General features: G+C 41.9%; 1 protein-coding gene across 2 annotated transcripts; it reads right to left on the reverse strand.

The window, feature by feature from the left end:
- Positions 1 to 24402: 24402 nt before the first annotated feature.
- LRIG3 (leucine rich repeats and immunoglobulin like domains 3) lies at positions 24403 to 92312 on the reverse strand. 2 transcript variants are annotated; one of them, XM_006258847.3, is made up of 19 exons: positions 92034 to 92310; positions 85646 to 85708; positions 85470 to 85544; positions 54183 to 54317; positions 53402 to 53545; positions 51993 to 52136; positions 51551 to 51694; positions 50990 to 51133; positions 49134 to 49214; positions 47464 to 47535; positions 47062 to 47133; positions 44128 to 44291; positions 40716 to 41036; positions 38671 to 38952; positions 36522 to 36974; positions 36152 to 36310; positions 33501 to 33644; positions 33147 to 33419; positions 24403 to 25088 (listed from the first exon to the last, which is right to left on the reverse strand). In XM_006258847.3, exons 1-19 carry the CDS (start codon positions 92243 to 92245, stop codon positions 24844 to 24846), a joined length of 3327 nt encoding a protein of 1108 aa, XP_006258909.2. In that variant the 5' UTR covers positions 92246 to 92310; the 3' UTR covers positions 24403 to 24843. The 2 variants fall into 2 exon arrangements, with proteins under 2 accessions (XP_006258909.2, XP_059582024.1); XM_059726041.1 differs by lacking the exon at positions 33147 to 33419 and having other exon boundaries at positions 92034 to 92312.
- Positions 92313 to 144179: the final 51867 nt, after the last annotated feature.

Here is a 144179-nt window from a genome sequence, read left to right on the forward strand (position 1 = left end):
TTGCCTCTGCTGCAGCCAGGCTAGTAGATAAGACTAGCAGGCCACCCAGGCTTGGTAGCAATGCAAACCAAACAAAAGAAGTTAAATAATAATAAGTTAGCACTTCATCTATTGATTGCCTCTTATCCTTCAGAGGCTTTGCAAACCTTGCAGAGCTGTACAACAAAGCAAATGATCAAACAAGCAAACAGGAGCTCTGTTCCAGGCTCTCCCAATGGCTGCTTACCCCCTGGTAACTCCAGGCAGCCTGCTCCCTGGCCAGGTGCAGCCCCTTGAGGCTGCTTTCAGTGTCTTTTATCCTTCCCACTCTGTGGGCTCTTGTGGCTAACCCTCTCTCTCTCCCCACACCTGTGTCAGCTCCCTTGCTGCAGGACTTGCTACTTCCCAGGACCTGGTTTCCCAGCCTCCAGGGAGTTCTCCCAGGTCTGGGGTGGGTGTGCAGAGCTGCTTCTGGGGTGTGGGGCTGTTCAGACTCCCCCAAAACCATAGTAACAGGGCAGAGTCCTGTTACAATCATGTCCTGAGACAAGGCTAAACACCTAATGCCTTGCTTTTAAAAACTTGTCTAACTTTATTCTAAACATGCAGCTGTTCCTGTAAAAGATCCCACCCCCAAAAAATCCTTGCTTCTTGCGTAATTCCTGGACCATCATGGCTACAATGCCACTTTAACACTACCATAATATGGAAGATATCAGAATCTGCTGCTTAATGAGGTTTAAGCATAATTTACCTGCCTAAGCTCCAAAGGGCAATTCAAATAGACTGCCACAAAACAGGGGTGCCTCTTTTTTGGACTGCAAAGCAGCTTAGGTACCTACATGAATATGCTTAAGCATGCTCCTGAAGGAATGACCACCAAGGCGCACAACAGTACCTACTGTACTGTACAGTAGCTTAAGTCCTGTTGTGATTCATGTTGTTGTTAAAAGGCATTTAAACTCCACCTAAATTCCTGGAGAGGCCTTACTTAAAGTTCTGATCAACTTTAAATGTGCAACTTAAAATGTGCTTAGGCATTTCCTATTGTCTAACCTTATCAAACTGAATTGTACTCTGGAGGAAGAGGTTAAGACCTAGGGACCCACAGTTAGCAGTTGCAATGCCTAAGAAACCAATTTGAACCTACCTACAAGTCACCATCTCACTTGAGCACATAACTGAATCTTTTCTAATTCAAAACCAGGGCTTGACAGCTTTCCGTCTTGCTAGTCCCTCTTCAGAATTCTCCAGAACTTTTTTTGTAAACTGTCCTGTATCTCTTAAATAACGGGGCTCTGGGCTAAACACCACAACCTACCTAATATCCCATCCTTTCCTTGCTTCCATTAATGGTTATCTTGGTGCCCAAGATAAGCAGAACTTCACACAGGCACACTAGTGGATTACGCTACCCATTGGAGTTCATCTGTGGGGCAGATGGCTAAATGTAGGTGGGCCACACAACCTGACCCCAGCCAGAATTTCCAGTAAGTCACATAAAACTGAAATCATATTCACTGGAGATGTCAGTGGCTTCCTATCTAGAAAGTATGCCTGCTTACTCAAAAACATCAAAACCATCTTCCTCATCCTACAGCATGAAATGACTGTATATAAATGGTGTTATGAAGTCCAGTATTTACTGTTTCAGCTTCAAATATCTAAAGCATCCTGGTTTACTCTTAAATGCTGTTTTTCTAAACTGCCAGGCTTGCAAGTTAATTGTGGGATCTTAGAGCAGAGGTTCCCAACCCCCGGACTATGGCCCGGTACCAGGCTGTGAAGGGTTGGCTGCTGGTCCGTGTTGGTGCTGGATTTAGGACCTAGCACTTATATCTTTGTTCTGGGCAAGCACAACCCTCAGACCAACCACAACACCTGCCAGTTGATAATAGGTGAGTTTTCTGATACAGAATGATAACAAAAAAGCAACAATACAAACAATCAAGCAATTCTATATCCACTAATCCTAGGGCTGTCATCAGAGTCAAAGTACATTTGGCCAGGATGCAGGCTCCACTCTGAAGCTCTCTATCTTAGGTGTTAGCAGTCTGGAGGTGGGATGCTGAGGCCCACAGGCCCCTTCCAAGTGGGGAGCATTAGATGGGCTGCTGGTATGTGCCCTCTGTCCATGGTGGCCTCAGGAACCCTTCCCAGGGGATGGGGATGTGGATGGGGACTCCTCTCAGAGAGGAGCAGTAGGAGGAGGAGGAGGAAGGGGGAGGGATGGAAGGAAGAGGAGAAGGGACAGGGAGGGACCCTTTGTTAATCTCAAGTCTCTGCTTTTGTATTCCCCTTCCCCCTTGATGACTCCTGATGACTCTTCATCCATGGCTCTCTCTGGTTGGTTGTCTCTCTGTGGTCACACATCCATGTAGCCTTCCAGGCCTTCTCCTAATTTGGTCTGTTCCCCCAAAACCAGGACTGAGGCCCCCCTGCTTCTCTCGGGCCCTGTAGCTGGTGTCACTTATCTCGTGTTATGGGACAGTATGGAATATACTTCCTTGGTTCCCAGGCTTTGTGTCCTTGTTGTATTAGACAATTTGTCTGCTTTGAAGGCTGTGATCTCATGTTATGGCATGCCTCCCTAAATTCTCAGGCTGTCCCCATTCATTGGCGTTGTTGTATTAGATAGCCTGTCCACTTCCAGGGCTGTGATACACTTGGTGTGTGAGACCCAAGCAATTAGAAATCAATTAACCCCTGTGCATTGGTCCTGGGTATGATTGGAAAATACACCCTGCCAGGGAAGGGTGATCTGGCAGGGCTGTTTGTGGCAAAACAGCTGCCAATAAATACTAGGCCAGTTACCTTCCCAGTGAAAGGTGGTTAGGGGCGCCTTAACCTCAGCCCCCACCATTCTGGTGGGTTATAAGACCATAGAGAAATGGGGCCAGGCATGCCCATGTGAGACACCTGAGCCTGCAGGGGTGAGAGACCCTGGAGAGGAGTAGTGGGGCAGGCACACCTGTGCAAAGGAAACCTGAGCCCACTGGGGCGTAAGACTCTGGAACCCCAGGAGTGGAAAGTTGAGGCCCTGACCATTGGGTGAGTGTGCTGAGACCCAGGTAAGGCTTTGAACTCCTGAGACCACATATGGGCCTGAGGCCAAGTATGCAGCACAGAAGGAGCTGTGAGTAAAGGGGGTGGGTAATTGGCCCCAATGAGGGATACTACTCAGTGTGGGGGTTAGAAGCAAAGTCAGCCCAGGGTTTGACTAATTATGCAGCCACCATGTAGATGAGGGTCACGGGAAAGGCCCAAGAGGCTATGCCAGGGCTGGCCAAGGAGAGAAGGGATAAGGCAGATGAACCATGTAGTGCCTCAAGGGAGCAGGACAGTGTGAGTGAGGCCCAGTAAGTGTGAGAGTCATGAGTGAGTGACCAGATGGAGTGTGAGTGAGGGCATGAGTGTGAGAGTCCTGGTGAGACCAGATGGAGTGATAGAGGCCACAGTGAGAGGGGGGCTCTATGAGTGAGACCCTGAATAGGGCAGCATGAAAGAAGCCTAACCATGTACTGAGTTTGCCTGGCCTCAGGCCAGAGCGTAGAGCAGCTCAGATATGACATCTGTGAGGCATGGGACATGATAAAGGGAAGGTTAGAGTCATGTGCTTACTGTCCATGAAGAGCAGAGTGCTCGAAGGGCAGCCTCCCACCTAATTAACATCTTAATTTATTTAGCAACAAGGCATGGCAGGAGAGGAAGGCAGGAGGCTTACCCAAAGACAGGCAGTGAGCCAGCACTGCCGGGCCTGGGAGTTCGCCCGTCAGACATTCACACTCTTCATAAACTTGCTAAAATTCACTGACAGCCATGTGAACCAGTAGTTTTATGCAGGAAAGAGATGCAACAAAAGTGATTTTTAGTCATCTAAAATAGAGCATATAAGACTCAAATGCACATAAGGCACCAAAAATCAGCCAGGGAAGTAGCTCAACCCTGGAGATACCTGAATCAAGTGATTCTTTCCTACCCCATCCTATGGCCTTGGGGAAGTTTGTCTAGCTCTTCCTTCAGTGTCTCCAGGCAGCAAGAGCACTTGTAGCCATTCAGAGAATTTTCTACAGGCTTGTCTGGACTTTGCTCCTATCAGACCAGAGAAATAGCCACTCATCCTACCTCACTGCCTCATCTTGACTTCACTCCACACTCTTATCTCATTCCCCTGGCCACCTCATCCCTTTCCTTTCCATGTAGCTGATGCCTACGTCCTTCAGGAAAAAGAAAAATAGAATTCAAATGAAATTTTCTATCCTCATATTGTTCACTTCATATGCTTTATCCCTTTCCCAGCTTGTATCTTGCTTTTTGAAGCAAGATCTCTTTACTACTCAGTATTTGTACCATATTTAGTACAACATCTCTTTTCCACTTGAACCTTAGGCACTTTTGTAATAAACATGAATAAAGACAAAAAGAATAAGAAGCAGATCTGTTATGTTAAGTAATACCATTTTTATTTAGTCACTTTTCAGTGGATTTATTTATCAAGAAATGGCAGAGGACCAAAGGTAATACTTTAAAAAAATGTGTTGGTTTTGAGGCCTGCTAAGGTTTAGAAAGAATTTATATAGGGTGACGCCTGTGGTGTCACTTCTGGAAGTGTTTGCCTGGATCTTGCCTCTGGAATACCAGTAGCAAACAAAATGATAAATAACAAAAGGTTTGGTTGAACAAATTGCCTTTTTACTTATCCAGTGAATAAACAGATGTGTTATACAAATTTAAAAAAAACACAACAAGATTTGGTTAAGTTCCTACATAAACACTGAAGAAAAATGCTACATATGCAACTCTAAGTTTACAAGAAATGTATATTTTGTAATTTAAAAAATGGGTTGGGATCATGTAATTAAAGATTAAAAGCTGTACATGTTTGGAAGGTAAGGATAAGGTTGAAGACTCAGTTTTAATGCTGGCAATTCCTAATTCTTAAGTCCTAGACTGTGGAAACTTAGACTATTAGTATGGCTTTTGTATGTTATATATGGCAAAAAAAACAACAATGCATCTAGCAATGATCTCAAAGTTATTTAGCCATAGTTTATTATTTTGTTCTGAGGAGGAAACATCTTTAGTAATTACTGGCGAAAAAAAAGAGTGAACCTAATTCAGAACCCCAGTCCCAACTATTCATATCTTGGTTCTGCAGAAATTTCAATTTAGATCCAAAGTTTATGACTACTCCCTTAATGTTCTGCACAAAGTCCTGGAGCTTTCCAACCTTCCAGATTTGGAGGATATTTTCATTCAGTTCATTCATGACTTTCAGCTTGCTGTTTTATTTTAAGTGATATAAAAAGAAACAGGATAAAGGAGTAAAGGTGCTCCACTGTCACAGCTCTTCCACATTTTACAATCCCAGCCTTTAGGCACAATGGAAATGGAAAACAAAGGTTTTGCAGAAATCATTTACTGCATAATATGACTCCTGTCCTGAGCAGAGAACCATATGGATGGACCATTATGTCAGCACAGAGCACCCTTACAGTTCCCTAATCTATTTTCATATTCAGCTGCAAGAACTGACCTTATATAGTCAGATAAGGGACACAAGAGAATTCCTATTAACCAATACGTCCAACACAAAATCTGAATGAACAGAAGTACTGCATTTGTCATTATAGGAAGTGTAGGAAAAATCCTTTTGGCTAATCCCTCAGTTACTAGAATTTAAGAAGGAAACTTGTTAAGGATTAACGTATAAATGAATAGTATGAATATATAGGAACAAAAATCAGAAAGGCCAAGGCACAAATTGAGATATATTTAGCAAAAGACATAAGAAAAAACAAAACAAAACTAAATATTATAAATATATTAGCAGTCAATGAAAGCTCCAGCAAAGCATAGGCATTTACTGAATAGGAAGGGGAAGTTAGTGGTGGATCATTGTGACAAGGTCAAAGTGTTTGTTTGGTTTTTTTGCTTTTTTTTCTTTGGTGTTCAGAAAAAAAGGTAAGCCATCACATGATCAACACGATTAGCTTCAAGGACAGTTGGAGGTAGGTATTTAGCCTATAGTAGGTAACAAAAAAACCCAAAACAAACAAAAAAAATGCAGAGAGATTACTTTGATAAACTATGTGTCTTCAAATCAGCAGGGTCTAATGAGATTCATCCTAAAAATACTCAGGGGATTTCTCTGCAGTAATTTATTGACTATTATTTCTGAGAACTCTTGGAAGTCAGATAAAATGTCATAAATTGGAAAATAGACAACAATCTTTTCTTTTAAAGGGAAAACAGGATGTGTCCTAGGATTTACCGCCTGTTCAGCCTACTTCTGATACCTGGAAAGATACTGGAGTACATAATCAAACAATCAATTTGGAGGGGATAACAAGGTGATAAGTAACAGCCAACATAAATTTGTTAGGAACAAATCATGCCAATATTGCCTAGTTCCCTTGTTTAAAACGGTGAAGGGCTTTTTTTTTTGGGGGGGGGGAGGGGGGAGCAGGGATTGGGCAGCAGAAGTAATATACCTGGACTTCAGCAAACCTTTTGATGCTGTCTCATTTAACTTTATCTATATTAATAAAAGGGCCTCTGTGTGTGTGTGTGTGTGTGTGTGTGTGTGTGTGTACGCTTGTGTCAGTGCCCTAGCTCCAAGACCATGATACCTAGAGACTTGAAACTTTGCATGCATACTAAGGGGACCCTGGGGGCATGCACCTGCATTCAATTTTTTTGATTTGGCTCAAAAAAAAAAAAAAAATCGCCGATTTTTTTTTTTTAATTTACTTTTGATCCATACTGCATAACCCCCTGTGACAGGTCAGCCCCAGAAAGCAGAATAAATTTGCATGTGCTAAACATTCTTTAGCAAAGCTCCAAGCTCCTGGCCAAGGTTAACCGGTACAGCTGGAGAAGGCTCCACATTTAGGAGTATTCCCCTAAGGGCTGTGGTTGGGACTGGTTAGCAGGACCTGGGAGCACCTGCAGGTGGAGTGAGGACTTAAGGAAGGTCCAGGAAGAAAACTGTACTGGGCCTTCTCAGGGACTGATTGGGGGTTGTGAGAGGCATTCCTTGTAAGGCAATCTACAAGAAGCAAACTTGCCAAAAATCGACTTGCAAAAGCTAGAGCCAGAGCAGCTGAGACTCCAGAGCAGCAAGTTGCAAGATGAGAAACAGAGCAGCAATGGCTGCATCCAGAGCAACTGAGACTCCTGCACAGCAAGTTGCAAACAGAGCAGCAATGGCTGCAGCCAGGAACTGGCCCTGGAGGGAAAGAGAAAACTCTGCATTCTTCTACAATCCAGCCTTGGATTATGGTTCTGATCCATTAGTTGCAATTGGCTCAGTGGTAACTTTTTGCAGCCATGCCTTGCAATGAGACGGAAAGGAGAAGCTCCAGGGATAAGCTGCTACAGTGGCAAAGTTCAACTGCCCCAAATGAATGATCCTCCTGAGCCCCTTCATACATTATTGACAGGCAACACTCCAGATGCACGTCATTTCCAAAGCAACATTAGAAGATCCAACTCATGCTTCCAAATGACATCTTTTGGCACCACAAAAGACATCAGAGAATCTGGTTACATGCCCACATTTAAAGTGCTGAGCCAGGTTTATCATTGGATTGGCAGTCTGATGCCACTCCCAAATGAAGAGCCCAAATTCCTGTAGATCTACTTCATGGGTGACAATACAAAGCAGGCTGAACAGTGTTGCAACAGTCATTCAAACCAACCTGCAGGTGGCATTGCAGTTGCAAGACATGGTCCACAAGGAAAAGAACTATGTTCACAGTTTCAAATGTGCCATGGAGAAGATGACTCCAGAGTATAATGTTATTCATGCAGACAAAACTCCAGCTGGTGAACATGAGCGGTGCTTCAATGCACCCACAACATCAGAAGTGGCTGTCATTCTGGCTGGTGAACAACATGGCAATTGAGACATCGTGTTGCAACTCAGGAATAACTCCCTCAAGAGAATTGCTGAGACACAGCGATCATATGATGCACTTCAGTATCCATTAATTTTCTGGCAGGGTGATGATGGCTACTGTTTTGAACTGCAACAAACAAACCCAGCAACAGGCCTGCCAACTCAAAAGAAGATTTCTGCCATGGACTTTTATGCCTACAGGATGATGCTGTGAGCTAGAAGTTCCAATTGCATCTTGCAATGCAAAGATCTCTTCCACCAATTTGCTGTGGACATGTATGCCAAAATAGAAGCAGAAAGATTGAGATTCATTTGACTGAACCAAAAGAAACTCTATGTTCTATAGTTGAAAACTATGTTCACCTCAGGGATGCCATGAACAATGATGGAGATGTTGCCGATGTTGGCCAATTGGTCATCTTGCCTTCCAGTTTCACAGGTGGGCCTCACTATATGGATGAGCACACTCAGGATATCACGACCTATGTGCGAAACTATGGCTGCCCTGATCTGTTCATTACCTTCACCTGCAACACAGCTTGGGCAGAAGTGGCTAATGAACTGATGCCAGGCCAAAAACCACAGGATGATTTGCTGGCAAGAGTATTCGGACAAAAAGTGAAGGCATTAATGAATCTCATCAACAAGGGAAAGATTTTTGGAGCCATTCAGTGCTACATGACCAAACAATGGGAGGAATGACTCTGGTGTTGGCTGGGGATTTTCGACAGACACTGCCAGTCATTCCATGTGGAACCAAACTGCTGAACTGCAGGCCTGCCTCAAAGCTTCATACATTTGGAAAAGCATTCAGTGACTCAGCCTCATGACCAACATGTGAGTATCTAACAGGTGATGCATCTCCTGAAGAGTTTGCTGCAAATCTGTTCAAACTGAGAAATGGGACCATGGTATCTGAGAATTGAGAATGAACTATCTCAATGAACAACATTGGGAAAACAGTTGCAACACTTCAAGAACTGAAAGAGGAAGTTTTTCCAAATGTTGCACATCACTTTCATGACCACAAGTGGCTATGCCAAAGAGCCACCCTGGCACCAAAAAATGATATGGTCAATACCATAAACAAAAACCTTCTTTCACAATTGCCTGGCACTGTGCAAAAATACAAGTTAGTGGACTCTGTCCCAGACACCAAAGAGGCAGTTAACTACCCAACAGAATTTTTCAGTTCTCTCGAATCACCAGGTGCACCTTCATGCAATCTGGAACTCAAGATTGGTGCACCCATCATTCTTCTCAGGAATCTGGACCCACCAGCACTCTGCAGTGGAACACGATTGGCTGTCAAGGAGCTCATGCCACATGTCATTGAAGCTACCATCATGACTAGCCAAGCAGTGGGTCAGGATGTCTTCATTCCACACATTCCAATCATTCTCTGACCTGCCATTTCAATTTAAATGGCTCCAGGTCCCGATCCGCCTCAGTTTTTCCATAAGCATCAACAAGGCACAGGGACAATCACTCAAAGCTGTTGGCCTCAACCTGTGAAGCCCATACTTTTTTCATGGCCAACTCTATGTTGGTTGTTCCAGAGTTGGCAATGGCATAAAACTTGTCATCTTGGCACCAGATGGCAAAACATGCAACATTGTCTATCCTGAAGCTCTGCACAGATAAAAAAAAAGTGTCAAACACCGTCATGAACTGGGATAGAAATATGTGATGTGAAATCTTTAGTGCTATGCTAAAGTCTTACAAAGTAAATAAATAATCCTACCTCACAATTTAGTTGTTTAATACATTTAAATATTCAACTTTTATAGGTTTTTGGTATGACTAAAAGCTCACAGTGTCAAGCTGTATCACACAAGTAAAATACAAAACTACACAAAAGTAAAAATTGGTTATTTTAAAATGCAGGGGAGACAGACATTTGTCTGAGCTGTTTTAGACCAGCAGTCAGCAACCTACTGTCCATGGGCTGGAATAAGTGAGCAAAGCCAGGATGTCGGTGGAAATTCAGCTGGGGGAAAGACAGCTGACGTTGAGTTAGGAATACACTGTTGGCAATTTGGCAGCAGGGGAAGGGGTGGTTAGGTTGAGAATGCATTGACATTCAGGAGTAATTTGGCAGTGGAGAGAGATGTGCCGATTTGGCTTGCCACTCCTAAAAGGTTGTCAAACCCTAGTTTAGGCAAGAATAATCCTGCTTTGGACAAGGAGTTGAGGTCCCTTTTGAGATTGCCTCCAGCTCTATTGTTCTAGCACTATCTATTATATCCCCCTCCTGCTGCAAAACTAAAGCTCATTTCGAATTATCAAAATGAGTATGCAGTACCTAAAATATTTCCATGAGATTGAACAAAGCTTGTTCTCCTAACAGAAACAGTGCTCTGGTTGCTTTGGTTTGCACAATACAGACAATAGAGTTTCTCTCTTTCTCTTTTCCTAAAACTTTGCTGCAGGATTATTATTATTTTATCAAGTTTTTTTTAAGTGGCTGAGCTGAATCATGAAACTGGTCAGCCAACTAGGGAACTCTTTACGAATAGTGCACACACTTTATTTATGACTTAGTTTCCACCTGTGCTGACATGGCTGGGAATTTACAACTGTACTGAAAATGTTACAAGCAGTACCTCAGAAATTCCACATTTTACTGAGCTACATTATTATGGAACATTTGTCATACAGCCAAGTGCTATGTCATCCCTATAATTGATTTACTGCAACATCTGCAAGAATAGAGGGGGAAGGGAAAGAAACCTATGTTCACTTCAGATTCTACTACTCCAGAACAGCATATGGCTTCAGAAGATTTACAAACAAGGGGAACCACTGGAAATGAGAAACTGTTTAAAGATAGGTTAAATAGTAAATTGTAGAAGTTATTTTTCAGAAAGTCAAAACTATAAGACAAGTTTTATCCTAGCTGTATAACACACCTGGCCCTAAAAAGCAGACTTGTTTCCCTGAGGAAAACAAGGCTTAAACAAGAAACCCACATCGATACAAAACTCCTCCTTTGTGAAAAGCCTCATTAAAAAAATAAAATAAAAATCTCACCAAGTTTGTATAATAGTTTCTTTGTAATCTAAAACAATATATATATCAACAAATCTCATTTTCCATTGAGGAATGTTTTGTCAGAAAAGAGCTCCAAGATTGTTAAACAGGAGAAAAATAGAGGGAGGAATAGGAAGAAGGAATCCCTTTCTGGAATTAGCTCATTCCAGCCTTTGTGAACATTTATCTTTTGTATCAAACAAACTTTTTCTCCCAATTTTTTTTTAGAGAGATAAGGGTGGGGGGAGGGGAAAAGATATGATTGCATTTAAAAATGTTGATTTATATCATTCCAGTAGTATATTATGCTTCATAACTTGCCAGTGCAGGAAACAGGATAATGAATTAAGATGCAAGTTTGATCTGACCCAATTCAGCATTTTTTTAAAAAAAAAATTTTATATTCTAGGTGCAGAGAGAGAAGGGAAAAATATTAACTACCATAAATCAAACTTTGGTGAACTGATGCTTTTGGCTGATCTTTTCCATTGATTTTCCTCAGCTGATCAGTTTGAGAGGATTGCATACAGAATTTTATTCCTCCTTCAATTCAGGTCTTGGGAGAAGTGATGATTTGGGGAATCTGTTTATGTACTTATCTGTATGGGCTTTGCTCACATAAATTCTGATTGAAAGAGATCCAGTGGACATGGGATGAGTCTTTTGCTATCAAGGCTGTAGCAAATTTCATACAGACAAGGCTCAATGGTACCTTAACTGGATCACTTATTCAGTGGGAACCTATTGGGACAAGAGATTGGAACTTAGAAGAACAAATTTCCACCACCTCTCAACAAGGTGTTTGAAGGGTGGAATAAACAATAGGCCAACCAGTGTTGCTACTGGCCTTTAAAGGAAGAGATGGAGCAGAGAGACCCAGAGCTGCACTGAAGCTGTTTGGTTGGGAGGAAGGAAGGAAGAAACATACTTTCTTAACAGGAAAAGTCACATTTAACTGTAGGACCAGGAAATGTTAGAGTGAACTGACTTGGTTAGAGGAGGAGCTTTTAGAGGAGGTTGCATACAATTAATACAGCTGAATAAACCCTGGCACAATTTGTGCCATGCTTTATTGCTCCAGGGTGCTGTGTTTGCACACGTGCCCAGGACCACAGCACGTTGAGCCAGGGTGGAGCAGCCCCAGCTGGCAGGGGGGCCTGGGAGTCAGCCTGGTGCTGCTCTGACCTGGCTCAACGTGTTGGGGCATGAGGGTGCTACAGTGTGGGGCTAGCCAGCAGGCAACCTGCGGATCCTTTCAAGGGTATTGCCAGGTGCTGTGTAATGTTAGCACTGTTAGGCATGCAAACATGATTCACAAGATGAGACCAGAGATTTCAAATAGAAATTCATGGTGTTAGAGTTTCTGACCTAACCCTATCTTTCCAAGTTTTTTGCAAGGGAAAAAAAAATAGGTCTCTTATTTGTTATTAGACAAAAATGAGAGAAAACGAAGAGCTGGCATTTCCTGACGGATACTTTGACTCTAACAAGGGGCACGTTGGGTACAATTGGGAATGCCTTGAGTCTAGAAAGGTTGAGAAAACTGCAATATGTTATTGACATATGCAGGTACCTCCTGCGTGCACTTAAGTATGCTTCATTAGGGTAGAAGAACAACTAAGAATAATGTAGAAGCAGAAACAAGGGCTGCCCTATTTACAGAAGTCTTTGGTGATTTAACCAGGGAAGAGCACAGCACCCTGGAGCTGAGGGGGGACCTGGTGGCTGCCTATAGGCTCATCAGGGGAGATCAACAGCAAATAGGTAGAGTCCTTTTCTCCCCAGCACTGCCTGGGGTGACGAGGAACAATGGTCATAAGCTGATGGAGAATAGGTTTAGGTTAGAGATCAGAAGACAATATTTTACAGTTAGGGTGGCCAAAATCTGGAACCAGCTTCCCAGGGAAATGGTCCTTGCCCCTACCTTGGGCAAATTCAAGAGGTTGGCCGATCACCTGTCTGGGGTCTTGTGAACCCAGCGTTCATTCCTGCCTGTGGCAGGGGGTCAGGCTAGATGATCTGTTCAGGTCCCTCCTGACCCTAGCTACTATGAACCTATGAAACATTTCCTAATTATGTTAGTAATGCACAATGATTTATAAATAACTACTGAACAAAAATTTACCCAAATGCCTCCTCCTCCCAGGACTTTTACTTTAATCAACTAGCTCCTCAGAGTCCCATATCTTCTTGCACACCACACCCCTCAAAGACACACATCTTGTTCTTGGAAGGCAGATTATTAGAGGGTGAGGGGGAGAGCAGGGAGATTTTTCCAAAGTCGTGGCTGACCGTGTGACAGAGTATGTGTTCCTGGAAACAATGTTTCCAGAAAGTCTGGTATCCCAGGAGACAATCTGGGTGAGGAAGCGAGAACTTTCTGCTGTCCTGCCACACCAAACAAGACTAGGCCCCAGACCTTTGCAGAGGCAGTAACAAGATTGTTACTTCTTTACTGTAAATAGTAAAGAAGTAAATAATAGTTTCCACACTAGAGCCTCATTAAGATACTACAGATTTCATGTAGCAGCTCACTTGCCTTCAGCCAGCTCAACTGTTCTTTAGCCAAAAGCTGCTGCTTCACCAGCAACTGTGAAAGGGTTAACACTAGAGCCTGCCCCTGGTCTTTACAGCCCCAGGGAGAAGCAACAGTGACCTTGAGTTGGTGTCTGCTTGCTCTCTTCTACCCTGCTTCTGTTCCAGTGAAAAACAAGGTACCTGATTGGCTGCTCAGCCACCGCGAGAAAATTCAAACCGCTGGCTTTAAAAAAGCCCCGGTTTGACTCAGCGCCCAGCAGTTGGGTGCAGTAGGAGGGATAGGAGGCTGACTGTGCACACGTGCGGGCTCTCAGTACATGTGTGCCCCCTGCAACATACCTGAGGTGGCGGAGGTTGAGAAGCAACAGTGGGGGCAGCAGCAGCTGATCCCCTGAAGGTAAGTGGGGCAGGAGCTGGCGCAGCTGCAGAGGATCCGAAGGGATAGCACCCGGATCCCTCTTTGCTGAGCCGGCAGGGAGCTGCGCTCTAGAGCTGTGCACTCCAGAGCACGCAAACAGGTGCGCTCTGTAAGGGCGCGCCTGCATTTGCGCAGGCGTTCACGCGAGGCGGGCGCACAAAGAATAAGCGACAAGAAGGAGCACCTACCAAGAGTGATGATGACTCAAAGCTCAGCAGTTAAGGTAACAGCAGCTAAGGTAAGAACATGGGAGGCAGCTGCAGCTCAGATGGCGCTGCCCACCCGTGGTTCCTCTGAGGAGTCCACTCAGACAGAGCCCTGCCCCCCTGTCTGCAGGGGTGGCCTGGTGGTGACCCTGCCATCGGGGGAGGGGAGGAGCCCCCTCGCCTGTCCCTCATGTGCCCACCTTCGGGCCTTGGAGGAGCAAGTGAAGGAACTCCAGGAGGCAGTGAGCAGGCTAAGGGGGATCAGGGATGATGAGGCTGTGATTGATGGGTATTCCCATTCTGTACAGCTCCAGATGCCCACGGGTAAAACTCCATGCGAGGAGTCTGCAGCAGGGGAGTGGAGGGCAGTCACCTCTGGATCCAGGCGGTGGGGCCCGGTGTTTGCTTCTTCATTGCGTGTGGGGAATGGATACGGGGCCCTGACAACCGTGGAGGAGACAGAGGAGGAGCATTTTCCTGCAGAGGAGGTGATCCCTGTAGCCCCTACTGGGCAGGCTGGGGGATCACTGCCCAGGCAGAAGAAGAAACGCCGAGCGATTGTGGTGGGCGACTCGATCCTGAGAGGCATGGAGAGGCCGATCTGTCGACCGGATCCTATGGTGAGAGAAGTCTCCTGCATGCCTGGAGCTCAGATCAGGGACATCACTGAGGCAATCCTGCTCTCATTAAGCCCTCTGACTACTACCCCATGGTCCTCGTCCATGTGGGAACGAACAATGCAGCTAGGACCAGCCCTGACCACATCATGAAGCACTTCCATGAACTGGGAGACAGCCTCAAGAAGACTGGAGCACAGGTTGTATTTTCTTCCATCCTTCTGGTTGGCAGCAGCCGGAGATGCCAGGGTGCCCACATCAAGGAAGTCAACTGGCAGCTTCAGTGTTGGTGTCTTCAGGAGAGCTTTGGATTCTACAGCCATGACCAGCACTTCCAGGGAGGAGGTTTCCTGGGAGATGATGATCTTCATCTCTCTCCCAGAGGTAAGTATCTGTTCACCTGCAGGTTGACTGATCTCCTCTGAAGATCTTTAAACTAGGGTGGATGGAGGTCAGGGAACCGGTGGTCGAAGAGAGCCCAGGGTTGGTGAACCACAAACAAGATGCCAGATCGCATCAGGTAAGTATTAAGGGGTTGGTAAGCCATAAACAAGGCACCAGACCACACCAGGTAAGTAATAAAGGGAACACATGCCATCAAGGCACAGGGGCACCAAGAGCCCTCTTTGGGGGACTAAAATGTCTTTATACAAATGCCAGGAGTATGGGGAACAAGCAGGAGGAGCTCGCGCTCTTGCTTGCTAGCACCCAGTATGACCTAGTCAGACTAACCGAGACATGGTGGGATTCTACACGTGACTGGGCAGTAGGCATTGAGGGGTATAGGTTGTAGAGGCGTGACAGAGTGGGGAAAAAAGGTGGGGGGGGTAGCACTCTATGTTAAGGAGCAGTATATGTCTTCCACCATTAAGGCGGGGGTGGAGGAGGGGAACACCGAGGCATTGGGGGTCAGGATCCAGGGGGTGCCAGGGGAAAAGGACTTGGTTGAAGGGGTCTACTATAGGCCTCCTCATCAGGATCAAGAGCTAGACGATGTATTTTCTGGGCAGCTAGCAGACGCCACACAGGTGAGGGAGGCGGTGGTCAAGGGAGATCTAAACTACCCAGATATCTGCTGGGAGGAGCAGATAGCCAAAACAAGCCGCTCATGGAAGTTCTTACACTGTGTGCAGGACCTCTACCTAACCCAGGTGGTGTCTAGTCCCACTGGGGTAGTGCCTTACTTGACCTGGTCTTAGCGATAGGGGATGATCTCGTGGGGAACATGCGAGTTCATGGTAGCCTGGGAGATAGTGACCATCACTTGGTTGAGTTCACTATCCAGCGAAGGGTGGGTAAAGTAACTAGTGGGGCTAAGGTGTTGGACTTCAGAAGGGCCAACTTTAGCAAGCTTAGAAGGCTAATTAGTGAAGGGATGCAACTCAAGAACATAGAGCAAATGGGGTTCCAGGAGGGTTGGAGGTATCTCAAGGGAGTGATCCTTGGGACTCAAAAGGAGTCTATCCCATTACATAGGAAGGGAGGTATGGGGGCAAAAAAGCCCCCTTGGCTGAACAGGGAACTCCAGGAGAGTCTGGGGGCAAAGGAAGAGATGTATAGGCAATGGAAGCAGGGAGTAGCCACCAAGGAGGAATATATTTCCCTGGTGCACTATTGCAGGGAATCAGTTAGACAGGCAAAGGCAGGGCTTGAGCTCAGGCTGGCTTCAACAATCAAGGACAATAAAAAGTCCTTCTTCAGGTATATAGCAGGCAAAAGGAAAGCTCAAAGCAACATAGGGCCCCTGCAGGACAAATCAGGACAGTTGGTGGTTGACGCGGGGAAAAAAGCAGAGCTCTTCAATGAGTTCCTCACTTCAGTATTTCTATGTACCGACCAAGCCAATTCCCCCACCTCGATCATTGATGGATGTCCACAGGGCACCAGTCTGCCTACAGTTAGTTCTGAAATAGTTAAGGAGCTCCTGGAGGAGCTGGATTGGTACAAGTCAGCAGGCCTGGATGACCTCCATCCACAGCTGCTGAAAGAATTGGCCAGCGTCAAAGCTGAGCCACTGGCACAGCTGTTTGAGCACTCGTGGTGCTCCTGTCAGGTCCCTGAGGACTGGAGAAGGGCCAATGTGGTGCCCATTTTTAAGAAGGGGAGAAGGGTGAGCCGGGTAACTTTAGACCAGTCAGTCTTACCTCTATTCCTGGGAAAATGCTAGAGAAAATAATCAAAGAACACATTTGTGCAGGCCCAGCAGGGGAAACAATGCTGAGGGGAAACCAGCATGGGTTTGTCACAGGTAGATCCTGCCTGACAACCTTGTAGCCTTCTATGACCAGGTCACACACTGCCTGGATGCGGGAGCTGAGGTTGATGTCATCTTCCTGGACTTTAGGAAGGTCTTTGACAGTTTCACACCCTATCCTCATTGGGAAGCTAGCAGACTGTGGAGTGGATGCCTACACGGTCAGGTGGGTGGCCAACTGGCTTAGGGACCGCACCCAGAGAGTGGTGGTGGGTGGTTCCTTCTCGGCCTGGAGGGAGGTGGGCAGTGGGGTCCCACAGGTTTCGGTCCTTGGACCGATATTATTCAGTATCTTCATCAGTGATTTGGACGAGGGCGTGGAGAGCACCCCTCCAAGTTCGCTGATGATACCAAGTTATGGGGCAAAGTTAGTACACCGGAGGGCAGGGAGCAGATTCAAGCTCATCTGCACAGGTTGGATCAATGGGCAGAGAGAAATAGGATGCAATTTAATAAAGATAAATGTAAGATACTCCACCTGGGAAGGATGATTAGTGGCCTTCGTGATAGACCCTACGGGGGGAGGTTGAGAGAGCTGAATCTCTTCAGCCTTCACAAGAGACGACTAAGGGGAGATTTTGTGGCCACCTATAAATTTATTAGGGGATGTCAACGGGGAATAGGGGAAGCGCTGTTTACTAAGGTGCCCCAGGGGGTGACTAGGAATAATGGGTGTAAACTAGTTGAGTGGATTTAGGTTACATATTAGGAAGAAATTTTTCAGAGTAAGGGTGGTCAGGATCTGGAATGGGCTTCCAAGAGAGGTGGTGCTATCACCTAGCTTGAAGGTCTTCAAGAGGAGGCTAGATAGTCACCTGGCTGGGGTCAACTGACATGGGTCCTCTTTCCTGCCAGGGGCAGGGGGTCGGACACGATGATCCATTGTGGTCCCTTCCGACTCTACAATCTATGAATCAGTTTTCTTGCTTAAGATGCGTACTAAAATGTGAAGGGCTGATTGTTTGGGGGAGAGTTGCATGTGGTATGCAGGCATGATATATTAGTCAATGTTCCACAGCAACATTCTGCAGGGGATGGAGCTAGGTCACGCACATGGTGAGGGAGATGATTACAATTTACATGGTAAATGCAACGAATGATTATACTTTTGACCATAACTGAAAATCCAGAATCAACAGGCAATTAAGAAATGATTCTACAAACTGTGAAAGCCCTGACAAAGTTGAGCATACTTCCTCATGCAGTTCTGCCCAAAATGTAGAGGTCTCATCCTAATCAGAGCTGCTTCCATCTTGTCTGGGTCGCACCTCAACCAGACAACTCTCACCCATGTTCCCTGTCAGCCAGAATGTTTCCTGTGCTCCACAAAAGCGAGGCATCTTCCCATTTGCAGATGTGGCAGCCATGTGCTCTTGCTCACTCTGTGAAGGGTGGAAAGAAAACTGATTTTGCAGCAATCTGAGTCTTTTCCACATTATTCAAAACCACCTTCTAATTATGTGTAGAAGAGCAAAACTTACTTCTCATCATCACAACTATCACACTTTTTTATTCTTATGCTACTTGGTCTGGCTATATAAGAGGGATAAAAGAAACAAGTTGACATCAATGACCATTCTTCCACCACAATCCTAAGGGCTTTCCATGATAAAAGGAAGACAAGAGATTATTATAATTCTCAAGAATGAGAAAAAACACTTCAGGCACCTCCTACTTACGCACAGTAACTTCCTAAAAATTACAAGCATGGCCTGAGCAAGATGATTCAAGGAATCAAATGCTTCCATAGGGCTATCTGGACAAAAAAAAAAAAAAACCCAAAACAAAAAACCCACAAAAAACCCCAACTCACACTAAGCAATTAACCGTTTAGAACTGGCTAATAGGAAATGCAGGTGTGTGCCAGGACTCCCTCTCTGAAACTTCAGTGCCTCCATTTTGGATCTAGAGCTGAGAAAACCCAGAATGGGGTGGGCAAATTCTGGTCCATGAGTGAGATCCAGCTGGCAGTGGACTCAATTTCCCAGCAGCCCCTGCTTGCATGTCTGGGGACGGTTCCCATGGACACTCCAGCAGCATCTGCTCTGTGATAGATGGGGCCTAGGTTTCCATGGAGACTGGCCCCAGCAGTACTGGCAGGCGTGTGGCAGGGCACAGAGCTGCTTTGCAGCTGGATTGGGACCTTGCGGTGGTGACAGCGTGGTCTGGAGCTGGTGCAGAGCTGTGATCTTCAGTCTGCATGCTCCAGGCTGGGGCATGCAGGCAGCGGATTGTGGCTCTGCCCCAGCCCTGGACCACACTGTCACCACTACAAGTAGCTGGGGCAGAGCCATGATTCACTGCCTGCATGGCCCTGCCCAGAGCATGCAGACTGAAGATCGTGGCTCTGTCCAAGCTCCAGACCATGCTGTCACCACTGCAAGATCCCAGCCTGGCTGCCGAGCAGCTCTGCACCCTGCTGCATGCCCCGCCGCACTGCTGGGGCTTATCTCCATGGAAACCTTGGCCCCACGCTATCAGAGCGTGGCTGCTGCTGAAGTCTCCATGGAAACTGGCCCCAGCCACACGGGCATGGGCTGCTGGGAAATTGAGTCCAGCTGCTGGCTGGATCCATCATTTTGCCCATCCTGACCTAGAATCCCACTTCCCAGGCAACTGCTGTAACCACTAAGGCCCTTAGCAGATATGTAAGCAAAGGCACCATGGTATCTGATATGCAATCCCTATGATTGCACTTTCTGCCATGCCACATTTGCCAAGATTGTGGGATCGAGTCCAGGATCACTATCCTGGGTTTCTCCTGCACCAGCAAGTAGCTCAGAGGGCTGGGAGCCCCGTCAGCTGATCCAAGTTCCCAGCCACAGGTGTGCATCCTGCAGCTGGGAATCCCAGCCTGGCCACACACAAAATTAATGGCATGAGAGGCCGTGGCTCTTTCTGCAGCGCCTGCAGCAGTGCAGGGATTGCCCACATGGGGAGTGGGGGTATCCTTACCTGTCTTCTGGCTGGGAATTCCAGCCACGGTCAGCTGTGACTGCTGGGCTGTGGTTTGCCAGGCCACAGCATAAAAGCTTTGGGAATCCCTGCTCTAGGGATATTTAACATCCCTGCTTGAAATGAGGGAGAGCAAGGATTGGAATCTGGAACTCCCAGATCCTCTAACCACCAAGTTTTAGTCAGACTCTGAATTCCTTCTGTTGGAGCCATTCTACTTTGGCCTACAGGATATTTATTCAGATAAAACAGCACCAACGAGAGAGAGAGAGACTATCAGCTTGGTGGATAGGACACTCCCTTGGAAATTCCTTAACTGGAGCAGGGACTCGAACATGGGCTCATTTGCTGTGCTGGAATCTCTTCTCTGGCACAGACAAGAGATTTCTCCTGAAATCTTCTTAAAGGAAGCTTAATAGTAAATCTTCTTAAAGGAAGTTTACTAAAACAATATTTACATTAAAAGTTTTGATCATTTACCATTTTCCAAATGGGGGAAAAGGAGAGGGGTTTTGGGGTTTTTTTTTTTAGCTTAATAAAAAGGTCTTATAGTTGCACTTATACCTGTTACAAATCCAGCTACCTGCCAGGGCTGCAGGTCAGTCTCTCCAGTAACTTCTGCTTCACTCTCCTATACAAAACTTCTTTAAAAAAAGGCATCAGCTTCCTCTGTTTGGATCTCCCTGTGGTTACAAACTTGGAAACATAATATACCACACTGTTGATCTTAATGCAGTTAGACTTAACACTTAGAACCAAATGACACCTACATTTATCCATCAGTAAATGTAAGGTTATCTACAGTCAGACTTTTCTTTCCTGTACACAGGCAACTAACTACACCAGCTGCCAGTGGCCACAGTACCAGGACTGTGCAGCTGCAGTGCCAACAGGAAGCCAGGTGGCAGGGGGGATGGATGCAGGGGAGGGAGAGGAGACTGTGTGCTGCATAGGCCAGCCCAGTCCTGGCTGCGGCAGAGCAGGGCAGCACGGGGCACAGTCCTCACTCCTCAGGTTCCCAGTAGGCCATATAGGATCAACTGGCAGGCTGTATATGGCCTGCAGGCCATATTTTGCCCAGCCCTGTGCTATTACCATATTTTCCTTGCTTAAAATACAACCCCTAATGTCAGCAGCCAAATTTAAAAAACTGGTGGGTGCGGTTTGCAAGTAAAGGATAATCATTCCTTAAGTCCTACCCAGTTTCTTTGCATATGAACAACAAGTGGATTAACGGTACTTATGGCATTAGGCAATCACCTGCATAACGAGGCACAGCTTTTAACATTCAATGGCACCTTCATGCTTGTTTGTGGGGTTAAACATTTCTTGTTAAAATTTTTCAAATGTATGCACATGTTCATCTAAATCACACTCATAACATATACACCGTCAGCATGTCTTCTTATCTTTCAAATGTTGGTAATTAAATCCTGTAAAGCAGGTTATATTACATTTTTTCTTTAAATCAGAGCAATAGCTTCATGTAGCTGCTAAACAATAGCTACCTTCAAATGGGTCAGAGGCTTCCTTTCTAGACCATGATGTACAAACCAACAGCTTGCATTATAGAATCAAGATATTACATGTTTATGAGAAAAAAGCTAAGATTTTGTGAACTAAGCCAAAACAAATCTCACGGTAAGTCTCAACTGAAAGGCTTAAAGTGGAGTGCACAATTTATGCTTGTATTTACATTTGAAAAGAAAACAAAATCCTGGACTAAGGTCTTGGCAGGTAAGTGAAGCAAAACACAAATATTTACTAGATTTGGTTTTAGTTTTTTATTTCTTTAAAACACTTAAGGGAAAGAACTGAGTGTTCAAAAAATCCCTAGTACTAGAGTAAAACAACTATAGTCAAATCAGCGGTTCATCTGCTGATGTAGGCTGTCACCTATGAAAGCTTATACCTCTCTAAACCAGGTAGTCTATAAGGTGTTAACCTGCCCTGTGTTCTGTCTAAGACTTCAATTATCAGAGAATGTTCTGGCAGTAAAGAAAAACCAAGCTATTTAACAAGTTAATTTAGACAAGTTAATTTTTCCTATTTGTTAAAAAAAAAAAAATCCAATATTAAATGTTCCAAAAAAAAATTGTCCATAGAACACTTCCGTTTAGAAACTGAAATCAGGAATCCACCAGTGCTGGTCTCAAACATGCAGTTACAAAATGCACTGGAAAGAGATGCCAATAAATAGTTTATTTGCCAGAACATTTTGTTGTTCTCTGTGTTAAGAGAATGCTGCTTTTAAAGAACATTTAACAAGTTGTAAGTACGCCCATTATAGGATTCCAATCACTGTTGCAAATTAGATCGCAAAATGTCTGCTCTGTCATTTAACAACACATCTTTCATTCGGCCGCAAGGCTTCTGAGATACAGTATAAGTTTTATTCATTATTGGCTGCATTATATTTCCCCATCATATAAACTTTAGATTTTAGTGCTCAGCTGTATAAACATCTAACTACCAGCTCCCTAGTTCCTGAACCCTCAGAAAACAGGGCAGAAGGATGTTCTCACCATCTTTAAACAGATATTAGGTTATACTAATATTTTTTAAAAAATCTATTACAACATTGTGAATATCTTGCAATTTATGGAATGTCACTATATATAAGTGCAACCAAATCCCTAAATATTTAAGTTCACATTAATAAAGCTTGGTCTCAGGGTATTTATTTCTATTTCGCCGATATTTAAAACACTGGCAAAAGTATTGCTATATCTGCCCCTTTTTTTCATACCATTTGGAACATCTTTACTTGATGAAAAGCATTAACAATCTGGCAAATGACCCATCCCTGAACTCTTCTGTGGGCACTCAGGTCTAATATCACTGCAAGACAAGGGATCTATATGTTATGACAGTCTAGTCCAGGAAAATGTTTTTAAATGAAAGGAAGATGAGTATAGGAAGAGAGTGGTGACGCAGTCTTTTTTTTTTTCCATTCTACATAAAAGAATGCTTTAAAAAGGCTGTTTTTAGTCACAGAACTTTAACTTGGAATCCTAAACTTATAATTTTATTTTGGAATAAACATCATTAAAGTTTGTTTTTGAAACTCTGTTTCTCCAGATATTTGAAAACCAATGTCTGGATGGAGATCCAAGATATCATGCTTAAGGAAAACTAGCAGAGGAGGGAAGAAAAACCTATACTGATTTAGTGAGTGAATCAAATTTAAGATTTCTTGCCTTACTGACTTTGGGGCTTTGGCCTTCACTCAGGAAAATTAATAAAAAATGCACTTAATTATAATCAAATAACCATCTCAATGTCTGTCACCACATCACCACATCTGGTAGCAATGAAGACAAACTAACAGTAAGATTTAGAAAATCTGGCAATATGATAAACTAAAACACTCAAAATCCATTCTCTGTATTTAGACCACCAGTGACTAAGGATGGATTAGCTTCCTGTCTCTAATGCTGGCGCCTAAATTAAAGGGGGAAATTACACCACAAATCTGGGTACCAGGTTTCTGGCCACAAACAATAAAGAGCCCTTAAACTCAGCTGTTAGGCAGGGAAACCTTTGCTCCAGACTTATTCTCTGAAAACTGTCTCTATGATGGTCTGTTCTAGCAGCTGCTTTCAATTGAGTTTGAAAGAGGAGTTTTGACAACTATATAAATTTGCACCTTCAAAGTGAGCAGATTTAAAAACATAATATCTTGTAATATTAACCCTTTCAGAGCAGAATTGTTTTAATACGTTGCTGAAAACAGGATTCAGAACTTTTTAAAATACTGGATATCTGTACTAAGGAAACAAAAAGGAAGCTTTGAGTCTTAACTACTATCATATAAAGAAGCCAGCCTCTTTCTTGGATTTAGGGTTAATCATATTCTTGTTAGATTAAATTTACAGTTGCTTGACTGAGCAACTGAATAAATACAGAACACATCTATTCAGAGGCAAAAAAGGTCAGTTGAATATGAAACAGCAGAAGTTAAAATAAGGAAACAATTCTCTTGTAGTTTTATGTCCTTTTAATGCTGCGCATGTGGAAGTGGTTGTGGGAGCAGAAAAGAGGGACACAGTATGGGAAATCAAAGACTCAGACTTACATTAAATATTTGGCAAATATTTCACACTCAAGCCATTTACTTGGAGGAAAATGATGCTACTGGGCCCTGATTTTTGTAAAAAAACAGAATAAATTTCTGCATATCTTTGTATCAATTTAGCATACTCACCTTGACATGGTATACACACATGGCTAGACAGCTAACATTCCAACATTATCAACATGGCAAATATGGAATATGTGCATACATATTTGACTGTGCATACACAGAATGGAAGAGCCATCTGTAACTGTGAACTCACAAGCATACTTGTATGATCGGACCTATTAGGAGCTGAAGATACTTAACCTGATGAAACAAAGTCACTTCATTGTAAGCACATCTATGAGAAGTAGCAGAGGACTTGGTACACTACTTATATAAGTTTTTCTACAAATGTAAATCCACCTTGCATTTCTCATACATTAATGTGGCTCAAGACCACAAGGCAGCATAGTTTATTAAGTGATGTGCAAATAAGATGCATGATACCTGCAAACAGCATTCATAAAATGTACAGTTGCTAGTACAAGTTTAGAATGCTTTAGTACTCATGTCAATAAAATGAAGTCTGGCAAAAATACACACAGTATTATTTACACCATTAATTTACAAAAGATAACATTTGCATAAAACAAAAGCTATAAAATAATTAGAAATATAGTATTTTATAAGGAATATTCCCTGTATCTCATTTTGGCAATTGTTTTTCATGTTTAAAAAAATTGTATCGATTCTTTCAGAATTCATGGCTCCATGATGGCTCTCTCTTTTTTATTTTTCTGCTTAAATTAAAACTCCACACTGAGGTAGTACGTTAAAATATTTTTTTGGTTCCATAAATCAATGGCAAGTCCAGCAGCTATGTATCCAAGTCACAGGACTGGAAAGTAGGAGTCCTAAAGTTTTCAAAAGACTGTTTATAAGTACAAATGTTATTTTCCTCTTGAGAAAATGTCCTGTCCTTTCCATCTTCCTCTGCCTCTGAGTCAAAATCCAATGAGGCATGAGGATTATTATGGGAGGTTTTTGGTAGACAACTTGCTGGCTGTCTGTAACTTGAAAGAGATTCCAACTGAGGCCTCCATAAAGGCTTTCCAAATGTTCCTGCAAGAAAGAAAATGTGTAAGTGCAAATATACTCATGTTAACAGTAATGAGTCTCTCTGGGTACAAGAATACGAGCCAAAGGCAGACAGAGCTCAAGTTCTTGAGGATGAGATTTGGCTTAGTATCTAAATTGTACTATTATTTCCCCACCAAAAAGGAAAAAAGGGAAAAAATCTGATCCCATGAACAATTTAAGACTCTCTTAACTGAGACATGTTTTTCCAAAGTAAATGACTTGGTTGACAGCCATTCAGAACAACCCACTCTAATTTCGTTGCCTATATTTTCATCAAGTCACAGTATAACAAACTGCAATCAGATCACAAGATATTTTCTAAAGCAAAACAGAACAAATCTCTTCAACATGTTCTTAGTGTGTGGCTGTACTCTGAAGAGTAACTAAAATGTGTTGCTTAACTAGGCTGATATTAAAATCTACATGATTATTTGAAAAATATGCACCATGCCACCTGAATGCTAAACAGAATACTCTTTGGCAGAGTCTAACATCAGTAATGAAGGTACTGCAAGCCAAATTGTGCATTCATTTGCACCTGTTTATCTCCTTTGCCCACAACTGTCTCAACTTAGGCATGATCAAGCAAAATTTGCTACTTTAGTCAATTTTATTTTTCCATGGATATGATAGGTGGTGCCGGGGGGAAGGGGAAGAGGGCACAGCTGTTGGCCAGGATGCTGTGCACTTTCTTTACTCTTCTGCTATTTCTCAGCTTCCTGAGTAAGGCGGATGGACAGTACCTTGATGTATGATGCAGCATCATTGGGACCTGTTACTAACCAGCATTTCCCAGTTTGTAAGGCTGATGCCACCCTTCTTAAGGTATGTTTTCAGGGTGTCCTTGTAGCACTTCCTCTGTCCTCCGTGGATCCTCTTACTATGACCGAGTTGAGAGAAGACGACTTGTTTCAGGAGACAAGTGTCAGCCATCCGCACACAGCAGCCAGCCCAGCGGAGTTGTTGTTTCATGATCTTTGCCTCAATGCTGGTTATGTTAACTGCAGAGAGGATGCTGGCATTGGTGCAGTGGTCTTGTCTTTCCATCAAATATGAAGGATCTTCCTGAGGCAATGCTGATGGAACCATTCCAAGCATTTAAGATGGCTTCAATATGTCACCCACGTCTCACACCTGTAGAGGAGCATGGGGATAACCATGGCATGGTAGACCAGGATCTTAGTTTCCATCTGCAGATTTTGGTCAGCAGACATGGCAAAGCAGCTTTCCAAAGAATACAATGACACAGAGAATCGTATGTTCAATTTCTACATTGAGACTGGCTGAGAAAGGTGACTGCCAAGGCGTGGGAAATGCTCAACATTTTCCAGGGGTAATTTTTTTGGGGGGGGAGGCAGCTTGTGCTGGGGCAGGCTGATAGAGCACCTTGGTCTTCTCAGTATTAAAGGAGAGTCCCAGGCTATGATAGGCACCTGAAAAAAGGTCAAGGGTGGACTGCAGATTGGACTCAGTGTGCATGAGATTAACACAGTCATCAGGGTACTAAAGGTCAGTGATACCAGTCTTGGTAACTCATTTTGCTGTGAAGGAGCTGCAGGTTGAAAAGCTAACTATCCATTCTATACTCAACCCCAGTTCTGGGAAGAAGGCAGTCATAGATGAGAATCAAAATCACAGCAAGATAGATGGACAACATGGTTGGGGTGATGACGCAGACCTGCTTGACACTAGTACAGATGGTAAAATGGGTCTGTCTCAGATCCACTGCAAAGGACTCTGGTGGTTATCCCATCATGAAGTAGCTTGAAGATACTAATGAACTTCAATGGACAATCTAGCCAGCACCTTCCATAAGACTTCATGACTGATTGAGTCAAAGGCCTTGGTTAGGTCAAGGAATGCCATAAACAGCTCCTGGTGTTGCTTTCTACACTTCTCCTGGATCTGTCGTGCAACAAAAAATCATGTTGGTAATACCCTGTGATGGTCTAATGCCACACTGGGATTCTGGAAGGACATTTTCGGCAAGGGGAAGGAGGAAAATTAAAAAGGATGCAAATAAGAATATTTCCAGCAATGGAGCAATGCCTCAGTAGTTCCCACACAGTAACGTGTCCCCTTTCTTGAAGATGGTCACAATATTAGCATCCTGTAAGTCAGGAGAAGCTTCCTCATCAACCCAAATTTTGATGAGAAGTTGGTGAGGTTTTTGCGCTAGTGCTGTTCCACTAGCTTTGAAGACCTCTGCAGGAATTCCCTCTGGTCCTAGTCCCTTATTCTTCTTGGTCTGAGTGATGGCACACCAGACTTACTTGAAGGATGGGGGATCAGCAAGAGAATCTGATACTGGGTGCTGAGGGATGGACTCCATGGTGGCAGCTGAGACCTCAGATTCACAGGTGAACAGAATCTTGAAGTGCTCCTTCCAGGTTTGTTTGATGGATACATTATCCGTGAGAAGGGTGGAGCCATCTTGGGATTGCAAGGGGGTTGGGCCATTGGAACATGGCCCATGGATGGCTTTTCTTGCTTGAAAGAAGCTTCTTATGTCATGTTTATCAGCAAAACTCTGGATTTCCATGGCCTTCTCTTGCCACCACTGGTTCTTGATGTTCTGTAGCCTCCTCCAAACTACAGCTTTAAGCCAGTGGTAAGCCTCTCATTTTTGCTGGTTGGAGAGCTCATTTTGCCAACTGCAGAATGCATTTTTCTTTTGATAGCTAAGTGCTAAGGTTTCATCATTCTTGTCAAACCAATCTTGGTGACAGTAAGTGGAGTATCCAATAGATTCGGCACATGCCTTGTGAATAGTGTTCTTAAGTTCTTCCCAATCTGCTTGGATGTCATCAGGTAGGTCACAGAGCATCTCAGTAAGGTGTTGCTGAAGAGCCTCATATCTAGTTTGGTCTTGGAGTGTCTTGATGTTAAGTCTCTTCTGCATTCCTTTCAGTTGTTTACAGTGTTGTGGTACAAGCTGCACGTCCGTGATTGACCTGACTAAACAGTGGTCTGTCCAATGATCACCTGCATCTCTCAGGACTTGGATGACACGGACCTCAGTATGATCATGGGCTCCGACAATAAAAGGTAGTCAAGAAGGTGCCAGTGATTGGACCATGGACGTTTCCAAGTGCTCTTATATCTGTCATTCTGTCTGAAGATGGTATTTGTGATGAGCAAATCATGCTCTGCACATTTGCTGAGTGGGAGGATACCATTGGAATCAACTTTCTCCACCCCCTCTTTCCTAGTGGTGCCATTCCAGAGTTCAGCATGTCACCCAACTCTTGCACTGAAGTCATTTATGAGGATAAGCTTGTCTTCCTTGGCAGGGGAAGTCAGGAATGTGTCAAGAGTGCAGTAGAACTGTTTCTTGTTGACTACTTCATCATCAAGTATGGGGGTATATGCACTGATGACCGTAGCATACTGGTTGTTACTGAGCTTGAGGTGGAGATTCATAAGGCATTCATTAATGCCCACCAGGAGTTCTAAAAGCTGATGGACAATCTTGTCTTTGATGGCAAAGCCAACCCCATGAATGCACCTCTCTTCAGGTGACTTTCCTTTCCAAAAAAAGGTGCAGCCACCACCTCCTTTCAGCTGGCCTTCATCTGCCCAGTGGGTCTTGCTTAGGGCAGCAATATCAATGTCATATCTTGTAAGTTCTTTGGCTACTATGGCAGTCCTTCTTTCAGGACACTCACTGTTCAGGGAGTCCATGAGAGTGGTGAATTTTGAACAAACTTGATTTTGTTGGTTTCAGCCACAGGTAGAGTGATCCCGCTGGATATAGCAATCCAGCCAGGGGTGTGCAAGACAGCCTATGTTTAGGGCACCTTTTCTAGCCTCTTCCCCATTCAGGGTGAGCAGAGGGTATCCTAAAGAGGACTGGTCAGTTCAGTCACAGCCGCAACTGCTGAATTGTACTTCTGTCTCAGTAAGTGCAAACAACTATCACACGACTGCCTCCTGTCACAACCCAAAGTTGTGATTTGTTGTTTGTGTGTGCTTCGGCATCGCTAAATTATTTTTCCCGCTAAATTGCAGCTTCTTTGCACAGTAGAGCTCTCTGTTGCAGAGGAGAGCTCTGGTGCAACGAAGTATTTCCCGCCAGATTTGTAGCTTTCTTTGCATGGTGCATTTCTTATTGCATTTGAGAAGTGCTCGGTGCAAAGAGTTCCCGCCATTTGTATTCAGATTTGCGCCACATTATTGGCCAATTCTGAGTAAAGGCATACGTGGTGGCTAGCTATTGGCTTGCTAGCCGTACAAAAGGCTTGGGTGGTTTCCGCCCAAGTCGGAGAGAGAGGAAAACTGGAGAGAGAGAAAACTCGCCAGGAGGAGGAGACTTCGCGCTGTGTGAAGATCTCTAAGCGATGTGGACCCTTATGGACCCAACGCGCCTCTCTTAAGAAGGCAACAGAGGTCTAAATAGCCTTTGGCCTCTCCCCGTCGCTGAGCGCAATCCTAGACTTATCCCTTTCCTATAAACCCAAGCCGGATCCGCGAAGCCTTAACAACTCCGTGGTAGAGGGAACCGAACCAAGCCCGCAGAGCTTTAATAACTCCGGGGAAGATTATTATCATATGAACCCACAGAGATTCAGCCACTCCGGAGGGAACCGAACCCACGGAGCCTTAACAACTCTGGGGGAACTGAATCCACGGAGCCTCGACAACTCCGGGGAAAACAGTTGACTTGTCGTAATCCTCCAACGGGGATTCAAGCGGAGCTGTGCCTGGAAAGCTGTCCAGCCTACACCACTAACATCTTTTGGTGTAAGTAAACAATCTTTTAATCGACCACTATGCGTCCGTAATCAATTCTAGTTCGCCGCGGTCTTCTCCGGCCCCACGTGCCCGGGCTGCTGGCCACAGCCCGCGTGTGCAAAGACGGGCCCTGGCTCGCCCCCGGTCGACCCGCACACCTCCTACATGCAGATTTGTGACTAGGGACTCCCAGAGATCACTGTTCCCATCCCCATCACCACTTGTCTGTTGTTACAGGACTTGCTCTGTAGGAGATGTTAACACCCCTGGCAGAAGCTTGCATGTGACATTTTTTAATGTGGTAAGGCCAGTGCGCAAGCAACAGCCACACAAACTTGACAGGATGGAGCTCTGAATACAGTGGCAAGGAAGTCCAAGACAACTGCAACCCTTATACATTTTCACAGCTGCAGAGAACCAACAGATCCTCAAGTATGTCTGTTCTGCCACTGGGGTCTTCAGAAGTTTGGACCATGCTTACTCTGGGACCTCGCCTCAAACCTGTTTGCCAGGGGAGACCCAGGAGTACAAGACTGAAGGTCTGAGGGTCATTGAAGCACACAAGCCTCTCCACTATGACAAAGTTACAGTTGAAGAAGTAGGTTTCTATTTCTAAAAAGAGATATACTCTTGAAAAATTATAATGTTTTATGTGTAAAAGTATCAATCATTTTGTACAGGAAGAATCATGTTTTCAGCACTAAACTTGCTCCAATGAAAGGTTTATGGAAAAACTATTGCGAAACAACTGGCTGTGTGGTGTTTCATCTTTGCACCAAATGATCTGTACCTCTATTTTGTTCCTCTTACCAAATAAAGAGAAATTTACCACTGCATCATGATTCTGAAAAAAAATCCAAGCTATGAACTTTCCAGCTTATGCATCAGCAATAAAGCCAGATGTCTTCAGTAGGAGCAAGGGAAAAAATTGAAGGCAAAAAGGTGGAGCACTAATGATTCTTCAATAGTAAATTAGAAATCAAAAACCAAACCACAGGTTTGGATTTTGTCATCCCTTCTGGTAGGTTTTCCCCATAGGCATGGGGAATGTAGGGCTTAAAAATTCTGTTGAGGCACCAGCTGTTGAAGACAAAGGCACTGGAGTCTAAACAGCTGTCTGTCACTACATACTAACTTATGTATGTAAAAACTTATGAAACAAACTAAAAATAGTGGGTGGTGTTTCAAGTTGAACCATAAAATCCTGTGAAAAACATAGGACACAAATTCTTTATTCTGATGAGTTAAATGTATAAACCCTAAAGGAGTTCAAATTAAACAAACAACCTTTGTTGCTTAAGGCAATAATCTATACAACGTATCTTGAGTATTATATTGGTTTTCTATACTTCAACTTACAGTATAATCTTTTATCTGAATACAACTGTTAGAATGAGACAGGAAATAAGGAAATGTGTGTATAGAAAAGAATGTGCAAAACTGAACACATTGTTTTATAAAAACTGATATTAAAAAGCCTTGTTACTTGAACTACTCATTCTGTAGGTCTCATATATTTATTGATTCAAGACTGCTCTCACACACACTGCTAGGAAGAGCTACTGAATGGAATGTCAGCAGTGTGCAGTGAGCCAGAAATCCAGAATTCTAGTTAGCTAACACTGCAGAAGGAGAAAAGGAAAAAGAAAGGAGGCTCTACAACAATGGTCAGCTTGGATAAATGAGGATACACACACATTTCTTTAAATAATTAATGTTCAGATCCTAAAACAGGACTTAAGTTGACTTTTAAGTCCAAAATACAATCCAAAAAAACCAAAACAAAACCCTTAATGCCTGCTTTCCTCCGAAAGTACCTAAATTCACTAGATGTGTCCTTATTTGACCTCAAAGTTCTTTAGCCAACTGCAGTTCTCTTTTTGTGCATGCCCAGAACAGCCCTAATGTGAGCACTGAGGGCAAGGCACTTTGCTCCTATTTCAGAGCTGTTCCAGAAACTAAACAGAGAATTGGGTAAGTCCCCAAAGAGCCCAACAAGTAGGTATGCTCAGAACCCATTTCTTCCTCCTCACCCCCAAAGGACCAGGTCCTTCACAAAATGGCTATTTTCTTTCAAAACAGGTTACAGGAGGAACACTGGTAGGGCCATATCCCATTAATATACTCAATGATTCTCAACCAGGGTGCCAGGCATTAAATGTGAGGAGATAAGCAGGTATGTGCAGACAAGTGCAAGTTCAAGCTAATTCCTTCCTGGCCACTGTCCTGTCCCCACTAGCCAGCACCTCTGTAAGGAAATGAGCACTGTAATAAAAAATTAGTTTTTGAAATGGGGTGCTGGCTCAGGTCACAAGTTATGGATGGGTGCCTCGAGTTTAAGGTTGAGAACTGCCAATATTAATCAGCTTGTGCTGTGCTTACCTACTTTTGCTAATTCATGGCCAACAATGCTAAAATAACACACAGCAAGCAGTATCATGCTTTGCGTTTGTCAAATCCAATTTTAATTTTATAATTTCCTGTGGCTCTGAGCAGTCAAAAATGGCTCACAGGCAGCATGCTGCCTGTGAGACAAGACAGAGATTACTTGGCTAATCATTACAGTGCTCACCCAGGAAGCTCTCTTGAGGGGAGAATCCTCCAGGCTTCCCCAACTTCCTGAGGGAATGCTTTAACTAGGGAGCTGTAGGTGCTGAGCTCCCGCTCAGTCAGAACTATTCTAAGAGAGAGAGAGGGAGCCCTGCTTCATTTTCTAAAGGAATGGTTGTAGGTGCCTGCCTTCAGAATCAAAATCCCAAGGAGATGCAGGTACCTTCCTATAGCTGTGATAGATGCCTAGGTATCAGAAAAGAGCTGGAGTCCAGACAAACCTATTGCCTAGGTCTAGATAGCACCTCACTCAGCCTCTATGTTTTTCAGATCACTGTTTAAAAGTACTCAACTCTCCCCCATGAACTGTATAGGTGCCTAACTCTGGGTTCTGGATTCAATCTGGGAACAAGACAACAAAAACATAGGTGTTGCAATGCCAAACTTGCAGGTACATTAGTCCTTCAGTGGATCCAGCCCTCAGTATCTTTTTAAAAATCCATATATGAAGTTACAGAAATAATTTGAAAAAAAAATTAGATCATAAGATTCATGGTGTTTTTCCCTCGCTTCTTTTCAGGCCCTTCATTTGTACAAGGATACTCACGTGGGTTAGTTAGTTTAAAAACAAACAAATGAACAAAAAAAACCAAACCTCTGTATTACCTATTCTTACAAAGGTGTGAAAATTAATGTTTCTTGGTGTAGGAAACCCATGAACAACAACAAAATGGAAATATAGTGACTAAAACATACCCATGAAAGTGCTGCTAATAATATCAGAAGATAGTTCCTGACTTCTATTTGAATCAAATGCATCAGAGTTTAGAATCAAGTTTTTCACTCCACTTCCTTCATTTTGAGTGTAAGTGGTAAGCAGTTTGCTACTTGTAGCCTGCATTTCCACACTGCCAACATATTGGTCAAATGGATCTTCTGGTGGGCGTGAATATTGATAGCATTCTTTTTTCTTTAAGAAACTAGATTCATTAGGATCCATATACACTGTTCTTTGATCAGGGCTGCAGCCTTAAAAGTTAAAAAAAAAAATTATCAGAAACATCAAAATGCAAGACTGAAGTAAGAGGACTACAAATTTATTTAACTTACTTGTGCTATATGCTTCAAAAGCATCCAAGCCATAAGCATTCCCTTTTAAACACACAGTTCCGGAATTCCCCAGATAGTGGCATAAGAATGGATCCGTAACACCCTCCAGATCTGTTTCACTGCCATTATCTAGATGACAAATGCCTTAAAAACACAGACAATAAATCAATCAACAGGCTTCTCTTTTCTAGGCTTTACTCTACACTATTTTTTCTTGTGTTGGGGTTTTGCTGTCCTTCAAAACCTTATTTATACAAATACACAACTAAAAGTCATACTATGTATAAAGAGACATCACATTTAAAGGAAGAATAATTTTAGCAAAAATTGAATTAATCAGTTTTAGAGAGACACTACATTTTAGCCCCAACTCTTTACAGGAGGTTTATGTTAAACAGTTATCGGATAAAAATACTGAAAAAAACAATTTTGGAAACCAAAACCTAAAAAGAAACCAGAACCTAACCACTAGACAAGAATCATGTTCTCCCTTGTGTTTTTTTACCTAGTGCAATTAATCTTCTAGCACCATTGCACAGCTTCAAATGGAAGAGTGGAAAGCACCTTCACCCAGAAAAGTGTCCAACTTAGGGCGCACACAGGTGGAGGATTTGGATCTGAACCTTTCAAGATCAGAATGGAATGGAGTCTGGGGTTACCATTCCTGGAAGAGCACTATAACCTTATAGTGTAATAGAGTACCATCGAGTATAACAGACAAATCAGCATCATCTCCTCTTCCTCCAACAGCTATACAATTTTAAGGGAACAGTAAGCTCAGTTCTCTGAAAGAAATGACATAAAACACCAAACCTTCTCTTAAAGGTAGGAGCTACAGAATCTGAATGGATTCAGGTGCTTCCCTGCTGCCTTGAAATCCTGCTTGATGCAGGAATTCAAACCTACTCCAGTCCTCCAAACCTAACCCTGTCCTACCCCTGTTCTCCTACTGACTAGCTTTAGGCAGCTGTAGGCATGCTGGCATTATGTAGCTCTTTGCTTAGCATACAAATGTTCTGGATATGGCTATGAGGTATCTAAACTCTCTCAGTGTAGGGAGCACAAATTCTAGACTCCACTCCAGAGGCCAAAGACCTAAGGGTGAGATGTTGCAAAACTTAATTTTTAGTTGCATAAGTCTTTTATTGGATCTGTCCCCAAGGACTTTTCTGCACAGGAAAGTTTCATTGGTTATATTCACATACAGTCTTTTTTGGCATATAACACATACCTTTGGTCCCCCCAAATCAGCCCCTTAAAACTGAGGTGAATGTATTAAGTAGGGAAACTGATTTGCTACCCTAGAGAGAAGCACCCTCTTTTGACTCCTGCTCCAGTTTAGCAACTGTTGTGTTACTATTCAAACTACTGAGGTCAAGCAGTTGAAATAATAGCTCATTGCTCTTTACTCCAGAGTTGTTATCAACTGTCTCTCCTTTTTAATCGTCTTGATGTTCCACTAAACAAGCTAATCTTTCTTGTAGCAATGTTTCTGTTTGCTAGCTGCTGCTGGTCTATCTCCTATTTCATAGCATTGGAAACTCCTTAACTCTTTTCAACATCAGATTCGCTCATAGAAATGAGTCTTCAGCAACAATGAGGGTTCCAGATTTAATTAAGCAGGAAAGGGAAGGTGAGTCAGTTGAAAATTAGGCTCTGTCCCTACTTTATGCAACAATAACTCTGGAAAAATATTTTTCTTCAGTCTGCCTTTCAAAAAATAGGTATGTTTGGGGTGTCAATTAAGGCTCTGTCCCTACTCTATGCAAGAATTCAAGGTAGTTATAGTACTACTAGTGAATGGCCCATCAAGAATGATGGGGGGGTGGGCAGGGACAGAGCACTACCACCCACTACCCCACACCTCTGCCACCCCTCAGGAGCAGGGGGGAGAAGCTTGCCTTACCATCCCCTCCACTGCCTCCAAGGAGCAGGGCTGGGGGGGGGGGGGGAAGAGGAGGTGGGGAGTGAGGCCAGCAGCACTGGCCTTATCCCCTTGCTCTGTTCTCTCCATCCCTGCTGTCATGGTGGCGCTCTGTCTCCGGCAGAAGGGGATGGAGGGGACGGTGGGGACAGACTGGCACGGCAGAGTGCCACCATGATGGCGGGGACGGAGCGGGGGGCGAGGGCAGTGCTGCTGGCCTTGCCCCGCCACCCCCCCCCGGTCCAGCTCCTCAGAGGGAGTGGTGGCCTTGCCCCCCTTGGAGGCAGCGCTCTGCCGTGTGTGGCTGTCTGTGAGAAGCACTCTGTTTGGTTGCTTCTGTAAGCCAATCAGAGTGCTCCAAGAGCATTACGGACAGACACACAGACAGACGAAGCCCTTATATATATATATATATATATTGTCCCCCATGTAAATGTTTACCCCAGTCAAAGAGTTTCTTTCTTGATCTGGTAGGAGTTGTTTCTTAAGTAGTATAAAATTAAATTAAAGAAGGCCCTCTCATAATGGTCCAGTTCTTGTTTGGGGATACTTTGGTGCAAAGCAGCTTTCACTATGTAGATAAGTCAGTTAGTAAGCAAGCTACAGGTCTTCTGCTATCAAAGTAATTTCACTGAAGTTCCATTTGAATATATTAGTTAGAAAGACAATAGTTAATTTCTAGTCACCAGTAAAATGTGTAAGATATGCAGGACCATTAGGCACTTACCATGACTATCTTTTTGCTGCAAGAAATATCCCCCCATGGAAGAAGTTATGAACTGATGATGACTTCCATTTTCTGATGATCCATACCCATCCTGCCTTTCAGCTAATGTTCCCTGGGATGACAGGTAACTTGGAATGTCAGCAGGCAAATTCGTCTCATCTATAATTAAACAAAAATACAAAAAAAAAAATCCATAAAATGATGTTTATTTCAGGATCCTCTGCAGACTTTTTAGATCAGCTAGCAACGTGGTGAAGTTAACAAGTAACTCATCCTTCTGCATTTAAATCAAGAAATATAAATCGCTACGCCGAAAAACCAAACATACTTGACAGATGTACTTTCAAGTGCTAAACTTCAGTTTACGCACCTGTATTTGTAATGCTGCAATCTTCATTTCTTCTCCTTGTGTGGTATATGATGACCACCCACACAAGGGAAGTTCCCACCACACAGCAAACCACCGCTATGATCACAACGCCAACTGTGGCCCATCCATCATCATCCAATGATGGGGCTAAGTTTTGAGGAGAATCACAGGTGGGCGTAGGAATTACATTAAGACGAATGTTCCCTCTTTCTGTTCCAAGCGTATTTGACATTTCACAAGTGTATTTCCCAGCATCTTCCACATCTGTGTCGACAATAATTAGTAACTGATTGCCTGCAGCAAAGAAGTGTCTTTCTGTTACCGTCAAAGGGCTGTCATCCTTAGTCCAGTTCAGCCGTGGTGGAGGGCTACCACCAGCAATACATTGCAAAACTACAGTTTCACCTTTTGTTACAGTTCGGTCCAGCAAGGGCCGCAAAAATGATGGTGTTTCTGAAAGGAAACCCATAAACACAATATTTGGAATTGACTCCAGAAAAACAGGTAAATGTCCATCCCTCTCATATCCTCTAGTCCACAATATAAAACATTATTGAGGGCAATATTCAATGTCACAAAACCTGTACTTTTGTGTTTTACTTTGCATTTAACTGTTAAAGAGCCAGAATTTTTAGATAAACAAGTAGTCACACATGCACTATATAAACATACTTGTTGCAATCACTCAGGTGTCAAGACCAGCTATTAAATATGCTGCCAAAAGCCATTTTAGAAATTTACTTCCACATGAATGTTGGAGTAGCCAACAATTTTGGAAAGTGATTTAACTAAATTAGAGGCATCATTAAGCCCTAATGAAGCTTAAAGCTGTTTGGAGGGAAACGACATTCAGGCAGTCTGAGCTAAAAGACTAAATTCTGCTCATCTTCAGATCAGAAACTAAATGTATGCTAGCCCTACAAATAGAATAAAAACTTAGGAAATGAAGATGCACATTAATGCCATATTCTTGAGAATTAAATTCACACTTGACTTCTCTGCTCTTAAATAGCTAGATCACTTTCTTTTATGTACTTATATGAAAAATTATAGGTTTTACTGCAATATTTCTGTGTTCATGTTGTTATAACGATGCATACCTCAGTTTTCCCATATAGGTAGTACATGGAGAAAGCATGGGTTAAAAAGACACCAAAGCACCTACAAGTGGGACTAGATGGACCTCTAGCACCAAGAGAATTTTGAATAGCTCTCTTGGCATATCAAAGGTGAGATGGTGGACACCAACTAGCTGAAGTGATGTTAAATGAGATTAGCATTACAATGGAAAGGGCAGTATAAATAAGAAGGTGTCAGCTTACAGCAGGAGTAGTCTGAGAAGAGTCTGGAGATAGACAGTGAAGGAGCTTGGGGGCTCAGGAGCTAGAAAAGACTGGAAAGAGAACTATATAGCAATCTTTGGGGATGCTCTGGGGGCCGATTTGAGGACAGAGGAACTGCTTAACCCTTTGTAGAAGGGGGCAGAGAACCAGTGGCTGGATGGACTCTGCCCCAGTAAATGACTTTATTAAAGCAGAAATGTATGCTGCTTGGAAACTTCAGGTTGTACTTGGTCTCCCGAGCAGGAGGTAGAGTTCTTCTCCCAGGAGAGAAATAATGCCAACTCCTTAAGCCAGGGTCACGGAGAACCAGGTAGGGTGAGGGACTGAAAGTCCGGGGTCTTAAGAGTCTCCAGAGACTGCACTTAGGCTGTCCTGGGGTAGGGGAAGATGACGTGACAAAGCTGCAGTAATCCTGAGCTAGTGCATCCCCTCCTACCCCTCCAGAGGGGACGCTGTGGCAATTTACCATACCTAAACTTTTCAGGGAATCCATAAGCCTCCTCCTTTCCATATATTCAATAATTTCAATTTTAACAATGCACTGAGAAATGTAGCATCTCTCTTTGTTATTGTGTATAACATAATTGTGTATTAAAATCTGTATTTCTAACCCCAAACCCATCAGTACATATTCATTCAGCAAAATGATTAAGGGAGTTCATTTCAAGCAATATTTTTAAGGCAATTTAAGCTTCCAAAAGGATACACCAATAGTGAATTTATGCAAAACTCTATTACATTCTATAGAACATTTTATTAACACCTAAAAATGACATTAATTTAAGACAACTTGTGGCACTTCTCACCTAGTACTGTTAATGTTGCATTTGCTGAAATGCTTCCAGCAGTGTTTTGAGCTGTACAGCTATAAACTCCGGTGTCCTCAATTTTTACATCAACAATAAAGAACACATCATCCTCAGGCATGACATGCATACGTCTCTTGCGTGCTGCAGGAAAGTCTGTGCCACCATCTTTTTGCCAAGCAATCTGTGGTACCGGATGACCAACTGCAGCACATTCTAATCGGGCCATTGCCCCGGCACGGATGGTTAGGTCCATGGGGATCTTCGTAAATGAAGGCAGCACTAAAGCAAAACAAATGATATTGGACAAATTATACACGTTTCTTCCTTTGCACAACAGTCTCAATTTCTGAGCCCTCAGCTCCAACAAACATGAAACTTATTTATAACAATTTCAATAATAGCCCTTGCAAGGCTTTAAAAAGCCAAGCTATCATGCCTAGAAACTTCTGAAAAACTGAGGAACTACATTTTTATATATAAGGAAAAATCTTGTGTTGAAACTCAGGGCATGTCTACACCATGTCTCCAGTGCTAGCAGGAAGGGACACACTTATTCATAGATTCATAGATGCTAGGGTAGGAAGGGACCTCAGTAGCTCATCGAGTTCGACCCCCTGCATAGGCAGGAAAGAGTGCTGGGTTTAGATGACCCCAGCTAGATGCCTATCTAGCCTCCTCTTGAAGACCCCCAGGGTAGGGGAGAGCACCACCTCCCTTGGGAGCCCATTCCAGACTTTGGCCACTCTAACTGTGAAGAAGTTCTTCCTAATGTCTAGTCTAAATCTGCTCTCTGCTAGCTTATGGCCATTATTTCTTGTAACCCCCAGGGGCGCCTTGGTGAATAAAGCCTCACCAATTCCCTTCTGTGCCCCCGTGATGAACTTATAGGCAGCCACAAGGTCACCTCTCAACCTTCTCTTGCAGAGGCTGAAGAGGTCCAGGTGCCCTAGTCTCTCCTCGTAGGGCTTGGTCTGCAGGCCCTTAACCATACGAGTGGCCCTTCTCTGGACCCTCTCCAGGTTATCCACATCCCTCTTGAAGTGTGGCGCCCAGAATTGCACACAGTATTCCAACTGCAGTCTGACCAGTGCCCGATAGAGGGGAAGTATCACCTCCTTGGTTCTGTTCGTCATGCATCTGCTGATGCACGATAAAGTGCCATTAGCTTTCCTGATGACTTCGTCACACTGACGACTCATGTTCATCTTGGAGTCCACTAGGACTCCAAGATCCCTTTCCGCTTCCGTGCCACCCAGCAGGTCATTTCCTAGGCAGTAGGTATGCTGGACATTTTTCCTCCCTAGGTGCAGCACTTTGCATTTCTCCTTGTTGAATTGCATTCTGTTGTTTTGTGCCCATATGTCCAACCTGTCCAGGTCTGCTTGTAGTTGTTCCCTGTCCTCCGGTGTGTCCACTTCTCCCCAAAGTTTTGTGTCAACAAGCTATTTAACAAGCTACTCTTGCTCATGCACGCTGAACCCGGAAATGCAGCAGTTGAGGATGCTGCATGGGTGCCTCACACAGGTTCTTGGAAGATCTCCCTCCAGCAGGCATGTGAGTGACTGCAGGGGTTCCCTTGGGAGTGGCTTACGTTCTGCATTTAGAGGTCTGATGCAGGTAAGCAGGAGCGGATGAGCAGGGTGTAAGTATATGCCTCCCTAGTAGTACTGGGTACAGTGTGCAGGCATATCATAGGAAATATGGGCTTGATTCACAACTTTGCTATGTACTTCCTGCATGACCTTTGCCAGGTAACAGTTAAACTACTTAAATACAACAGTTCTATTGCTATCTCTCATAAATGGGGAGTATAACACATCCTCTCTCACTTTGTCTTGTCTAGTCTGACAGAAACACCTTGTGGAAGAGGGTTTATTTATTTTTTGTTTTTAAAAGTGTTTAGCACAATAGAGCCAACAAAAATGGTAATGTTATTTCAATTCATTATATTTTCTAAAAACTGCAGAACTCAAATTGTACATTGCATCATGTTTTAAAATCAGTCTTTTCCTAACTCAACAAGTAGAAAACAAGGTACTTACTGTTTACTGTAAGCTTGGCTTTGACAGAGTAAGATGAACCAAAGTGATTTGAAATAACACACTGGTATTTTCCTTCGTTGCTGAATTCAACATTGCGTAGCCGAAGAATGGTCGTGTACTCCATCACTTCACCACCCTGCGCCCGGAGATGTGCATAATTCTCCATTTCAGCATCATGTAGTAACTCATTGTCCTTCTTCCATGCAAAAGTCATTGGGGAATCACTGCTGCTGGCTGCTGAACACACAAAACTCAAATTGGAGCCTCTGATTGCTGATTGGGTTTCTGGCTGGACAGTGATCTGTGGCTTAGGAAAATCATCTGTAAGATAGGACAAGGAAAAAGGTGTGATGCTAAGGAAGAGAGGCCAAGATCTGAGTCCCTACAACATGCTTTTAGTTTGTAAGACTTCTTTTATATGTTGAGAGAAGAGTCAAACAAGTATTTATGAAACAAATACATGTTTTAGTTGTATATTTAATTTGCCTCCAGACATTTAAAGAATACCGTATTTATGAGTTTACTGTGTCAAGCCATCTTTATAAAAAGAAAGCATATCTAAAGCAGACTGTGTGCACTGTCTATACAAAAGCTTGGCTAAGGAGAACTATACCGTAACATCTGCAAAAGCTATTTTGCCTGTCAGTCACTCAGCCTCAACCTCATCTTTTCTATATCTCGGGCTGCAATAAGCTTTTCTTTGGTAGTTCTTATGCCACCAAAAATTGCCAGGATTCTCCCTACATCCACAAAAACAAAACCACCTAGAGAAATCATTGCTACGGTGATTGGAACCCTTTGTTCCAGTTTATAAATGCCAGACTGCTGAAAACCTGCTAGGCACAGTAGCTCATATATTTTGAGTGTTGCTTTTATTTATTTTGTAACAAAGATTGAGATGTCCGAACCGTGGTATTTTGTGGTGTTCCATGTTCGATCCTTCAGTTATTTTCCTGTAAAATGTCAGACCACTTGACAAGAAAAAAAGATGGAATGAATTTAACACACACATCCACACCAGAAGCAGCAGTTTGAGTTCTGAGGCTTTAAATGAATATCTCATCTGAGGTAGTAGCCCTGACTGCCCCAGGGTTTGACCCAGATTAAAACAGGCATGGCACAGTCATTTATATACATCTCTTCCAAGCTGTTCCTCTCCCAGTAGGTTGCCAGCAAGAGCACACAGCTTAGAAAGATTACCCTGGGAATGACCTGCAATAGCCTTACACAGATGCATGCAGCCATGCCCAGAGAGAAAGTACTAGCACATTTTATCCCACATACTTCAGAGGGATTTAAAGCTCGACAGTGGATTTGTAGATCGGTAGGATCCTGGGACAAAGGCTTTCTCCTAGAACAAATCTATTTACAGCCTAAGAGAGCACCAGGTTGTTTCCTTCTCCTGTTTCACACCTAAATAAGTTCTCCAGATCAAATTACAACATGGGCAGTAATCTAAATATGAGTTTCCCCAAGTACACTGGTGATTCAAAAGAAGAAACTGAATCTACCTATGCAGTGCTAACAGAAATTAAAATCATTAGGAATATTGCTTGGATAAGGAAGCTGTTCACTAAAATAAGTTGATGCAACAGACCAGATAAAAATAACTGATCATCTGTTGAGTAAGACTACTCAGACTTTTCAGAGAATCTTAATATATTTCTCATTTTACATAAACTATTAGTTTCAGCATTAGACTTGAAGGAAATAGAAACAGTTTTACTTATTTAACCATATTGTATTTATCACAGCACCACTGTTGAAAGACTAAATAGTTAATATGAGTAACTTAGGTACCTATTTTCAAACACCTAACAACTTATGCAAAACAAAATGGCTCATGATTTGTTTCAGTTTTGAATAGGGCATTTTAGAAAGTATGCGAATTTGACCGTTTCCAAGTTACACAGATACTACACATTGTTTCCATTAATACATTTCAGATTTTCTCCTCCTTCCACTATTTCTGAATAATTCTCAAAATTCTATCACAGCGTGGTTCTGAGGGCTTGAACACGTGCGTCAAGCATACAGAACTAGTAATTTACCCTAATTTCAGCAAAACACAAGACAGGCTTTTCTAGATCTACTATCCACTTTTCATAGCTAACCATTACACTTTTTGTTTGTTGGAGTTTATTCAGTTTTTAGAAAGGAACAGTACAGTACAGTTTATGCATATTTTGGGGACTAGAGTGGTGCTTCTCAAACTTTTCTTTAGCCTGACCCCATTTATGGCCCTATTTCCTCAGCAAGGCCCCTCACTTCAAAACCCACAGTCCCCCATTCACTGATGTTGCAACCCCATTTAGGGTCATGACCCACAGTTTGGAAACTACTGGACTAGCGCGAACTGCAACTTTGGACCCAGGACTGAATACTTGTAAACTAGGAAGAAATGGCTAAATTGTTTCTCTCTAGATTCTTGCATCAGAAAGTTCCAGAAATCTCTATGCACAGCGCAAAGCCCAAATATTTGGCCAGGCTGCCTATCTGACCAACTTCTGTAATGGTAACATAGTATCTTTTTATGGGTATATAACTAGAGACACTGAAATAGCTGCATTTTAGAGATTCAATAAAATAGTTCATAAAGTTTTATTAAATTAAAGAACTGCATTTTCTTTTCTGTTATAAAATTGTTTTATTTTTTAAGTTTACTCAAGTACTAATTTTCCTTAAGGTTTTCCTCTTTGTGAGGAAAGGGCTAATGTACTTTAAAGGCTTGGAAATCTTTTACAGCTAGCACCAAACAGTAACGTATTATGTCACTGAAAAAAAGATCAAAATTACCTTTGGCTTAATAGAGTGATTTTTAGATGTCAAATTCCCTACTATAATTTGTCACTGGAAGGGATTTCCTCCCAAGTAAAGAAATATCCTTCATTAGCTACCTGGTAATTATTTTTTTTGCTGTCATCATTAGACCTTCATTTCAAGATTTATTAAAGTTTGTTCACCTACAATGTCAAACTTTAAGGAAATTCTAACATAATTTGCACATGATTATCCAAACAAAAACACCATCTTAGAATACACCAAATGTATCATACTTCAAAAAATGATGCTGAACTAGACAGCATCCATACTTAACTCTGGGAACACACCTTTACTACCACAAATCACTGAGCTTTTCCTTTGCGCATATCAGGTAATCATGCAGTCCATGAGATAAAGTGAGAAAAAATGTCACTATCACCTACTCTGTATGAAACTACAGGCTGGGAATCTCTAGCTCAAAGTTTGAGAAGCAGAGGGTGAAATGTTAGCAAACTATTAATCCCCCTCTGAGCCTACCATGAGAAGTCAAAGTGTATCAAAACATTACAACCCCCCTCACCTAAAACCTGCTAAGGAAAACTTGAGGAGGAGAGAAGCAGGGGAGGTTGGGGCAGGAGGGAGTACTCACCACAAACAAACCCATCTGGACTAACAGCAAAAATACTTCTTCCTTTTAGCAGCTGAGGATGGGCACAACTGGCATTTACAAAGCTCTGAAAGTTGTTCTCTGAAACCCACTGTGGTAACCATTTTAGCTGGCAGTCACACAGAAGACTTGATGTATTTAAGTGCCTAAAAAAATCCCCAAAAAACCAATGACATTCATTTTTTTCTAAATCTACACAAGCAAGTCCAGTCAATAATATTACATTTATTTTAATATAGTCACATTTGATATTTAATAAGCTAACTTTATCTAATACATATGTGATATCACCACAGACTGTAGTCTTCAAAAACAGAAATTTTCATTCTTACTTGCCAATTTGTTTTTTGAAAACCAGCATTTTGCACGCTTGCAGATGGGCAGCTCTGTACTTAATCTGGATTAAGATAACTGAACAAAAGGGATAGAGCAGTGATGGTAAGAGAAACAATGCTCTAGAAGAGAAGGGTTCCATGTACTACATATTCAAGCCATTTCCAAAAGGCAAACATTTTGAAAATAAAGATCCTTTCCTTCTAGGTACTTCCAAACTGAGGATTAACCAGCCTTCCTTGGGATGCAACTAAAAACTAAAACTGTACCAGGACTGATAATAGAAGAAATAAGTAGCATTACAGTGATATATACATGAATAGTTTAAAACAAAGAAGAGACATCCAGCCCTTTTTTCTGGCCTCAAGAAACCTTTTGTCAAAATGAGGCAAAGGTCTATGTTGTAATATCTTTTGAAACTATGCATCAACAATCACAGGCAAATTTTTTGTCCCACCTGAATGCAATGGGAGTCATGTCACTGATTTCACTGGCTCCAAGATTTTGTCAGGTCTATGACTTTCAAGTAAGTTTCCTGCTCTTTCTGCCCAAGACATTGCTGTATATCTTTTACTGAAAAATATGAATGCCTTCTGGCATATGAACACTCAACTCCTATAAGCATTTAAATTGCAGAGGTATTATCCATTTGCTTATAGCAGATTTTGAAACTATTTGATATCATCTAAGATTCAGGGTCAAGAAACAGCAGTGAAGGCTAACAGCTTCATTTCAAAATAGAGCCTTTATAACACCCAATTTATATACTTTTGTCTTCACAAACCTCAATGGGAGCAGTGGGCCAAAAATCCCAAATAGTTTAATTGCCTGTGATAGACTAGGGCTGGACTTGATGTTTTAGGAGGTCCCTTTCAGCACTCTGTTTCTAGGCATCCCACAGGGTATTTTGGATTAAGGTTCAAAGATAGATCTCAAAACAATTTATCAGCGACCTGCTAGAATTTGCTTGGGAAGCTATGACAAATATACAACTGACCATCCACTGATAACATTATCAACCTAGGAGAGAATGGCAGCATTCAAAAAAACAAAAGGGAATTCTGTTAGGGCATATATGGTCACAACTTCCTCCTGTGGTGCTTAAAAACCTAGGCTAAAAATAAAAAGAAATCAACATTTTTGAGGTCCATGGTACACCTGCTATTTAAACCTCAACAGAATTAATACTGAGCATGTCTACACCTGTGCTTTAATGCACATTAGCCTATTTTAAGGTGCATTCACACAAATTCTTTTCTGACTGCTCCCTAAAAGCAAAAGACTATCTGCTCTTTTTTTTCATTAAAATCAAACAAACACCAAAAAGCCTCTGTGGTCTAAATCTAGAGATACTTGATTATCATACAGAACTCTAAAAGGAACAGACCTTTTCTTAATGAAAGTATGAAGGATGATCCTATTATCAGGATGGAAGGAACCTAGTTACTATCTTCCTGGCCATCCTGGTACCACAAGCAGTCATAGCCTTATCTAATCTATTCTAGAATACTGGATAAGTTAAATTACAGGTAAAGCATAATGCGAGAAGTTAGTTTAAGGAAAATTTTGGACAGGACATTACACTTTCTCTTATGGCTGGTAGACATGGGCAAATACCTAATAGGCAATTTTAGGGAAACCCCAGAGGTAACCCTTTCTAAAAAAAAAAAAAAAAAATTATGGAATAGCTTACTTCCTTGGAAAGCTAAAGTATACATTGGCCATAGTGTCTTCAAGCCTCTTTCTTTACTGGACCTTGCTTGTTGCACCACCAACTACTTCTTCCCCAAGACGTGACACTAGAAAATGCTAATCAAGAATAAGAGATTCCAAACAGTTCCAACTCTAACCCAGAACAGTAATCTGGAGACATCTGATTTTCTTGGGATACCAGCAACAAAGTTACAGGTAGCTGCTTCATACAGCTTGAATAGTTGCTCTTGCTGGCTTCCCCTGATCTGCCAGATTACTCATCCTCTCATTTTAGCCATGTCTATTCTAGTTATCTGTTGTCAGATTGTGCAAAGTTAAAAAAAAAGGAGATAGCACTACTTGGAGATAAAGTATGACCCAAGTAACGAAACAACAGAAGTCTTTTCTATTTCAACAAGAAATCGAAACAGCTACTGAACTGATGAATCTGGGGGAGGGAGGTGTCACTCAAGCAACCCCTTCTTGACTTAACCTCATGTGGTCACAGAGCAGAGGGACCAAAGTATAAGGATTGACAGATGGGTCACTGCTAAAGAGTTATGATGCTGATGTTTCCTAGTCCAACGATAGCAGTGCTCAGATTACAGCACATTACATCAAAGTTTCTCTTATCTCATATATTAAAGATCAAGCTGTTTAAACTAGGGCCTAGATTCCAAATGAAGTAGAAACTGAACACCTCATCAGAAGCTACCCAACTGTAGTGCAGTCATTATGCTAGGTGGACGGACACACACACACCCCCCCCACTGATGTATTAAGTTATAGGACTTAAAAAGCTACTAAGAGCAAGAAGTTAATACTAATTAGCAAATTATCTGATATTGTTTGATTTTCCTTCTATGGAGTTGTTCAGTGACAAAAACTTACAATTCTTTCAGCTTCTTCATTTGTGAAAATGCATTTCCTTGCACTGACATAATTGCATTGTTAGTTAGATCTCTGAAAGAAAGAATAAACATGTATTAACCTGAATAAAGTTACAATGGAAGTAACAGTAGTTTACATTCCAAAAAAAGAATGTAGTTACAAGGTCCATAACCAAATGCAGACAAGAATATAAAGCTTTGTAGTCAATGTGCATTTTATACATCACACTTCTAGCAGGTTCCCTAAACATAAAATTCTACTAGAAGTATTATACTTCTGATCAAATTTGTAATTATGCTTTACCCCGACAGCTATAACCAAAGCCTGTTCATTTTATATATAAGTTACTTTTGACATACACTTTGACTACTGTTGGGTTACATACGAATTTCAAGAACTTACAGGTGTTCAAGTGCATCCAAGCCAGAAAATGCTTTCTTTGTAATGGATCTAATCCTGTTTCCTTGGAGTATTCTGGAAAATATAAATATATAATGTAGAACAGATGCAATAAAACAGGGGCACTTTTTAGAACTATGAAAAAAATGTTGTGCAATTGTTTTTCTGGCACTTATTACTAAACTGTGACTAATGTTCTCCATTCAACCTTCTTCACTGCAGAAAATCTCTCATTGCTAAACATACCAATTTTTCCTCTTATTTTTATCTATATTACGGGAAGATTTTAAAAGATGTACAAACCTAGGAGGGTGTGTTTTTTTTTAATGGAGAAATGTAAATTTATGGCTGTATTTTTGGAAGTACACTGTTTCATTATGACAGCCATTTCCACTGGATACCAAATTACCCTATGAAAGACTATTGTTGGGCACTATGGTTTTGTACTCTTTAACAGCACATCTCATTTTCTAGTATGAATAGGGATGTACCGAAGTTGCAATTTCACAATTTTCATGGAAAATACAAAATCAGGCATTTTCCACAAAAATCAAAAAAATCTGTGAAAAAAAGAGCCCCCCAAAAAGTGGGGGAAAGTGGGGCGCTGTGCAAAAATAAAAGATTTTTCTTTGTTTTTCCCCTCTGGGCAGCAGCCAAGATAGCTGCTGCCCCTGCCGCTGGCTGCTGATTGGGCAAGGGCTGCCCTCATGCAGCCTCTGTAGCCCGGGAAGACAGGGACAGGTCCAGCCTGGCTTTTTTTAGTTCTCTGCAGCCAAAGCCTCCCAGCCTGGCTGGATCCATCCCACAGTAAGTGGGTGCTGTGAAGGGTGGGGAACAGGCCGGGGGGAGTGGGGCTGTGCCAGAGGGAGCAGAGCTGGGGGGCAACATGGCCAGACCATGGTGGGGGGAGTGGGGCTCGGCCAAGGGGAGCACAGCCAAGCCAGGGCAGGGGGGAGAGCATGGCCCGGCTCAGGCAGGGGAGCCTGACCAGGGGGTAGCAGTAGTCTGTCCCAGTGCCCACGTGGAGTTGGGGAAGGGTGTGGGGGGCAGGGCTGTGCCCGTGAAGGGCCGGCAGGTCTTATTTTTCCTCCCATGCAGACCAGGCCGGAGTTGGGTGGGGAGTGGGACCAGGCAGGGCCATGGTGTAGTGGGCTGGAGGCAGCCCAAGCATCTGCCAGCCATCCCAGCCAAAGGCTTGAGAGGTGCAGCTGCAATCTGACAACCAAATTGTAGCCCAGGGCTGAAGCCAGCTTGTGAAATTTAGCCGTGGGCTCCATGATTTCAGTACATCCCTAAGTATGACAAATCCTAGTTTTTCACAAAAAGCTTTTATAAGCACCTTCCCAAAACTCTATATTGATCACATAAATGCATATTGGAATGGTTTAGTCAGGAATGATCCTGCCTTGAGCAGAGGGTTGACCTTGACCTACAGAGGTCCCCTTCCAACATTACTACTCTATGATTCAAACATTCAAGAGTTATTCATGTTATCCATATTAGTTGGACTAAAAAGAACTGCCATTTTAATTTTCCTAGAAAAGAAGGACCCAAACAGCAAAACAGCAAAGAGAACCCCCCCCCCCAACAAAACTGTAGGAGAACATAGCATTCTAAATGTTGGGTTCATTCACATCAGCATGTTCATATGATCTGAGCCTAATTCAACTTACAACTTTTTAAGTTTATCTAGTCCAGAGAAAGCACCATTCATATCTTCAATAGTCCACGATATTTCATTGTTTTTCAGATCCCTGTTCAAATAAAAAAAAGTCATAAAACAACTTAAAAAAGTTTTTAAAACATAAAAGGGATATTCCACAAACTACGTGATTTTTTAAAAGCGCATAGTATTTAAATAAATACTAAGCAGTGCCTTTGCCATTCTAAAAAGTATTTGTTTAAAAAAAAAGCTTATCTTAATTAGCTATTTTGCTGAAAAATTTATAAGATCTGATTAATAAATCAGCCACTTCACCTCTGTTTTCAGTCATGACAGGAATGGTTTTAAATTAGGGCATCCAAATGTAGGAAAAAGAAGAGTCATAAGAATGAAGGTCACCACCCATTTCAAACTAAATAAAAAACCTATGATTATCAGTTTTAAGGAGTTCTTTAAATGTGGGAACAGACTGAGGTCAAAGCAGGGGAAAAACATATCACACCTCAGGTCTACCACAGCAAAGGCCTGATTACATGCCAACTCAAGATGTAATCAGAAAAATCTATGAAAGAAGAGTGATGGCTGAGCTAGGTGAGGTTTAAAAAAGAGATCAGAACCAAATTACAGATCAAGGACTGGGGGAGGTGGGGTGGGGAAATGCAAGAGGAAAAAAACCTCTAATTTTCAAAGTCCTAGGGAAAAACAGGTATCATGCATATAAGTACTTTGTTACTCTCCTGACTACTGAAGGGGTCAGGATATATTCTACAGGTAACATTTTTGATTCACTCACTTCCTTCTCACCCTTCCTCCAAGATACATATTTCAATAAACATCCATTATTTTAGACAGACAAATGCTTAAGAATGACAAAAGCTTGCATAATCATCAACATCTGATCTTCAGTTACCTACTGAATATATCTATACTTAGATTTCTTGTGCCATGACTCCTATCCTGGGGGAACTACTCCAAACAGATTAAGAAGTAACAGTGATTATGGTGCCTAAGCAATCAGTAGTGATGCTGCCTGTATTCCTCAACAGGGAAGAAGCAGTGTATAAGAGCCCTCAGGAAATGGCAGATCTGTGCTTTAGGTGCAAGTCATGACATTCAGGAGTTCGAAAGTTTATTTCTCATCAATTTAAGAGGACTCAAAGTCAGGACATGGGATACTGAAGTAGCTGACTGCAGAGTAAGAGAAACATGTACATGGCAGTAGGCTTAGCAGTACCTCTTGTGGAGAGGTTTACTGTGGAACAAAACTGTACGAAGAGGATAATGATTGGAAACAGTAGTGGGAGCAGATTGTCCTGTTGTGGTCCCTTCCCCCTCTCCCCTATAGCTTGTCTAAGAGCAGCGTTGTGCTGGAGGCTAGGAACTGGATATGAGAAAGAAGCCCTGGCTGATACCCTACTCTGAATGAAAAGTAACTACAACAGTCTCTCTCACAAACTTGTCTGGGATTCACATGCGTAGTAGGAACCAAAACAGCACCATTATGAGTTAGTATTGTGTGTTCCTGCTATGACCTATTCATTTATTTATTTTCTTCCCTCAGAGATTCTTTTAAGTAGCTACCTTAAGAAATCTTGCTATGACAGACAACAAGATCTATAGATGTAAAAAAAATTGTGCACAGACTGTAATGAAGGAAGAACAAGACATTATTTCATGATTACCCTGAATAAAATCTTATTAAAAAGAAAAGCTGTATACAAATCTGGGAAAGATTCCCCCCCCCAAAAAAAAATAATTGTAGTTCTACTTTTCCTTAAGAACAAAATAAAAGTACTTTGAATGAAAGTGGGTATATTTATATATCAGTTTGGTTTCTGACCATGAAATCAAGTTGTGTCAACTTACAAAGTCTGTAAACTGGAAAGTCCCCGGAAGGCACAATCAGCAATGTAATTTACTTTGTTGTTACCAATGTAGAGTCCAACCAGTAGGCTTAAACCAATGAAGCTTGAATCATCTAACCTTGCTAAGTGATTGAACGTTAAATCCCTGAAAGTTCAAAAAGAAAAATCTCGGTTGTTTATAGTGGAGTGTTTATTGTTCAATTCTGTTCAACGCTTTGTTACAATGAAGACATGGCTTTCAGTTATAGGTATAACAAAGGCTATTACACAATTTTTTATTATACAGTTTGTGTATTATTTCCTGTTATTCACAAATTACTGCAGAATGGATTTCTTTCACTTGAAAATTACTGTATTAAAGCTTTAGTACAACTGCCACAGAGAACTGAAGCAGTCACGGTTGGCTTCAACTTTTTCCGACAAAATATGACTCTCTTACACACAAAAAACTTGTTGTCAACCTTGAAACTTTGTTATGAAAAATTCACAGATCAGTGGTAAGCAGCTCATGCTTTGGCAGGTAACCTGCTTACAGAAGTGGAATAGAATAAAAGCTACTCACAGCTCACTGAGTTTCTGGCAAAATTCCCAGGCATCAGGACTGATCCTGCTGATGGCATTGTGGCTGAGATGAAGCTGCTGCAACATAAGCAAGCCATAAAGCCAGCCCTTGGTGATCTCTGTTAGGTTATTATGGTCCAGCTGCCTATGCACACACAGAAAAAAAAGGGTTTAAAAACTCAAATGAAGGACATGTTTTGTCTTGGATCTTTATTTGATTGTGAGTTATCAGCTAGATAGTATATATTTATTGTATAGCAATGAGCTGAGGATTGCAGAGCAACAAGACAGATTGATCAAACTTAAAGGTATTTTCAAATTGAAATATTTTGGCTTGGTTTTTGGAAAGTTGTGGTATGTGAATATGTAAAACAAACATGTCTACTCATTTGTGTGATGCAAGGTAATTTTCTTCCAAAGGAACTGTGAAAGCTTATACTCACAAGATTTCCATGCTGGTTAATCCCCAGAATGCTCCATCCATGAGTCTAGTTATCCCATTTCGCTGTAGCTTTAATGATTTCAAAGCAGCAAGTCCTTGAAAAGTAAGGCCATCTATGTGTCTTATTTTGTTACGATTCAGCTCCCTGAAAAAATAAATTGTACAGTTGTAACAGAGTAAGTTTATCTGAATGCCTACACCACCTTCATCATTATGATGAAATAGATTTTAAGTATTCATAAAACAATGTAAACAAGATGTAACAGAAATAGATATTTTACTCTAATACAAATACAATTCACTATGCTAATACTACTCTGTATTTGAAATGCAGAACACAGGTGCTTGCTGTTACTTTCACTTTAAATGCAAAGGGTCAATGGGCTTAGGAGTTATGAAAGGCCATGTTCTAAAGCTTACATGTATTAACTTCTGTTTTGTAAATATCAAGAAGTTTATTCATAATCAAGGATTTAAATTTAAAAAGGGTCCTCTGAGGATCAAGGCTTCTCATCTGTTTCTTCACAAAGTTAACTAATCTGCTAAGCTACCTCTGCTGCATCAAGGAGAGCTGTTTCTTTCCACAACCTCCTCACTTCATGTTCATAAAGACCTAACCCCTACCACCCAGTGATTTTGAAATTTTCACCTTTGCAGGAATTCAGTCATCATTCCTCTAAACCTGTTACTGCTTTCTCTATCCTCTTCTGCCTCTGGGTTTAATATGAAGAAGCAATGAAGGAACAATATTTAACAATAACAGGCCCCAGTGTTTTCCTTTATCTTGCTTTGCTTACCTCTTCATATTGAGGTGGCCTGCTGTTAATATCAAAACAGTATTACATAGTCCTCTTGCCATTGCAAGAGCATATATGTTTTCAAAATAAATGTTGTATTCAAGACCTACAATGAAAGTCTTTAGAGACAAAATACTTTGAGATGAACAAAAAAATAGACACTTTTCTAATACTATTTCTACATACCAGCTGTAGATTTTTAAGACTAGGTAAAATACATTCAGACAAAACTATCAGTCAAACTGATGAAGTTCTGTTTAACTTCATACTATTATTCACTGATATATATTCTAAAAGCAAAATTATTTCCTTTCATTTTTTCTTACCAAGAAGAGATCTATTCTACAGATTATGCAAACTGAGTTCACTTGGTATTTCCTTAAGTAGAGAATTTCTATTGTCTTAACCTATTTTTTTTTAATAAGGCAAACTAAAATTTTAAATACAGTCTATACACTTCTCATTATTGCATAAGACTTTTATCCATTAGAAGGTTTTAGCAAAGGTTGTGGCTGCTTTGCTTAGCCTCTGGTTAAATTAAAGGCTAAAGTTCAAGTGCTGCCAGTGCTTTGCAAAACCTGAAAACAATTAACTAATTGTAGGCTGTACTTACAGGTGCTGCAGATGGGACAGCTTAAACATCTTGTGAGGGATTGATGACATTTTGTTCCTGTTCAGTTTCAATACTTGAAGTGTGCGAGACAAATTGTCAAAGGTACCAGGCTCCATTGAGGTTATCCGATTACTGTTAATATACCTGTTGAAACAATGTCTAGAATGTTAAATTTACTGTAATTTAATATGTTTTTAATACTAAGTAGTAAAATATAACCATTTTGTATTACCTATCACCTGACAAATAGCATTAACTTAACATGTTTATTGGTGATCTAAACACTACCACCAGTGAATTTCGCAGCTAAGAGATCTGTTCCATTCTACAAAAATGTAGCATTGTCAAATACAACATATTGCAAAGGTATATTACCAAAATATACCCCAGACTATGTTCTCAGTGTTTCTGTAGCTTAATTTAATTCTCAAATCAATAATATGGTAAAGATTCAAAAAAGTTCATGAAACTCTATATGAAACTCAAATCCCATTAAATCCAAGGGAATAATTTTTTAAAAAATTGTATTTCATTAATAACCTCCATCAAGAGATACTTCCATTTGATTTTTAAAAATATATGGTTTTTGTTTTCTACAAACTAAAAAACTCACTCAATCTATGCTGTTTTATCAAATAATCTATAAAATGAGAACGGGTGAACCTGGCAATAAATATTTTAAACTAGACTCAAACCTGCTCTGTGCTAACATACTAAGTTTTACCACAATGAGTAATATTTTAAAAGCACATTGTATCATTTTAAATAAAGTTTTACTTACAAGTACTTGAGCTGCAAAGGAGGAAACAATGCAGTTTTCAGTTCTGAAATATTATTGTTGCTCAGGTCCAAAGTTTCTAGAGCTTGAAATGGTTTCAAATATTCAGGCAAGATGTCAGCAATCTTGTTATTGGTCCTGAAATTTGAAAACAATGCTCAAAGATTCTGTCATATCTAAACAAAAAATATGCCAGCTGTATAGCACCCTAGAAATTTAGTTCTCAACTTCTGAATTTGACAATCAGTCTTTAGGTAAAGTAGCATAATGCAATAGTTTCTGTAATTAAAACATTAACTACTGGCATGTAACAAACTAAAATTCTGCATGATTAGAGAAAGCAAAACCATGCACATGTATCTACATTTCCATAGCCATATTCCTAGGAGACAAAAAGAATCAGTTTTGTCTGACACTCCAGCTACTGTGATGCATAGGATTTTAAAGACCAGAAGGAACCATTATACTAATCTATTCTGACTTCCATTGTGCAGACCGTACAATTTCATCCAGTATTTTTTTTCATCAAACCCAACAGCTTGAATAAGGGCATATTTTTTTTAATAAATATTTAGAGTTAGCATTGAGCAGTAGGACATTCAGTACTTCAGGGAGATCAGGTCAACATTTTTGTTGCTTTAACCAAAGTGCACACCAAAGATGCATGTGTTCCTGTTTTAAAGATTTAAGCATTAAAAGCATGAATATCCACCCAAACTATCATAAATAAAAGAGTTAGATTAGAAAACATGACTTACGTTGTACAACACAACAGAAAGTTACTGCCTATAAATCAACCCAGTTGTTAACCCTGCATTTAAAGATATTAATTCATCTCTAACTGTTAATAATGTATCTTGTATGTATTGCAGAACTCATATCTTGAGCTTGAAATTCATATATGGCTCCTGTGCTAAAGTGTCTCCTTTCCATTAAACAGCTCTGCTCATTATAACTTCATAACTAGTTAAACAATTGGGTATTTTAAATTGTTACAAAGACACACACTTCAATTTACGGCCAGTGAGCAGTATATTTTTCACAGCAACCAAGTTTCTGTGTTTATACATACTATGTACTACCTAATCTTCTTTGTATGGGTATATGCCATGAAACCCGAAGCACCAATCCATATCTCTTCAGAAAGAAGTAATGCACAGGAAATATATACACAGCTCAGAAATGAGCATAGAGGGAAATGCATTCTGGGACATCCTGCTATAGAGAACTTGGAAAGGTGGGTAATAAAGGGAGCTAACAAAAATGACAACAAGAATGTAATGATCCGCCAGTTTGTGGCTGTTAACTGGTTAGGTTCAAATCTGCTGATCTGCTCTAGCTGAAATACCTCCTATACGTGGTTGTGCCAGTGATAAAAAGCCAGGATCATTTTTCCAGATTCTGGAGGCTGGTTGTTAAGCAGCTTAACTGTTACCACAAGCACATTGCTTCTGAGAAGAGATGGATAATGTTCAACTTGATCAAATAGTAAGTCACAGGTTCTGCAGTGGGTGCATAGGAAGGGGGTTATTACTCAAGAGAAAAAACAAAAACAAAACAAAACACTCGATTCAAGTTAAGTAAAAGTTAAAAATTAATGGGCCCTTGCACCATGTGTGGGATTGAGTCAGTGATCCTGCAGCCCATCTAACATCACTCTTGTTCTGTATCATGTTTCAGGCCTCAGGCTGTCTGGTAGAAGTAACACTACATTTTTTTTTTTTAACTCTTAGCTGGAAGTATTTATAATAAATGGAAACAAATTACTTTAATAAAAAACAACAACAAACACTACCACCATAAGGCTAGAGTTAGATAACAGGTCACAGAGCCTTGCTTTTATGCATTAGTTTGTTTATAAGGTAATAACTAACAAGGTATTAAAACTGCCAATTACTTGAATGACGAATAAAATTTTCCTTGCAGTAAAAGTGTGCTCCAGCAGAAGCCAGCAATTTCCTGAACTGCACGCCTCCTAAATTGCAGTGTGAAAGTGTTCAGTTATTGAGACACTTACACAGTGCTGTCTTTGTGTCACCATTGCTTCATAAAACAGAAATTCCTTACAACTGGCAGAATAATAGCCCCTGTATGACAAAGTTTAGTTGATCCTAATGGAACTGAATAAAACCCAAATACAACTTTCAGATTAGCACTTTACCTGGCAAATTACTTGGTAGACCAGTTTACAGAAAATCAAAGAGGTATTTTGATGGTGGAATCACAGAAGGAAAAGAGAAAGTGAATTCATTTGTTCACTAAACTAGAATTACACATCAATAGTATTATTACATCTATGAATGTGGGACAAAAGACACAGTTATTTAGCCCCCACTATGTAGTGTTGCTGCTTCATATATGTGGGATATGCTAAAACAAAATATATTTAAGCACTTCATGTCCTCTTGCCCCCTCCAAACCAACCCGTTTCAGCAAAAGTGAAAATTCAGTGTGAATAAAAAATTGGTACTGGAAATACGCCAAACCATTTTATTTAAAAATGCAACACTAAATTAAATAGAGATCTCTGTTGTCACAATCATTTTATTTTTTATAATCACTGTAGGAAATGAAATAAAAAGTTAACCGATTCCTATTTGTCAAGTTATTTCTTATATTAATCAAAAACATTTTTTTAAATATAAGGTTGTGTGTCAGAGGGGAGAAGCAAACTATATCCTCTGTCTTGACATAAAGTACCATCAAAGTATGACATTTGAACAAAAACTTCCCAGCACACTACTGAAGAGTGCCTGCCATGTTACCAAACTCAGACAAGACACATTGCACATACTGCCCTATTTCATTTCACAGATTCTCAAGGGACAAGATAGCAATGAGTATATTTCTGGTAATAGTAGAACCAAAACATCGAGTTTTCACAGCAGTATACCTGAACCAATTGGGCTACCTGCAGATGCTAAAAACAAACAAACAAACAACACCCCCCCTCTAAAAAACAAAACCCCCTCCAAAAATGTGCTTTACTGGACGAAGCATCATATTACTTCAACCCAGTTCTGCACTGCAGTGCATGTACAGTTCAGGTACTTCAGCAGGGCTTTTGGGCACTTTTAGCTAAACCTGATTCAATCAGCTATTAGATAAAAGTGGCAAAAAAAACCCACTAAAGTGCTTGAAGTTTACAGACGTTGGGCAAGACGGATGGAAGTAATACGCTGCCTCTTCTGGGCATGTGCAGGGCTTGGCGCCATGTTTAAGTGCCATTTTATTTGGGGGGGTGGGGGGGAGGGGAGTTTACAACTACAAGCATTCTCAGATTCTAACTTTTCCCCCCATTCTGCACTACTGAGGCCACATCTGGAGTGCTGTGTCCAATGTTGGGCCCCCCACTACAGAAAGGATGTGGACAAGTTGCAGAGAGTCCAGTGGAGGGGAACAAAAATGGTGAGGGGGCTGAGGCACACGACTTATGAGAAGAGGCCGAGGGAACTGGACTTATTTAGTCTGGAGAAGAAACGACTGAGGGAGGACTTAATAGCAGCCTTTAACTACCTGAAGGGGAGTTACAAAGAGGATGGAGCTAGACTGTGTCAGTGATGGTAGATGACAGATCAAGAAGCAATGGCCTCAACTTGCAGCATGGGAAGTTTAGGTTGGATATTAGGAAAAAATCTCTCACTACCAGGGTGGAGAACACATTATCCAGAGAGGTGGTGGAATCTCCATCCTCAGAGGTTTTTAAGGCCCGGTTCAACAAAGATCTGGCTGGAATGATCCAGTTGGGGATGGTCCTGCTTTGAGCAGGCGGTTGGACTAGACCTCCTGAGTTCCCTTCAAACCCTAATTTTTTTATGATTCTTCACATATTAGAAACCACTCTCACTCTCAACACACTACAATGCCCATGTACCTCAGACTCCTCTTGTGATGGCATATGGAAGCATGGATCCTGAGGACTGCTCTACATAAACTGATAAGAATCAGTATAGCAGTTTGAATTCATGATTTCTGTCATCTGAGTGCCCACACAGAGACCTACAGCAAAACGTGGTGTGAATTCAAACTGATTTACTTCTTTTTGTACAATTCTAGAGAAACCAGTAGTAGTAAAATACCTTATAGAGCATGTTAACAATTAATTTTCTACATTATAAACATAAAATATATGTCATAAATGTCAAGAGGATGCTACAGCCACAGCACTAGTCCAAGATGTCTATAACAACCCAATCAATCAAGATGGCATGGGTCATTTTATATAAACAGCAGCAACAGCATATTTGACATATTGTCTTATAGTTTCTTTGGCCCTCGGGAAAAATAAAAGAGAGTAGCAATTTCTGTCAGTGTCTTGTAAAGGATCTAGTAACAACATTTATAGATATTTTAAAATATTGTTGAAGAAAATTATTTTTAACCAGGTGTTTATTAATATGATTGTATAAATAAGTACTCCCAATTAGTAATGATTTGCTAGATTTTAAACACCTGTGTAAGTCAACTCTGGTTACAGAATGCTCTGATCCTGTTATCTATAGTCTGCCATTTTCTGAAACTGGGAAAGTGCTAGTGCCATACCTTTCACCTCTGTCTTGAATTCTTATCACCTACATCCCAGATTGTAACATACTGGACATTGATAGACGTGCAGCTCCCCGCTGTAACTCATGGCACTTTGCAGGAAGCACCATGAGTTACCACTATGCCAGGGACCCAACAGATGTTTGCTGTTGGGTCCTGGGGATTGGGAGATAAGATGCATCTTTGCAGCTGCCCTCCTCCTAGCCCTGCCCCTCCCCCTTCCAAGCCCCAGCACTGTCTTTGGAATGGGAGGGGAGGAAGGGAACAGAGGGAGCTTGTTCTGGGGGTTGCCCCACCGGTGCTCATGGTGCTTCCTGCAAAGTGCCATGAGTTACGGCGGGGAGCTGCATGTCTATCAACGCCCAGTATGTTACAATCTGGAATGTAGCTGTTAAGAATTCAAGACAGAGGTGAAAGGTATGGCACTAACTCTTTCCCAGTTTTAGAAAATGGCAGACTACACATTGGGGGGCTCCAATCACCCACCCCACCCTCCAGCGCTGCCAGGACAACCCCCAGAATGAACTCTCTCTGCTCCCTTCCCCCTTCCCATTTTGAAGACAGCATGGAAAGCAGAGCTCAGCTGTATCAGCCGAGCCCTGCTCCCAGTCACACTGACAAATGTTAATGAAGGAGCTCTACTTTGGTGTGCCTTTACCTGAGCCCTCATATAATGAGGGTTCAGGCTGTTGCCTGATTGAGCATTTTTAATGTGCTCCACAGCTATGTACTTCTGTCCGTGTACAGCTGATGAGTGCTTTCAGTGGCTGATCACGTGACAAACTGTCACATCTGTCAGTACCCACTATTGCTTCCCTTTCCCAAAAAGCAATCAAGTTTTCTTTGCAGCTGGATCTTAGCCCTTTTCCTTTTGGTATAGTACCTATCTTTTTACTTCAAGATCATGAGATAAGGTAGAAATATTAGAGATTGGGCACTGAAGGTGTGGGACCAGGGAAGGGAGCAATATCTAATATTAGTCCACTTGGGCATTCGGCTTCCCCTCTTAAATTTCTCCAACTTCTATGGCAATTTTGCCATCCTTTCTTCCCTACCCAATCATGTCTACTTCTGTCATTTTGACATTACCCCTCTCCACAGTGTCTTCTTTAAAATCCCCTTCCCTTTGCCATAAACATCAAGGGCTCACAGGATAATAAATGATAGGGGAATACATTAAAGAAGGGACCAATAAAGCTACAGGGAAAAAAGTCTAGGGCAATTCTTAATGAATGGAGATAGAGACGCTCCCCCAGATACGGTGGGAGACTCATCCTTTGCAGCATTTAGAAACAGACTGGGCAAAATCCTCGGGGGGAATGGGGAGAGGGAATCCTATAGCTGTTCCGGGGGAGGAAGGGAAGATCTTAGTATTTTTCCTCCCATCATTTTGATAGCTAACATAATTTTAGTAGAAACATTCAGATAATTTATCCAGTGTGATTAATAATGGATGTGACTTAAAATATCATTTTGTTTGAAAGTTAACTCCTTGCTGGCATACAAGTGGGAATGTGTACCTTTCTCGTAATTGTGAACCTGACTCCAGGTGGAGTTGAATGATTCTTTCTCTACTTGTTAAGAATCTGAACAAAACATTTTAAATGAAACTCTTCTTTCAAAAAACTAGATGCCAGAAGAGAGCCAAGTCAGAATCCTGGCACACTTCCAGCCCTGCTGGCAAGTCTACAGGTCTGGTTCACACAGACTTCTCACGTGCCTTGAGCCAAGCAGCTGCTTTCTTCTTGAGGCTCTCATCCCATTTCACTCTTCTATTTAGTGATTTTGACAAGCTTTCAGGTTAGATGTCAGAGCATCCCATTTGTGGGGGTATCAAGGCTCAAAAATACAATGTAAAACTCCACTACCATGGCTGGCCCTCTGGCTGACCCTGGCTATCTCTTAGGAATGAAGAGGCAGATAAGTTTGCATATCACATATATGGAAAAAGTTTCTGGAGGGGAAAGGTGTACTGACATCCAAACTGAGGGTGAAGTTGCATGTTACACTTAGACCATTCTAAAAGTACTTAAAACACAAGCACCTTTAAGTGAAAACTTTTTAAACTCTTGCTAAGTGTCCTCTGGGCATCTCAAAGATATGCTACTTTGGGCAAGGGTTAACTCTGGGCTATGATACCCAGCTCATATTAGGGTAACTTCAGTCTGCACCACAGAGATAAAACAAGCAATATGCGGTCCTCCAACATCCCAGGATGCACTCTGTCAATCCCCACCCCTCCACCCTGTTCCACGAACAAAATTTCCACCCTCCCAAACTCTACTGTTTAGGGTGTGTTACTGTGGTACTGCCTGGGAGCAGGCATGACTCTGCCAGTGCCAGGAGGTGGGTAGCAACAAGGGGAGCATGCATGGAGCTGGGAGGTGGAGAGACATGGGCACTGTGGGTTCCCTCCATAGATTCCCTCCTCCTCTGGGGGGGGGGGGTGGTTGACAGAAAGAGGGCCATGCTGCGGGGAGTCCTTCGCTGATCCCTCCCAACCTGAACAAATCCCAGCCTCCATGAACCAATCTTAGCCCCCTCCAGCTTTCCCCAGAGAAAACGATAACTTTTGCCCACAGTGGAGCAAAAGCTGGGGAAAGGTTCAATTAACCTTTGTTACTTAAGATTACTTGAAATTTTCCCATGCTACCTGGCCCACTTCCCCCACATTCCATCAGCTCTCCACTGGCCAGGCAGCTTAATGGTGGCTGTGGCTTTGTTTCACACCCCTATTCCCATCCTGGCGTGAGGCATTTGGGAGGGAAGGAGGTGGAGAAAGAGGGCTGTACTACCAGTAAAGAGACAACAGGGTTTAGTGTAGTGGGACCACATCTAAACCAAACCCCTACCTAAGGCAGAATTATCCCTATCCAAATCCATTGTCTAACCTCTTGGCAAAACTACACAGTCAACTCTGACACAACACAAGACAACACAGGTAAGCATGGGGCCCATGGCAGACAGTGGTCTGCTGTTGTGCATGCTGTTAATATACCCTCAAAGGATTCCAGGACTCCCAACCCTCCTCACCCTCCCTGCCATAAAGGAGGAAAGCAAAAACCCTCACAGTCCACACCAAATCTGACCATGGGTAAAATTATCTCCTGACCCCAAACATGGTGATCGGTCTCATGCTAAGTGGAAGGGCAAGACCCTCTAGCCAGGGACCTCCAGGTTTAAGTCCCAGGAGAAGCACTGGCATTTCTCAGTCCCTGTCTTCAGCCTTGGCTGCATGCAACACCCTGCAAAAATTCTTACACTCTGGGAAAGGCTTACAAAAACCCTAACACATGTACCAGTGGGGGGCTGGTGGGGAAGGCGGGGGGGGGGGCAGGAATGGAGAAGGAGGGGCAGGAGAAAACCCATAGTAGAATTTAGGCATAGCTACGCCTAGGATCAACCCTGATTGGTGACTGTCTAAAGTCTTCTTGAACACCTCCAATGATCAAGTCCACAACTTCCCTAGAAAATCTATTCCACTTTAGACAAGGCTAGCCAGTGTCGAGTAGACAGGCATTATCACCTCCCATGTATTTGCACCCAACGCTTCTATATAGTGATATATCCCAAAACCACATCCGCCTTTTGTGTGGCTGTAGACTCACACTGTAGAGTCATCCTGAGTCTGTGATCCATCAAGACTCCCAGATCCTTCTTCATCGTGCTGTCATCCAACCAAGTGTCACCCATTTTGTATTTTTTATTATTCTTCCAGAGATGCAGCAATGTGCACTTGTCAGCATAGAATTTCATCCTGTTAACTCTAGCCCACCTTTCCCATCTGTTGAGATCCTGAATTGCACTCCTGCCCTCTGACACATTTGCAATCCTTTTCAGTTTTGTCTCGTTTTCAAACTTGATCCATGCCAGCACCTAAATCATTAATAAACACATTGAATAGCACTGGTCCCAGGACAGACCACTGTGGGATTCCACTTGAAACATCCTGCCATTCTGACATCCATTTATAATTACCTTTTGCTTGCAGCTAGCAAGGTAGTTGTCTATTAATATTATAGTAGTTTTGCCTAGTCTGCATTTCTCCAATTTCTTTGTGAGGAGGCCATGCTAGACCTTGTCAAAAGCCTTGCTGAATTCCAGATACACTATATCTACCTCATTCCCTTCATTTACCCAAGTAGTTACTCTGTCAAAGAAGGTGATCAAGTCTGTTTGACATTATTTGCTCTTAGGAAATCCACACTTCTTGTGATCAGCCTTTCCTCTTCCAAATCCTTGCAAATGGACTTCTATAGGATATGCTCCAGTACCTTCCCAGGTACTGAGGTGAGACTAACTAGTCTGTAGTTCCTTAGTCCTACTTTTTGCCTTTTTAAAGAGTGGCACTAAGTTGGCCGTCTTTTAGTCCTTTGGTACCTCATCTGTCTCCCACGGCTTCCTAAACACTGTTGCCAAGGGCTCTTAGATCTCCTCTGCCAGTTCCTTCAAGGCCCTGGGATCAAGTTCACCAGGGCCTGATGACTTGAATTCATACAGCCCTATCAAAATCTCTCTGACCATCTCTTTTGTTATCTCTCCCCTCAGCTTGCCCCCTCCTTATCTGGATAATCCTTATTAGGTGTCTAGCTACAGCTTAATTTTTTTGTGAAGACTGATGCAAAGTAGCTGTTGAAAAGTTCTGCTTTCTTTATATCTTCTGTTAGGAATTCCCCCTGGCTGTTTAACAGTGGACCCACAACTTCCTCAGTCTTTCTTTTTTGGGCAGTGTGTTTATAGAATCGCTTCCTGTCACCTTAACCCTCCCTTACCAAGTGCTACTTTTGCTGGTCTCTACAGGCACTTTCTGTTTTCTGGTATGCTTCCTTGGTGACCTGCTCATTTTTTTTATTGTCTGTATGTTTTCCTTTTGCGTTTGAGGCATCCTAAAAGCTTCTTGTGAAATGACATTAGTTTCTTGCCATTATTCTTACATTTCCATTATGTTGGGAGAGTTTCTTGTTGGGCTTCTCATACTTTAGAACTCCCAGCTCTCCTGGGTGCCTTGTTCAATCTTTCTTCCCGTGGCACTATGCCTATTAAGTGACTGTGGCATTGATGCCTGCACAGTTGGATGGGTAAAAAATTGGCTGATGGGGTGCACCCAGAGAGTAGTGGTGGACGGTTTGTACTCAAACTGGCGAGATGTGAGCAGTCGGGCACCCCAGGGCTCGGTCCTCGGGCCTGCACTGTTTAACATCTTCATCAGCGACCTTGGAAGAGGGGGTGGAAAGCACGCTGTCCAAGTTTGCTGATGACACTAAGATGTGGGGCAAGGTGGGCACACTTGAAGGGAGAGAGAGGCTACAACTAGATTTAGACAGACTACAAAAGTGGGCAGATGAGAATAGGATGGGGTTCAACGTAGACAAATGCAGGGTGCTGCACCTTGGGAGAAGGAATCCATAGCATACATACAGGCTGGGGAGTTCCCCTCTTGAAAGCACAGAGGAGGAAAGGGAGCTTGGAGTCATTATTGACTCCAAGATGAACATGAGCCACCAATGCCAGACTGCAGCCAGCAAGGCCTGCCATACCTTGTCATGCATCCAAAGGTGCATCTCAAGCCAGTCCAGAGAGGTGATACTCCCCCTCTATGTGACTTTGGTCAGGCTGCAGTTGGAGTACTGCATCTAGTACTGGGCACCACACTTCAAAGGCATGTGGTCAGCCTGGAGAAGGCTCAGAGGAGGGCCACCCACTTGGTGAGAGGGCAGCAGGACAGGCCCTACGAGGAGAGACTGAAGGACCTGAACCTGTTCAGCCTCAGCAAGAGAAGTCTGAGGGGGGACCTGGTGGCTGCCTACAAACTCATCAGGGGAGATCAACAGCAAATAGGTAGATGCCTTTTCTCCCCAGCACCACCTGGGGTGACAAGGAACAATGGTAATAAGCTGATGGAGAATAGGTTTAGGTTGGAGATCAGAAGGCAATATTTTACATTTAGGGTGGCCAAAATCTGGAACCAACTTTCCAGGGAAGTGGTCCTCGCCCCTACCTTGGGTAAATTCAAGAGAAGGTTGGATGATCACCTGTCTGGGGTCTTGTGAACCCAGCATTCATTCCTGCCTGTGGCAGGGGGTCAGGCTACATCTGTTCAGGTCCCTCCTGACCCTAGCTACTATGAAACTATGAAACCCTGTAAGTTAGGTAAAACCCACCTTTTTGAAACCTAGAGTCCTGGATGTGCTGACTTTGTGTTTTCCCTGTCTCAGGATCTAGAATTCTTTCACATTGTGATCGCTGTAGCTGCAGCTCCACCCTGCAACTGCATGCTGTCACTGTGCTAAACCCTGGAAGCTGGATGGGAATGGGAGTGTGGAGAGAAGCCACAGCCCCTATTAGGCTGCTTGGCCATAGACAGCTGGCAACACTTGGGGAAAATGGGCCAGATGACATGGGAAAATTTCTAATAATCTCTCTGTAGCTGAGGTTAACTAAACTTTTCCACAGCTTTAGCCTTGCTCCAAGTGCAGCCCTCTCTGGGGAAGTCTGAAGGATCTGGGGTCAGGTCGTGGGTGCTAGGATTGGGGGAGGGACTCCCTGCAGTACAGCTCTGTCCTGCCATCCCCCACTCCAGGACAGGAATATGGAGGGGCTTGCAGAGGGAAGCCATAGCGCCCATGACCCCATGCATCTCCTCCCATCTCTATATTCTCACTGCTGCAAACTCTCCTAGCCATACCCCTGCTCACTAGCCCTCTAATGGCAAGTCAGAGCTGTGCAGAAGAGAAGTGCTATTGACGCTCAACATATGACTGCTCAACACATTCCAACTTTAACACTGCTTAACATTCTACATTCTAGATTTAGTATGGTCTAAGTGTTTCGTGAGGAAAAACACAGAAAAACATATACTTTCCCTTTTGAAACAAGAACCCATTGGCAGGGAGAGAGCCATGGGCAGGGGATGCTGGGCTACTTTGAGGCAATGCCAAGCTGCAGAGCTGTGATTTCCCCTTGTCCTGACATGCAGGGGCTGGGGCTGCAGATGGAGCTGGGGCTGTGGATCTCTCTTGTGCCCGGATCCCAATCCCACTGCCATGGGGGGGAGGTGCTGAGCTCCCCACAGAGGGCAGCTGGGGCCTTCACACCACAGCACCGAGCCTCCCAGCCGCATGGTGGATCTGCCCGGCCCTACTGCAGCAGTGAGGCCCAGGCAGGGTGACGGGCTCACTGCACCTCCCACTGTGCTTGTGCCCCTGCAGGCCCACCATGCAGCTGCACTGCTAGACCAAGCCCTCCTCAACTCACCCTGTGCAAGTGCAGGATCTGGTTCCAGCAGGTGGTCTCCACTGGGTGTGCTGCAATCTTCCCCCTCCTGCCCATGGGGAGACAGAGCAGCCACTTCAGCCTGGGAACATGCTGCTATAGCCCTAATGCTGCCCCTGGGATCGCTCCTGCACTGCTGCCCTTCAGGAAAGCCCTGGGGCCGTGCTCTAGGGAGCTCCCCCCAGGGCAGTGTGCAAGCAGCTGTGGCTGGGGGCAAGTCACCTGTCGTCACCTTCCAGCAGCATCAGCAGTGATGTTTCAAGGCCATAGGGCCCTTGGCTGTGGCAGTGAGAGGAGGAAGCAGCACCACCCCGCAAGCCACCTTGACCTCCACCCTCAACCAGCTCCTCACCTCCCCCAGTTTGGCTTGTGCCTAAGGGAGCTACTCCCACAGCAACTAGCTGCAGGATGTCAGAACTGGTGGCAAGACCTGCCCAGCAGCTGTCAACGTGGTTTTACCACGCAGCACTGGCAGCCAGGGCTGGGCCACTGGGGGGCAACAAAGGAGCCGCCACATGCCCATGAGCCCCAGAAACAGCAACAGCAGTGCCCGGCAGCCCTCAGCCAGACCCAGCAGGTGACTGGGGAGATGGGGGATGGGGAAAGGGTTGGGGGTGGTGCCTCTCAATTTAGGACCAAGAGGCCTTGTTTCAAGGGGGGGACCCACTCGCAAACTGACCAGGACCTTTTCATTCAGTAACAGACAAATTTATTGATCCATAATGATAACAGAAAAGAAGCAATACAAACAATCAAGCAATTCTATATATCTACCAAATCCTAGGGCTATTATCAGAGTCAAAGTACATCTGGCCAGGACACAGGCTTCACTCTGAGGCTCTTTCTTAGGTGTCAGATATCAGCAGTCTAGAGGTGGGATGCCGAGGTCAACTCTCCCCCTCCAGTGGAGTGGATGAGATGGGCTGGTGGTATGCCTTCTATCCATGGTGGCCTCGGGGACTCTTCCCAGGTGATAGGGACGGGGATCCCTCTCAGGTATCCTCTTGGGGACGGACAAGGGAGGGACCCTTTGTTACTCCCAAGTCTCTGCTTTTGTATTCTCCTTCCATCCTGATGACTCATCAACTGTGACTATCTCTGGTTGGTTGTCTCTCTGCAGTCACATGTCCACGTTGCCTTCCGGGCCTTCTCCTAATTTGGACTGCTTCCCCCAAACCAGGACTCAGGCCCCCCTGCTCTGGGGTCTTGCTAGCTGGTGTCACTTATCTTGTGTTATAGACAGTATAGTACATACTGTCTTGGTTGCCAAACCGTATGTCATTGTTGGCCTTGTTGTGTTCAACAGCCTGTCTGCTTCTACGGCTGTGAGAAACTGTGTGTGCAAGACCCAGACTTCTTAGAAATCAGTTAACCCCTGCTGCCCACCTTGAACCCTTTAAATGCATATATCTACACCTATAAGTCAATTCTCAGAAAAACAAACTTTTAAATACCATTTCTAAGCCAACAGAGTATAGAGGTGGGGCCGATGCCTGCCGGGTTCCCCCCTCAGGCCTCAGAGGAGGGCTGTGGGGCTGCTCAGGAATCTTCCTGCTTCAGCTCCTTCGCCCCCCACCCACCTCTGCCCCTCAGCTCCACATCAGGTGCCCCAGGTGGCAGGGCTGCTGTGGCCATCATCTCCTGCTGAGTTTGGGGCTGGCCCAGCCCAGGCCTATGGCTGGGAGTGCTGGTAAACAGCTGAGGCAGTGGGGAGTCTGTGGCTTGGGAATGAGTGGCAACAGCATGGACAGGGGCAGGGCACCAGCATGTCAGGGCTGCTCAGTGCCACAAAGCGGCATGGGGAATAGTAGCAGTTGGACCCACGTTCTAGTGTGGGAGGAGGGAGCTGGTGCTGGGAGGGAGCGAGCAGTGGGGAGGCAAGGGCTGTAGGTCAGGAGTGAGGGGCACAGGCAGGGATGGGCTGCTCAGTGCCACAAAGCAGCAGGGGGAATAGCAGCAGTTGAAACCACGTTCTAGTGTGGGAGGAGGGAGCTGGTGCTGGGAAGGAGCGAGCAGTGGGGAGGCAAGGGCTGTAGGTCAGGAGTGAGGGGCACAGGCAGGGATGTGCTGCTCAGTGCCACAAAGCAACTACGGGGCAGAAAGCTGCAATTGGACTGGTGTCCTGGTAAGTGAAGGGGGCAGGGGGAGCTCTGATTTTCCATGATAAAAGCTAAAAATCAAATGCCAAAATATATAGGTATTTAGAATTAATTTTATTATAATGTTTGAGGCACTGGTATGCTTCCAAACTGCTCTAAAATTGCAAATATATCAACAGAACATTGTGTTCAACTGATATCCATATGTAGTGCACGGTTCATTTTAAATGTGGAAAAACATGGATCTTGTGCATTTTTAAACAGAGAATTTTGGGGGTTTTAACCAGAGAATTTTGGATTTTTCAACAGATAAATCAGCAAAATCCTGGTGATTTGTAACTTCAACCAAGTGTGGGGAAAGGAAAGGAAGGAAAGGGAGCTGTAAAATGACACACGCTAGAAAAAGTGAATGATTCCTCAGAATGAGGGAGAAGGACAAAACAAAAAGAAAAAGAAATAAACCAGCAAACAAACAGAAACAAACCACTTCATACTTTGGCTTCAAAAGACAAGCAGTGTTTTACCTCATGCTTCACTGATAATTCATAATTAGCTTCTCTCTGGCACACGCTCCCTGTCCATTCTGCCTTTGCCAAAGTAACCAGTGACTTACCATTGCACAGCTAAGTGAAACTGTGATTGTAAAGCTTTGATCTTGCTAACATAGATAACAGCAACAGCAAAGATATGGGGCACATATTGCAGCAGAGCTAGTAACCAAAATGTAAGAATTCCATGGATTTAGGCACATACAATCACTGCTACCCTATGCCCAGGCATTTGTCACCATACCTTTGTATTGCTGCTACCTCTGTAAAATAGATTAAAGATACCTTAAGCTCAGGCATGCCTATCATTTACACTTCATTTGCTATGAGGACATACTAACTGACAAAAGCTCTTGGCTATCTCCCCACAGTCAATCACTTCCTTTCCCTGGGCTTGAGATTGCATGCTTTCCTAGTATTAATTCTACCTCTAGTGTCTGACCGCTTCTTCAGTGCCATTTGGAAGCTCATCTCCTTTCCCCCTTGTTTCAAATCTGGCCTCCTTGGGCCTTGTCATTTCCCTTTATCTCCTTGTTCTGGGGGACTGCATGTGGTTCCTCTACTGCAACTACTAATTCTATAGCAATGACCTTCCCATCTCTGATCTTCTGCCCCTCCATTTTGAATTATCTGACACTTCTTGGATGACTTATCAGCTGATAAAAAATTAGATGGTAGCATGAAAACTCCTTCCTTAGTTTACTTACTTTACCATAAAGAAGTATCTTTTACCCCTTACCTCAAACTTCCATTTGAACATTTCCTCAAAAATAGCTCAAGAATCCACTCTTTCCTCTCAATTCTCATTAAAAAAAACCAACTTGTTTAGAATTCAATATTATTTTTTAAATCTCAGATTCAATGACTACAGGGCTTCTGGATCCTTCCTTCCTCTCCTACCCACTTGCGACCATAAAATCCATTTTCCTTAGTTGGTACCAGTGACCAAGCTAAGCTCCTTTTCTACTTCTCCCACTTATTTCCATTACTTTTCCATACTGAATTTCAACGACTGCTTAACTAGGTCCTGTCTACAACTTTGTCCTAGTCTTTTCCTCACAACCTTTGCCAGCGCCATGCAGGGTTTACCATCACACATTATTGGGCCCTTCTCCAACTCATCCTATGTCTGAAGTCAGGCCTGACATTTTCATCCTCCTCTGAGTAGCTCTTCAAAACAAGTCTCTCTTGTTTTGAAAAGCAACTCCAGAAGTCTACAAATCTTAACCCTTCCCTTAATAAAGTAGTAACTAAAGAGATAACAAAGGCATAAAACACTTGACCAAAGAACTCCAATGCTGAGAGAGAGGCTTCTGCTTAGCATTCTAGCTTTTAGACAACACCAGTCTTTTAGCAGTGTGGCAGAGCACCTTTGGTGCCTGCCACTTTAAAGGCCTGAGCAGGCAGCAGGGCAGCCTGCAGGTGACCTCAGTGCCAATCAGGGAGTCCCATGGCCATCAGGAAGCTGCCTGATTGGAGGAGGGCCTAGCTGCTGCAGAATAAGAGCAGGCCCTGAGCAGCAGAGCTGACAGTGGCTGCAGGGAGAACATCACCTGGCCAGAGCTGCTGCTCCCAGAACACCTGGAGGTCAAAGCTAGAAACTATGGGAATGAAGGAAGTTTCTGGTTCTGGGAAATGACATAAAACTACATCCTGTTGGGGTTGGATGATGGGGCTGCTTGGGGCAGGGCAGCTTCCAGGAAATGCCACACTTGTGCCTCCCAGTATGGAGAACCAGAAAGCCTCAGCCCCTGCTGCCTTGCAGGTACCCTGTGGAGGGGAAAGCTAGGGGAGCACACTCTGACAGAAAAGCACAGGGGCCCAGGCCCACTGAGTGTGGCCTGAGGCAGGGTCCAGGCATGTCGACAGACAGCTGAGGCCTAAGGGGTGTAAGGCCTTGAAGTCCCAGTGAGGGGGCAGAGTAGTGACCCCAGAGAGGGGTAGAGTGCAAGGGCTAGAAGCCTGTTGAGAGGCATAGAGCCCAGAATGTGAGTTGAGGCCCCAGTGAGGGGGCTTGCGACCAAGGTAAGTCTCCAGATGCCTGAGGCCAAGTTTACGCCTGAGCCCAAGCACTGCCCAGCAATCGGACCGGGGACTAACAGTGGAAGTGATTTCGATGCCATCTGTAAGGTATGGGACACAGTAAAGGGAAGGTCAGAGCCATGTATAAGGGCATTAAATGGGCAACCTCCCACCTAAAACATCTATTTCTTGTACAACAAAGGCATGGCAGGAAAGTTAGGTGGACAGACTGCCCTAGACAGGTGGATGGGCCAAGACCGTGACTGGCCCTGGGGATGGCCCCCTGGCACAGGCAGGCAGCTTGCTACAGCATTAATTTCTATAAAATTTAAGCTTTCATTTTAGAGTTACTTCTAGAACTTACAGTTGTTAATATAACCTTTTGAATATGAACTAAAGAACGATTCTTCCAGTACCTAGCCATATCTCCCATGCCTCCCATATCATAAGATTAAAAAAAAAAAAAAAAAAAACCTATAAAAAGCAAACAAACAAAAAAACCCCACAAAAAACCCTGGGCTTCTGCCAGGGTACTGACCTTTAATTTTCTTGTCTCTAACCTCACACTCCAAACCAGAGGTATCAAACTCTTCAGTCCCATGGGTTGCATCCAGGCCACAGGGATTCTCAAAAGCCAAACAACCCACCCCTGGTAGTGGGGTGGCAGTCTGTTGGCACAGCTGCCAGAGCTGCTATGTTGGTACAGCTCCAGAACCCATTGGTGAATGCTATTGCCACTTGCCCTTTCCCCGCCACTGATTTTAATCACCAATGGTGACCAAAGACCCCAAATTCAACAACAGGCAAAGGTGGGAGGGAGAGCAGCAACACTGTACACCCCGGGTTCTTGAGCCGCATCAATATGCCCCACAGACCACATAATAACCAATCCCTACCTTTGGGTTGCTAGTTGAACAGCCTTGCTTCAAACAATCCTCACAAGTATTGTCAAAAAGTTATCCCCCTTCCTCAGTTAGGCACTGCCAAATGATTGTATATCAAACTATCATGATTTTTCATGCTGCCAGCACACAGTCTAGAACACTGAACTGGAACAAATGTGCAAGTGTACGATCAATGTTGTATGTTTTCTTTAATGGAAATCAAAATATTTTAGAATAAACCTTCTTAAAGGATAAAAAGTATGGCCAATGGCATATCTAAACTAAAACATGTTTAGTCATAGTTCCATCTCTTAAATAAAGATGCAGATACACTATTAGATAAGATCACCTTCAAACTTTATTGGAAATTAGACTACAGATCTCATTCAATTATGTATATTAGAATGTGCTTAGTTTTAACCACAGTAGAAATCCCATTGGAATAAATGGAGCTACTCAAGTACTTGAAATTAGACATGTGCTTAAGTATGTTCCCAAATCAAACACCGGATGTGACCATGAAAGTGTTAATAATGGAAGGACATAGTTCAGGTACTCTGCTGAGGCAATCAGAAATATGGGTAGGTTAAAATTATGCAAAATCTTCACTGTTGATTACCAAATGGATTTAAGTAAGGCTGAAAAGTAGCAAGACAGCAGGGTGGATTTGATTTAAATCAAGTTGATTTAAATTACTGGTCAGGAAGCCTCAATTTAATCATTGTTTTCTACAAAAAGTGTGTTCCTGTTTGATATCCTCTATTCAGTCAACTTCTTGAAACTCTGCACTTTTAAAGAGAGGGCTTGGCTGTGTGTACACAAACTTGGAGAGAGAACAGGGCTGATGGGTGGGAAATCAGGTCTGTTACCTCTCATTGCCACATACTGCTGTTAAAGAGGATATTATCTCTGGAGACACAAGTCCACAGTTTGAGAACTGAAAATAAGCATCACAGAGATGCTTAATGGGATCTTCTAGGCTGAGCACTGAGTCCCACTGGGTAGTTTTTTCTCTAATCTTTACATAATCTATAAAGAAGCCTCTGGGAACCCCGTAAGATTTGGCCCCTAATATAGTCCATGGCCTGTTGTGACCCATTTATAAAACTTTCCTTAAAAGGTTACATGAATATATTGTCTCAAATAGTATATAATTAGGAGTTATAATCCCTATTCCATGATAATATCTTTAAAATTTAATACATCTCAAATTAAAATTATCTTTATATAGGTTTATATATATTTAAAATCTTAACAAAACAATTAAAATATGATTAAATAAAAAAATCTTATTTAACATACAAAAAAAACCCAACATTTTTTTTAATTTAAAAAAATGTTGATTTTTTTCCCACCCTGCAAGACAGTAAACTAGTCTATTAATCCTCAAGGAAGTTATTTGGATGATCTCATACTACTTTGTAAGGAAAACAGTACCTGGCCCTCAATATTCATTTTGGCAGGAAAAATGAAAGCTATTAAAATATGAATAGATGTATGAATCTTTAGACATACATCATACTTTTTTGTTTAACACAGATTTAATCATCATTTAAATCTACATTTAACATAGATTGTAGATAGCAGAAGATTTCCTCTTCGACTTAAGTGTTAATTTCTTTTCAAGAACTCAGAGTAAAAATATTTTTTAGATTGGATGGCTGGTTACAGGTATCAAAGACTCATCCATTCTAGAGGGAATAATGGCTGTGTAGAAAGTCCATTTTAAGTGCTGGAATATTTCCACCACTAAAAATGATTCTAGAATAGGGACTTTCTTTTCTGCAGCAGCCCCCTCTCACCTACTTGTCATGCCTTCCTGGGACTGAGATCCTGGTTTGGAAAAAACATGGGCTGCTCCAATTCTCCACTTCCAAGGCAGGAGAGCAGCAGGGCAAACCTTGCCCACTTCTCGTACTAGGACACCAGAGTGAGAGGCAGGAAAGGGATTCAAAACGTCACTCCCTTCGCTTGACACCCAGTGCCCAGGAACCAAGTGGAAAAAAGGGCAAATCCATTCCAGGTTCTCAACTGGGGTACTCCAAAGTGAGAAGTAGGCAGGGAGCGGTTGGTGGGTGTTGCTCCTCTCTGATTAAATTCAGGTTATTCTTCTCCCAGAACGGTGATTTTTTTTTTTGTTCCAGATGAAAAAAAAATCTATATACTTGTGGTTTCTACCAGGAAAGAAATGATTCCCCAGTAGAAAATGATTGCCTGATCATGGTCTGTTGTATTTAACATACTGAAGTCTACAGCTTTGGTCAGGAAGACTGGATTAACCATCCCAAGAAACCATTGCTCCATCAGGTAGTGTAAACAGAATTTTATTACATTTTGGTGAGCATATTGCATCTATATCTTTGTTGAATTTGTAAGTCAGATAAGAACAAAGAGATCTTGTTGATGACTGAATTCAGGATTACTGAGCAATGGGAAAAGTCAGCAAGAAAGATCCAAAAAATAAAAGCACAAAAGTGCTTCTACACAGAAGTATAGTTTCTGTGATGATGGCAAGTTACTTAAAAAAAATCAGAAAAGTCACTCACAGAGGTTGAGAGAGACTAAGACCTACGCACCAGAGGCAGACAACTTTCTAAGCCTTCTAACCGCAAGCCAAAATCTTGCCTCAACTGAGAGCTGCAGGACACAAAAAAGTGGCAGAGATCCTCATACCCCCAGTGTCAGTGATCTGAACCCAGCAACCAAGCTCAAACAATTTCTCATTAAATGACTTCCTTCAGGAGCTGTATTTAAACTGCTTGGGAACCATATGAGGCTTGTGAATGGTTATTTGCTTGAAGCACAGAAATTTATGTGCTCCAGCAGCCCCCAGTGTCATGTATATCAACATCCCCATGCTGAAAAATGGTGGTGGGGCACTTTAAAGTTTGTTCAATGACCTTTAGTTCAAGCGCCTCACCACCATTTTTCAGCGTGGGGACATTGATGCACGTGACACACCGAGTGCTTTTAATTAGTGTGGCTCACAGAGTTGCACTAATTAAAGCACCCCCCTGAAGCACATGTATAAACAACCTAAAGGTCCTATTTTAAAAGGTACTGCTCTCTGGAATACATAGGATTTTTTTTCAGTTTCTCTTTTTAATACTGAACATTGTCTCATTACTGTGTGTAGATGTGCGTGTTTGACAATATTTCACCTCCATATCATGCATTTAAATCCAGGATTTACTGACAGAAAGTCATTACAGTCTGAATGCCTGAAGACATTCTGAAAAATGACCTTGTGGTTTCAGTTTAGTGATTATTAAGCAACCAGCCACATCATGAGACCTTTTCTCAGTAGTGGCACTGGTTTTGGCCATCACTACACTCAGGATTGAATGGACCATCACTAAACTTAGAATTAATTGCTCCTAAATGTTGCTCACCAAGAATATGCCTCAAGAACACTGTCAAAAGCATGTAGTTTTCTGGCATAACTAACAAGACCCAAGGGCAGAACATTTCAATCTCTCCACAATTTAATGTTCACTTGAATATGAAATTGGCAATTTCAAGTATACTAAAATTTGGGTGTTAATATTTCTTCACAGACGTCAACATTATGGAAATACTGAAGATGGTTTATGATGATCAATGGTGTCAAACATATGGCTTGCTAGCCAGCTCCAGCCTACAGAAGGAGGGCATCTGATCCACAGGGCTTTTCACAGGCTGGATAACCCACTACCAGATTTACCCCATGGGGCTGCCAGAACCACTATATTGGCATGGGTCAAAACCCACAATGCTATGTACACTTGCTCTGCCCACTTACCCATCGCCAAATTCCTAGTTCTCCATTACTGTTGCCAAATAAATCAGTAATTGGCAAAAGGATAAGGGAGGGGGAAAGCATGATCAGCAGCATTAACACCCTGGTTGCTTGCCATCTTGACATAGTAGCTCTGCTAGCCACAACAAGAAGCCCAATGGCTCTGGTTCAGCCCTAAGAAGCCCCATAAGTTGAATGATCCCCTCCCCCACCAGCTGATGCCAGGGAATATGGCCTGCCAGCTCATTTGAATTTGTCACCCTGATCTAGATCATACAACCTACTTGTAAGAACTTCGTATTTTTTAGTTAAACAGCTTCAGTTAAACTGAAATCTGTTCATGTTTGCGCATGGTACAGTTGAACTTTTACAATGGTAAATACAAACTACAGTACAAGAATTCTCTCATATGACACAGGTTGCTCTGTTAACATTAATTCTCTGAAAGATTAAAAAAATAAAAACAAAAAACCACAACCTTCTGCAAGGAAATGGAAAATCCCAAGCTTCATGATTGAGGGATTTCACTATTCCATTACTGAGCTATTCTACTGTGATAGTCTTTCAAACTATATGCAAAGCAAATTCAGCATGTGTGGTTTTCTTTATCCCTAAGGACAATAAGATGGACATTATATGTTTTAATCTGTGGCTGTGGTTATGAAAGACTTGTTATTTTGGGTCTCAGCATATAATTCTAGTTTTTTTACATAATTTTGATGCTGTAAATCCAGCCATAAACTAAGGTATTCAGGCATGCTCTCTCAATACCTGAATAGGTCAAATCTTTCAGGGTCTCCAAAACCATTGACTGCTACCTTTTAATTACCATATCTTCTCATATAGACAAACACGTTTCACTAAAAATCAGCCCCCCAAAATTGAGGTGCATAGATTAATTCAGGAAGCTGATTTTTGTCTTGGAAAAAAACCATCCCACTGTGCTTCCTGCTCTACAGTGCAACAGCTGTTGCATTACTATTCAAGCAGCTAAGCAAGTCAATTGGCTTAATGGCTCATTGTTTTTCATTCCAGAGGTGTTACCAATAAGCCTCCGCTACCAGTGGCATACCGATTGGGGGAGGGGGGGGGGCGGGGAGCATGTCCCTGGGTGTCAGCCAGGGGTAGAGGGCACTGGCCAGGTCCTTCAAGGGGTACTCAGTCCCTTAGCGGCACTTCTGGTTTTGCCACCAACATTTTCAGGCTCAGCTATCGGCTAATTTGCCAACGGGACACGCCCCCCCCCCCGCTCAGCAATAGGCCACGATCTACATGTTATATTTATTGCACAATTACCTTGTTAATTATGCAATAAGTTTACACCAGCTACACATGCAAATTAACTATATGCTTTAAAAGGTCCCAACCAGATAGAGTTATTGTTCAAAAATATCAATAGCTGGTTTCTGTCCAGCTTTAATCTGCATGTGTAAAAGACCACAGCTGCTGGAATCTCCCAGCTGCTGAGGAGCATAACACACCCCTGGGGCTGGGAGATCACAGCCAATGCAGTTTTCCAGCTGCAGAGGTGTGGGGGTACACAAAGCAGCAGCTTGGAGATTGTAGCTGCTGTGATCTCCCAGCCATTGCTATCTCCCAGCTGCAGGGCACTCCACACACCCCAGCAGCTGGGAGACTGCATCAGCACCCCATGGTTGTGGGAGTTAAGAATCCTACAGCTGATAGGGCTCCCAGTCCTGCTGTGCCCTATGCCCAGGACCAAAAGTCCCATACCTGAGGGGGCTCCTGGACCTGACTGCGCCACATGCCCTCATGGAATGCAGCCAGGACTGAGAGCTCCCTCAGGTGTGGGACTCTTGGTCTTAGCTGCACATGGTCCCTGCAGCTGGAAGTCCCATCAGCAAAGGGGGCTCCCAGCCATAGGGACCTTCCTTTTGCTGATGCAGGAGGAGTCCAGGATCAGGCTCCCCCTATACCAGCAATAAGTCAGGATTGGATTTAATGCATGATCACACAATCATACCTCCTGCCATGCATATAATTTTGCTCTCTGGTAGGTGCTCCTGGTCTCTCTCCTCCCATTTCACAGCTTTGGAAACTCTTCAACAATTTTCAAAATTAGAAATCCACCCCTGGGGACCAGATTTTATCAGAAGCTAGAGCTTCAGCTTTAGTTTAGCATGAAAGGAAGGATGAATCAGCTAACGGTTAGACTCTGCCCTTGCTCTATGCAGGCATAAGCTTTTTTTTTTTTTTCCAGTTTGCCTTTCAAAAACAAGGTGCACATTATATTTCAAGGCATGGAGTATATGAGAAATAAGGTATTCTGAAATATTCAATAAAGCATTATTTGTGTGAGGTCATAAGATATCTATACTTAGGTCTGTATTTTTACATGAGCCCATTAGTTAACTAGGATCTATTTTGCCAATATTTAGGCATTTTTGAAAAGGACATTATAGAAGTGCTTGCAGTTCAACAGGTGGCTCTTTTATGATGCAATACTGAAACTGAAGAACAATAATCTTCTTTAACATTTTAATATGGTAATATCAAAGACCCTAATCAGCTAAGGTAATTAAAGATCATATGGTACCTTTTATGGTACCTTTCACAGTGGTCTTGCAGTTACAACCTGGCACTAAAGTCAAATTATATGCCGAGTCGAATTTCCCCACTACCTAGCTTCCATCATATTGGATGAAATCTATTTCTCTTCCTTTCCTAAAGTGCTTTGTAATGATGCAGTACACTAGTACAGTTTCATATATCAGCCCAGAGATAGCTGCAAGTATTCTCAAATATACTTTAGGTGTCTGGAATTAAAGTGGTTACACAAATGTAAGTAAGCTTCATGAACCACAAAGCTCCTCTGAAACATAACAGTGTTCAACAAAGGGCAGTGGTCAGATGATTTTTGAAAGTTGAATGAATGCACATTTTTGTGGCTTAGTTTCATACTGCACTTGGGACAGGAGAAAGAATTAAAACATTAACCATGTAAGACTCTACATGTTTCTTCACTATAGAGTTAGCCCAAGCCATATAAACTCATACTATGGATCTCACATGAGGATGGTCACATTAAGAAAAAAAAGGTTTATTTGCCTTGTCCACACAAGTGCTATAGGTGGCACCAAAACTTCTGAAGGTAAGATTTTACTGCAGTAAACATGGCTACTCTATGCATTACTTGCTTGTACTTTGCGGCAACTTGTCAGTTCTTCCTGGGCATAAATTATGAATTCCAAGTCAGCACTCAGGTGTTACTAACCTGCATCCTCACTCTAAAGTGTGCCCTCAAGGTTTAGTCCAGTGGTTTTCAAATTGAGCTATGCGTACTCCCAAGGTTATGCAGCACTTCATCATAGAATACATGCCTAAGTTTTACTAACAGCAGTGGTGCTTCTGATTGGACAATGTACAGTGAGCAATGACATTGCTGACATCTGTGTTGACACTCTTAAGGAATGAACATGCAGATACATATAGGGGCTACGAACAATAATATTTTGCAGGTAAAGGGAAGCATGACCAAAATAAGTTTGAAAACTACTGTTTAGTCTATACTAGCTTTCATAACAACAAGCTTAACATAATAGCACTCCCTCAATCAAGTTAAATCTTGTTCACATACAAAAATGCTAGAGTCTGGCACAGCATTTGAGATAACTCATGTAAAATGTACAGTGAAGACAGGCTTTAAAAGGTACTTATCAAGTCTCTTCTTATTACACATACAACAGATTCAGAGATTTAACATAGCATCACCAGTTCAATACAAGCTAGGGTGCCATGCAGAACTGAAACCAGCAAAAGCAGCCTTAACAGACTCAAAATAAAACTTGTTCAAATTACATTAAAAGAAAAATGCCTTTCTGTGTTGTAGTAAGGATGGAATACTGTTGTAGCCAGCCATGATGGTCAAGGAAAACACGAGAAGCAAGGTTTTTTTAGGGGCAATATCTTTTATTGAACCAATTGTATAGTTGGGAGGAGATGTCAGGCAAGTTCTTCAGGCACAAAGCGCTCGACTGAAGAAAGGCGTTTTGTGCCTAAGGGCATTTATACACATACCTTTTCGTGCATGCAGTTATATGTGTGACAAAATGTGTGTCAGCACACAGAAAATGGCAGTGCACTTTCGAATTCAACACTTTTGATGTGTTTTAGTTCAAAAGCACACCGCCGCCACCGCCATTTTCTCAGTGCTGACACACATTTGCTGTTTATACAAATGCACAAGATGCAGCACTTGGTGCTTTTAAGAAGTGCGTAGCACTGCGGCACACACGTGTACACATGCCCTAAAGCTTGTCTAAATCTTTCCAATCTGCACAGCTGGTCCAATCACCACCACCTCCCCCCAAACAAAACAAAAACCACACACACACACACACCTCTGCTTCTCTGCCTGTTGGACATATCGCATTCACTTTTAACCCAAATACAAAAATAAGTAGGCAATTAACAGACCTAGAAGTAATGAAAAAATGACTTATCTCCTAAAACCGCAAAATTTTGTAACATGGAACTATCACAAGCTTTAAAAACAGCCCCATGTTAATTGTAACTGGTTTTACAACTATTTGAGGAATGCAAAATAAGGAAACATCTAAAATATTTGAGTTCTAGGGGTAGATAAATAAGACACCATTCCTATGTATAGCCAGAGTAAATATTTGTGGCAATTCAGTTTTTAAATCCAGTATCCCCCCCAAAAAAATGTTTATTAAGTTTTTATGACTAGGAGTAAGCATTATAGTAGGGCAAACTGACCAAGTCTACAAGGAACTAGCGATCAAACTCATATAGAGCTTCTTTCTCCTCCTTTTCCTCTTCCCCCCCACAACCCTTAAAGAAAATACTGTAAGGGTAAAGCCAAAGTAGAATAAGTTAGAGAAGTCTATTTCTGTTTTAAAACAAAGGTCATTATTGCAAAATTAAAACCTGAAACTATAAATAACGCTAATGATGGCTTCTGCTGAGTGTTCCCCTCAAACATTCCTGAGAAACGTTAATAGAGTGGCAGGTGGGGTCCGTTATTCCACAAGCATGTTTGCTAGACATTTCAGGTCTCCCATCAGGAGTTACATGTTCAGGATAAGTTAAGGTACATTACTCATACAGCCTTCATATCATACCTGCTTGCAGGAGAAACAATCCATCTACACTATACAACATAGTGCCTTGGAAAGATAAGCAAGCTAGCCCGGATAGTAGAAGAAATACTGCAGCTTCTCAACTCACGAAGGGCTACTGCAGCTATACCACTCTTCCAGTATCCAAGCTGACTCATTTATAGCTAAGAAATCTAAACAATATATTCTGAGCATAGATATAGTAGTAGACAGCCACTGATCCTCTGGATCATGGTGTACACATAAGAGGTCTAGTCAGATGCCCAATGAATTTGTTGCTGCTGACAAGTCCAATTTGAGAGTGACACAGCTTGTAAAAAGTTTCACAGATGTTGTCCTAGTTGGAGTCCAAATTTACAGCGTGCTGCTTTCTTCTTTCTCACTTTGCTTCCATCTTTTGGATCAGAGCCACTTCATGCTGAGCTGAACCTAGAGCCAGATGTTCCCTCCAGGTTGGACTGGATTCTGCATGCTCCTCCCAGCTTTCTACATTAATGCTGAATGACTTCATATCATTTTTCCACACATCATGGTACCGGCATAGAAAGTAACCCTGCTTTCTAGAGCCATCTTGAATCTTTCTATACAAAACGCTATTGGGGATATAGTCTTCTCCCATTCTCCTGACATGGACAATCCATCGCAACCTATTCTTCTTGATAGTGGTTTCTAAGTGTGTCAATCCTGTGTGCTCCAGTATCTCTAATGTTTGGAATTTGGTCTTCCCACTTTATTTTCAGGATCTTACACAGACATCTCATGTGGAAGCTGTTCAGTCTCTCAATATGCCTAGCATATGTAGTCCGTGTTTCTGAACCATAAAGCAAGGATTAAGTATACAAGTCTCATAGATTTCTTTACCTTAGCTGATAATTTCCTGTTATCCCATGCAAATTTCTGTAATCATCCAAAATTCGTAGCTGCTTTTCCAATTCTGTTAGTTCAGTTTGAAGGTCAAGATTCCTGCTGATCACAGAATCCATGTAGCTAAAACTGTGAATAACACCAAGAAATTTATCCTCCAGAGTGATATCAGGTTTGGTTCTTTCACCCCTTGGTACATGATCACAGTTTTGAGACTAATTGCCAACCCACAACTCTTGCATGATTCGGAAAATCTGCCCGAAGAGATTTTTCAGGAATGATGCACTGTGGGCAACCAAGGCTGTGTCATCTGCAAACAGGAAATCTCTCAGAATTAGTTCTTTCACCTTACTTTTTACTTTAAGCCTTGCAGTGTTGAACAACCGCAATCTACTCTGTTCTGAAGATGAATACCATCATTGCTGTCCTTGCATTGCACAAAAAAGCAAGAATGAAAAGTAACCATTAAAAAGCATGGGGGGGCTAAGACACTTCCCTGTTTCACCCCATTGTTGATGTCAAAGGAATTTGACTCTTTGTTTTCATACGCTACAGTTGTATGCATACCTTGATGTAAAGCAGAAATGATGTTCACAGTTTGGGGGGACATCCCAGTTTCTCTGGAACAGTAAAAAGGCCCTGCCTGTTGACTGTATAGTAGGCCTGTGTCAGATTAATAAAGGTTATGTACAGTGGTAGGTGTTCTTCTCTACATTTCTCTTGCAGTTGCTTGATCAGAAATATTGTATGAATGGTAGAGCATCCTGAGCAAAAACTGCATAGACTTGCAGGATAGATTCTTTCACCTAGAGACTGCACAGATATACTTTCAGTGTAATTTATCCTGAAATGCAGAAAACCTCTAACAGGAGAGAGAAAATGTTAAGGATGTGTAACTATAGTAAAAGTCAATGGGAAGAAGAAGTTTTCACTATCTAGGAAAAAATTCTTGACTACTAGAGAAACAAACTACCAGGAAAGAGAGGAGCACAGGCAGACACTTTCCACTACATTCCTAAAAGATCTGCTGGACAAAGCTTCTAGCTCCAAAATAGCAATGAAAATGCAAATGTACCTTGTGGAAAGTGTAATCATATCAATTCTCACTATATTAACTTCATGTCCTTTCTCTGCAATTAGAAGAAAAAAGATGCAACAAGGAAACCATGGTTGACTTTGAGAGGATTTCACAACTTCCTTTTTCATAAAAGCTTAGGATTTTGTAGATGTTGATCAGAATAATGTTTCAAGTACAGTTATTTCCTAATGAGTGGTTCCAAAGAATTTCAATGCATTATTCCATAACTGTTCTCTTCAAATAATTTAGGGAACATATTAACTTATTTTAAGCCCCAAGAAGGTTAACTTCCATGACTGAAAAAACAATTTAACATCATAAAACAAACCTGAGTTCACTTTCATCACGTTTAAATTTTGGTGATATTTGCTAGGCAACGGTTGAGGCAAGGGAAGGTGTGTTGTGTATACTTTTATAGTACAGGCAGTCCTCGGACTTACGACACAATTGATTCCTGAAAACCGCATCTTAAGTCAAAACGTTGCAACTCGGAACCAATTTTCTCATAAAAAGCAATGTTATAAATGGGGGATTGGTTCCTGAACCAAGGACGGAGACCCTATTTTCACCAAAAATACCCCAGGATTTCATACTCAATCAATTATAGATGAGTAATATAGCTACATTAATGTATTTATATTGTAAATAGGAATCATATTGATTTAGAAGGACTTCTTTGAGGCGACTTTGCTGGACTTTTTGAAGGGCTCTTGGTTAGACTTTTTGAAGGGTTCTTGGCTGGAGTCTTTTCTGGAGTCTTGGCTGCAGGTTTTTCTGGAGTCTTGGCTGCTTTCTTAAAGAAAGTGTCCAAGGAAGTTTGGACAGATGTTCTACAGGAAGATGAGTGACGCAGCGAACTTGTTCACTGGCATGGCATTGGATCGGATCAAGCATTGTAAAGTCAAAACTGATGTCGCAAAGTTGAAACTGGGTGTCAATCTATAAACATGGTAAGTGCAAAACACTGTAACTCGAAAAGCTGTAAGTCGAGGACTGCCTGTACTGTCAGACTGCTATGGTCAACGTTTATATTTCTTTCTTTTTTTTTTTTAATGAAATTGTGGCCTTTATGCTATTAACAGTTTCAAGTGTGTTAGGTCTCATTTAAAGGGGAACCCCTGAGCACACCAGAAGATGATTTGTTTCCCCAAACCATGGTGTACCAGTCTCTAACTTTCTATTTCAATGATCCATCTGAACTGAGCACTACGCTGCATGCTTTAAGAATTAATATTACTTTTGGAATGGAATACAATGGGTAAGTGAATAGGTCTCTTCCATTTCTGATCACAAACAATTCTCTACAGTGGTCATAATACAGATGTGAACATTAGTAACCTTAACTGCACTTAATTGTACATACTCAGAAATCCCGATGTCATACAGAAGCCTGGCATGGACAGCAAGTTGGCTCCCAACCAGCTGATTTGTGCCTTAACTTTTTGGAAATGTTTTAAGTACCTCCTAAAAACTATAAAGAAGAACATTTCCAATATTTACACAGTCCAAATCTAATAAAAGGTTTTCTGCGTGTTTTGTCAGCTGGGTAAATGAATGTAAACTAGAGAACCATGAGTATGGGACAAATAACCCAACTAGTGCTAGATTAATTCATTTTTATCAAAAATATTTCTTTTCACAGCTGCAGAGGGATAATTTAAGGTTCTTCTGTACTACAGTTACCATGGGAAGGAAAGAGGAGGCTTTAGGACAAATTCTTAACTTTGCATCTATTCCAATGTTTTATATATGTAAATACATCCTTTATACAAAGATGGCATCCGAATAGCAAAATCTCTGAGATCAAAATAGTGCTTAAGCAACATAATATTAGGCCACTGAAAAAAACTGTAAAGCATTAACATAATGTAGAAGTAGATAATGTTTTTAAATTCAGTAGTTATTAGTCAGACACCATCTGCTTTTTTCTTTCTTTTCTGATTTTGATCTGTAAAAACCACATCAGTATCAAATGTCACTTAGTTCTTATTCAAACAGAACACTGCAGACATAGCGGCTGCACCAGCTGACTTAGGTGACCTAGGCCTAAAGTAAAAACAAACCCCTATAAATCACCAGATGTGAGCAATTGACTAGTGATCAATTTAATTAATTGAACAGCTTCCCAAGATTTACTGTATTGTTTTAACCCATCAGTCTTCTTTCCTGGAAAGGCAACTTACAATTTGTACTTAGGGTAACATTTGACCAGAGAGCTAAATATGAGGTATAAACATTTAAAAATTCTTCTGGTAAAACCCCACACATGAAAAAACTTGGTTATTTTCCACTTAAGGATTTGACAGTTTTTACTACTATTTTTTTAGTATCTTCATAATATACATTTTAGAAAAAGAGAGAGACAACCACAAACAGAAATAGATTTTAAATTCAATCCAAAGGAACGATGGCTACACAATTTTCCGATTAAAATGAAAAATTACATGATCTCTTTTGAGTGTTATATTCCTTGTTTAACTCTATCTGCTTTTACTGAATGTACAAATTGTGGCTTTGATCAAGGTGTTACATTTTAAGCTAATAGGCGGGTTTCTTACAAATATACATTAAACAGGAAGTATACATGCACATACACACCACAAAACAAACACCTTGTAGTACAAGTACTGGACGTGATGTATAATCTAGTAGTCTAGAATCCTAAAATTAAGGAATGAAATACTTGTTGCCCTGAATTCAACAGGGTTTTGCCACTAACTTCAGGGTGAAGTTGGGATTTTAACCAAGATCCACAGTGAGAGACTAGAGCTGGTTTTCAAAGCCTACAAATTTGTATACTATTTACTAATTTTTGTACAGCGACTAGCATAAAAAGGTCCTGATTATGGCTGAGGCCTCTGGGCACTGTCACAAGACAAATTAATGCTAAATGCAGTTTTCGTTTATATCTTAGAGAAGCATCAAAAACTACTAGGCTTAAGTTTAATTACATGCATTTTAAACAACCTGCTGTAAATCCCATAAATCAACTTTCCAGCCACAAGCTGTCATACTTCCAAGTTATTTCACTTTAACCTCTAATACACTTATTTCTACTGACTTTATAGATGCACATAATGCCATCAAGGTCTACTTACAAGGACAGAAGAGTAATATTTGCAGAGACTGGGCCCAGCTTCGGTATGGTCTCCAATTCATTGTTGTTCAATTTTCTACCAACATCATAAAGAAAGAGTTAGTTGTGATGTAAACAAAAAAGTGCATCTTTGTCTCTCAAACATAAGGTTTAAACACAAAGAGAGAAACCACTTACATTTCTTGAAGATTAGGAAGTTGACTCAAATTGATTGAAGATAATCTGTTATGATTTAAATCCCTATGGGGTTGCAAAAATAAATGAGCTGTCATTTTTGCCAGAAAATACCGGGTATATTTTGCTAGTTGTCACAATACAATTTCAACCCCAAATATATAATCATTACATGTATAACATCTGTTATTGTTTTTCTGCAAACAAAATCAAATAGAAACTCATGAAGGCACTGTTTCTCAAAACAAGGAAAGTCATTTTAAATGCCTTCCTTACAATCAATAATTTGGAATAATAGCCTATAAACTGGAGATTTGTTTATGTTTTTAAAGAAAGTACCAGAAAAAGTCTTAATATTAACTGGCTTGCTTTAATTATACAGGACTATCAATGAAATAGGTGCTTAAAAAAATCTTACTAAAGTAATCTCTTTGCAACTGGAAAATTAACGGACAAAGAGGGGCACTTCCGGGTTTTTTTAGATGCATACTCTGTTCCTTTGAGCCCATGTCACTTAGTATTTTCACCTGCTAATCTAAAACAACTTGCAAATCCTACACCCAACAGGCAAAGATGACATAGAAACCTCAACTATAGTTCAATGCTTTTATTTGATTCTGAACTCTTCTCACAAAGATGAAAGTAAAACTGACCATCAGTAAGGCACGTTGTACATACAGGTTTCCCTCACTTTATGCTGTACACGCATCCCTGGAAAACGGAGTTTAACTCGAATTCGCATAGAGGGAACCCACTTTACAATGTAACAAATAGGGATACGTTCCAAGACCTCGACTGTACTGACCCCCAGACCCACTTCTACCACTTTTACAAGACAATGTTGGTACTTACCAACAGCAAGACAGTACACACAAGCACAGGGTGGTGGTGAATATTACCATAATGGGGATGGCAAGTACAGAAGCACATGTTGCAGATGAGTGAGGAGCACAGATCCACACAGGAGACAATTTTTGGTGTGTGTCACCCCCACAATGCACCGCACAAAGCAGGTGACTGTGGGCTTCCACCACACTGATCACATAAGAGCGAATGTACCTCACATACAACAAATTTTTGGTATAAAAAGGGTCATTGCATAGGAACGAATTTGCACATACAGAACCTGCATAAAGCAAGGGAAACCTGTATATAAATTTGGCATCCCACACGATATTCTAAAATAAATGTAAATTGTTCAGACAGAGTTCACAAAAAGAAGGGGTTTTGTTTTGTTTCTTTACAGTGATATGAATCAAACTTTTTACTTAGGAAAAGAGAGAGTAAGGACATTTTTTACCCTTAAACTTAATTCAATATTTGGCTTTGGTCCACAGGGATTATAAGAACTATGCAAATAAACAGCCAAAATTCTATGAAGTCATGGCTTTTGGACCCTAATGCATTACTTTTCTACATGTATTAGACAAGAATTAAGAATCAGCAATTATTTCAACAAAGAGTTTTCAACATTAGTGCTAAAAACCTGCATTTCCTCATTTCTTCTAAAAACCCTGTAAAGGTTTATTTAAAACATGTTTGCCTAAGGACCTACCAGACAGTAACAGACATGAGTAGATTTGTTCTGCTGGAGTTGTAACATGTAAAAAAAAAAAAAAAAAAAAAAAAATCTGGCACAGTCCTTAAACTATAAAAATCCTACAATTACAACCACTGCTGTGCATGATCACCACACTGGAGCCAGACACTTTCACTCATAGCTCAAGATCACATCCATCTGGAGTCTATCAAGGAAACCATGAGCGTAACAACTTACATTATGTTTCAAACAAAATTTGGTGTTTTTTAACACTGTAGATACCCACAGATTTTCCATGCAGTACCTACTTTTTAAATAGGTACACCCAAATGTTCCACATTGATTTAGGTATCAGATTTTCAAATGCAAGGTAAGAATGAAACATCAGGCTCAGATGAGGCCTTTCGCATCCCCCATATATAAATCTATGCTTTTCTACTGGATAAAATTTGAACCACAGCCATGAGGCAACAGTTTCAATAGTACCAGTTTTAGAAACAAGAAAAAAAAGTGAAATGTATGTTAGGAAAAACTTGAAATGAAAAGAGTTAAAGTACATGTTTCTTAGTAAAGTTTGAATACAAAATTCTAACACATCCCCAAACTCATGTCCCCTGTTATTAAAAATATATATATATATCACATAGATGTAACTTGCAAGTGCACCAATCTATTTTTCCCCTCACTTAGAAAAAGGAGCTGGCAACACTGAAGTTATTGCTACATGTTTTCCATTCCTGATTTTTCCCAGTGTGTTAAAACCACATTACAAAGGGGAAGAAAAATTCTTCTATGGTTACTTTGCTACTAAAATACTAAAAGCCATGAAAGATGAACTGGTGACTTCGATACAATGTCTAGATTAAGATGAATGAAATTATATCTGAAAGAACTAATTTTCATATTCATATAATGGAAGAAAAATAGGGCTGGAGGGGCCTTCAGAGGTCATCTAATCTAATCCCTTGCCAAAGGCAGGAACATCTTATCCAAAACATCTCATACAAATATTCAGTTAATTTTGTAAGAACATCCTTTCATAGCAATTATCACTTTTGTTTGAAACCAGAATCACAACCTTAGGTATCTGATGAAGCACAGAATCACAAAAAAGTAGGGCTGGAAGGGACCTCAAGTTTGCCAAATACCAAAGAGGGAGTACTTCTTCACAAATTGTTATAATTATAAATTTTTAGACCTAATTTAATTTACAATACTTTGTTATAATTATCATCTCCTTCCTTAGAGAACTCAGAAACCTGAGCCTCAAGTCAAATTTTAAAATGCAAATCCAGCAACAGCTTCTTAATCAATCCCACTGGGACCTTTAGAGCTGCTAATTCAGCAAAAATCAGGAAAGCTGAAAAACAAAAAGCCAGGCTGTAGCTGTTTTAAGACACTGATCCAAAGTGACTCATAAATCAGCTTGCTATGTTCAAGTTTTAGTCTGGAAAATATTGAAAAACAGCTGTGAAAACCATACATGGTTTTTTTCTGGCAATTCTGGTAAAGAACTAGAGGATTTATAAAATGTAAATACTAAAGATGTAACACAAACACTAGTTGAAACCATCTTTTAGATTTTCCCTTCTGTCTCATTGACAGCTTTAGTGTTCCTAGGTGAACCTGGTAAGATATATTCTAAACTTCCAAAGAGAATTTAAAAATACCGAAGTCACTGGCAAATGTTCAAGTTTCCCTCCTCTCTCTTCCCCTCCCCCCCCACCCCCTTCTGGTTATGAAACATTAATTCTAACAAAGCAACATTCTTTCAATCTCAGGGCACACTTGCCAGAAGTAAACTGAAATCTAACTTTAAAAGACATCTGTACACAAAGTACTACAAATATTTATCAGTTTTTAATGGACTATCATTAAATTATGCAAAGACCCCATTAAGGAAGATCAGGTACTTATCTCTGATCCTCGAAGCTGGTCAGTATCCCCTGTTTTACATTACACTTTACCCCTATATTGGTAAAATGAATTAGGTAACTGAAGCAGTAACTTCAACTTTGACAAGACAGAACCCAAGTGCAAATATTTAAGCATAATTTTGCTGTTTGTGCTGATACAGTTTGTACCAATCCAACATTCTACCTCACCATCTTATTTTGTTTCAGAGAAAGCTTTGAATGAGAAAAGCCTTTAGGGCCATGACATCTCTTCTTGACACTAGAAGGTCCTTTACATCAGTCAACATCTTTTTGCCTACGGGAAGAGAGATTGCAGGATATAGGAAGGTCAGAAAGATGGGCCTGATCTCATTTAGCGTCCTGGGACCCACATAGTGGGACCAGGTCCCATTAGTGACTCGTATGGGAATTCTTTCCTGAGAAAGGTCTTGAGAACTTGGCGTGATGGATACTTTCTTCCAAAATAGCTTGGAAGCTATACGGCTAAATTATTGGCTTTGTCTACATACAGGAAAGACTATTGTGAAATATTTACTATTAAAAGAATACCATATATGCATTCCATCCAGGAAGAGCACACACCAACTGCTGCAGCTTCCTTAGCCTGACGAAGGGTTTTTGAACCCGAAAGCTTGCTTAATAACTATTCTCCAACCATTTTGGTTGGTCTAATAAAAGATATCAACTTCACCCAAGGAACCTTGTCTGCCTATGTTCTTAGACCAACACGGCTACAACCTAAACCCCCATATATGCACAGTCACTTACTACTAGTAAACAAATGGTTTGGAGTGACCCACACTAAACTCAAACATTTTTTTTCTTTATGTTAATCTGAAAAGCCTTCTCTCACACTTCTTGCAATGTAAATTCCAAATACTAAATAGCAGGAATCAATGGACAATGCCATATATATTACCTTGTTCTCTTATAAAAGGGGAGGGAAAGGAGAAAAGGAACTCAACTTCTAAGATATTTGACACAAACCAAAGAAACATTTACACAAAAGTAGCTGGACCACATGGTTTGGTGACACCTACAAAGATGGACCCCTTGGAGCTTAAGACCAAGTGACACAGCTGTCCAAGGAGCAATCACAGCAGGGTTTCTTACAAGAGGCCCAATGCTTATTTATATAAGTGGAACGTATTTTCTCACACTTCTTTTAAAGGAATGTGAACTTATATCAGGACAATTTACACTACCAAGGGAACTCCGATTAGAAAGCCTCTACTGTGCTAACAAAAAACCATGCAATTTTGTCTTCTGTCTATCAAGAAAGTAACTGTCAAAAGATAGTTTCATGTGATTACTGGTGTAAATGCAATATATTTAAAGGGGGTGTTTGTTGTAGCCATGTTGGTCTAAGGACGTGAGTAGACAAGGTTCTTTGTCACAAGGTAAATGTGATCTCTGTTATTAGACCAACTAAATAGTTATATTTTTAAAGACTCTTAAAAATGAGAGAGAGAGTTTCATATAAATTAATTGCATTTCCCTTGGTTTTAAAATCTGTTGTACTCTTAATGTGGATTTTAGCAAACAGCAGTCAGGTAAAGCAATTTTAGTTTTCAGATATATCTAGCAAGGTTTGTGAAAAGTTTTATTTTATCTTAAAATAGCTCAAAATAATAGGAGATCGAAATTCATCAGGAAGCACCAAGTTATTGAATATAAAGCAGATCCAATAAGTTGTTAAAATGTATCAGTCAACTAAGCCAAAAGGAAAGTTTAAGTTTCTTTTCTGTCACTTCGATCGCCAAATCATGGAAGCATTCACCTCACAGTCATTCTTATGTCCAGTTCCACATGTTGTCAACACAGCCATCCACATTTCATGAATAAAGCAGCATGACCTCCAGACAAGGCAATTGAGTGGAATTAGCCACAACTAATTGAAAGCTTTCCTGTTTACTTTAAAGTGCTTATCTCTATCTGCTTTCAAAATGTAACAGAAAAATCATAAAACTAATACTGAAGTGATTTGAGTAACAAGAAATGAAGAACAAAGGTAAATATAGTTCCAGATTGGGGCAATTGTTTTCTTCCTTTCAGAAAACTTCAATAACTGATCTGTCCATCAAATATCTGTCACACAAGTAAACTCTACATGCAGCATTTTAAGAGGACAGGAGTGTTCAGCAAGTTTGTTCAACATGAACATTATCTCCTGTAGTCACAATACCTTTTTTAAACCCTCAAAGCTCTAGCAGAATAAGATCAAGAAGGGCATAAATTCATAGATGTTAGGGTCGGAAAGGACCTCAGTAGGTCAGAGTCCAACCCCCATAAGTGAGTGGTGTGTCTTTCTTAGAGCAACCTCTTTCATTCCGCCAACTGTGTAGCTGGGACAACGTTAGGCAAGCTTTCGAATGGGTCCGAGAAAGGACGTCTTGCATTCGAACATTTGTCGAACTGGATCCTGGCTACGCAGCTGGCTCAAAGAAAGGGATCACCCTCCGATAGCCTCGCCTCCCATACCACTTCTGCACCAGCACCCTTGCACGCCTGCCACCGAGAGTCCAGCTAGCCAATGCGGCAACTTCCCACAAAAAGAAGAAAAAAGACTTGTCGCTCGAAGATGAACTCTCGGTTCCCAATCAAGCCACTACAGAGTTGTTTTCTTTCTTTTTCCTTTTAAATTAAGACAGGCCTGACAGCACTGCCAACCACCAGCTCTCTGGAGGGAACAAGTTGTAATAACCCCCTTCTTTTGTTTGCAAAGTTGCCCGTGTCCGCCCCGGCCTCCTTGCTCTTCTCCCAAAGCAAGGGCACAAGGTGGGGCCCCTCCGGGGGCAGGTCGGGACCCCGGGGACGGGGGCTTCGGGGAGCGCTGGAAGGGGGGGTGAGGCCAGGAGCCACCTGTGCGTGTGATGGGGGAAGAGGCAGCCCCCCCAGCCCACCACCAAGTGCGAAGCGCCCCCGGGATACTCACAGCTGCACCCCCGCGGGCGGCAGCCGCTCGGGGGCCCGGCTCAGCTGCAGGCGGCTGCAGTCCAGCAGGTCCCCGCGGCAGCGGCAGGGCGCGGGGCAGGCCGAGCCCCCCGCACGCGGCGCCCGCAGGCTGCACAGCACCAGCACCAGCACCGGCACCGGCAGCGGGAGCGGAAGGAGGCGCAGGCGGCGGCTGCCCGGCGGGCAGCGCATGGCGCGGGCTGCGCCGGCGGAGCTGCTGGGGCGGCGCGGAGGAGAGAGGTGCGGCGCGCTGCCCGCCGCTCCGCAAACTTTCCCCCTCCTCCGCCCGCCTCCGAGCGCGGGGCCCGGCCGGGCCCGCCCCCTGCCCCTGCCCCTGCCCCTGCCCCTGCCCCGTCAGAGGAGCAGGAGGGGGCAGCGCCGGAGCCAGCCTGAGGGAGAGCGGGTTGCTCCCCACCCCAGGAGCCCCCTGCCTCGCCCCACCTCGTCGGAGGGGACTTGAACGGCTTCCTAGGACATCTCCAGTTTGTCTGTGTGATCCTCCATCGTTTTATTTCAAGTGAAAGCAAGCTCAACACCAAGCCTGCGCTTCTTGGCATCCCTGAGGGCTTGAGCTTAGCCCTGCTCCCTCGACCCTCAAGGGCATGGGCCAGGCATAGGGGAATGTGCGCCCCCCGAGATTGGCAGTGCACCCCCTGCAAAACACACACTGCCCCCCGCCACCAACACCACTGGCAGTGCCTAAAGGCAGTCCCCCAACACTGACGCTGCCAGCGGCGTCTGCAGGCTGTCGCCAACCGCTGGTCAGCACTCCCCACCCAACCACCGACACTGTCACGGCTGCCTACGGGAGCCCCCTGCTTGCCACCACCATGCAACCGCTGCCACTACCTGCAGGCAGCCGCCGTGCCCCCCAGCCTCTGGGGGCATGCAGCATTCATGCTCAAGGGGGCTGGCTTGGCCCGCACAGGAGCAGCCCTGCTTACCTCAGCCCTCAGCACGAGCCTGAGAAGGGTCCCCCAACTAAAAGGCTACCAGAGAGCCAAATCGGAGACCCCCGGGGCCAGAGGTCACTGGCCGAAGCTCGGTGACAATTGTAGCAGCTGCCTTCAGGCAGCCGGGCACAGCAGACTTAGCCGCAGTGCCACGTGGGCCTGACTGGGCTGCCTCCCTCTTGGGAGGTCCCCCCCACCAACCACAGTGACTCCCAAACTAGAAAACTTTCTACCTTGGAGAACTCATAACATCAGCCAAGTTTCCCAATGCCTGACAAAGTGTGTTTGTGCTCAAAAGCTTACAAGGAACTTTTTTCCAACTAGTTGGTTGGTCTAATACAAGATATCACATCTACCTGAAGAGCCTTGTCCCCAAACTAGAAACTGTTTGCCCCCCTTTCAAAGAATGCTGCATCCTGGCTAATGAGCTCAGCCACTGAACGGGGCAAAGCTAAGCTGCTCTTCTGGGAGCAGCAACTTGCCAATACAGTTCTGCCACCACCGGTTCACAGAATCACAGGCAGGCATAAAGAAGCAGGGTTGGAAGGGACCTAGTGGGGTCAATTAGTTTAGCCCCCTGCCTGAGGCAGGATTGTCCCTATCCAAACCATCCCATGCAAATCCATTGGTCAACCTCTTAGTAAAACTACCTTTTTTTGCAAAAATATTTATTTCTATATATATAAATAAATATACATATATATCTTCACCTCCAACACTCTGCCAGGTGGCCCTTGTGGTTCACTTAGCAACTCAAAGCACACTATAAACCCGTTACACCGTTTGCACTGCTTGACAGCACGCCCATTTCCCTACCCATACCCTCACCCACTGCCCTCCTCAGAGGGTCTACTCCTGAAAAAGTCTATGCCAGATCCCTCTCCACCAGGTGAGGTCTGCCATTTCTTTTCTGTTGTCCTCTTCTGTCTTCCTGTTAGTAAAACTAGCTTAAACCCTGACACAATACAGGACATGACACCCTAATCTAAAGGTAAAGAAGGGGGAAGCAAAGCAGCCAACGTCCTGCTGCTGCAAAGGTAGTTAAAAATATGTTCAATGCCTAGGAAGAGGCCTCTTGACCTACAAGGAATAAAATAGCAACCTTTGCTGTGTCATCTCTTCTCAGTGGATGCCACAAGATCAGGGGAGCCATGTGCAAAGGTTTAATCTCAGCCCCCTACTCCTTTCTAGCAACCAAAAGTCAATACTATTGCTCGGGTTCATAGCTACTTAAGTTACAGTCCCCTGACACTGTCCCTTGACAGGATGCTGCCAGCTGCAGATCCAGGATCCCTTTTTTTCGAATTTGAGTCCTCAGGGACACAGTGACCACATTCCAGCCTCTCCTGGAAAATCCTGGATGTTTGGTTGCTTTTACATGCTGCTGTACTCTAGTGACCTCTCCCTGATATTACACCAGTTAGTACAAGTTAGAGCAAGGCTGTGATGTCCCAGCTTGCACAAGGGGCTGGACTTGTTCCTGAACAGCCCTAGCAAAGCTGGGTCAGAAATTATTATATGATTAAGTCATAATTACTTTTTTCCCACAGGATGCCTGCTTCATCCTCTATATACAGCTGGATGCTGTGGTAGAATGAGGCAGGGATGCAAAGTTAACCCATCCTATTCACTAACTGAACATTTGAACACGATTGCTCATTGCAATTTCTCATGCCTCAAAGTAAACATTCATTATCACTCACATTCTATATTTAGGCCCTGATCATTTGCACAGACTCTACCCATTCCCATTCCCACAGCCAAGCACTCAGGAACCCTTGCAAATGATGTACTTCTCCCATACACCTGGACACAGAGTTGTCAACTCAAGATCTGATTACAGCTTTGCAACTAAGCATCTTGGGTTTGTTCACGTGTCCGATGCAGGGCACTGCCAAGACTTGCTATTAGCTATGTCTTTCTAGCTCCATCTACACCCCAGGAAACAGGTTAGAATACATTTTTTAAAGACTCACTTGAAAATGGTTTTAGCTGGTATGTTTTTGGTGTCATTGTAATTGGGACAAAAATATGTTAAAATGGCTCTCCAGAACCATTTTCTAAGATTGACTAAAAGTTATTTCATAACCAGTAATTAAGTCGGTTCAGCTGACACTATTTTACATAAAAATGCTCTCAACCCAGCTGTTTTTGGAGTGTGCAATGAAAAAGCTAGACAGAAAGGATTTTCAAAAGCATCCACCATTGGTTGAATATTGCTCCTATTGAAATCAATAGGAAAACTTGCACTAGCATCTAAGAGCCTCACTTTCATACTATCTATACCAGGGGCGGGCAAAATGCAGCCTGTGGGCCAGATGCAGTCCACCAAACCATTCTATCTGGCCCGTGGGGCCTCTAAAAAATTTAGAAAATTTATATTGATCTGCCCTGGCTGCCTGTCATTTGGCCCCCAAAGGCTTGCCAAAACTCTGAGTGGCCCTCTGCCCAAAATAATTGCCTACCCCTGATCTATACAGCTCTGTGACATCACCATACTTTGACACAAGTACGTGTAAACATACCAGTGTTAATTCTATGGGTTAATATTTTTTTCACTAATCTGAATCTTGAGACAAGGATTTTTCTCTTTACACTATCTCACTAAATTATCAAATACGTTGTTAAAAGCAATATTGAATATGAAAATCTCAACAACATTATACTAATTTCCCAGAATGCACAGTTAAGAGCCTCTTGTTTGGGAAAACTAAGCTTTTCGTATCTTCAGGGCTGGGTTAACATATAGGCAAACTAGGCACATCCCTAGGGTCCTAAGTGAAGAAGGGGCCCAGTTGTGCTTATTTTGCATATTATAATTATTGAATAAAAAAAGTAATATAAATATACAGTATTAAGTAGGGGCCCACCCGTTTGTTTGCCTGGTGCCCACACTAAAGGGTTAATCTAGCCCTGCTTATCTTGAGTGTTGGCAAGGGCAATTACTTATAGATAAGTAGTAACAGAAGCATTAAACTGTCAGTTTAAACATGCAAAAGAAAAATAAAAGCAAAACATTCTGTGCTTATTTTACCATAGCAATAAATGATATATTTTGTGTAAGTGTGAACTGTGAAAAAGGAAAAAGAAGTAGCCCAACTGAGGAAAGCAATCAGCATAACCAGGGTTTAAAATGCTGACAAGGACAAGCCTTAATCATTTTCTGAGTCATTAGGCAGAATTTAAAAGAATCAATCCACAGGTTTAGGAAACTTTATACAGCCGAAGGGTTAAGAATATGTGAAACTTCATAAATTGAATAATGTAAAAAAATTAAGAAAATTGTTCATTTAGACTTTGTTTTCTCCTGAATGCCAGTTAAACATATTATAACCTGTAAAAATCTGTATCTGTTAAGATAGGGCACAGGATCATGAGCATTTGTTCACACAAGGAGTTATCTTGAAAAGTCCTCAGGCCAGTTGAGACAATGCTGTGTCACAATTAGCTAGCACCCTACCCCTCAAGCTAGGGGGAATCTCCCTCTTGTCAATTAGTTTACTGCTCAGTCTTGATTGCTTCATGAGTAAATAAAAGAGAGGGGAGAGTTCTTGGGGCTTTTTTTTTGTCAGGGGCCTGGTTGGGATGGGCCTCTTTCTTTTCCTTAACAAGAACTACCTACTGTACCAGCTCCCATTTGAAAAACTATGCCATTATCAAACTGATATGGTTCAAGAGTCTGGGTTAGGTGGAAATGTGGGAAAAACTTTTTAAAGGGAAACTTTCACCTTGTTAGTGGGAAGCTGAATGATTTTCTAGGACATCTCAAGTTTGTTTGTGTGATCTTTGATAGTTTTATTTGAAGTAAAAGCAAGATCAAAACCAAAACTGCATTTCTTGAAAAGCACTTTAAATCTAGACAAGCTAATTTCTACAACATCCTTAAGTATTTTTTTTTCCACATTAACTCCTTCAAATAAAGTAAATTAATATACAGCTGTCTTGTAACCTAGCTCTAAGAAGACAATCTAAATCAGACAGATGTTGGGAGATATTATTTTTATTAATGTTAAGTAAAACCAAGTTTAAATACAGTAAAATAGTTGCCCTGGATTAAATCAAGACCATGCTTTGTGGCAACTGATATATAATGCTTTTGATATAACCGTAAATGTTTGAGGCATATAAATTAAAATTAATGTTTAGTCAATTTTCAAAGGAATGTTTACTGCACTATGAGAAGCTGTTACTGCATGGCTAAATCTGCTAGTATTCATGTCAGAAGGGCAAAAGGAATGGCCAGTCACATCCCCCAAAAGATTATATTCTCTATGGCAATATATGTGGGATTGTGTGCTTCCCAGTATACACTTAGATTACCAGCTAGCCTAAATATTAATCTGTTTCCAATTTTTTTTACTCAACGAAGTTAGATGAAATGACTTAGGAAACAGCCAACAACATTGATCATAAGAGCATAACGATCCTTTCACTTGTGCATCTTTATTTGTAAGGAACATTATTAACTGGTAATTTAGGTCACAATCCAAGGCACAAAATCCCTAGACCCTTATTTATGTACTCAGACTGTATATACAGCCTATTCAGAGGAAAGTTGTTCTAACAAGAGGATAGCAAAAATTAAATGGCTTTCCTTCCTGGCCACAGCTGCAGACTGGATGGGGCAATGGAGCCCACATACGTCTTCAGTTGAAAAATAAAAACAAGCAACCCCCCCCTCCCCTCCAATCCTTATATGCTTTTCTGTGAATGGGGGAGGAGAAGTCTTATATACACAAAATACCCTGCAGCAGGCTTTAGAGGGGCTTGCCCCAAATACCTGTTCTGGTGTTGCAAGAGACTCCTAATAATAGGTAGAAACCCCTATTTCTTTATGTCTCTTTCATTTCAATCCATATTGTGGTCCTCTAGATTCCCATATCACGAACCTTACTGTGGGAAATGACTGTAATTAAAGGGGCAATTTTTTTTCTCCCTGTTGAATATATAAATTCATGCCAATTGATCCTAGTTTTAGTTTATAATAGCTCTAATACCTAGTGGCCATTTACTGCAATTCCTATGATTACTCATTGCAATTTTACATGCCCTTGAGGGAAAACAATAAAATATTCTTAAATAATTTCCTAGTAATTGTGAATCTCTTTCTAGTGTGTCATAAGTCCATGGTGAATGTCCCAAGGTACATGTAGAAGTCTCTTTTTTGGTAGTAATTATACTTGACTATGTGATCCAAAACCCAACCGTGAAAACCAAATTATGCATAATTTGAGTGCACTGATTACAACCAGAAAAACCATATGAACTCTCTCTGAAAGCTTTGCCTAAGGCAGAAAAAGTTCAACTTTTATAGGATTCATCTAAATACGGTGTTTGCCTCCATTACAAATAAACTTGAACATCCTAAGGCAATCCACATTTAGTAAGGATTGTTAATGTTTTCAAGTCATGTCTTGCATATGGTTAAGTGGGAAGTTAAGTGCATGATTGGAGGGTCAATTAAACAATCAACATTTACAATTATGTAACTTCAAAGAAGAAAAAAGAAGGCTTAGTTTTATAAATCTATGAGAAGCACTTAATTTGAAACCTAATCAATTTAAATAAATATAAATTACAAATAGTTTCAGAAAAATGCTACCCCAATTAAAACCTGATCATTTTCTCTTACCAAGTTCTATTTTATAATTAACTTTTTGTTAAATAAATGCTGTGCTGTAGGAGATAACATAAAGACAACAGAAGAAATGGACTAAAGCTGGGATCCTCAGAGGTATCCACCTTTTTAACTCTCATTGTAATCAATGACTAAAATGATTCTACCTTATGAAATCAATGGGAATTGATCGGAATTCAGGCCTAACTCTATATGAAGAAACTAGCCAATTGCCCATCAAGAAGGCCGGTGGGGGGAGGGGGAGTGGGATGGGGTTGGGCAGGGACAGAGCGCCACCATCCATCACCCCATGCCGCTGCCACCTCCAGCATCACTGGCCTTGACCCCGCCCCCGCCCCTCTGCATCCCTGCCATCATGGCAGCGCTCCGCGCTCGGATTTGGTTGTTTCACTAACCAGAGTGCTCCAAAAGCATTACAGACAGACAGACAGACTAAGCCCTTTATTATATAAGAATAAGTGAAGCTAATGGGACAGTATTTTCTCATATACAAACTAGATACATGTCTACCTTTCTCTCCTCTTTCAGTTACAGAGTTGGAGTCCTGTCAACTGTGCAGTTGGTCCAATAAAAGGTATCACCCACAAAAATCCTTGCTTCTCAATTATAGTGTGGCAGGCTTGCTGGCAGCAGCCCGGCTCACCAGCTTGAAAAGGACTCAGAGTGATTGGTGGGGCATTCCTCACCAATCAGGAAAGGCAAGGTGAAAGGCTTGCCCTACCCCTACCCACAGGTGAGGTGAAAAGATAGACAAAAGAAGGGACTAGCCCTGTCTCTCTCTGATTTGTCCATTTCCAAGCTGCGGGCAAAGCCTCTGAGGGGGATAGAAAGACAGCATGCCTGGCATATGGGTGACTTTAACAAGGGATGTTGAAAAGGGCTGAGAAGAGCTTGCTGAGCTGACCAGCAGCATGGAGCAGTTGCCCCAAAAGACACCTCGCTGGACAGGGAGCAGTAAGTGGCTACGTTCCCAGCCCCGCCTTGAAGGGAGTGTGGCAACAGTGCATAGATTGGTACATGGAGGGTTCAGGAGTGGGCCAAGACCCCAGCACTGCACAAGACAGCTCAGGTCTCCAACCCCTACACAAGATGGGGCAGACAGTAGTCAGGTCGGTTCACAGAGAGTCTGGGATTGGACTGAGACCCAAGATGCCATAGTGGGCAGTGTGGGCCCTCAACCCCCTGCACAAGGCAGGGACTACAGTGCACAGGGCCAAGAGGGCCCATCGGTGCATGGGATGGTGCACAGGGCCGAAAGCAGGCTGAAGGCAGGGAATGCCCTAGAGCAGCTGAGGGCCCCTTGCAGAGGAGAGATGAGTGCAATCTTGTCAGGCCCCACAGGAGTTGTGAGTTGCCAGGGAAGGGGCTTCCTACAGGGTAGGATTCAACTTGAGGTAGGCTGAAAGCAATTGCCTGCTTTGGCACTCATCCAGAGGCAGACTTCATTTGCAAAGAGGGTGGCAGGGAGCGGGAAATATATATATATCGGCATGGGATCTTTGACTCCCAAGCATTTAGGAGGCTTTGGCCTGCGCAGTTCATCCAAGAGCACACTCCCTCAACTTGTCAGAGCACCTCCGATGCGAGGATATCACTCCAAGCCACTCAAGCATTTTTGAGTCATGGCAAGAGTGACCTCAGTGTATATACACCTTCCAAAGGAGCTTTCATCCTAGCCTGGGAGGAGGGTGGGAGCCTGGCCCCTTCTGGGAAACCTGGTGCCTGGGGGCAGGATGCATTCCCAGGTTTGCCCCACCAGCCTGTACACTCTTTGGAAATCCAGGTTAGGGATTTTCCTACTGCTTGGCCCTCCTGTTTTAATCTGGGGTTAGCCTTCAGAATAGCACTGGCCCTTTGTTCGAGGCCATCTCTGAGAAAAGCTAACTCTAAGTTATGCCTATGTGGCATGCTCCTTTTTCAGACCTAGTGGACATTTCACAACAAGCGGCATGCTCATGGGCTGAAGCGGCGCACTCACAGACCACTACACCTTAGAAAGAACATTGTCCTCCACACAAGTTAGGAACTGGCTTGACAATTGATTTTTCATCTGATGTCCAGGAAATTGAAGGCTCCCATCAGTACAATCTCATAACCTTTAGATAATTTTGTCACCTCCTTGAAAAGTGCCCCATCTGCCTCTTCTTCATGGTAGCAAGCTAAATAATTAGCCCCCCGCTAGCCCTGGTTGCTTGAGTGGGCCTGTCTGCCAACAACCTATTTTCAGCTGTCCCTGGTTACCTACATATGCAATTACCTTTTAGTGCCCAGGAGGGCACACAAGAAAACTAATGCCCAGTTTCTATCTAGACTCCTGCCTCTGGCCCTGATTTTCTGACTGTGCTCCACGCCAGAACTGGAACTGCTGCTACTGACATGTATGGTGGCTATGGTGACAATGGCAGCTCCAGAATGGAGCATGGGGCAGCAGTTCTGGCCTCAGCTCCAGCATGGAACATGTGACAGTGGTGTGGTGTGCAGAGCATGGAAAGCTGGCTCAGGCTTGGACTCTGACTCTAGCATGCAGAACAGGATATACAGCAATGGTGTGGAGCATGGGGCACATGTTACCAGCCCCAGCTCTGGCTCTGGCTCTGGCTCTGGCTCTGGCTCCGCTATGGGGTGCATAGTGATGGTAGCACAGAGTATGGGGCATGCAGAGGTGGCACAGAACACAGGGAACTCAGTGCCAGTGCTGGCTCCACTGTAGGCCATGCAGTGGCAGTGGCGTTTGGGCTGGCACTCTATGACCTGGGAGTGCAAAAGTGACAATACATGAAATGGCCGGAGGGTGACCAGGACTGTGTTAGCTTTCACTGTGGTTACTGATTGCAATGTCCATAGGAGCCCAAAGGCCCCGGATTCTGAGGCCAGGCCACTCATCCTTGGCCATGCCCCCTGCCAACTTCCGGTGATCTGCCAGTAGTCTGGTTGGCCATTCATAGTGGCTCCTTGGACCAGATCCAGGCTAGTTTGTGAGTGCTTCAAAGGGCATGGATGTCTGTTCTCTCACACTTAAGAGTGCTTCAAAGACATCTGAAGTACTTCAAATATGCTATGCATCTGTCCACACTGTCAGAAATGCAGAACTTGAAGGGACTTCAGGAGAACATCTAGTTCAGGGGTGTCAAACTCACCCCATGGCCTGGGCCAGATCCAGACCATGGCTGTGGGTGGCTGTGGCTGGGCCAACAGCAGAAGCAGGGACCAGAGGTAGATATGGTAGAAGAAGTGGTCACAGGCCAAACAGCTGTGGGGCAAGCAGGGACTGGTTCAGTACAGCCTTCCCTCACTCCCTCCTGCCACCATGGACCATGTCCATAGGGGCCCCAGAGAAACAGATTCCATGGCAGATCCCATTCTCAAAGTCCCTGGCTTGCCAGTGGGCTGGATGTTTGACACCCCAACCTGCACAATACCATGATCGAGTATATCTAAAACAGTTTGCATGCTTGCACATCTAACAGTGTTAACATTGTGTGGCATCCTGTGACACCCTTGAAAGGATCTCAAGGCACTGCAGAGTCCCTTGGTACCCTGATTGAGAATCACTGATATAAAACAGATATTTTGTCTAACTTGTTTTTTTTTTAATTCCAGTAAAGGAGTGTTTACAGCATCCCTGTGGATAGGTAGTGGGTAATCTGTCCCATTATTTCACCACTTTAACAGATAGACTATAAGAAAGCTTTTTTTGATAGTATCCAACCTAAATCTTTTTTGTTGCAAATTAAATTGATTTCTTCTTTTCCTTCCTCTATTGCCCAGGAAGGAAAAATTGATCATTGTGCTCTTGATAACAAGACTGTTATCATACCATTCTCCCCTACCTTAAGTCTTCTATTTCCTAAACTAAACACACAACAGTTTCTCAATCTTCACTCAGTCCTCTAACTTAGTACAGCTGCATAATTATCTCCTGTACAACATTCCTATTAATACATGCCAGAATGGGATTTGCCTTTTTTGCAATAGCATCACATTGTTGACATACTTAGTTTGTAATCCCCTAACTCTAAGATCCTATTTTGTCTCATGGCAACCTTTCCTGTTATTTCCCATTTTGTATTTGTGCATTTGACTTCCTCCTTCCTAAATGTAGTACTCTGCAAAGGTTCCTATTAAAGTTCATCTAGTTGATGTAACATATTCCACAAGGGATACATTTTCAGACGAAAAAAACTAGGTGTTACATAGGAAATGTTAATTTTAAACAAAATAAAATTGTTCTGTGTACTACTGTTAAAAACAGCATTACTGTTGTAGCCTGGGTGGTACTCAGTTATGTACCCCTTCTCCAAGTGAAAGGATGTCAGCGGATGCAGGTGCCTTGTAGGAGGCGTAGCTGCTTGGCTGTGTGCAGCTCCCCTCCTCTCCCTACAGAGCAGAGCCAGGACACATGATGGACCTTAACTATGTACAATTTTAATAAGATACAAAAGTTACAATATTAATATATACATAAAATGCATTAACTATGTGCAATATCTATCTATCTATCTATCTATCTATCTATCTATCTATCTATCTATCTATCTGTGCAAATACACTCTATTAGCCCCTGTCCCACTCTCAGAGTCCTGTCCTCTGAGGCCTTCTGGAGTAGGACCACAGGCCCTACCTCCCCACTCAGAGGACCCTCAGGGATAACTCTGGGATTGGTTGAGGCAATTAATATTAATAGGCTAGCAGTGGCAAGTTAGTGATTAAATACTCATAACAGGGTTCATCAAACATATATATACAGTCATATACAATAATACATGCAAGGTTTACAAATGGATAAGCGAGGGGTTATTACAAATAATAGGACACAGGGTTTACAAACAGTAAGATGCAGGATCTTGGAGAAAAGCAAGGAAAAGCAGACTTCATGGGCGCAACAGCTGCGCTCCAGAAAGAATTGACGGGGCGGGGTAGGAGGGTGGGGGAGGGAGAAAGATAGAAGGAATACCTCGATATTCTAAGGGGCACTTCTTTAATCCTGCTTAAATCACCTGGTTGGCCGGACCTCAACCCAGGAACCCTCTTCCCTCAGGGGGCTTCCCCCCAGCTGCTTGCCACTGCACACATGCAACTTAGAGGGAACCTTGGTGGAGGACAACTTATTTGTTTCAGAAGGTTGAGGCTACAACTAGGAGATCATCTATCTTGGATCTTGTTCTGACCAGAAGAGGAGAATTGGTTGAGGATGTGAAGGTGATGGGGAAACTTGACAGTAAACAATCATGATAAAATTCAAGGAAAAGCAAAGAATACAGACAATGGAAAAATGGGCAAGTCACAAAGAAAGCATACCAGGAAACAGCAAAAACCTGCAGGGACAAAATCAGGAAGGCAAAGGTAAAGAATATGCTATACCTGGTGAGAGAGATTAAAGACAACAAGAAGAGGTTCTATAAGGATGTTGGCCAGACTAGGACCAAGGAAGCTGTGGTTCCACTGTTAAACAGCCAGGGGGAACTCTTAACAGAATATGCAAGGATGGAAGGGCTACACAACAGCTATTTTGCTGCAGTCTTCACAAAAAAGTCAAGATGCAATAAGACAGCTAATAATGATTACGTGAATGAGGACTGGGACAAGATGAGGGATGATATAACAAAAGATAGGCAAAGATCTTTTGATGGGTCTGAATGAATTCAAGTCAGTAGGGTCTGATAAACTTCATCCCAGGTGTTGGTTTAGAAATGGTATTTAAAGGTTTGCTTTTTGGGAATTGGCTTATAGGTATAGATACATGCATTGGAAGGGTTTAAGATGGGCAGTGGGGGTTAATTGATTTCTAAAGCTTGAGTCTCATGCACAAAGTTTCTCACAGCCCTGAAAGATGACATGCTATCTAACACAACAAGGCCAACAAATGGATACATAGCCTACATAGTTTAAGAATTGAGGGGGCATGCCATAACATGAGATCACAGCCTTCAAGGCAGACAGATCGTCTCATAGAAAAAGGACACATAGTTTAGAAAACAGTCTGGGAACTGGGAGCATATATCATACTGTCCCATAACATGAGATATAGTGAAACCAGCTGCAAGACCCCAGAGCAGGATGGAGGCCTGAGTCCCGGTTTTGGGGGAACAGACCAAATTAGGAGAAGGCCTGGAAAGACCAAATTAGTATGTGTGCATATGATAAGCTTGGAATATGTTGATGACACAGTATGCGGATGTGTGACCACAGAGAGACAACCAACCAAGAGAAAGAGACCTAACTGTAGGTGTGTACTACAAACCACCAAATCAGGGGGAGGAACTTGATCTGGAGGTTGCCCGAGAACTGACAGAGGCCGCGCATGCACAGAACATGGTCATCATGGGCAACTTCAATTATCTGGACATTTCTTGGGAGGAATGCTCAGCCAAGTCGGACCGGTCACGTTCCTTCCTGACCTGCATTGAAGAGCTCTACCTGGCTTAGGAGGTGCAGGGACCAACCAGAGGTAATGCTCTTCTAGACTTAGTCCTGGCCAAAGGAGATGACCTGGTGACCGACTTAAAAATATAGGGTAGCCTGGGTCCATGAAACCATCACGGTCACTGTTCATCACAAGGCAAACAAATCTGATATCAGGGTTGAAGTCTTGGACTTCAAAAATGCAAATTTCAACAAGCTCAGGTCACTAGTAGGATAAGTGCTGCAGGACTAGGGACCAAAGGCAAAAGATATGCATGAAGAGTGGTCACTCCTTAAGGGCACAATCCTTGAAGCACGAAGGAGAAAGGGCAGCAGAAGGTCTGGGAAGCCCTCCTGGCTAAACAGGGAAATCACAATCCTCCTTAGAAAGAAGAAAGTGGCATAAAAATGATGGAAGCTGGGGACAGGTTCCAAGGAGGACTATACAACAACGGCCTGCATTTATAGGGAACAAATTAGAAAGGCTAAGGTGGCGACTGAACTTAGATTAGCAACAGGAATCAAGGACAACAGAAAGTTGGTATGTAGGGAAAAAGAGGAAAGCATATCGGAGTGTGGGGCCACTGCTCAATAACTCGGGACAGCTGGTTACTGACACTCAGGAGAAAACTGAACTCCTGAATAACTATTTTGCCTCATTGTTTCACTGGGTCATGAGTAAAATCATCAGGATAGGGTACAGAATGAGCAGGGCAGTAATGTCTGCCTGCCTACTGATGCCATAGAACTGGAGTATGATCACTTAAAGAAATTAGACATATATAAATCAGCAGGATCAGATGAATTCCATCTGAGGGTGCTGAAGGAGCTAGCTGATGTCATCGTAGAGTCCCTGGCGAAACTGTTCCAAAACTCGTGGCACTCCAGAGTTGTCCCTGAGGACCGGAAGAGGGCCAATGTTGTGCCTATCTTCAAGAAGGTCTTATCTAACCAACCTCATCTCCTTTTACAATCAGGTGACTCACCACTTGAATCAGGGAGAAGTGGTGGATATTGTATACCTTGACTTCCAAAAAGGCTTTGATCTGGTATCCCACAATGGTCTCATGAGAAAATTGGAAAATAGTGAGCATAACTATGAGATGGTTAGGTGGGTACAAAGCTGGCTGCAGGGTAGGACCCAGAGCATCCTAATGGATGGATGTGTGTCATCTTGGCAAGAAGTGGTCAGCAGTGTCCTACAGGGATCAGTGCTTGGCTGTGTACTTTTCAACATCTTCAGCTATGATTTGTATGAGGGGGTAAAGAGCTCACTGGCAAAGTTCATGGATGACACCAAATTATGGGGAAGCATGGTCATGCCTGAAGATAGGCTACAGATATAGGTGGACCTAGACAGGCTGACAAGTTGGGCAAGTCAGAACCAGATGAAGTTCAACATTGAGAAATGTAAAGTGCTCCACTGGGAAACAATGCTAACCTGGCCAGCACTACGAATGAAAGAGACCTGGGGGTAATAGTAGACCACAGCATGAATATGAGCCGGCAATGTGACTCTGTTACCAGCAGGGCAAATAATATTCTGGCATGCATCAATCAGTGCATCTTCAGCAAGACCTAGGAGGTGATTCTTTCACTTTACTCAGCACTGGTGAGACCCCAAATGGAGTACTGTATCCAGTTCTGGGCACTGCACTTTAACAGGATATGGTGCAACTTGAGAGAGTCCAGAGAAGGGCCCCCATATGATTAGAGGACTGCACAGCAAGACATACAAGGAAAGGCTGAGGGACCTGGAACTCTTCATCCTGAAAAAGAGAAGGCTGAGAGGGGACTTGGTAGCAGTTTACCACTACATCAGGAGTACATCAGGGGCTTGGTGAACACCTGTTACTCTTGGAGAGAACCAGGAGTAATGGCCACAAACTCCTGGAAGATCGCTTCAGGCTCAGCATTAGGAAAAACTTCTTCCAGACTGTGGAATAAGCTCCCTCCAGAGGTGGTGCAATCACCTACCCTGGAAATCTTAAAGACGAGACTGGAAGGTCACTTCCCTGGGATCACCTGACCCCCTCCCCTCCCCCCCCCCCCGGTCTTTCCTGCCTGGTGCAGAGGGCTGGACCTGATGATCTTCCGAGGTCCCTTTCAGCCTTACAGTCTATGAATCTATGAACCAGAGATAGCCACAGATCAAGAGTCATCAGGAGTCATCAAGAGGGAAGGAGAATACAAAAGCAGAGACTTGAGAGTAACAAAGGGTCCCTTCCTTTGTCTCCTCCCTTCCTCATCCCTTCCCATCCTTCTCCTTGAGAGGTGTCCCCATCCCTATCCCTGGGAAGGGTGCCTGAGGCCACCGTGGAGGGCACATGACCAGCCCATCTCATCCACCCCACTAGAGGGGAAGGGAGGGGGCCGTGGCATCTGACCTCCAGCCTGCTGACATCTGACACCTAAGAGAGTGCCTCAGAGTGAAGCCTGCATCCTGGCCAGATGTACTTTGACTCTGATGACAGCCCTAGGATTTAGTACATATATAGAACTGTTTGATTGTTTGTATTGTATCTTTTCTGTTATCACTGTGTATCAACAAATTTGCCTATTATTGAATGGAAAGGTTGTTGCCAGTCTGAGGGTGAGTTTCATGTCTTGTATCTTGCAACTAATCATAACTGGAAATGGGGATTCCCAGCTTTCCAATGGGAGATGCACAGTATTTGCCAACAGCCTTGGAGATCCAGACATACTGGATTTTGAAGTAGTAACTACTTTATGCATATCAAAATGCTCTTAGAATATTTTTTATCATTCCCAGGCTCCTGTAAAGTTGGACTTTATTCCCCACTTCCTCATGCTTAGTGAAGCCATTTACTCCTCTACAAAGCATTTTTCTATCCAATGACTACAACAGTTGTAGAGCAGTAATTGAGAGAGCCTGGCTTTAGAGATGACAGGATATAATAAATAATATCCCCACTATGTTTTTAAAACTGGCTAAAATATTTTTCTTGTAACATGTTACATATACAATACACATGGCAGTGTAGTGTGGTACAACATGGAGGTTTTAACTGGTATCCATTTGGCAAAACTAGTTCACTCATAGCTTTGCCACCTCTTAAACTTTATTTACAATTGTTTCCACAAAAGAGATTTAAATGCTTACTCTGGAATTTAGGCTGAATTTAGGCACCTCAGGCAAAGACAAAAATCATGTTCTGCTGCCACCTAACTCAGAATTTGCCTAACATCAATAGACACCTAAGTTTTGCGCATGAAAGTTCCTTAGGGATGGAATTCTATTCTATTCTCTCTTGAATGTCTAGAAGAGCATATATTGTTATCTACATCATTGTCTAAGTCCCCAGAATGGCACTCACATGGGTTAGTATTTCTTTACTGTGAGCATAGTCCCATGCACATAAACGGCTACATATGCACCCAGATATAGAAGATCAGCCTGTAAATGGCATTTTTGGACTTATACGATCATGACCAAATCTGGAGACCTAAGCATCTAGGACAGAATTGAATGCCATGCAAGGTGCCTAAAGTTTTGCTTCTAGGCATGCCCCAAAACACTTTAGTTTTGACTGTTCTTACACCTTAGTGCCTGGCTCAAACCTAAGATTTTTTTCAGTGTTAACAAACCAAACATTGCTTCTACTTATCTTGCCAGAAAGTTCAATCTAGTTACTGTCCTTAAAGCCCACCTACCAGATCAAACTTGATACAAAATGCCATGTCAATTGACACTTCTCTTTAAGTACTGCAAAAGGAAGAAGTTGGAAGCCATCTTCTTCTCTTTTAAACAACAACTCAGTGGGTAAGTACTCTTCATTTTCTTTTTCTGGTTTAGCAAACTAAAATCCTCATCTTTCACCTTATAGGAAGAAGAACTTTAGGTACCTGGCATGGTATTCTGTTGTTTTCTAATTGCATAAAATATTCACATATCCATTAAGACAGAGTGAGCATGAATTTCTATCCTAATGGTTAGAACAACCACCTGGGAGGTAAGAGTACCAGGGTTTAAAGTCTATTGCAGTGAATGTGTCATTAAGCAAAATTAAGCAGCAGAAACAGGAAGGGTTGAGAGCACACATTCAAAAATATCCTACAGTCTACTTTCTAGGACAGTGGTGCTCAATCTCCTACCTGCAACAGTCCTGGCAATTAATGCTGCTACCATTCCCCTATTGCCAAATTTCCAGACCTGTGGGGAGCACCACGGGCCAGATGACATAGCCCTGGGTATCAGATCATGCCAGCACACAGTTATGCTGTGGCCAGATCTGGTGTATGGAGTTGTGCCAGCACATGGTTGTGCCTGCACACACCCCTTAAGCTGGGAGAGGAATTGAATCTAAGAGCTCTGACACAGTGTGGGGGAGGGGGCTTTACCAGAAGCATTAGTTTAGTGTGGCTCCCTAGCATCTGTATAGATTGAGCACTTCAGCGGGACTTTTTGGTGCTATTTTCTAAAAGCTGATTCAATCAGCTATTAGATAAAAGTGCCATAAAAGCCCTGCTGAAGCACCCGATCTATACAGACATCGGGCAAGCTGGGTCCAATTAACATGATGTCTCTCCTGGGCATGTATTGGGCTTGGCGCGAGAGCAGACAGAGTTTAAAATAAGTGCTGTTTGGGGGCTTTTTTTACATCTGTAAGCACACCATATGTCCCACATTTTGATTTTAGGCTGGTGAGTGAAAAATGACCACAACTGACACAACTATAGTCTTTCAATGTCTCCTTTTCTACAGGTGCCCCAAATAAAATATTTTAGTTCATATGGCATATATACACACACACACACACACACACATATATATACATATATATATATATATATACACACACACACATATATATATATATATATATATACCATATCAACTAAAATATTTTGAATACACACACACACATACACACACACTAGTTATTATTACATATTTATAATTATTTATAATATAACTTATTTATAATATATATTTTATATAGTATATATTATTTATATTTAAACATTTTAGTTTGTATTTTAGCAATCCAAACCAAACAATAAACCAGTTTTGAATTTTGGCTTTCAAATGGAAAAATCAGTTCTTAACTTCTATTTAGCAAAATGGAGCTGTATCTAGCAAGATGGAGTCATCTTTGTTGGCCTATAAGCATTATTATAATAGAAATACCATCAAATGAAAAAAAGAATGATACCCAGGATTCCATTATATAAATCTCTATCCTGTTAGTTATTAATTAATCACAACTATTAGTTGCGGTGCAGATGTCAACAACCAACCCATACTGAGAGATAATCAGACAAATTACTATTAATATAGCTGAGATAATTCCATAATATGAATCTGATTTTGCCGAAACACAAAAAATGACTAAAGAAAGCAAAATGAGATTTGTAGACCATTTTATATTTACATCTACATTATTTCAAATATACTGAAATATAAGCAAACTTCACACTTTTTTTCCTTGTGACCTTTTAAAAAAACCCAAAAAACTGCTGATGATAAACACAAAGTAATTTGTTTTTTGTCTTCATACCAGAGTTTTTCTTTAAACCAATCATTTTGATAATTTCTCATACACAGTCACTGATTCCCACATGTGAGTAATATTTCAGTTATCCCAATGATGTAATTCAGATGGAATTAAAAGCACTGAAATTTTCAGTGATGGATATTTCACCACAGCTGTGAGCAATGTGTTCCACAGAGACTGATTCTCTCATGGGCCATGTTAAACCCGAGGCCTTACTTCTTTCTAGTTATATAATAGAATTTAAAAATAGAATCAAAAGACATTTAGCCAACAAAGTTAATTTTTTATATATTTCAGTTCATGTATATAAAATAATCCCTTAAATTATAAATAAATGCATGTATTTTATATACACCTATAAAATCAAGCCATAAAAATATGCTAATGTAAGGTTATGACTAAAATCAACACAAGTCAGAGTTATGGCTAAGAAAGCAGGGCTGCACACTGCCTTTGAACCCACAACATTGTTTAAAAAATTGAAAAATGGCATGAGTTAAGGTTGAAGAGGTAGTTTATTATTTGTAAGTATTATAGCCAGTTGTCTTTTGTTTTTGTTGGATTAATCAATCTCTTAAAGTTGCTATTACACTTTTTAAATCATTTCATTCTCTATTTCATTGTTTTTTTTTAAAAGAAGCTCTTAAATTAAGTATATACAATGTAGACTTTAAACTGTAGCTCATTGTTAAAGAGGTCCCTACAGATGACTAATTCTCCAAAAGAAGTCATTATTTACTATTGTGCAAATGCAAATGCAGTCTTGTCCACTCCTGACTCCTGAGCTGGAATAGGACTATTTTGTTAAGGACATGATTCAGGAAAGCGTTCAAGCACATGTTTAGGCACATACTGAAGTATATTAAGTTCAGTGAGATATAATTGCATGCCTAAGTGTCTTTTCTGAATAAGAATGCCTTTGTAAATTGGTGCCCAAGTATGCATCTTAACATATGTAAGTTTTATCCTCAGTAAACCCACCTGATGGAAAATTTGGTATTCCTATGTATACTCTCCTAGCCAATTTGATATGCAAAGGGACTGGAACACAAGTGTCAAGTGTGTTTAAGATGTTCTTGCACTTTCAATTTCATAGAAGGTTGTCAGTTTGCATCAATTTCACAGTGCTCTGATGCAGTTATATTTTTTCTGGAATTTTGTCATTCCTTTTTTATGCAGCTTTCTTGATCTGCAGCGTTCCTAGTTACTGCTCACGTCCTGAGTTCTCATATAAGAATGCACACCTTTAATTCTGTTTACTGTATGAAATTTGTTAGGAAAAGAAGTACAGCAGGTTCCAAGTACAACTGGCACAGTCCTCAACAAGGTCTATCTACAACAGCCTCAGGCTCAGCAACCTGGCAGGAAAACCTGCCAATCCTGCTGCAGCCTACCAAGATTATGTGACTTGCAGAGCTGACAGAAACAGTCAGGCTCTGTTGAGGTTCTGAAAGTTACTGATTAAGGAACCTTCTTCTCACATTTTTAGCAACATACTTTGCTAATTAGATTAATTGAATTGGAGGAGTTCTAAGAATACTTAGAAAATCCTTGGAAAGCATGAAAAATAAACAAACAGCTAACTGAATCAGGGATGAGAGTGGAATGTCAATAATGTATACTTTATAGGTATATGCACTACAACCAAAAACCTTAATGTTGTTTTACATAGCGGGTTTCTTTGTGTTTAAGTAGTATAAAGCAGTGGGTCTGACAAATGACAGTTAACATTTAGATACGTTTGCAAGCAATCATGGCATATTTCTAAGGTGGTGGGGATCTTCTTCATTGTGTCTCCAATCCAACCTTTCTATATGGTTTGTTCCTAATATTTTGCACAGACCACTGCTTCTGGTGTTGGTGTTGCTAGATCTCGTGGGATGCAGGGCATGTCAGGAAATTATCCATGTTTTGCTTCTCCTGACAAGCACGTTGGTTGGTTGCATAGAGGCCCCATGATTTCATGAGAAAGCTGCAGACTTTGAGACCCACTCCCAGTCTGTTCAGACTCCATCATTTATGCCATTTGTAGTTGGAGCCAGATGCTAACTCCTCACTATGGGTAATTCCTCACTGGCCCAATTCAACAGCTTTGTCACCTAGTTTCTCCCATTCTGTGCCAGAGGGTAGTTCTGGCTGATTCTGGTGATGGGATCAATGGTATGGTAGAAGATAAAAACTATTTCTGGATGAGAGACGACAGTGCACTGGTTGACGTCCATATAGCAGGTGGCAGTTGTCTGTATCTTGTACCTTCCAGTCAATGTTAGTGGTGGGGATGCTCATTCATTACTTAAAATGCCCATAATAGACCATAACAACCTCTCTCTACCAGAGAAAAAGGCCATAGAATCTCTAAGATCTAACCACCGAATAGTAATAAAACCAGCAGATAAAGGAGGAACCATAGTCATCCTAAACTGTGAAGGCTACATAAAGGAAGCCAACAGACAGCTCTCTGACACCACCTACTACAAAGAACTACAAGAAGATCCTACTCCCCTTTTCACCAAAAAACTCAACAATACCATCAAATCATTTCCATCAAGACTACAAGAAAAACTACAGACCTTGATCCCCCCACTACCTAACCCGGGGACTTTTTACATGCTCCCTAAAATCCACAAACAAGGGAACCCTGGCAGATCTATTTTATCCAACCATGGGACCCTAACTGAGGAAAGATCAGGTTTCATTGACTCAATCCTAAAACCGCTTGTCACCCACAGAGCAAGTTTTGTACAAGACACTACAGACTTTCTACGGAAACTTAAAAACATAAACCACCTTCCCAGCAACACACTCCTAGCCACCATGGACGTTACCAGCCTATATACCAACATCCCACACCAGGATGGCATCCAAGCCTGCCTTACGTATCTACAGGAACAAGATTACAACTCAGAATACAGACCCAAAGATATTGCTGACCTTATACACTTCATCCTCACACACAACAATTTCACTTTTAATAATCAACACTTCCTCAGGATGATGGGAACAGCTATGGGCACTAAAATGGCCCCACAGTATGCCAACCTTTTTATAAGCCACCTGGAAGAAGACTTCCTCAAGAACTGCACCATCAAACCCTTGCTATACTTAAGATATATCGATGACATCTTCATCATTTGGACTGAAAACCTGCAATCTCTGATTGAGTTCCATCAGAAATTCAACAATCACCATCCCTCCACCCAACTTTCTCTAGAATACTCCAGCACCAACATCTCCTTTTTAGACACGATGATCAGTATGCAGAATGATAAAATACAGACCACAGTATACAAGAAACCCACAGAACCAACAATCACCCTAAACACACCAAAAAAGCTGTGAAATACAGCCAGGCTCTCAGATACCACCGCATTTGCACTGAAGAGAACACCTGGGATTGCCACCTCACCAATCTTAAAAAGACTTTCACCCAACAAGGACACTCATCCAGAGAGAGAGCTCGCACATTTGAAAGAGCCACCCGCACACCACGTGAAGAACTGCTGCAGTACGGAAGGACCCCCCCCCGCCACAAATCGCACACTGCTGGTTATGACATATCACCCCTCCCTTGAACCTGTACGGAAAATCCTCAAACAATTGCAACCCATACTAGACAGAGACCCTATTCTTAAAAAGATCTTCCCAGAGCCACCCATCCTAGCCTTCAAACAAGCACTGAACCTCGCCAACCTCATCACCAGAAGCAAACTTCCTCAAGCCCAGAACACACCAAAAGGATCCAGACCGTGACAGGACAAGAAATGCAAAACCTGCCAACACATCTCCACCACCCCCCATGGTTGGAATCACAGAGGGAAAGAAAGGTATAGAAGTTGTTTACAATATGTAATACAAATTGGAGCTAGAAAGGCCGGAGCTATTATCACTCAATTCTGCGAAGTGCCAAGCAATGAGAAATGCTGAATGTCCTCAGCATTTTGTGGGCTGAGACCATTTTTGAGAAAGAGAGGTTAAAAGCACGGCAGTGTTTCTCACAGGTATTTACTGAAGATCTGTTGTGTGTGTGGTAAAGGGCACTCAGCTTCCAACTGGGTTCTCACTAGAGTCAATAGGAGTTTTGTTACCAACTCCAGGAGTAAGATTACATCTTAAATGGAATTGGCAATTTGGCAGTACAAATAGGAAATTTCAGTAGCACAAGGTCCTTTTTTTTCTGAGAATAATCCTTTCTGTACACTTAAATGCACTTTACATATTCATCACAACTGATTTTTAAATGGCATCATAATATATCAGGTAGTGATGAAATGGGTTTCCTAATTTCCTTTTATTTGGAAATACTCACTGAAGTATATTTACTTGTTAAAAGCTGATTAATCAGCATATTACAGGGTACTTATTCTTTTAAAGAGCCCCTTGGTAATTGCTTTTTCAAACCATCTGCTGACAGCTTCAAGTCTGTTTACTTGTGCAGCTTGACACATTGAAAAACTGAGATGTTTACACCTTTTTAACTTCAGCACATTTTCCATAAAGGTAGTTATAAAGATGTGTTGTAGCAAGACAAATGGGAAACTAGTTAAGGATTTTCAAGATGCTTATTGCCTCTGGAAAACTTGGGTTTTCTTCAAATATTTCTTTTTTATTTCTCTATTTAATTTTTAAATAATTTTAAAATAAGTACAAGTATAAAAACTGGAAGAAAATGCATTGAAAAAGCTAGGTATTGGAATAAGTATACAATGAAGTGAAAAGATGGATGTTTTCATATATCTGATAAAACAGAAAAAATTGTCACTTTTTCAGGAATAATAAAGGGAAAATGAGATAAGGGCACAATGTGTGCTTATGAGCTAAAAAAGAGAGATATAAATCTCAAAATGGTTACTTGAGGACTGTAAGTATTTGGCTTTGCTGAAGCTAAAAGCCAACCCAAGAAAGATTTTTTTAGGGAAGTTGAAATTTCCTAAGAAAAAAAATGCAATTTTGCATCCGGGTGAAACAATAAGATCAGGAAGGAATTAGTTAAGTTGATTTAACACTAACCAGCACTATATCACACAAAGGACAAAACACTGGAACAGAAGAGAACTGGCACATTCAATATTTTATGTTTAAATTATGAGAAAAGAACACACAGCTCACAGACTTTAGACTGTGGTAATAGAAACAGACACAGAAAACCTTCCAAACACAACGACGGATACCAGTAAGTGACTTGCAAATACTTTAGTCCAAAATAAATAAGCCCTACTCTTCTTGCTTCATGACACTACATCTCATTAGTATGAAAAGGAAATATGTATGTGCAATAAATGGAGAACAGACTCTAACACCACCCTGCTATGATGAACTCTACTCTGGAAGAAATAGACTGACTTCATCAAGGTCCTGTGCACGTACAAAGTTCTGTACACTGCAGAACTGGGACCTAAAGGAAGTTCTTCTGCGCCAGTGTTTCTCGAGAAAGTTTGTTTAAAGTAACTGCATCTACACGAGACGCTGACTGCTCAGTGGTTACTGCACAGCCATTTAGTACTTGCATACACTAGTACTAAATGACTGAGCAATACCCAGTGTTACTGTGCAGTAGCGTCCCCGAATTTCTTTTTGGTGACACTGACTGTGCAATAGCTCATTACTACTATACAATATCATCAGATCATGCTTTGTGCCATGCAACACTACCACACAGTAGTAATGAGCTACTGTGCAGGCAGTGTCTTGTGTAGATGCGGCCATTATCCTGCAACTCTGAACATAACATTTTGTAACTAATACTCTCTCACTGCTCTATTCAATACGTTATTGGTGCATGTTTTATTAAAATAACAAGAAAGGAATTGTCTACCTGATACCTGATCTGCTATTTAGCAATTTAAAGACTTTGACAACTGCTTTCTTCAGACTAATAAAAACATTCCTCTTTGCCTATAGAATAAACAGAATAATTTTGAGCCCAAATAAAAGAATATAAGGAATCTAAAAAACATTTTTTTTCCCTAATAGTTGCAGGCCTAATTATGGCAAGGCTATTGCCTCTCTAAAATAAATATATAATAAGTAATGAATAACCAATACTGCAGATCACCCCTGTGTACAATTAATCAGAGAACCCTGGTGCTCTCTGGAAGTAGGCTGGACTCATGATATGAATATCTGTTCTTTAGAATTTTTTTTAACAGGTTTGATATGAGCTTAATATTTTAAGCTCTGATTCTCCAGTGTTCTAACAAGGAGTGAAGAAGGTATCCAGCTTGGAGAATCTGCTTTTTTTTTACCTGCTTAGCCCTACCAGTGTGACAACATAATATTTCCCAAGCCAGCTGCTACATGGCAATTCCCCTGGCAGCTGTGCCATTACAGTCAAGTAGAATCTCTGTTAATCTTTCCTACATCATCAGTTTGAAGCAATGAACTCTTGAAGTTAATGAACTTTTGCTTGGTTTTCCAACTGGAATCTGAGGGATCAGCAGAAGATGCTGCAGAAAGCAGATGGTCTCTTTCCCTGTTACTCACACCTCCAAATGCCACAGCTCCGTAATGGGACCTTTTATGGAATTAGGACAGCAAGCGATAGTGTTATGGATGCTATAGAGTTTGCACTCACTAGGGCAATGGTGGTAAACCTGGGTCCCCTCCATTTATGTTATAGGAAAGGATGTTGTTACTCAAATCAAAATTTTTGTCAGAACTGGGCATGTCTACACATGCATTTAAGTGTGCCTAAATTTAATGAGCATTAGCTTAATTACTGGGTTTCATTTTAAGATATTTTTTTCCTGAACAAATCTTTATGTAGAACACTAGAAGCTATATTTGCAAAATTATTTAAAGTAGAAAAGTCATTTTAAATATCCAGAAAAATGTGAAGTATGAGAAGAGATAAGTGTTTATGCAGAACTATGCTGCTATCATGAAGAAGGCAAAGGGGATCTGTCTCTGCCTTGGTATAAGAGAATCAAATATATGTCCCACAGCACTTTTCTGGGTTATGAACCACTTGATACATCCAGGCTGCCTCTACTCAGGCCCAGAATACAAACAGTTCTCACTGTGAGGATTAGTCTTGAGATGAACTAACTGGATTAGAACTCAGGAGATCTAGATTTATGTAGCAAAGTTCAACACTGCCATAAACTTTCTGAGCGACCTGGGACATGTCACTTAGGCCCCGATAAAAACAAAACAAAAAAACAAAAAAACTTAATGCCTATGTTGGGTTGTAAGTGGAAGTTAGTCCTTAGTCTAAAAGTGAAATTCTTAAAACACTTAGTTATTTCCTGGTACCCAGAGAGCCTAAAATTCTACTTCTTTGCATGGCCAGAAGTGATATCATCTAGGTAGAACCAAGAAGCTCAATTCTTACTTCATGCCTAACTCTATTCAGATTCCTCTAAGTTGGTATCATTTCACCTAAGCTCTTCGAGAGTTCCAATCTGCTAGGCAGCCTCAGAGAATACCTAACATATACCAGCAGGACTGATCTCCACATAAAAGCCAGCAGTCATAGCCACTGTCTTTGAAAACTATAGGTGAAACAGAGAGCAGTAGTGGTGGTCCCATTCCATCCTTTAATGAAAGGTCAGTGCTTAGGGCACACAGGATGTGAGAGGATGTTTTAAAATAAACAGTCATCAGATAAAAGACAAAAACAGTAATTGGATCAGGGCTCAGAACACAGATCTCCTATCATATAATTGTCCTAATCATCTGGCAGACATAGGGGGAAGAAAAACACACTTTATCAGAAGCAGCAGCGCAGTACTTCGACCTGGCTCAAAAACATCTGTATAGATCGGGTGCTTCAGTGGGGTTTTTTGGTGCTTTTATCTAAAGCTGATTCAATCATTTGGGAGCCAGTGTGAGTGATATAATTGAGCGAATGAGTTGGTGATCAGTCGAGCAATCATCAGCTTGTAGCTAGGTCAGGTGATGTGGACATCTTTGTGATTCCAGGCATGGATGATGATGCCAGTCACTAAGGTGCCAATGCTTAGATCATGGGTGTTGTCATGATGTCTTGAGCCTGTTTTTTTTTGGTGCAACACGGTGTTGGTGATGGTGAGTCCCTGTTCTGTACATTTGGTCAAGAGGATGATAACACTGGAGTTGATTGTTCCTGCTCCTTCCTTGCTGATGGTTCCTTTCCAGAGGTTAGAATCCCTTCCAACTCTGGCATTGAAATCTCTGAGAAGAATAATCCTGTCTCCCTCCAGAACATCAAAAAGGACTTGGTCAAACTGGCATAGAATTCCTCCTTGGTTTCATCAGCAGCATCAAGAGTCAGGGCATATGCACTGATGACTATGTCATATTGGCTTCCCAACAGTTTCAGATGAAGAGTCATGAAGCACACATTAATTTTGATAGGAAACTCATTGAGTTGTGTATGAGTTTATTCTTAATGGAAAAAACAACTCCATCAGAGTTCTCCTTCCCATTTACCCTTTCAAAAGAAGGTATAGCCACCTCCATGTTTTTTGAGCTCCCCAACTCTCACTCACTAAGTCTTGCTCAGTGCAGCTACATCAATGTTATGTCACCTGAGTTCTCGGGCCATGATTGCAGTTCAGTGCTTTGGGCATTCACTATTAGGGTTGTGTGGTAGTACCACTTATGGCCTAGCATCTTATTCTTATAGATTCATAGATTCATAGATGTTAGGGTCGGAAGGGACCTCAATAGATCATCGAGTCCAACCCCCTGCATAGGCAGGAAAGAGTGCTGGGTCTAGATGACCCCAGCTAGATGCCTATCTAACCTCCTCTTGAAGACCCCCAGGGTAGGGGAGAGCACCACCTCCCTTGGGAGCCTGTTCCAGACCTTGGCCACTCTAACTGTGAAGAAGTTCTTCCTAATGTCCAATCTAAATCTGCTCTCTGCTAGCTTGTGGCCATTATTTCTTGTAACCCCCGGGGGCACCTTGGTGAATAAAACCTCACCAATTCCCTTCTGTGCCCCTGTGATGAACTTATAGGCAGCCACAAGGTCGCCTCTCAACCTTCTCTTGCGGAGGCTGAACAGGTCCAGGTTCTCTAGTCTCTTCTCGTAAGGCTTGGTCTGCAAGCCCTTAACTATACGAGTGGCCCTTCTCTGGACCCTCTCCAGGTTATCCGCATCCCTCTTGAAGTGCGGTGCCCAGAATTGCATGCAGTACTCCAACTGCGGTCTGACCAGCGCCCAATGGGGGGGGGGAGGGTATCACCTCCTTGGATCCATTCATCATGCATCTGCTGATGCACGATAAAGTGCCATTGGCTTTTCTGATGGCTTCGTCACACTGCCGACTCATGTTCATCTTGGAGTCCACTAGGACTCCAAGGTCCCTTTCCACTTCCGTGCCACCCAGCAGGTCATTCCCTAGGCTGTAGGTGTGCTGGACATTTTTTCTCCCTAGGTGCAGCACTTTGCATTTCTCCTTGTTGAACTGCATTCTGTTGTTTTCAGCCCACTTGTCCAACCTGTTCAGGTCTGCTTGCAGCTGTTTCCTGCCCTCTGGCGTGTCCACTTCTCCCCATAGCTTTGTGTCATCCGCAAACTTGGACAGAGTACATTTCACTCCCTCGTCCAAGTCGCTGATGAAGACATTAAAGAGCATCGGTCCCAGGACTGAGCCCTGCGGGACCCCACTGCCCACACCCTTCCAGGTCGAAACCGACCCATCCACCACGACTGTCTGGGTGCAACCATCTAGCCAATTCGCCACCCACCGGACTGTGTAGTCATCCAAGTCACAGCCTTTTAACTTGTTCACCAGTATGGGGTGGGATACCATATCGAAGGCCTTCCTGAAGTCTAAGTATATGACATCCACCCCTCCTCCTGTGTCCAGACATTTCGTAACCTGGTCATAAAAAGAGACTAGATTAGTCAGGCACGATCTGCCTGCTACGAACCCATGCTGGTTTCCCCTCAGCATAATTTGTCCTGCCATGCTTTCGCAAATGTGAGCCTTGATAATTTTTTCAAAGATTTTGTCGAGGATAGAGAATAGATATTATTCTAGCTCCTTCTTACTGAGATCGCTCAGTCTTGGACTCCTTGCAGTATGTTCTGACTCTCTTCTTCCACGTCTTGATTATTTCATGATGTTATTAGTTGGAAGTTGTTACTTGTTTTTACCACAGTCGGACTCCGGCAACCTATGTGGGGATTTTCTTGGGTTACAACCTCCCCTGTATCCCTTCCAAGCGCCACCCAAAGTTTATGTCATCAATTGAAATTACAGTCTTATTTCAGTTAGACAATTTTTTTTATTATTCATTTCCCCATTTTTTCTTTAATTTTCAGGATTTATTTTTACATCTATAATCAATCCACAATTTGACAGATTGCTGTTACTTCATGCCGTGTCAGGTAAGTCTTAATTATAACTTCAAAAGGATTCAGCTAGATGCAATCTCATGGGGTGTACAGTTTGGGGTAATCATAATTTAACAGTCCAAACAAAAACAAGGAATTCCTACTTCGTCCCATCTCTAGCTTTTTCTTACAGGTTGCTCTGTCTCCTGGCATGTTCTTGCCTCCACAGAGTTCTCAAGGCACCCCTGCCTCTCTAAGGGTTTGAGTGAGTAGCTGTTGCTCAGGCTCTCACCCCTCAACCTCTCTAGAGCCCAATTGGCTCAACGAAAAGTCCAAACAAAATAAAAAAAACAACAAACCAGCTTTCACTGTAACCTGAACGACAGCTGCTTTCCTCTCTGTGTGGCTGTCTCAGTTGTAGTTCTTTCACCGCTTGGGGTATTGCATGTAGAAGACTGCTTTGCCAGTGACTCCTGGCTTAACAGGATCTGGTTGAGCTCTCTTTCCTGCTTGAAATCAGTCCTAGGGGTTTTTCCCTTTCCCCCCAGCCTTCTTGCGTTTTTTTTTTCCTGGATGTATCCTCTGCTCCTGGCTCTTTTGGTGCCATGCCCGTCCTCTCCCAAGGCTGTTTCTATCTTCATGGAGCAGCTGCTCCAGAAGCATTGTTCTCCCTCCGTCTTCTCTTCTCTTCTCTTCTCTTCTCTTCTCTTCTCTTCTCCATCTCATTTCCTGCAGTAAGTATTTGATTTATTGCTTGTTTCTTTTCACAGGTTGTCTATAAGGGTCCTTATGTTTCAGGTCCCAAAAATGATGGTGTATCTTTTTTGGTATTTTCAACCACAGTAAAAGTGATCCCACTGGACCTGGTTATCCAGTCAGGAAGAAATACAGAATACTGTATTAAATAGTAGTGTTTAGGGCACCTTTTCTGTCCCCCTCCCCATGTGGGGGAGCATCCCTCTAGCCTTATGCATATGTAATGAATTGGTGGGAGAGTTGAGGTAATATTATGTACTATGAATTCATTTTTTTTTGCACTTCATCCTACTTCTTAGTTGAAGTACAGGCCAAAGTTCAGTCTTATTTTCCTTAAAGTATTACAGAGCGTTAAACCACTGGGAGAGAGTGCCACACTGTTTTGTAATAATAACATTTAAACATTTAATAAACATCTGCAACAAGCATTTGCAATACTCATGTAAGCTTCATCTGAAGCAACTAGAATGCAGTGACTTTTTGTGGTTTTCCCACGCAACTTTCCACTGCTAAAAAGTTTAAATGTAATATGTATATAAGCAACCCATTGACTTCTCACAGAGTTGAATTTTCAATCTGCAGTGTAGCATCAGAACTTTGTGTATAGCACCTGGAGTCCTCAGAGCCAGAGGGTAAAGGCAGCTGTAGCCATTCTCTCCAATCTGAATTCCTCAAAACTGACTCAGCCTGGCAACTTGAAATCTTCATAGCCATCAGCAGCTGCAGTTCTAGATTAAACAGTTGACATCTGTTTTCATTCTATTCCATTTGTACTATGGATCCAAGGTGATACAGGCAGCTCTGACAGCAACAAGATCTAGTCCTGAATTGTTCAGCTGTAGAGTCCACAGACCTTCTCCAACTCCTTCTATTTGATAACATTTCCCTACTAAGCTCCCCAACTGGCTCATCTTTCAGATGATGGACATGTAGAATCTGAGAGAGCATGAATTTAAGAGAAACCCATCTGTATGGGTTCAGAAACAGCAATTGCCTATGGTCAGTGAATACTTCCTCCCCTCCCCCAACAATTTATTTTTAACATCTGTTTTGTTGTGTGCTTTGTACAAGCATTTCCAGAGGTTATTAGTACATAGGCCATTATTGGGGCATCTACCTCCAGGCCCTTGCAACTTGGTAGACATCATAGTCCTTTAGGAATTTGCTTCTTCAAAACAGTCTCCTACATCTTTTTTGTGCTAAAGCTTCCACCCTGTCGCTGGTACTGTTGGTGTCCTATTTGTCACTCTTTCATGCATATATCTTGTAGGAGAGTCAGAAGAAACATCAGTCACACTGATGGTTGAAGTTCTTTCTAAGTCTCCCTCGTTTTGGTCATAGCCTTGACCCATCTGAATGCTGTCTGCAGTTTCTACCTCTTTTTGGACTCTGTAGCTACCTCACATGGCCTGCGTCCCACTGAAGCTTAGAATGTCTGTGTTTGCCATAGCTTTATGTGGTGATTAGGTGGTTGACCCCACACCTTCTAAACTACCTATAATTGATCTTAATTGTTCTTTTATAGCAGGCAACCTTCTAGTGTTGTTTTTTCTTAATTGTTTCCATACCCTGTAAAACCTTCTTCTCCTAAGGTGGAGACAGCTCTCTCTTAGAACACAGGGTCTTTGTTTTCTAAACCATCAGAAAGCTATCCTGGGCTACTGACTAATCAGTATGGCCACACAGGCCACAAGTTCCTTTTTGTCTGGCCTGTGCCACATATTTCAGATCTGTCTTTACTCTCGACTCTGCCTTTCCTTTGCTTGGGGTATCCAGGAGAAGATATCTTGTGACATCTTCACCACCTGCCGAAAAGCTGCCAAGTCAGTCAGCAGAACAGAGGTCCTCTACTTCAGGAGGGCTGACTTTGACACGATCGGGAAACTTGCCGGTGAGGCCCTAAGGGGCCATGACCCCAAGGGAAGGGGAGTCCAGGAAGAGTGGTTACTCCTCAAGGGAGCCATCCTAGATGCACAAGCTAAGGCTATTCCATCTCGGAGGAAAGGCAGCAAGACAGCACAGCAGTCTTCTTGGCTCAACAAGGAACTAGCAGTCCTCCTGCATCTAAAAAGACAGACCTACAAAGGATGGAGGATGGGATCCACCTCCAAGGAGGAATACTTTACACTGGTCCAGACCTGCAGAGAGCAAACCAGGAAAGCCAAGGCTGCAATGGAACTCCAACTGGCTATAAGTATCAAGGACAATACAAAGTCCTTTTTTAGATATGTGGGGAGCCAGAGGAAAAGCAAGGGCAACATTGGACCCCTGCTAAACTAGAAGGGAGAACTGATGACCAACTGCCAAGAAAAAGCCAACTTACTAAATGGGTACTTTGTGTTGATCTTTCACAAGTCCCATGGGACACCCCTGCCTATAATGGGACAGGGATGCCTGAGTGAGGGTGGTTCCTTGCCCTCCATCAATGCTGACCTCGTGAAGGAACACCTTGAGAGGATGGGCACCTTCAAGTCAGCCGGCCTTGACAATTTATACCCTAGAGTACTCAAAGAGCTGGCCTGCATCATAGCTCAGCCCCTGGCACAGATCTTCAAGAGCTTCTGGCGCTCCTGTGAAGTGCCCAATGATTGGAAGAAGGCCAATGTAGTGCCTATCTTCAAAGGGAGAAAAGTGGATCCGGCAAACTACAGGCCCATCAACCTGACCTCTATCCCAGGGAAGATCTGAGAAAAGATTATCAAAGAGGTCATTCTTAATGGACTGGCCGATGCCAACGCCCTGAGGGATAGCCAGCACAGGTTTGTTCCAGGTAGGTCGTGCTTGAGCAATCTCATTTCCTTTTACGACCAGGTGACCTAGCACCTGGACAAGAGGGAAGAGATTGATGTCATATATGTTGACTTTAAAAAAGCCTTTGATCTGGTATCCCATGATCACCTTTTGGCAAAACTGGCTAACTATGGCCTTGGGTCCACCATGATCCACTGGCTGGGGAATTAGCTCCATGGTTGGACCCAGAGCATGGTGGTTGACAGAAGTCAATCGTCATGGTGCCCTGTGACCAGTGGGGTCCCGCAAGGCTCTGTCCTTGGACCTATTTTGTTCAACTTCTTCATTAATGATGTGGACACTGGAGTCAGAAGCGGACTGGCCAAGTTCACCAATGATATCAAACTCTGGGGTAAAGCATCCACACCTGAGGACAGGGGGGTAAATCCAGGCTGACCTTGACAGACTAATGAAATAGGCAGATGAGAATCTGATGGTGTTTAACACCGAAAAATGCAAGGTTCTCCACCTTGGGAGGAAAAACCTGCAGCATGTCTATAGGCTTGGCAGTGCAACACTGACTAGCACTATAAACCAGAGGGACTTGGGGCTCAGGATTCACCACAAGATGAGCATGAGCCTTCAATATGATGCTGCAGCTAGTAAAGTGAGTAAAACCCTGGCTTGCATCCATAGATGCCTCTCAAGTAAATCCCAGGATGTCATTCTCCCATTGTACTCAGCCTTAGTGAGGCCGCAGCTGGAGTACTGTATCCAGTTTTGGGCTCCACAATTCAAAAAGGATGTGGAGAAGCTTGAGAGATTCCAGAGAGCCACACGCATGATCAGAAGTCAGGAAAACAGACCTTATGAGGAGGGGCTGAGAGCCATGGGACTTTTCAGCCTGGGAAAGCGCAGGCTCAGGGGCTACTTGATAGCCACCTATAAGTTTATAAGAGGTGTTCACCAGGACCTGGGGGAACATTTGTTCACCAGAGCACCCCAAGTGATTACAAGGTCAAACGGTTATAAACTCCTGCAAGACTGTTTCAGGCTGGACATAAGGAAGAACGTCTTTACTGTCCGAGCCCCCAAAGTCTGGAATGGCCTGCCACTGGGGGTGGTTCAAGCACTTACTTTGAATGCCTTCAAGAGAAACCTGGATGTTTTTCTTGCTGGGATCCTATGACCCCAGCTGACTTCCTGCCCCTGGGGCTGGGGGCTGGACTTGATGATCTTCCAAGGTCCCTTCCACCCCTAATGTCTATGAAATCTATTAAATAAATTTCCTGTTTGGATCATTTGCATTCTGCTCCACTGTACCGTGGCTTATTGTTTTATCATAGCATCTAATAGCCAGTCATTGAATGCTGGACATTGCACCTGGCACTGTTCAAACACAGAAGAAAAATATACTCCTGGTCTCAGAGAACTTACAGTCTATGTATAAGTCAAGGGACACCAGATGGATATAGAAAGACAAGAAAACATTAATGCTGATCAGTATAACAGTAATATATTTTAGCTCACTTTCAGCTAACCATCATGTTTTTTGATGATATCACAGCAAAGTTTCTGGATCACTGTTCTTACCTGAACATTATCCAAGCAATCCATTTCCTGAAAAATGAAGTACCAATCCACTATGACCATATACTTCCTTTAATCAGAAAAAATGAACAAGTCTATTCCAACATTTCTCCTGGTCAGGCTGGGATTTCATGAGGCTGCAATGCCCCCTTCTATTGTCAATAATTCTACATTTTGCATATTTCAAACTGTTCCATGTAGACTCACCACTGGGCACTGACACAAATATGGTTCATCTAAATCATATCTCTTGCCCCAGGTGTGAAGTATGTAACTAATGCTGTCAGCTTGCAACTCAACTTGGAATACTGCTTGGAACTTTTTCAAAAACATTCTGTCTTGCGTATGTAGCTCAATTCTTGTCTGTACAGAGCAACTTATGGCATTTCCTCATTGCGATCTTGTCAGCCCTGAATATAGATTATTTTACAGCCTGTAGCACTTCATGTTGTCCAGTGCTTTGTTAGATCATCTGGAGTCTCCCACGAGAGATGCAAAGACGCTGTAAGATGGCTGACTCTATAAAACAGGAGACAGCCTATGTTGCTCTCTGGAAGATATGCATTGACAGAGGTGCCCAATGTGCTGGCCCAAGGTGTTGCTTAAGGTCCAGAATGCGTGAGAGTACAGACACACCTCAGGGGGCAGTGTTTCCTATTGGCTAGCTCTAGATATCTCTCTGCTCAGTATCTGTGCTATCTTAATCACTGTTTGAAGACACAGCCTCTCATCAATATCTATATAAGGAGGCTAGGTGCCTAATCACATTGCTTTGAATCACTCTCCAGGGCCTAATTTTTAGGCTTGTGAAAGCCTACGTCGAAGGCAACTAAGGGGCTGATCTGGATTTTGTCCTTGAATCTTGGCAGAACTGATATTGCTTTCCAAATGTAAATCATTAAACTTTGAGTTTTAAGAATGAGAACAAATTATTCATAATTATCTACCATATTTCACAGTGTATAGGTTGAGGTTTGAAGCCAAATTATTTACCCTTAAATTTCCACCTCGACTTATACACTGTGCTGGCATGCTGGCATCTAGGGGCTTCCCTAGCCAGACTTCTGCCTGGCACCTTGGAGTGAGGTTGGGCATCCACAACCCATGCCTGGGGACACTTACCCATGGTGCTTGCCTGGCAGAATGTGAAAGGGGGTAGGTAGAGCAGCAGCACTGAGCGGTGCTTGCTAGGCAAGAAGCGAGTGGCAGCAGTGAGCAGCAGCAGCTAGAGGGTGGGCACAGAGCAGCAGCTGCAAGTGGCATTTGCCAGTGCTTGCTTCTCCTCATGATAAGCTCCACTGCTGCCTGCCTGGCAACTGTTACTCACTGCTGCCACTTTGGACCTGCCTGCTTGCTTCCTGCCTGTCAAGCACGGCTTGTTGCTGCCACTCTGCACCTGCCTACTCACTGCTGCTTCTCTCTGCCCGCCTGCTCACTACCTGCTCAGCTGTCTGCCTGACTTATACACCAGATCTATGAAAAATCTTACTTTTTGGATAAAAAATTTGGGCTCAGCTTATATACTGTGTCGACTTGTACACTTTGAAATATGAGACTTGCACATCTCTTTGGAACTATGAAGTGCTCTCATAAACTGCTTAGAAAAATCCAATACTGTTAAATGCATGTTCTTTGTATTAACCCATTACTGAATAAAAAGTCTTACTATTTCTTTGGAGATTGGCAGCGCACCTGTTTTGAGGTAAAGCATATTTGTGTTATAATTCCACTTTCTATGTCCTCTGTCTTTTACCTTCTAGGACCAAGGGTATAGGTCATTTTTCTAGGCAGAATTGAAGCAGAATATGCCCCTGGAGATTTTGTTGTTTTTCTTCATTGTTCTATATTTTTATTTAATATTAAAAAAAGAGTTCTTTCTAAGAACATTTATTGCCTCTGCATGGAAAGCATAATGCATCTGCACATTATTTTAAGTTTGGAAACACTGGGATGTAATTTGAACTTGTTTAATAAAGGAACAATTTCTGATACTGGCAGGAACTAAGTCTGTGGAAATACCTTTCTCTGTGCAGTAAGCTTTAAGGATTTAAGCTGCCCAACTTGTCTAGTATTTTCAGACTTCCATTAGTGGTTTTACTTTCCAGATTTCCCTAAGTCTACATATGTAGGGGCAGAAAAATGATTTTCTCTGGTGTGTTCTTTTGTGTAGTGTGAATGCCACTTTACTACAAACAGTTCTGCATCATCTTAGATGTAACATGTATGAAAAAATGAAGCTGAAAGTACAGAGTTGGAGCAAAGATATTTTTAACAGCTAGTGGCTCCACGTAAAAATATTTGAAGCTTTTCATTGAGTGTAGGCCCAGTACAAGGCGTCTCTAACCTGGCTATGAAGCTTTTAGGGTATAAGACAACTTCTTTCTTGGGTAAGATGGGCACTTAAATGAATCCTTTTCTGTGATTTGTGTGTTGAGTTTCAATTTTGGATATATTATCATAAAGGTATCATTCGCTCTAGTTCTTTATGATATTATCATGACATTTTATGAACTGTTTGGTTGATGCTATGAATCTCTATTCTACTTAGCATCATCCAAGAAGGTTGCACCTACACTGGCCTATTTTCTCTCTTGCTTTACCATACCTGCTAGGGATGTGTGAGGTGGACCCTATTCAATTTGGATTCAGTCTGAATCAGGGACAGTGATTCAATTTGTTGATTTGGACCACTGTCCTTGATTCTATTTGGCTGAATCCATATCTGAAGATTCGAGGCTGATTCGGAAAAATCAGTGATTCAGACACAGACACAGCTTTAAAAGTTTTTTCTACATACCTTGAGGTAGCAGGCATGGCTCATGATCACTGTGATGCTGGGGCACATGGAGAATCCCACAGGAGTGCAGAGGCCCCTCCATAGTACTTCTGGTCCACTTATGGGTCTGCCAGGGAGCGCACTGTGCCCCCTCCCCCCTGCACCTCCCTGACTCAGCAAGTGGCTGCAGGGGGAACCTGGGTGCCCTCCCCAGACCCAGGAGGCACCAGTTGCTGACCCAGGGGGCCACGGGGGGTCCCACAGCATGCTCCCTGGTGGACCCAGAAGTGGACTCGAAGTGCTTCTGGTCTACTTCCGGGTCTGCGGGCAAGTGTGCTGGGGAGCCCCCCGTGCTCCTGTGGGACACTCCACGTGCCCCAGCATCACAGCATTCATGAGCCCCTGCTACCTAGAGTTATGTAGAAAAAACATTTAAAGCTGTCTCTATGTCTGAATCTCTGAATCTTTCCGAATCTCTCTGAATTGATTTGGAGGGTTCTGACTCAATTCAGAGAGATTAAAGGGTCCTCTGATTCAATTCAGCTTTCGAGATTCAGCCACCAAATCAGGCCAAATCTCCGCTGAATCGAATTTGGGACCGAAGCTTTGACTACAGTGTTGCACTGGCAACTCATGTTCATCCTGTGATCAACCATAACCCCAAGGTCCCTTTCAGCCATCATTCTGGCCAGGACATCTCCTCCTAACCTATATTTATGTCACAGGTTACTTCTCCCCAGATGAAGCACTCTGCATTTATCCTTACTGATCTGCATCCAATTCTGCTCCACCCACCTTTCCAGCTTGTCCAGGTCCATTTGGATCCGCATCCTATCCCCTAGCATGACCGCTTTTCCTCATAACTTAGTATTGTCTGAAAACTTGACCACTGTACTTTCCACATCCTCATCTAAATCATTGATAAAGATGTTGAACATGGAGCCAAAAACCAAAACCTGTGGGACACCACTGGCCACCTGCTGCCAAGATGATACAGACCCGTCCACTAACACTTTCTGAGTTCGACCCCTTAGCCAATTCTCAGTCCACCTGACCATGGATTCTGCCAGCCCACAATCCATTTTTGGTTGGGTTTTTTTGGTGGGGGGGCGTTAAGCCATATCCATAGCTTATAATCATGATAGTTATAAGCCATGGATATGGCTCATTTGCCAGGACTTGACAGAATGGATTGAACAGTTGTCTGTAAAGAATTTGCTCTTTCCTTTCAGTTGACCATGTTCTGATATACCTCAGTTTAAATACTAACTCATAATAATGTGTTATACAGATCATATGCATATGCATTATAGAGAAAACACACAAATGATGTAATACACTACAAAGGTTTTTTTTTTGGCATGGGTTCCAAATGTTATCAGCATCAAACATGTTTCATGAAATTTATGGTGATTACAAAAAATATATATTAGGAATATTTATTGTATTCCTACTCCAAGAAGCCTAATAGTAAGAGCCATTATCTAGACCCCCAATAAAGTACTTCCATTGACTTCAGCAGTGAGTCCAGAAGTACAGAGCTAAGAAGAAAAGCTAACAAATGTTTTTGGGTTTTTTTAAAATGGACCTAAAACCTATATATATTACTGTACATAAAAATGTTCACATTATGTTGGGTACTCCAGGGCTCTACTCTGGTAGTACTGGATCCACTGAAAAGAGAGAATCTCCTTTTGCTACCAGTATAAACTTCCTGTTCTTTACCTTGAAAGGATTCTGAGATACTGATGGTTGAAACCAGGACTTCTGTGGGTGAACAATTCTGGTGGCAAATTTATTTATTGTTAATACATTTTTATTTGGATAACAGAAATAAAATAGAGTAATACTTGAGTTATGAACGGTTGGTTCTTATTGCAAGTAAAATATCTAATTTTCTGAATAGTATTATATTTAGAGGTCTGTTTTTGTTTGGTTTTGCTATGTTCTATTTTACTTATTGAACAATCCCGGGTGCATCTGAACATTTTGTATCTTTAGGCACATGAAAGAGCTATGTATACAGGGAGCTGAGAGGATAGCTGAAATTATGGATGAGCTTCAGAGGGGCTTTGATAAGATACAGACATAGTTTCCCTTCTAATCATCTGGATATCATCTGGACAATCATCTGCTTTTTCACAAAAGAAAACAAACTCTGGACATTTTTGGCACCAGATTTAAGTTGGCTGGTATGAAACAGCTGCTGCAGATCAAGTCCCTCACTGGTTACCCCCCTCACTAAAAAGTCTAATTTTAAATATTTAGGTTTCTATGTGGATGAGAATTTGTACTAGGGGAGGCACACTGAAGCATTTGTTTATATAAAAGGGTTGAGGATGAAATTAGGTATGTTTTATTATTTGAATACTTTGTTATACTTTTCCTGTCAGGAAAAAAATAGTATTGTAATTAATCATTCCACTAATTGCATCTGGTGATTTAATCCTCAGAAACATACATAGCTGTTCTATCATCAGCTCAATAGATATTGCACTGAATGTCAGTGTATTCCATAAAGAGGGTCCTAAATCTTCTCTCAATGAAATGGCATCAGTGTCAGTTTGAATTGCAATAGAAACGCAACATTATTTGGATATGGGCATGGTTTCTACAAAGTCCAAGCAAGTGGAAATCTAGTAAAAATTATTCAAATACTCTATTAGACACATTATCTCTCATTTTATGTCTTTGAGGTCTTGGGATACTATTACAGGAATAATGCCAAGTAGTGAAACAACCAAGAAGAAATGTTGTTTTACATATGTACTCCACAAGTGTTATGAAAATCATCTTGAAATTAATTTTAAAAATATGGTTTACTAGTTTACTTTTAAAAGGAGATGAGTCACCAGCCAAGTACATAAATTCACTATATTTGGAGGCTTCAATGAATTAAAAATATATGGCAAGAATTTTTCAGTTTAGCTTCAACCTGAATGAAGTGGCAAGATTATCAAGAGTATGCAGCACCTAATAGCTTTCACTGTCATCAACAGAAGCTGCAGGATGGAGAAGGAATATCTCTGAAAATCCAGACACTAATTTAGGTGCTTAAATGGGAGCTGTTGGATACTCAGCTGTTGTGAAAATCTGGCTGTATAAAATTAATTATCTTTTAAACTTTTCTCCTTATGTTACAGCACAGTAAACCTTGTGTGTTAAATAAAGGATAAATCCAGCTTGCCTAATAATAAAATAAGTCCCTGTTTGTGTGAATAAGACCAGAAGGATTAGGTCTCAGAAGACTCCTGAAGTATGTAGTGCTTTCGGAGATTGGGTCCATAGAAACTAAAGACAGTCCAACTGGAATAAAGAAGCAGCAGTGTGCCAGTTGGCAAATGAGTAGACTTCACTGTGAATTTTGCCCAAATAAGGATAGCAAGAATTGGCTGTTCATTTGCATTTTTTCTAAAAGAGAACTATACAACATTTGCACAAAAGAAAAAAATAAGTAAAATTAGGCGATTCCAAAAGCAGTTTTTACACTGAAGCATCTTATGTAAAGCAGACACAGCAAATACACCAAATCTCTTGGTAGGCTTCAGCCACAAAAATAAACCACAAGAGTTATGTTTTTAATAAAGAAATCATCCAGGGAGACAAAGCATCCCAGACAGAAAGGGGATAGCAATGTAAGAAAGAAGCATGTTGGACAGAATAATCATAAAGTCAATTTCGAACTATTTCAGGCTAGCAAGTATTTTTAAAAGAGTTTGAAAATATTTTAGATCCTTGGACTCGCTGCACAATTCAAAGCATATCCAAAATATGACTTCCTACTTAAAGTAGAACTGCTCAGCCTCAAGATACAGGAAACATGAAGATAGCTTTTAGCCAACTATCCTTTCCTGTAAGGTCCTACACCAGACATGGACTGGCCACAACATATGATCAAACCTATTTTGTCTGAGCAGTGGGGGCCCTGTGTATTTTTTAACATCTCTCTTGAAGGCAGCTCAAGGACAGTGTCTGGAAAGTGATATAAGATCATTGATGGATGAGAATGATGTTTGCTCAGGTTTCCCAGCCCCTGCTGCTTGGAAAGTTCTTAAAATCCAATTTTGAACTGTTTTCTTTCTCATTTAGATTATTGGAGTGACCATCTGAATCAGAAACAAATTTAATACAACTATGTAAGACCCCCAAAGAAATGTAATAATAGATGGCTTACAATGAGATGATAAATGGAATAACAGAGAGGTCATGACTGACTTGATTTATTTGAAAGTATTACTTTGAACCAAGAAAAAAACAGGGATTTATCCACATATAAGTGGCTGGAACAGCAAGGTGAAATATTTCAAGGTAGCATCATGGTGCCATAATCAGTGTCAGGTGCTTATGGAAAATTTCAAATAAGATAAGTGGGACAAACACAGGTGCAGTTTGAGGTTGAGGTCAGCCCACCGAAGGAAAAAAACATAAAGGAAGAAAACTAGAAAACAGTTACAGAATAAAAAGCTATGCACAAAGATGGTAGGAAGACATTTCTAAGCATGTAATTCAAATGTCACCTTCTAAACCCTTTATTCTCTAAGTTAACTCTCTAAATCAAAGATGATGTAACCCTTTATTATAGTCAAGGAAAGTTGTTTCATGATGGACTCACCTGAACTAGACAGCCATAAGATGCTTTTTGCCCTGCTATCAATAGAACTTTTGTTTCCTAATGTGTTACTTGAGTAAGGAACTAGTTTTCCTTACAAGAGTACTTGGTATAAGTAGAACATTACTTACACTGTATGTAATAGAATATTTAATTGAGACTTTTCCATATGGTAGCTGGTAAAAAATATTCCAATTAAAATTGCTATTTCAAAAGCAGAGGACCAAATTCTGTGTTCAGTTATATTTGTAATTACATTGACTTTGAAGCTTTTTCTCTTTTTGAGGAATGTGGAGTCACTATAGTTAGACATGCAGTCTAGATCATGTCACAGAGGACTATTTATGCACAATTCTTCTGAGAAAAATGGGAAGGGTTCAGTTATCTTTGTGGTAGTGCCCTCTTCCTCAATATTCTGCTGACCTCACTCTAGGAGAACCAAATAGTGGGTTAGGGAGTTGGAGACTGAATGGACCTCTATTTGTAGACCTTTTCTATTTGCCAGTGGAAACAAATAAATTCAAACTTTATTCTGTTTTCCAAAGAAGATCCTGCTTGTTCCAAGTGCAGGGAGCTGGTTATACTGGCATTACGATGGCAGAATTTTTTTTTAGGCTGGCCACATACACTTTTATCATCATGTTATTTGGACCTACCAGGATTAAAAAAAAACAGTGGTTAAAAATTGATAACTAATATATGCTACAGATGTTGGAGCTGCAGATATTATGGCTGTGCGAAGCTTTGGTCACTGATTCTATTCAGAGGACATTCGGCCCAATTCAGCAGCCAAGTCTCCAAATCCAAATCAAACCGGGAGACCTATTACAAGGTCTGAATTGAATCAGAAGCTTCCAAAGCAATTCAAAAAAGATTAGGAGGTTCGGATAGGCCGGGCACAGTCAGGCAGCTGTAGGTTCTCCTGAAGCTCCTGTGGCTTTGCCTGCCACCAGGTGCCCCCATGGCTTCCCTGCCCAACCCCCTCCCCCTCCCAGCCCCAGCCTAGTCCTGGTACTTAAAAAAAAAAAAAGCCCCGTATTCACTGGCTGCAGCAGGGACTGTGGGGGCTCTAGGGCCTCCTGGCAGAGCCCCCCACCACACAGACCCCACCCACCCTCCTGCCTGGCACCCATACAGCAGCTGCCCCATGATGCGGGTATAGTGTGGCTTGGCAGGGCACTGCATGTTGTCTGGGAGCTGGGGCTGCTGGGGCTGAGTGGTGCCAAGCTCCGGCTGATATGTGGAGCCACTCCCGCTCCCATCACAGAAATCACAGAAATTAAGGGCTGGAAGGGACCTTGAAAGATCGCTGAGTCAAACCCCACTGGTCTGGGTAGGAATACTGCTGAGATCAAATGATCCCAGTAAGATGTCTCTCCAGTCTACTCTTGAACACTTCCAAGGATGGGGACTGCATCATTTCCTTGGGAAGTCTATTCCAGATTCTGGTCACCCTTACCATAAAGAAGTTCTTCCTTACATCCAACCTGAAACCATCCTCTAACAGTTTATAGCCATTGCTCCTTGTCCTCTCTTGGGGTTCCCTAATGACCAGTTTTTCTCCCACTTCCTGATATTCACCCCTTACATACTTATAGATGGCGACCAAGTCATCCCTCAGTCTTCTCTTCCCTAGGCTGAACAGTCCTGGATCCCTTAGTCTTTCCTTATAAGGTTTGTCCTCCAGGCCCTTAATCATTCTTGTGTCCCTTCTCTGGACCCATTCAAGATGAAAGGAAGTATCACTTCTGTAGCCTTGTTCATGATGCATTGGCTAATGCATCCCAGTTTGCTATTAGCTCTGTTGACTAACCCCTACATATTTATAGCTGGCCACCATGTAACTCCTCAGTCTTCTCTTCCCCAGGCTGAACAGTCCCAGATCCCTTAGTCTTCAAGCTTAATGTCAGTTTTTGGAGGCTTTTCTGAATCTCACAACCCAAGGTTTGGGTGAACTTGATTAACTGTTTTCTGTGAAAAATCATTATTTTTATCAACATTTTTCAGTTACTATATTTTAAAATTGTCATTATCATCATCAAGGTTATGGAGCTTTTGGGTTTCATTAATTAATCTTTGTACAATGATTTATGATCCTGTAATGTCAAGCACTATCAAAATTTACATTTAAGTTCACGTAATTCTTAAACTAGTGAAGTAGCCCTAATATCACAGTACAAAAAACATTCCCAATCATTTAGTCTATGCAGTTCTATATAGCCTTAAAATTAATGTAATATCCCCTGGCCACACACACAGAACTGCAAAAATCCATATAAAACATGTTACAAATTTTACTACTCCTAATTATACTAAGCCAAGAAAACTTTCCTTTCCTAATTGAAGAAAATCTCATTTTGATTTTCCCTTTTAATTTCTTGTTGTTTGCTCTGTAGATGGAAATTCAAAGTGCTGAGATTGATTTTCCCCCCTCATAGTTGTCTGTGAAATCTCATTAGATTTAGATTCAGGTTGCTCCCCTTCACCATGAGGAGACAAAAACTCCCCAACTCTACTGAATGTCTCTGAATCATCCCACAGAAATCCTTGTAAAATATGATTTGACAAAGCATGTAATAATTATTTGAATAATGGCTGATCCTTTCATTTGATTCATTATGGCTACAATCCAGTTATTTCTCAATAGATAAATTAAAGCTGTGCTGGGCTTTATCATGCATGATTTGAGAAAATTGGAACCTACAATGTCAAGAAATTCCTTCTAGTTAAGAAGGAAGAAGGCAATACAAAGCCCCTGGCTCTCCAAAGTGCTTTACCTGCTTTGGGCCCCTGTTTAAAACAGCAGATAAAGTTATTTTGAGGATTTGTCATGGCTAGGAAAATTTTCAGGGGACATAGAGCTGCAGAACTAGCTCTTAAACAACCCTTCTTGACCACCAGCAAAGAGAGCTTGGCTTTGGGAAACAGCCGTGTTGTTGAGCACCCCTGTGTATGACTAATTCTTGGCTGTCATTATAGTCTCTTGGGGATTTTGGCATCGGGTGCCAGACAGATCTGACAGGACCTGGCTAAGTTGGAGAATTTCATTTTTCCTTTTCCTACATCTTGCCTTCTCAGAGGTGAATAAAATTTGAAGAGTTACAGAATGGAAAAAGGAAAAGGTAAATATAGAAAAAGAATGGAAAAACCATAGAAAGGGAAAAGGTTGATCTTTTCCATTCATAGACACATCAATTTTAAGGCCAGGAGGAACCATTATGATAATCTACTCTAATTTTTTACATAACACTGACAATACAATTTGACTTAAGTTCCCCTTTAACCCCCATAGTTCTGATTGAACTAGAGCACATCTTTTAGGGAAAAAGTCCTTTTTTTCCAAATTATTTTTTGAATAACTGCATTTCAGGGAACAATCCCCCATCTTCATATCATGGTTTACTTTCTTCATTACATTTGGTTATATTGAAATTGGTTATTATACATTTGCCTGTTTCTAGCTCACCAAGCAGTCAAGACTACCATGGTCCTGTCCTCTCCATGATTTACCATTCTCCCAGTCTTTATCACCTACAAACTTTATCACTGATGATGTTATGTTTTCTCCTAGATCATCAGTAAAAATGTTAAATAGTGTAGCAGCAAGAACTGAATCCTCAAACCCTACTAGAGACTCTCTCATTTGACAATGATTCCAACTTTAGTTTGAGAACCTTCAGTCAGCCAGTTTTTAGTTCAACTGTTGTGTGCCTTACTATGATTTTTACATTATTTATTAATCAATCCATTGTGTGGTAGCAAATCAAATTCTTTACTGAAGTCAGTAACATCAGCAAACATTATCAAATTTGTAATCTCATCCATTGTTAATTAATCAGTTATCCTTGCTATTAAATTATCTCCCAGCATATTTCTTTTGAAGTTTTTTAGGGAATAAGTGAGGGTCAAAAAGAGAAGAGAAGCCAAAAAGCCTGGAATTACAAAGACAAAAAGAGATGGGGAACACAGAAAAAGGTGTTTTGCATTAGACAGGTATGTGTAATCATAGTTATAAACCACCACCTGACTAAACATTAATAATGGCGCAACAGAGAAATTACATACATTTTTTTTAAATCCATGTTTCATTTCAATTTAGTTGTATCATATGGAATTGCAGAGATACTTATTTTCTTTATGTATAGTATATTCCATTTATAAACTAAATTTGTGCTGCTGGGATAAGAAATATCTTATTTCCTTGAACAATATATTCTTTTTTCAGGCCTTCTCCTTCCTGTAATAGCACAAAAAATCAACAATGTCATTTATGTTCTGTCACAGTCATCACCCACTGATTTCATGCACTTTTAGTAATGGTCTCAGTAAGATAGCCTGCTGTTTTTCTGAGAATTACATTTTGCAAAGTCCAACTAGCAGTAACTAAACAGAGATCATCCACACAATTACTTTTATTAAGTGGAAATTCTGATATAAATCTTCTCTATTTAACCACTAACCTCAAATGACTGCAGCACATTGGAAAAAAATATGCCTATGTTCTTTGAGTAGGTTACTTTTTACTGGCTTCAGTAATGCCCTACAATATTTATTCTATGCTCAGCTTAGCCACAAGCAACTTTTGGTCGATTTATTTTTTCTATGAATACAGAAATGATCAGAACCCACGGCAGTAGGGTATTGAAGTTTGTCTCATCTTGATTTGTTTCATCTAGAATGGAATAGATCCGCTACAGTGCCTGCCTCAGGCAATTTGCAAGTTGTAAACACTGGAAAAGTTAACCAGGATCTGGTATTCCCTTGCTTGACCATAAGAGGGGCCCTACAATGTGCTTGTGTAGAGAGAGAGGAAGAAAGGCACAAGGGAGAAAAGATGGCATCATATTGCCTGTTGAGAGAATAAAAAGGATTTTCTGAACAAATGGACCCAAACTACAAAACATTTACAAAATGCCAGCTGCAAACAACAAAGGAAAGAATTAATTTTGTAAGTGCATGGACAATATTATAGAGCTGGGTTTTTTAATGAAAATGTGCAGCTTAAGATAAATATTGCATTTATTTTTCACCCAATTTATCTTTTCTCTTAAGGGAAAAGAGGGGAAGTGCTCTTTCAAATTACAGTTAGCCAAATACTTCATTCAAACACATACTAGAAAAACAAACCAAGCAGGTACATACCGTAGAATTTATAAATCAATCCACTTTTTGTTTGTATCTCTTTTGTACTTGCTTTCCACACTGTAGGCAGACAAATGAGTTTACTGGCAGTAATGTTTGCTGAGACAACGTGAATTCAAAGTAAATTTTGCAGAACATTTTGGAAGGTATATTTTGAACATGTAGTCATAACCTGTCTGTCTAATATAGGCATATCTACAAATACCACATCATCACTGGACCAAATTCATGTCATGTTCTGATCTCAAGTACCTTGAATGATTTTCATGTATTGGCATACCATCTGAAAGCATATTTGAAAAAAAATCATCTGAATTCCCCATCGCTTCTGTCAAACAAGAATTTTATATAGTTGAACTCTCCTCAACACCTTCCAAATAAGTATATAATAATTGTATAATATACAATATGTGTGTGTGTGTGTGTGTGTGTGTGTGTATGTATGAAAGCACTTAATAAATTGCTTAATACTGAATTTAAAACATATTTAATAACTTACTACAAAACACTACTTTTGAATAATTAGTTGTCTTTTTCAGGGTCAGGAAATATTTACTTCTTCACTCTTCAAATGCATTTTACCCCTCATGCTTCATTCAAATTAAGTATGAACATCAACATCTACTAAGAGGGACATAGTGAGGTTATAATTCTAGTGACCAAATTGAGTAGGGGAGCAATACTAGCAATTAAGGACATACCCAGAATCCATTTCACATGGTATAGAAATTGAATAATGTCCTCCTCATCTCAAGTGACCCAATTCTATTGCTAACAGTCTAAAATAGTCAGTATAAATTATTTTAATTAGATTTGGTATCATAGCAAAAATGGAAAAAATAATATCTGTGATTTTGAACAGAACATCCTTTATTTTGATATACAATTTACAAGTGAATGCTAACAATAGTTGTTTTTTTAAACCATTAAAAACCCAGATCACTCTTCCCAAAATTAATTGCACTGGATACCTAGAACCACCTCCTACAATGCCATCCCTACTAGCACACAAACACTGCTTAACTGTGTCCCTGCCCCCAGGGAATGGGGATCAGCCATATTAGTTACTTATACCAATGACATCAAAGTCCTGATTCAGCATTTCACCCTATGGAGAAAATCACTTAAGCGGATGACTTCAGTGGGTCACAAGTTTAAATGCTTTATAGATTTGAAATCTTTATTTGTCAAAATTCACGAAGCAGTCTCCTCTGAGATGGACCTTGAATTGTTAGGAAGGAAAACTCTGAGTCACAGTTGTGTCAAACTATCTTCATTCTCACTGTTATTGGTTTGAAAGACTTCTTTACAAAATTGTTTACAGATTCTGTCCCATTACAATACAATGCAAGCTCTCCACCCAGTACAAGGTCTCTGAAATTCAGTTCTTTAAAGGCCAGCTAAAATGTAGCATTTCAACACTATAAGTTCAATGCAATATAAAATTGCCATTAAAGGCTCTGATTACAAGATTGAATCCACGTGCATGGATCTGACTGAAGTATTGAGACTTTATTTTGGTAACCCAATACTTTATACAGTTTAAATTTTGCTCTCATATGCTTATCCTATGTCAATAGGAACCGTGTGTAGAAATTGCTTAGCCATATAATAGACATAAACCTGTTCTCATTTAAGCCAATGGGAAAATTCCTAGATGAGAAAAACAAGAATGCTAGTCTTTGTTAAAGCGTATAAAAAATGTTTTTTTGTTCAACACCACACTGTGGTTTCAGCCACATTTAAGAATAAAGGAAGTGACATAGCAAAACTTTTAAGAGAATAATGTTCAGAACAGGTAGTAAAGTTTAACTACCTCTGTCTCTCAACACCCTTTAAATCAACTGTCAGAACACTTGTCTGTTTAAAGTGATTTTACAACATTCCTCTTCCCCCTGAAATCAATGCAATTTTTGCACCTCTTCATAGGAACACCACTGGGTGGGATTTCACAAGAATGGCAAGTATGAAAGATTGCCTTTCAGTCGTACCATTGGATTCCTTAAAAGACATGTAATGAATCCCCTAGAGAGTCTGGAAAGGTTTTATAATTCAGCTGTTGTTGATGGCACTGATTTGTTCTGAGTGCTATTTTCCTATGATGCATAGCTTGATTCTTGGATATGGATATACTGTTATCTGCTGGGCAATACATAACTATGTAACACACTTATGAGATCCACATGGAGGGCCCATTTCTAATTACAGGCAGTATTTCCTATTGACTAATTTGTCTTCTTTGGTTGTTCTGCCCTCAAGGACCACCCATATCTTGCTTCAGAAGTCACGTCTAAATATAATATACTATTTCTATATGACTATAAAATTATCTCCACCCTTTATTCTCAGCAACAAATAATGTGCAGATTTCATTACTAACAGTCAGTTATAATGTTTATAAGGTGCTTTATAGCTTCAAAGTATTCAGTAATAATCCATGGAAATATATTGCACTACAGTATTAAAGGCAAAATTCTGATATCTTCATTCTGCATTAAAATCACCACAAATACATAGCCAAATGTTTTTAGTGTGAGTAGTCATATTAGAATCTGGCTTTAAAATGGAAGTTTGGGATAACATTTTCAAATGTGAGACACCAAAACATGGTTTTGATAATGTTGCCTTTGTTATGAGTAGGGCTGGGGTTTCAAAGCAGCACTTTGGATGCTAGTTCTTAATAGACACAAGGGTCCCGATCCCCTGAAAGACTTTTCAACTCTTCATTTCAAACTGTTTTGGAGATGAATGCAAAATAATGTTCCTGTGTCTTGGGATGTTTTTTGTCTAATAAGAAACAGGGAAGTCATAGCATTTGCATTGCTGGCTATCCTCTTCAGTAGTAAAAATCACAATGAGCTTATTCTTTAGAATGTTTATATTGTCTTGTGGAGCAACCACCAAATATTTTTTCTTAATAAAATTATGTAAACAGATATTAGTAAATTAGTTGGACATTAAGGTGGGACCAGAATTACCCCATTTACTCCAAAGGGATTTAAACATGTGCATATACTTTGAAACATGCTAAAGAAGAATGGTTTCCTAAATCACGATCTCAGCTGTTACACAGGCAAAAACTTCATTGTCTATTCACTGTTTCTGAATCCCTTTTCAACTCTGAGTTAAACCTGTGGGCTTTTGGGTCATTAATGTCAGTGAAAAGAGAATTAATTTCATGATCAGATCACATTTTTGCACAGGCAAGACTTAAGTCTTGAATAACTGTGATCAGAATTCACAGTATATATTTATATCTATTCTTTCAGTGGCTGCCCTTTTAAAACATGCTCAAGAATTTCTTTTTCATTGTTATGATTTTAGAAAAACCTCTAGATCAAATGAGTGCTATAACCATCTGTCCTTTATTACAGTATACACATTCCCTTCAGCCTCTCAGAGGGAAATTTGTTTTAACTGCATAAACAGACGTGAGTAGCTGAGACAGCTCAGGACTCCCAGAATGCAGTGCACTGCCACAGGGAGAACAAGGTTTGGAATTCAGAATGTTTTTCCTGAGCTGATGGAAACTTGGCAAAAGCAAAATAACTTAAGTTAATGAATTCTGGTGGAAAACAGGATCCAAAAACCTGGCAGTAGAAAGTGTGTTAGGACTGGGTGTGCAGCAACACAAAACCCCTGCTTCACTAGAGGAAAGAATTAGTGCTGGCCAGCGCAGACTGAAAAGTGCGCAGTCTAGGCCTAGAAGGTAGAAAGGCCAAGCCAGGCAGGAGACACACTATTCTGTGCCAGAGAGGCTGCTTGGAGCCTTAACTTGCCTTTATATCTCCCCATTCCTGACAGCACATCTAAGAGTGTCAGTAGTCCTGCTACCCTTTTACATTGAGATGAACCTCTCTTCATGCCATAAGGAAGAGGTGTAAAACTCATCCAGCCCTGTGGGTCAGATGAGGATTGTTGGCCTCCTCTGCAATACATACCAGGACCAATCCCCTGTGCAGTGTTTGTGGCACCAGATCCAGCCTGTAAGTCACATAAAGTACATGCAGCATGTATGCTGGCCTTGGGGCTTGCAGTACACATGGCGCACATGCTGGACAGACGACACAGGGGGGCTGGTTTGGGATGCTGCATTCCATTGGTGATGCATAGGGGGTGTACGCGGGTGCATGTGCACCTCCTAAGATCAGCTATGCACCCCTTGGAAGCACCAGGCATGAAACTGGAAGTGCTGGTGGAAGTATGCTCAGCGATCGGCTGCTGGGGGACCCCCCCCCCCTCAGCTGGTGATCTGGTGGTCCCCCAGACTCACCCATGCTGCATATAGCCTACTTCCCAGCTCCCCTGTGGTGCACGCAGTGCCAGGTCCAGTCCCCACATTGCAGGAAGCCCAGGCACCATGCTCGCCCTGCCTACCATGTGCATAGTAGTCCCAGAGTTGGTGTGTGAAGTATGCAATACATGGGCCTGGACTGGTCACTTGTGCTGCATGAAACATAGGGCTGAAATAGAGTGCGTTCTGCGTGCTGTGCCCTATAGTACTGGCCCTATGTGCTAGCTCTGGCACAGCCCAATCCAGATTGGCCCCAGATCCAGCAAAAAGGGCTTGTCTGGCGGGGTGTGCATTACAGCATGTGCCCTGGACATAACCCCCTGTGCTATATGCAAGACATGCAGTACCTGGTTCAGCCCATGTATGACATGCAGTAGTGGGGCCAGGGCCAATGAGTCAAGTGACTCATGGGTTGGATCATATAGCTTCCATGGACTAGATCCAGTCCATAGGCCATATGTTTGACTCCTCTGCCATAAGGAAGTCCATCTCTCATCCCACAAACCCTTCCCCCTAATAGACAAAATTATATATGACTTATTCTGGGTCATTTCCCATGACATCTTCAGATTTAAATACTATTTCTCTTCATGGATAAGTAATTGCAACTTTAATATGATAATGGTATGATTTTATATCTAATATTTTATTAATGTTTTAAGAATCGCTGTGAAATATCTGATTTCTGAATACACATTTCTAGTAATTTTCTTTAGCAGTTATGAACTGCAATATTTTTTATTGTATTTTCATTTTTTTCTTTTGAAAAGCTGAAATATATTTATAGCACAATATGAAACAAAATACGTCAACTTTTCATGTGTTTTCTTAAAAACACAGAAAGACCAAAGATTCTTCTTCTGCTTTACCGGTAAAACTTCTCACACCTCTCTCGGTAGCCTTGTTTCAAATATTCAGAGCTTCTGTTAGGACGGTATATTGAACATTTCATATTTCACAATAAATGAATCTAATTAAATTAATCCTAATTAAATTAATACCTAATCTAATTAATCTAATTTCCTATTTCACAATAAATAAATCTAATTCCAATGGAAATTTCTATGTTGAAACTCATGACGCAGTTCATACAGACAGATCATTCCACAAGTGAGGTGCTGACCTTCACATATTTCTACTGTATCCTATTCCCGATACTCCTGTTAAATACAATTGGAACAGGATCTGAAGTACACTACTCTTTATTATAAAGACAAACATTTACTGGGCAAATACAAGTCTGGAGACAATAGGAAGTCACACAACCCTCTCTTGGCAATACACTGATCTAGAACATAATTAATTTAGTAGTGGATAATGTGCTCACAGAAAGGTATTTGTAGGATGGACTGAATAAATTTTGCTTCAAAATGTTAAGGTACCATCTATGTTACTACATTTACTCAAATAGAAGATGACCCTGATGATAAGACATTCATATTTTTTATAAG

The sequence above is a fragment of the Alligator mississippiensis genome, chromosome 4 (genome assembly GCF_030867095.1).
Source record: "Alligator mississippiensis isolate rAllMis1 chromosome 4, rAllMis1, whole genome shotgun sequence".
Taxonomy (NCBI): Eukaryota; Metazoa; Chordata; order Crocodylia; family Alligatoridae; genus Alligator; species Alligator mississippiensis.

What these genes read in the sequence shown, in the direction of transcription:
- LRIG3 (XM_006258847.3), bottom strand. Translation starts at nt 92,245, where the DNA reads ATGCGCTGCCCGCCGGGCAGCCGCCGCCTGCGCCTCCTTCCGCTCCCG. An exon ending in CTGTCCCATCTGCAGCACCT is followed by an intron (nt 52,137 to 53,401) that starts GTAAGTACAGCC and finishes TTATTTTTTCAG; the next exon opens with GGAGCTGAATCGTAACAAAA. An exon ending in TTGCAGCATTACAAATACAG is followed by an intron (nt 36,311 to 36,521) that starts GTGCGTAAACTG and finishes GTTTAATTATAG; the next exon opens with ATGAGACGAATTTGCCTGCT.